The sequence below is a fragment of the Colossoma macropomum genome, unplaced genomic scaffold (genome assembly GCF_904425465.1).
Source record: "Colossoma macropomum unplaced genomic scaffold, Colossoma_macropomum, whole genome shotgun sequence".
Taxonomy (NCBI): Eukaryota; Metazoa; Chordata; class Actinopteri; order Characiformes; family Serrasalmidae; genus Colossoma; species Colossoma macropomum.
Window position 1 is genome coordinate 18,339,533 of NW_023494786.1, and position 144,179 is coordinate 18,483,711.

Here is a 144,179-nt window from a genome sequence, read left to right on the forward strand (position 1 = left end):
CTATTGTTTTAATAGGATAGCTGACAGATATTCACATTTAAGCTTGTGTGAACTACCTGTGTTGTGATTTAGTTGCATGAATTAAAGCCTCTTTTTCATATACCGATTTAACAGTGTAATAGGTACACCTATCTAGTAGTAAGTTGTGCCTTCTCTGGCCTTCAGAATATCATGAATTCACCTGAGCATGGATTCTGGATGAGTTATACAGGCATGTTGTACTGGTTTATTCTATTACACAGTTTCTGCAGGTTGGACAGCTAAAAAGCCCTTGATACCAAAAAAGCATAAGTAACGATTATTCTCTAAACTTGCTTCATTAAAAAGAGATTAATGTGTGGATCTTTTTAGTAATTAACTCTGTTCTGACTTCAGGCCCCGATAGTTCGTTTCTACTCATTCAAACTTCACTTTCATGACAAAATATCAATAATCCAAAAACAATGCTTAAAACACTACTGAAACACAAGTTACATGTTAAAAAAACTTCTTATTCTAATAGCCTGTTATTACTACTTATTCTGAGTAAACTTATAGAAGGGCTGTATTATAACCACCTTTTTGGCCTAAAATAACTTACAGAATCATTTTAAATTCATATCAAGAAAAGGTTCACTTACTATTTCATTAAGAAATGTCTCATGTTTAGAAATTAATCAAATACTATTTTGTCTAATGCTAATACAAAGACACTCCTGTGACCACAAAAACTTGGTGACTAAAATAAAAAGTGAAAAACATTTTTAATTAATGCCAGAGGGAAACTCTTAGCCTTCCATGGAGAAATGTCTCATGGTTAAAACCAAGCTACATAACCAAATTCCTCATCAACAGCTCTGAAGCGACTGAAGCATTCTCGCAGCGTCCTCTTAACTAATTCAAGGTAGCCTGAGTGATATAATTCTCATTATGTGTTAATTCACACCTCATCATATCATTGTGTACAGCATTTAAAATGGTAATTATGCTGGCAATTCTGTAATGCTTGTGATGATGTTTTAAAACAGAAATAATAAATATGATATATGTTAACTTAACACTAGTTTTTACGGCCTATGCATCTCCTGGGCCACTCAGTTATGGGGTTTTCTTTGTCACAGTTTTGACTTATCTTGCAACAGTGTTTGTCAATGTAATTTTAATGCTGATAATCTACTCTGACACAAGTCTCCACAAGCCAATGTACATATTTTTATTCAACCTGTCGATCAGTGGACTAATTGGAAGCTCCACTGTTCTGCCTAACATCATGAACTATCTTCTTGATGAAATGAAACATATTTTGTATAGCAACTGTTTACTGCAAGTCTTCTTTGTCATGTTTTATGGAGGTTGTGTATATGGAATAATAACAGTTATGGCATATGATAGGTATGTGTCTATTTGTAAACCACTGCAATATCACATTATAATGACACCAACTAAAGTTAGAATGCTTCTAGCAGTAGTGTACATTTTTTCTATTTGTTTTTTAGCTGTACAAGTGCATCTTACTTCGAGCGTACCTCTGTGCAGGTACACTGTAAATAAGCTGTACTGTGATAACCTAGCAGTAGTCAGTCTAGCCTGTTTGAAGAGTGCACTTGTAGACCTGTATGGTTTGGTTGGGGTAATAATTTTTGTTGTTTGTCCTCTGTCATTGGTCATTATGTCATATGTAAGAATATTATTTGTTAGTTTGAAAGCATCAGCAAATGCAAAGCGGAAAGCTCTAAAAACCTGTGCCCCCCATCTAATCACATTTATTAATTTTTCTTCAGCCAGCCTTTTCTCTGTGATATACAATCGACTCAATAACTATCTTCCAAAAGAGCTTAATGTTTTCATGTCAGTACATTTTATTCTGATTCCGCCCCTCCTGCACCCACTTATATATGGGATGAGAACTGAAACTATTAGAAAGAGTTTCAGAAACATTCTACAAAAAAGAGTTTTTGCCTTTGAATTTCATTTGAAACCTGAACATAAAATTGTTTAAAAAATCGCCTTTCATTATTTGGATGCTGTTTGCATCTCTTTCATGAAAAGCTTGTTTAATTAAAGGATTTCTCTGAAGATTGATATTCATTATATTTAATTTTACAACATTTTCAAAATTAGGTTTTAATTAATTAATTTATTTATTTGGTATTTTTTAATTGCCACTTCTGAGTTAAATAATAAATCAAAATAAATGATAAATTAGGTTTTGTTTGCTCACGGCATGGGTGGAAATGGAGCATGGGTGCTAAGCATCCTCATCAACACAATCAAAGGGTCATAGAAGATGACAAGGAGAATAGAAAAAAATCTTAAGTTGGTCAGAACCATGTTTTGATTTGCACCCTCCAGCTTGTTGCTGTTTCTTATGAACATATATAGTGACCATGTCATTATTTGTCACCTCTGACCATGTCATTATTTGTCACTGCTGACCATGTCATTATTTGTATTGATATCATACTGTTTTTAATACTTTAATTATTTTTAGAAACTTAAATCCACATGTAAGACGAATGACTAACTGACCTCAAACAATAGTTAGTTTAGGTTATAATGTCTAAGATTAAGCACAGCCAAGGCTACAAAGGTAGACATCAGATCAGATGGGACAATATCTCTATATTTTTAGTGTGATCCATTAGTCCAGACTTGATGTGCCAGGGCCCAGACAGAGTAGGAAAACTAGTGCTGAGTGTATTTTATTGATACTTATCTGGCAGTCATAAATATTGACTGAAGAGGTCAGAAAGCAGGCAGACAAAGTGAACATGGGCCTGTAATTTATTCACAAAAAAAAACAAAAAAAAAACAGAGGAAGGCAAAAACCATAGATGGCTTATTACTCAAAGATCAAAAGTAAGATCAAGTAGCCACGATGCTCCCCTGCCCTAAAAGTACAGTTACTCCTGTGTCAGAGGACCTGCACAGACCCACCTGCATTAGAAGACATCAGCACCACACGTGTGGTCTTGGCTTGGGTCACTCCAGTGCTAGCTCCTCACATTGCACCAGTCTTGGCTCTGTTTCTGAATTTGGTGTCCTGCTTCGGGAGCTGCACATTTTAGGGGCCATAATTTGGGGCCATAATTTTCTAGTTTTTGTGTTTTCTTTGTAGTGTTTGCATTTCTTATGTTTAATGGCTGTCAGATTGCAAACAGATGCCCTTATATTTAGCTGTGAAATTTTATCATCCAACCTGAATGCACTGATCCAGGCCCTGAGGCAGCAAAAACAGCCCCCAACATTACACTCCCACCACTGAGCTTCATAGTAAGGATAGGGTTTTGTGTTTTTATGCAGTGTTTAGTTTTATGAAAACACCCTTCTTTATATTTATATATATATTATCCCTTATTTATCAAAAGTGTTCATCAAAAGTGGAGATTAGAGCATAAAATGATGCATGATCACCTGCACATCTGATGCATAAAACTGTTGTAGGACATCAAAACAAGGGGTCATTTGAGTGCAATTGAGGAAGTAGCTTGAACTGCACTGAAACAAACACTAGTCCCTTATTTGCATATCATTTGCAAATAACATCCTAATTTATGGTCAGATAAATATATTTTATATGAAATAAGTCAATAAAAGGAAAGAAATATGAGTCAATAAAAGGAAATCATTCAGCAAGCTCCTGAGCAATTGGTAATCCTCAATGAAAAAATTCACCCATAATATTATTTTATGTGAAAGTGCAGCACTAAGGTTTTCTACGACTGCTAAATCTGCCATGACTGTGTGTTCGATCCTCAAAGATTTTGTTTGGTAATATTTACTACTTGAGTGAAGAAAAGAGAGATAATGAGTCAAAGTCTGCAAATTGTAATTCACATTTACGTTTTACAATATTCCAATGTGAAAACATAAAAACACCTGTACCTTGTTGCATCACTCACTACAGAGTTACAAACTGCCTCTAGAAGTAACATTAGAACAAGAACTGCATGATGGAAGCTTTATGAAATGGGTTTCCAAGGCTGAGCAGCTGAACACAAGGCTAAGATCAGTATGCGCGATGCCAATAATCGGTTGACGTGGTATAACTCTGGAGCAGTGGTAAACAAACGTGTTCTCTGAAGAGATGAATTTTGCTTCACTATCAGGCAGTCTAAAGAATGAATCAGGGTTTGGCAGATGCCAGGAGAATGCTACCTACCAGAATGCATGGTTCCAGTAATAAAGTTTGGTGGAGGAGGAATAATGGTCTGGAGCTGTTTTTCATGGTTTGTGTTAGGCCTCTTAGTTGCAGTGAAGGGTAATCTTAATGCTACAGCAAACAAACACATTTTAGACAATTATATTTTAGACAACTTTGTGACAATGGTCTGGGCAACGTCCTTTGCTTTTTCAGCATGACTGTGTCCCTATACAAAACATAGATTGTGTATAAAGACATTAAGCATCACAAGTACCTCTCTTCTTCACCTCATCTGCTAATTTAAGAGTGGCTATAAACTCTTCGGCTGCCACATTTTTAGATAAAGTCTTTTCTGCCAAGTGTATTGTTGGCCTCACTCTGAAGGGATGATTGACAGGTTGTGAAGACCATAAATATGAAAGTGCAATCTTTTTGAATACAATTTCAAAGGCATTTTGACACAGAATGAGTGCAGTAGACAAGAATATGTAATTGCGAAGGAGGAGAGACTCTGTTTCCCATTTATTGACTTTCTAGCTTGGTGTTCTCTTTGAGAATGCAATTTAAAGGCATTATTAGAGAGTGAAAATGCATATAAGATAAATTACGTTTTAATTATCATTTTGACACAATTATTGCACATCGCATTAAGCATAAATATGCAGTTTTGGAAAAAGATTTTAACTTGCATAAAGCCATTCTCGATGCAACTAAATCTTTGTGTAGATTAAAAGTCAGTACTAGAGCACTAAATGGCAAATTAAAATTGCAGTATTGAATTTGAATTTTGATTTTGAGCTCAACATTGCAGTTAGGGAAATTTAAATGCAAACATATAAATACATTGCCATTTTACAAATTACATTTTCATTTTAATTTTAATACTGACATGCTTCCATAACCATGTGGGACTAACTAGCAGAGATACAATAGGAGCTGATGCAAAGGTAGCTGTAGACATTCAAAAGACATTTTCTACATTTCAATGTGCACTTTTTTAAATTTTATTTTTACAGCCCTAGTTTACATTATGTGTTTATTGCTGTTGAACCTGGGCCATGTTTCTCCAAAATGACAAGTGTAAAAACATTGTAATTAATGCCAGAGGGAAAACTCAGACTTCCATGGAGAAATGTCTCTCAGCTTAAGCTATATAAATGAATTCTGATCAACAGCTCACGAAGCTGAAGCTTTGGGATGGCAAGTTCTTAAATTATTCAAGGTATGCTCTGTGATGCAAATCTCCTTTTGTTTATTAACACTGATTTGTTGATCATTTTCTACAGCTTTTAAAATGTTATGTTTTTCTGTGTTATAATTAGATGGACAGTGCTGGCAACCTAAAATGTATACTGTCTTTTCTTTTGAACAGGAACAATAAATATGCTAAATTTTAACGTAACTCTCATTTTTATGGCGTATGGAGCACCTGGACCACTCAATTATGGAGTTTTCTTTGTCACTTTGGTGACCTATCTTGCAACAATGTTTGCCAATATGATTTTGATGCTGGTGATCTACTGTGATACAAGCCTACACAAGCCTATGTACATATTTTTATTCAACCTGGCAGTGAATGGACTGATTGGAAGCTCTGCTGTTCTGCCTAACATCATGAGCAATCTTATTGATAATATGAAAAACATCTCATATAATAATTGTCTATTGCAAGTATTCTTTATCAATTTTTATGCAGGTTGTGCATATGGGATATTAACAGTTATGGCATATGATAGGTATGTGTCCATTTGTAAACCACTGCAATATCATAACATAATGACACCGGCTAAAGTTGGGCTGCTGATAGGTGTTGTGTACATTTTTCCTATGTGGTTTTTAGCTGTACAACTACATTTTACATCAAGCTTACCTCTGTGCAGGTACACTATAAACAAGCTGTTCTGTGATAACCTAGCAGTAGTCAGTCTAGCCTGTTTTAAGAGTGCACTTGTAGACCTGTATGGTTTGGTTGGGGTAGTAATTTTCATTGTTTGTCCTCTGTCATTGGTCATTATGTCATATGTAAGAATATTATTTGTTAGTTTGAAAGCATCGGCAAATGCCAAGAAGAAAGCTCTAAAAACCTGTGCCCCCCATTTAATCACATTTATTAATTTTTCATCAGCCAGCCTTTTCTCTGTAATATATAACCGATTTAGTAACTACCTTCCAAAAGAGCTTAATGTTTTCATGTCTATTCATTTTATTCTCATTCCGCCCCTCCTGCACCCACTTATATATGGTATGAGAACTGAAAGCATTAGCAAAAGTCTCAAAAAGATTCTGCAGAAAAAAGTTTTTGCCTTTGAATTTCATTTGAAATCTGAAGACAACATGAAAAAATCAGCTTTTAGCTGTTTGAATTAGGAAGGTCTTATTTTTTTACTGTGCTGATCAAAGCATTGTTGGAGTACATAGTTCACATGTTTTGGATATCAGGGTGTCAGTATTACCCTTAGTGAGACAAATATTTAATTAAAGTGTGTGTGTGTGTGTGTGTGTGTGTGTGTTTGTGTTTGGCTGGTTGAGTAAGTGTAAAGCCAGAAATGGTCCCATTTCTCTGAACTTTCACAGGGAAATATTAATTATTTTTAAATTTATTATTTATAATTGCTGCACATTTCTGCCACATGTTGGAAAAACACTATTTACAACAGTAACTGCAAAAATGCTTACCAAAACCTCTACAAGAGAGCAGGCATGTACAATCTCTTTTCTCCTTTTCTCATGGCTGAACCCCATAACTTGAAATAATATCTGATGCATTATTTATACTTTTGTGAATGAACATTATAATCATGTAAATGGATTACATTCAAGATATAAGCACAAAATAAGGCTCTTGATTCAAGTTATTTGAGTATGTTTGTAAGAACAGGCCTAATGTTCAGTGTGATGCATGTACAGACCATTTGTGTGCGTCAAACTGTATGTCAAATATGTCATGATCTTTGATGTTTCTGATTCATATTAAATAAGCTAAAATAAAAGGATTCACCAAATGTTTTTTTCAGGTTTTTAATGATCAAATTCTGAGGTTTTTGTGATTTGGGAAAAATAATATATGTTTGAGTTTTACTTGGAGCATGAGCTGAATTGAAAAGGAGTGCTAAATTTAATCACAGAAGAAAAGATATTATTCAGACTGGAGGATAGAAAAGAAATGATAGGCTACTTGTAGTAGAAGATATCGAGATGGGTAGGAGGATAATAAGATAATACAGACACTAACAACTAATTAATATGATAATTATTTATACTGGATTTGAGAATGAAATCTAATTCAAAGATTGATTCTCTCTGAAACGTGTATACAGTGAAGAAATACACAGGCAAACTGCATATACATAATATATTCTTGTCATCTACACATACATGTCAATTTTCTTAATTTTCTCAAGTAAGACCTGTTTTTGGTTGAAATAACTCTGAATGAATGTCTCAAAATTAGTGTTAGAACACTATGAATGGTGGGATGATATTTGTGCATTTTAGATGTACATTTTGTTAGTACAGATTTAAAATTGCTGTCTTAGACCTACATATTCATGCTGCCTAGGAACAAATGTGGAAAATAAAACAAAAGCATTAATGTAACTATAGTAAATGGGACATGGAAACATAGAAGTATTAAGCGCTGCTATAGGGGCTAATTTAAGAGTCAGTGCAGGCAGATAGGATTAGAGTACAGGCCTACAATATGAGCATGGGGATAAAATCCTTATTACACAAGCAAGACCGAAAGCAAACAGGTGTACACAGTGCCTTGCAAAATTATTCAAACCCCTTAGAGTTTTTTTAAGTAACAAATTCTAACACTAACCTAACACTAAAAAGACAAAATAAGTTATTTGTCTCTAGATATATTAATGAATATCAAAAACTGACACATGCTATGTGCATAAATATTCAAACGTCAGGCATATTTGATACTTTTTTCTGCAAAGTCTTTTGGGGTAAGTGTGTATCAGTTTTGCACACTAGTCAATAAGTTATTTTTCACCATTCATTCGTTTTAGTGCACACTTCTATGAATAAGTCAGCCTGGGAGGTGTTAAATAATGTCACATATTCTCAGTGGGACTAAGATTAGTACTTAGATTGGGTCATTTTAGGACTTTTAGCTTTTTGTTTTTAAGATACTGTCTCACTAAAGGTGAATTTCTTCTAAGCCTTAAGCCCTTTGGAGACTGAATCAGTTTCTCTTACAGTTTCTCTGTGTTTTCCTCCATCTATTCCATTTTAACAAGATGCTTAATAAAAAGCATCCCCACAGCATGATATTGACACCAGCATACTTCACTACAGGGTTGGTATTGCTTGATCCAACATGGGTTGCTGTAATTCTTTTTGGCAAATGTTTCATAAGTAATTACACCTTTCTTGCAGGCCACTTTTATGCAGCTGTTCAACTCTGTAGTTCCTTGAAAAGAATTGTTGGCCTTTTCTGTCTTCCTTCACAAAAATTGAAGGACAGTATTTTCTAGACAGTGTCTAGAAAAACTTGATCCAGTAGTGTAGTGACAACTTTTCTAATTTAGGCATTTGGGTGACTTTTATCACAGCTATTGTGATGTTGGACATGCTTTATAAAGGTCCTGCCAAATTCAGCTAATGCGAGCCTGGGGGTAAATTTGTTGTCATTTCCAACCTGCTTAGTTTTGATTAACTATAGCAACAGTCTGGAACCTGAACATTATGCAACCTTAATTTATTGCATAGGAAGGAATTTTGCCAGTGTTCTGTAAAGCTTGTCCAACCTCGCAAGAGTAGCTACCCAAGAACACATTTGTGGGTGAAGCACAGATAGATCAGTTGTATCCTAGTGAATTGTTTTTTTAAGCTTGAACTTCAAGTGCACAGGTTTGCAGGTTTATTTATTTATTAGAGACAATTCACATTAATCAACACAAAGTAAATGTACTAGTGTTAGTCCACTGACTATATTTTTAACTGTGGTCCCAAACAGTAAAAAAAAAAAAGTAAAGTAGAAGTGATACATAATCCAGAAGATTCTCACTATTGTCAAAGAATTTGAGTGATTCCACAATACACTGTACATGAGTCTCTTAATGACAGCATAATATATAAAGTGACAGGTGCAGATGATAATGAATATGAATCATCAGTGCAGAGCCAAAGCTGAAGGAGACCAGTCAGGAGAAGATTAGCAGGGATGAGCTCTCCAAAGGGACATTTAACATAAGTAGCAACAACATCATTGCCCTTTCTATCTGAATATGCTGTAGCTGTCTAAGGAGGCAGAAGAGTCAAATGGAGAAATACCAGCCAATGATATTAAAATGAATATATTGGAGTTGGTGTGAACAAACTTCTACAAGTGTAGCATGTGATTATTTTGTGTGGTGATTTTTCTATTTTTCTTTTAGAATTTTCAGTAACTAGGCAATACCTACTGGTAGTTAATGTGTTGAGGTTTAACTTTAAATTACATTAAGTAACAGATCTAGGAATGTAAGTTATTGGTGATGGCTGGCACACCACGGTTGTATGAAAGTGACAACGCCTGTTTGAAAGACTGATATTGAAAAAACGAACATTTATGCTCTTTAATTTCTCCCTGATGATGTAGTTAGACTTTTGTATAACTTATGTCTGTCTCCTTTAGTTTGACTTTTTATAAATGATGACCTAATTATATTTTGCAGTATTATGTGTTAAGTATTAAAAGGAAATAGATGACCGTAACTAACTACTAATTTATCAGAAACCAAATTACTACAGCTCTGTTTGCAAAAAAGTTGGGATGCTGTGCAAAATGTAACCAGAATGCAATAATGTGCAAATCATTTAAACCCATCATTTAATTGAAAATAGTATGAAGATGACAATACAAATGTTTGAAAAAAAAAAAAGACTAGTAAAGTTGTGTAATGTTAATAAAAACCTGGTGGAACATTTCGCAACTAATTAGGTTATTTGGCAACAGGTCAGAGGTACAAAAAGAGCATCCTAGAGTCTTTCAGAAGCGCTACTGTGAAACCACTCACTGAAAGACAGCGTGGACAAATAGTGTAGCAATTCAAGAATAAAGTCTCAATCTAATATAATATAGACTTGGGGATTTCATCATCATGGTACAAAATAACATTAAAAGATTCAGAGAATCTAAAGAAAACACTGTATGCAAGGGATAAGACCAAAAAACAATATTGACTGGCTGTGATCTTCAGGCCCTCAGGCGACAAAGTGCTAAAAACAAATACGATTCTGTAGTGAAAATCACTGCATGGGCTCAGGAACACGTTTCAAAACCATTGTCTGTTAACACAGTTCATCACTGCATCCACAAATGGTAGTTAAACGCTACCATGCAAAGAAGAAATCATGTATAAACATGATTGTGGAAAGGTTTTATGAGTCAGACAAATCAAAATTTGAAGTTTTTTTTTTGGAAATCATGGACACCTCTGGGCTAAAGACCAACTGACTTGTTATCAATGCAGAGTTCAAAAGCCAGCATGATAGTTTAGGGGTGCATTAGTGCACATGGTATGGGTAACTTGCACTTCCAGCAAGACAATGCCAAACCACATTCTGCATGTATTACAACAGCATGGCTCCATTGTAAAAGAGTCTGGGTGATAAACTGGCCTGCCTGCAGTCCAGATCTTTCACCCATTGAAAACATTTAGCACATTATAAAATGAAAAATACAACAAAGGAGATTTTAAGCAGCTGAAATTCTATATCAAACTAGATAAGGAAAACACTTCACTTTCATTTGGTCACCTCAGTTGTTTGGGACATGTGTTGCTGGCATCAAATTTAAAATTGAAATATATTTTTCTAAAAACAATAAAATTTCTCAATTTCAACATTTGATATTTTGTCTTTGTACTATTTTGAATTAAACAAGGTTGAAATGATTTGCACATCACTAAAGTCTGTTTTTATTTGCATTTTGCACAGCATCCCAACTTTTTTGGAAACAAGGTTTCTAGAAGAATTTTTGACAGTGTACTTTGTCTCATGCTTCCAAAGCAAATGTCAGAAACAAAGTGACATTCTGTCCTGGCTTATCACCCGATATCTCTAAACGAAACATCTTTTTTCCAATTACAGCTATGTTATTTATGTATTTTCCCCATTAAATGTGAATACTAGATAGTGCTAATAACATTTTGGGTGTTTCTCTGACCTGTAGAAGGATCAGATTATTAAATGGAGCTGTATATCCAACAGGATCAAGAAACTCCTACTAATTAGTGAATTCAGCTACTTTAAGTTGCTTTAAGTTGCTTGCAAGTTGCTTGCACCTATTGCTAACACAGGTATTCAGTTATTAACTCCAAAGATAAGCTTTGCCAGCAGAATGTCACCATGCCTTAGTCCCTCTATGCCAAGCATGAGCTAGAGGTGCACAAGCCCCCCAGCTTTGAGCTGTGGAGCAGTGGAATTATGTTCTCTAGTGCAGGCAGGCATGTCTGGGAGACAGATACTGGGTATCTTCCAGGCCAAAGTGCTGCAAAGATTAGCATTTACCCTCATCTAACACTGTGAATTCGTGAAGGCCTTGCTAATTAGCTGATGAGCTGAATCAGGTGTATTTGATGAGGCAGCGTGCCGAAGTCTGCAGTGTCTTGGCCCACAAGGACTGGAGTCTGACATGTGTGATCTAGTGTAAAGCCTTCCCAGAATAGTAGAGGCTGTTACTGCAGCAAAAGGGGAATAAATACCCTTGATTTTAGAAGAAACATTGGTGAGCAGGTGTCTAGAAACTTTTGGACATATAATGTATGTAAAATCTAAAAAAATATAAAGTTAAAGTCATAGCCCACACCTTCTCCAGTACAGAACCACACATACACACATTCAACCTTATCAGTTTTTAAGTCATTTACTCATAGCAATTGTCTCTTTCCTGTTTTTGAACATTTTTTCATTAAGACATCTTTAGTCGTCAAGTTACGGTAACAGATTGCACCTGAGAAATGGTAGATAACATCTTAAATAATACTTAGTCTGTCATTATCATTGTTCTAAACACAATTTGAGCTGAATTAATCTTAATCAAAGGCTTACTCAATAAAGCAATTGTTGTTCAAGACTTACATTTGTTCAAAACAAGCACAAGAAGTATTTGTCATTCTCTTTTTATATTTTCTTAATCTGAGATTACAGTGAGACCCCTGTAGTTAATGCAAACATAAAAAAATGTAGAGAATTACAAAGAAAGACATGTACAAATCTGCCTTGTAAATAAGCAAAGACTTTGTATCCTTTATTATTACTTATTATAAAACAAATACAAAACTGCATGACAAATGGTTCAAATATTTCTACTACACTGCAATTTGTTTCATAAATGCTCTCTTTATCTTAGACATCCTTATGCCATACATAATAGGATTCAAAAGTGGCGGGCACATCACAAAATAAACTGAAATGATCACTCGCAACACAGGAGGCATATATATCTTATCAAATCTACTCGAGAAGACCTCAAATGAACAGCCAAGAGAGAAATTTAACAGTGAAGCAAGGTGTGGTGTGCATGTGCTTATGGCTTTTTGTGTAGTTTCTGCAGAGGATTTCAAGCAGACTCTCCAAATCTTGATGTATGAATATGAAATCAACAGGAAAGGAAACACTATAGAGAAGATGGCTCCAAAGATGCCATAGATGTTACTCACTATGGTGTCTGAACATGCAAGTTTAATAAGTAGGTAGTTGTCACACCACACTTTTTCTATGACATTTCCACATAATTTCAAGTGTGAATTCACTATAAAATTGATGCCGACTTTGAAAAAAGATATCAGCCATACCAGCACAATTAGTATACACACCCTACTCTGAGTCATTATGCTGCTGTATTGGAAAGGGTAACATATAGCTATATACCTGTCATAAGACATAATTGCTAAATTGCCAAATTCCACTGATGCATAGGTGTACAGAGAAAATATTTGCACATAACAATAAATAATTGCAATTTCATTGGACTTGGCTAACATATTGGTTAAAATTGCAGGGAAAAGTCCAGCACTCCCATATAACTCATTCACAAACAAACTGCAGAGAAAAATATACATGGGTTCATGCAGTGATCTTTCAACACAGATCAATCCAATTAGTAAGGAATTTACAAAAATAATTGATACGTATGTTAGTACCAAGAGAGTGAAAAATAGGTACTTTATTTGTCCTATATCAATGTAGCCAGCCAGTATAATAGTAGTGAACTGTGTTGAGTTTGCCATAACCCTTTGTGAAGATGAGAATCAGATGATTGTGACAATATAAATATAATGTTTTATGTAGGGAGACTAATAATCAAATTAAGGACCTGCTACTTTGAAAAGGTTCTCATGAAAGAGTGAAATGCACATACATGCTTTAAAAATATTTTCTTCTTTCAAAGTGATAACTTTTTTAGCGGCTAGATAAATGTAGAAAAAGCAGCAGTGGGATTTTCGAAAGGAGATTATATCACTTCCATCTCAGCCGACAGTTGAGAGTTCTGAGGATGTGAGAAAGGAGGAAAGGCACTGATTTAGAAAGACAGAAACATAAAGGATTAGTTGGAAATGAAAAATCAACATGAAAAATTATGATTTATAATTGATTAAAGAGTTTACTGACTCTAAAATCTGTTCCAATGAAAGTATTTATTCTCAGTGTTCCACAAAACATAGACCTTCCACTGCAACAAACTGATTTATGTAAGAGAAAATTGTATCAAAATATCTTCATTAGAAAATTAAAAGTAGTAATAACAAAATAAAAATCGTTGACATGGCATCACTTCAGACAATGTATTTCTTTATATCTGAACATTTCATTTCAGGACAATAATTCAAAAGTTATCAAAGCAATCAAATTGAAATTCATTAACATCACACAGCATTATAATTGCTTATACTTACCAGAACTGCAAGGCAAAAAACATAGATTAATATTTTGTATGAGCAATAACCATATTATAAAAACTCAGCAGGAAATGATGCTGTGCTGCTGCAGTGAGGGATTGTCTGTATTTATGGAGTGGGCAAGAGATGGAAATCATCAGTGACAGGTGCAGGCTGTCCAGGGATTTCTCCATTTACTGCTTTTTCCTTGACAGGCCAGACCAGGACACATCAAAACCTCTGGTCAGTTTGTGGTTTGACCCCTTATATGCCCAAAGTTTTATTACACACTTCTATAACCTAAGAATATCTCAGCCAGTTTGAATTCAAGTCCCTGTAGTTACTAAATAAGCCATATGTAATAAGCCTGGGTTTTAAGGGGTTAAGCTCTATGTTTGAGACCTAAGCTATTAGTCTATTTGCTTCTCTGGTCTGCCTAAAAATGCAGTTCTTTACTCAGCATCATATAATAAAGTATCTACCCATGCTGACTAAAAGACTGGTAGACAGAAAACTGATGAGAAAAATTTAATAATGATTTTCAATGATGGAATAAACATTTCTATCTGTAATGTCAGATATATGTTTGGAGAGCATGTCTGCTGACATCTTAGAGAGATAAGGAGGAAAGCACATCAAATGTGAAATAACACTTTGGATGTTTGGATGGTCCACTGTAGATGCTCACCTTGGGTTTCCTAACTTTCAACTAAATATTCATTCAATTCAACATACTCACTTTAACCCCTTAAAATCCCAAGCTTATTATATACAAAGTCTTATGTAGTTGTGCTACATACTAAGCCTGGCCTGTTAGGGGGTGTGTCCATGTATAGCACTGGTTCATCCATGTAGTGGACTAACTCAGTCTAGACCAATAGCAAATCTAAAGCTCTACACAGAATCTGAACAAGAACATTGCTAACTGGAACTAGGATGGAATAGCAGTAGCTTTAATGACAGCGTTTGTATCATGTGAATGTAGGGACCTAGAACATGCAAATCACGTGAATGCAGGGTAAACATGAAACAAGGTAAACACAGTTTACAGTTTTCATCACCAATGTCCAGTGAGAACAGAAGTGGCTATATGATCCAACTCCTTCAAGATTGTAGCCTCATGCTGTCATACCGTTATCTTACGTCTTGTTCAGGGTGGACTATAGCTGTTCATTTTGCTATTGCTTTTGTTAGTTTGCTGATCTTTGATTTATCCATAGTTCTTCCAAAGCCCTGTCCAGCATCATCTGATGAGTTATTGATATTGCCTTAGCAGTAACTGGAAATAACATTGGTTTTATTAAGAGAGCCGTCAGTGGAAATTCTTGCCATCTAAAAGCTTTAATAGAATGAGAGGGCTCAGTCTCAGAGCCATAGCAAAAGCATGTGGGCCACTGGGCTTCAGGCTGGAACTACAGCTGGTTCAAAGGGTCGAAACAGAAAAATGAAAAAAAACAATTTTTTATTTGTTGCAGTTAATATTTGGCATTAGCAAGCTATTAATGTGATAACGTTGGAACCATTCATCTTTTCCTGCTTGTCATAGGTTTGTGATTTATGTCAATTATCTCTTATTTTAATTGATACAAGCTGGGGACTTTGACTAGTATGATTTTTTTGCTGCACAATTTTGAAAAGCAGTTAATTAGTACAATTCCCACATTGGGGCAATAACAGAACCATGTGGCTTGGAAGTTTCACTGTGTAAGGATCTATTTTAATTCAAAATGCTAAATTAATTCAAAAGCACCATTGTCACAAGCACTTTCAAGGGTGTTTAAGACAGTATATTAAATCAGTATATCTTAACTGTAGCTCTACAACATATTCACATCACTGTGAAAAATGTCTTTAGTAATTTTATGTCTTGAATTCTATATTCATACTTGAGTAAAATTTAGATTAATTTTTACTTTCAAATCATGAAAAAAGTATTTTCAATTTCTAATTCAATATACATCTAATCAAGCATATTTATGTTTTATAAAATTATATTTTAGTCATTTATATTTGTTACTAATTACTTTGTGTGTTTTATTTCATTATGTTATGTTGCTGACAGCACCTGTTCTGCTTTGTGTTTAGTTCCACTTCTCTATTTTTAAACTGTATAATTTCACTGTAGAGCCCAACATACAGTGGCCCAACGTACATCTTCACACTAGAGCCCAAGATACATTAATTCCTATTCTGGTGCTAAATGTACTAAGAAGTTTTACTGCAGTTCTTTAAGTAATTTAGCATTGAAGTAGTTTTTGACCTGCTACTGCTGTACCTCTGTTCATGTTTATTAGAAAGGTACTTTGACTACTTTTACTCAAATCATTAATTCACAGATGAAAGACAGTTTTGCTTGAGTATGGTGTTAGGCCTCTCTACCCAGCTATAGTGGAAGATTTGGCATAAAGAATTTGGAAATCCATCTACATAAGGTAGTACAAAGCAAGCGCTGTTTGTGTTTTTCACAGGACCTATTGAATTTCAGATCAAATCAGAGAAATCTGATATTTTGATGAGAGAACAAGAAATTGGAAACAAATAAAAAGCATGTTACAAAAGCACAAATACAGCAAGCCATCAGGACTTGACAGTCATTCACACTGTATGCACTAAAAGGATGTGATTACTGTCCATCTATAAAATTTGTATTATTTTTTGAGTAATCTCAATCATTGTCATCTATATGTAAACAAATCAATCAAAAATGATCACAAAAATGAATGACAAGCAATTATCAGTTTGTCTTCATTGAGGTGTGTAATTCTAACTAATGTTTCCCATTACAAACTAATGGGCAGTTTACGTTACAAATATTTCCCTCTGGCTTCATCAAGCTAAGCCTTGTGTCCTTGTTCTGGCCACTAAGGATTTGTGCTGTAATTAAGGTGTATTGAAGTTAAAGAACATTTGGACTCAGTGGAATAATTAAGCTTAGTGGACTAATGACCTGTTGTTTAGTGAGAAATGACATGTGTTTTTCCTCTGTTGTTGTTTTGTTTAAAGAAAGAATATTACATTTTTTAACTGTTTACAATATATAGAAATAGTAATAAGTAATGAATACTAATACTAAATATTAAATGCTATTTCATTCTATGTATGTATTTGAAGTAAAATGTGCATTTTGTTTTTGAAGTCAGCATGACACAACTCAAGAAAAACAGTGAGGTTCACTTGACTGCATGACCACTGGGACACAAGTGTATGAGCCATGCTCCCAAAACACATGAAGAACTGATTCCTGTCCCCTGCTCCCCTCACTCACTAAGGGACAGTCCCCCAGGACAAATGACTGAAAGTGCTTTGATGGGCTTTAAACTGGACTTGTGGGGTGTAACAAACATGTTTATCAGAGCTAAATGACATCCCAAGGGCATGTTTCAGAGAGGACACAGTCTCTCAGGGAGCCAGTGTCATCCACTTTCCCAGGCCTTGTGTTTGCAGGCCACTGTCAGTTCACTTGATATCCTTTAAGTAATTTACATAATATTTTGCTATGTTAACATTACATCTGACTTCAGAAAAGCTTAGTACCTTCTGGCATTCCTATGCCAATGTATTCCAATTATTACCCATCAACCTTAGAAAAACAACTAAACTGTGACATCTTTGAGGGCTCTTTCTGATGAAATAGCTAAAGAAATGTGAAAATCATGAAATACTCATGAAAAAAGATCATGATTATCCAAAACAGCACAATATTTAATATATCTGAAAGCATTTTTGATAAAAGATATTTTGGTGGGGGGATACGTTGCATTTTTTTGCCATATGACAATAGCATGTGACAATGGATAATGGTCCTTGTTCTCCAATATCTTCCAAAGTTTTTTATTAAATTTGTTCTTAAGAAAGGTCCTCAGAAAATGTCTACATCAGATTCATGATGTGTTCTTAAACCACAGAATTGTTCACCTGCTGTGCTCTTGAGTGTGCAGATTCTGTTCTTACCTAAGATCAAATCCCAAATAACAAAACATTGGTGAAGGTCAGAATCATTGTGAAAACTGCATAAGTGGGTTTTAAGAAGAAATTTCTTCTTAACAACAATTGGTGAACGAGGCCCAATGTGAGTAAACCAATGCATTACACTGAACAGTTTAGAACATTTGGCAGTTTTGTAATGTAGGCTTGATTACAAAACAAAATCAAACAATCAAGTTGTAAAATAGTGGCTGTGTCCAGTGTGCCAATGTTCATTTATTCCCATTGTTTACTTTTTATAACTGCAGTTCCACTGTCCAGTGCTGTTGCCATGTGACATCAATTTGAACATTTTCATATATATATATATATATATATATATATATAGCCTTCAGTTTTCAAAAGGAATCAACCTAAATTTTGTATTGTAGTCAGGCAAAAAGTGTCATTGCTGCCGTGTGGCAATCATTTTTAATAGGCCATGGCAGGGTAAATAAATTACCCTGATGTGAAGCAGAAGGTTATTCCACTTCCTTCACCTCTGCCTCCCAAAAAAATGCTGTGCTGCACTGATCAATAGAAAAAAATGCCTTAACAGTTTGCATGTTTAAGAAAATGAGTAGATCTGAATTTTAGAAAGTACAAAATGTTCCACTCTTTCCTAGTGGAAGTAGGGTGTGTGATCATCGTGTAGTGTGTGGTGAGATGCTACACAAAAATTAACATTTTATTTTACACATTTTTGTCTAATCAACATTTTCTATTCACTCTAACAGAAATTTTCGGTCTCTTTAAAAAGTTTCAACTTCTTATATCAACTGTCACAGTGCAGAGTTATAACTATGATCTTCACACAAGTATGAAGCATGGTATGCATGACCTGTGCCAATCCAGCCAAGTGTTCTCCTGTTATCTGTCAAAAAAATGGAAGGACTTGTCATAATGTGCCTCAGCTAGCACTTGAGTATCAGACATTACTTTGGTTATGGAAAAAAAGGAATGCGCATTTTAACATTTTCCATATTAACGTATTAATGCCTATCTTTATGCAAAGACGCAGTAGGACAAACTCAGGCCCCCACACATAACTTTCAGTCTTCTAAATAACTATTCTTCTTAATACATATTTCTAAAAAGCATAATTGGTAATTGCATCATACTGTAACATAGTATAAAAATAAATATAGTATTATACAGCATCATTTTTCAACTTTGTAATTTTGGATCCACTTAATCACATATTGTGAACTTAATCACATATTTAATGAGGTAATTTATGAGTCTGACATGATGTATGTTTCATCTATCATGAAACTATATTTCACATATTTTTACTATGACTTTCATGGTTTGAGAAGCTCTTAGATACAACTGAATAAAAAAAAATTGACTAAATATTGTCTTGATTTGTAGATTTGTAGCCACATAGCAATGGGTTCACCAGTGGGACCAATTAAAGGGTTCTAGTCCATTTTTATGTTTTAAGGTCTGTGCAATGTTGCCCGTTGAGAGATGTGGTGGACACACTGCTCTTCTGGGATAGAAGAACCAGTGATACATTTGAGATAGGAAACATAATGACCTGTAACAAACATGTTATTTTATTACATCATTTTGGGACACAGTGTATCCCACGAGGTCCCTATGTAGACCTGCGGAAGCTAAGATGAATTGTGGATGAAACATTTGGACCTAAAGTTTAACAGGCCTCTGTGTCTGGCCTATTCGACAGTACCAGCTATATTACATTGATATAACCATGTCCTTAACACGTTATACTTCATAATGTCTGGTGTCATGACAGCATATGTCACATGCTATTTTTGTTAGGCATACTCTAGTTAGCTGTCATAACATCAAACTTTGTGGCATCTGTCATGACAGTTACTGGTAATGTAACACAACAGTGTTATATTATTGAACAAAATTCAACAAGATTCAGAACATGAGTTCTTCAGTGGCTGATTTGATGGCCAGTGGCATAAAACATACTCTCAGTATGATAAAATGCTGAAGGAATGAATTTAATGCTGTAATTTTAAATTACAATTTTAGAACTGTGCAAAACTTTAACAAATGTTTCAGTAGTGACTGTTTTGGTAATGACAATTTGAACTAATTTTGAGTGTGACTCAACAACGCTAACCAGGAAATGACTGCCAAACACAGCTTTGAACAGTTATGTTATATACATTTTTAAAATCAAAAATATGATTATTTTTAATGCTTTTATTAAAATACAAAAAAGTTTACATAATTGTAGAAAAAAGTGTTTTGATAGTGACAGTTCTTAATGTTGTGCACTGATTTTCAGATATTGAGATGCATTTACTTCAGAACAATGGAATCTAACAGCTCACCATGTGGTCATGAGGGACAGGGATGCAGTCTCACTTCCTGCTCTAAAATGCAGGGGCGTGGCTAAAATATGAACTAAAACTTTTGTGTTTCAGGAGTATCATGGAAATGTGTGCCAGTATTTTATTTTTTTTTTTAAATCTAAATCTTTCAAGTTCACTTTTAATATAAATCAGAGTTAATTGAAAAAAAAACCATTAAAAAACTAAGTACTATTCTGTCAAGTTGAGTTGGGTTGGGTTTGAGACAGCAACCTATCAATAGAAAGAGTATGTTATAGAGTGTTTATGTAAGATGTAAGATGTGTTATGTAGACACTATGAAAGTAAGTGTTACAGTGTGTGAACAATGCTGCTTGTGTAGCCTCTGTGTATGCTTACACATGGTACACTGATCCACATTTAATGATCTTGGCCTTTTTTTCATCCATCCATCCATCCATCATCTAAACCGCTTATCCTTCTGGGTCGCGGTGGGGTGCTGGAGTCTATCCCAGCTGTCATTGGGCGGAAGGCAGGATACACCCTGGACAGATCGCCAGTCCATCGCAGGGCAGACAGACAGACATACACATTCACACACACACACTCACACCTAGGGGCAATTTAGCATGTCCAATCGGCCTGACTGCATGTCTTTGGGCTGTGGGAGGAAACCGGAGTACCTGGAGGAAACCCACGCAGACACGGGGAGAACATGCAAACTCCATGTAGAAATGACCCTGGTCACCCGGCCGGGAATTAAACCCAGGCGATTCTTGCTGTGAGGCGACAGAGCTACCCACTGCGCCACCGTGCTGGCCTTTTTTTCAAGACTATTAAATTATGTGGCAATTAAAATAGCTTGTGTATGAAATCGCTACTCAAAACGGTTCTGAAGGCAGCGCTACCTTTGAGGTAGAATGAACGTAATTAGTTACCAGCCAACAGGCAGGGATGAATGTGCTTGGTTAAGCAGAGCAAGCTGGAATGAGAGATATACTATAAGGTTTGTCAAATATGTAGGCCCATGTGTACTTTACTGTGTTCATAATTCACAGCAGGCTGAAAGCGTATTATTACTTTTATTTTTATTAGTAGTTCATCACAAAAAACATTGGATAATAAGCTGGTGCCATGAGTGCACAATGTACATACTACCATAATATGCTTAAAATTTAAGCAGTTGTGATTTAGACTCAGCGTGACCACAGCAAAGTTTAGTGGCAGCATGCTGCTATCATTGCAAGAGGTATGTCTTCAGTTCCAACATGTAAACACAGCATTAGTAAAGAAACTGCTGTCACTCATGTTTAATAGCTAGCATTACTACTAGTCTACCTACATTACTTTACTAGCTAACAAGCAAGCAGTCAAAGAAGATGCTGCTTTAGAAGCTAACTAGTTTTCCAGGCAGGTTTCTGAGAAACTAACACCATGTACAAAGAATTTCCTGAAAAACGAACAACACCAGAAACTGAATTCCATACCTTTCATGCACTGCATCCACATTGGCAGCACAGAGGAACAGAGAGTCATTTGTAAAGATAAGCCCTGTCTATTGGTTATTTCAATTGGTTGTTCTCTGAGCCATTTACGTTCATCCTGCCTCAGGGGTAGTGCTGCCTTCAGAACTGTTTTGAGTAGTGATTTTGCAAATTATTTGAAATCTACTAATCATGTTCAGGTCCCATTTACCCTGCATAGGTTCACATAGGTTCACCAACGTCTTGAGACAAAAATATATCCCTGTCTTTGTTAGACTGGCAGATAATAATGATATTGCTACCTGCCAACCTTGTTAACAGTGTCAAATGTTGTTTACTCTGTTGAAGTGCACTTCAGGGTTGGGACTGAAATTAGCAATGGTTGTTGAGCTACAGAATTTAATATCATTTTGATGAAGGGGAGGTGCCCAACCCCAAGAGGTTCCGAACCTCTGCCTTGCATATTTTCTTTCTGCAGGCCCATTCCATTGGCAGAATGGAAATTGGAGTGAGAATTTCTAATTAATTAATTAATATTGTTTTCAAACAAAATATTTTCCCTGATTTCTACAAAGACGGCTGTGCTGAGAAAAGCACAACTGCAGCTTTCTGATATAAAAAAAACATGTACAACTTCCACAATAAAAACAGTGCTGAAACCAATATAAAACATTTTTTCTGATGTTTCTTTGCTTGCTCACCTATGAAGGTTTTTACTAAATTATACTCTGTCAATGTTACTGAAAAAAAAGTTCATATGTCATAGTTCATAGGTTCAAATCTGAAGTTTTTAAACCTGAATATAATTTTACATTCTGACAAAAAAAAAGAATAACACTTATCCTAATGAAAATAAGAAAGAACATATATCATGCTCATTTTGAAAGAACTGCACTGTTACCTATATCTTTTAGAATGATTTTTTTACTAATTTTTGAGGCACTAAAAGACCCCAGATTCTGACCTTCTGCAAACAAATTAGAGTATACAGTAATTACAGTTGCGGCACGATGGCGAAGTGGGTAGCACTGTCGCCTCACAGCAAGAAGGGCCTGGGTTTAATTCCCGGCCGTGTGACCAGGGTCGTTTCTGTGTGGAGTTTGCCTGTTCTCCCCGTGTCTGCGTGGGTTTCCTCCGGGTACTCCGGTTTCCTCCCACAGTCCATAAACATGCAGTCAGGTCAATTGGACATGCTAAATTGACCCTGGGTGTGAGTGAGTGTGTGAATGTGTATGTCTGTCTGTCTGCCCTGCGATGGACTGGCGATCTGTCCAGGGTGTATCCTGCCTTCCGCCCAATGACAGCTGGGATAGGCTCCAGCACCCCACTGCGACCCAGAAGGATAAGCGGTTTAGATGATGGATGGAGTAATTACAGTAAATTCCAGAAGGAGTGGAGAGGCCTCTCTCTGTTATTATGCTTCTACACTGTGGAGCTCATTACCCTTTACATTGAGGCAATCGATGTGGCACACACTCAAGAAACAGTTGAATTTGTCTTTTATTTGAAATTATAATGCACAGTAATCTTACTTGTTTTCATTTTTACCTTACCTGTTTGGTGTGTTTCTGTTTTTTTTTTTCATTGTAAAGCACTTTGACGTTGAGCTGCCACAGTCATAGAAGTCGGAAGCCACTGTTCTAAAATTGTTCCCAGTTTGCATAGGACTGCCAAAAGAAACAGGAAAATGTACAAAAGGTACAAACCAGAGATCTAAAGGTTCTTTTAAGAAAGATTTTACCAAAGTGAACTATTTCAATTTAAATCTCTGAAAAATGTAAAGAAGTTACAATCATTTCTGTCATTGCTATAATTTCTTTTATATGTAAAAAGGAATGCTAAGCCTCAATAAAAGGAGGAACAGATGAGAATGGATGGAACATCAAGAAACAGAATCCATAATACACTTACTTTGATGGTTATTAGAGCTTACTGCAATAAGGCTGTGCAATGGCATCATAAACTCACCATATTTGCATATTTATACTTTGAATGTTTTAGTAATATTGTATAAAATGGAAGTGATCTAATAGTTGTATAGAAATGAGAGTAAGTTATTGAAGGGTAGGTCCACAGACTCATATAATTGAAGGTGGTAAACATGTATATAACAAATTGCCCATGTAGGCTTTTTTGGACGTCAACAGCTAATTATCTATGCCTTCCTGTTAGCTAAAAACAATAAACAAAGGGGACATAGGTCGGCATCCTTGGTGACCTCCTTGGGTCTGTCACCTTATACTATATAAACTCAGCCAAATAGTCATGCTCACTTTTCCTCCTGCAAGAGTCGTCTTACTATTCCCGCTGTCCGTTTGATCTGCAGTGGGGTATGTTAATGTTCTACACATCAGTACTTTTGTGGAGATTATATGTTCAAAATGTTATAAAGCATTTTGTTTCTATGTTAATAATCATGAGAGTAATGTTGCTGATATAGTGATGTAATTTCTTCTTTTCAGTTCAGGACAATGATTTCAGTGTTTGTCATCTAAAGCACAATGGAAAATGAAACCATCCTCTATTTCTCCATGTTTGAAAATCTGGGCTATTTCCGATATTTGTTCTTCATTTTGGGACTGATCCTGTACTGCACTATATTATTCTTCAATGTCGCCATCATTCTTGTAATATATCTGGAACCCACTTTGCACCAGCCTATGTACATTCTGATTTCATGTTTATCACTCAATTCTCTTTATGGCACAGCTGGCTTCTTTCCACGATTGCTAACTGATTTACTGGTATATTCACACATGATCTCCCGTCCTGCATGCCATGTACAGACGTTTGTTATTTACACTTATGCATCATATGAATTTACAATCTTAACTTTAATGGCATATGACAGATTTGTTGCTATAAGTAAACCTTTACGATACCACAGCATTATTACCCCCAGGGTACTTATCATATTGATAGCTTTATCTTGGATTTATCCAATGTTTTCTATTGGTATTGGCATCATTTTGACTGCCAGACTAAGACTGTGTGGTAATGAAATAAAAAAATTGTACTGCAACAACTGGATTATTGCAAAGCTCTCCTGTGAGAATGCTATGATTGACAACATCTATGGCTTTGTTGTGCTTATAACAACAGTTTTGATTCCCTTGACTTTTATTATATATTCTTATTTTAAGATTCTTTTAATCTGTCAGAAAAGTTCAAAAGAGGTAAGGAAGAAAGCTTATCATACTTGTCTTCCTCATTTGGTGACTTTCACTAATTACTCAATTACTATTTTCTGTGAAATGACTTTTACCCGGTTTGAGAATTTACATCCAGCAGTAGCTGTTATTCTCTCTCTAGAGTTTCTGATTATACCGCCTCTCTTAAACCCCCTTGTTTACGGCTTGAACTTTCCTGATATTCGCAGAAAAATTACAAATCTAAAAATATCTAAACAATCTGTTCATCCCCAATTTGCACACTGAACAGGGCCCAGTTTCACAAAAGCATTTTAGTGTTGAGATCGTCCCACCTGGAATAGAGAGTGTACAGTGTGATGCTCGCTTTACCATTTAAGAATTATCTTTGTGCTCAGATGCTTTTGGGGAACTCAGCCCTGAATATACATTTGAGGAAATTTTAGAAAATTGTAAATCAATGGTTCAAATTAGGGTATTTTAGGCTTTTGTAAAATTGGGTTTTACAGAGAACCACATTTACTATGTTTTTCACCCTGATTGTAAAACTTACAATACACACCTGATTATACATTACATTAAGTATTTGTTTGTGTTTTTTTCTCTTTTTGAACGCTTTCAACACATTTTATCTGGTTTGTCTAATTACAAACAGACTGCAGCTTATATAACATGGGGTAGTGTATCACATATGGTAACATGTTATTGACTTGAATGAATGTTTTATTTAGGATTTAACTGAATTCACTGATCTTGTGCTACATCTACTTTTTCTTCTGGGTATTGCCACTATTTTTATTTTATTTTGAGACTGATCCTGCATTCACACCTTTCTAATGCACATTTCTGGAAGTCATAAATGAAAATACAGCCTTTTGTTGGAATTTACTTTCTTTTATTTATCTGTAAGAAATCCTCTTTTTCAACTTTAGTCATATTTAAACTTTTTTCTTTTATGTATTGCTGAAGACTTAACATGTATTGTTGCATACTCAACATTTTAAATAACTGTATAATAACTATATAATTAAATGTGTAATGCACTGAGTTGGATTTTGAATGTATGAACAATAGGAACAATAGTATGAACAATTGATGTTTGATTCAAAGTGAAAATATAATTTTTTCACTTTAGTCATTTATCTGTAACACAATGGATATGGAGCATGTTGTAATGTTGTGAAGACATTTTTGAAAGTTTTCAAGAGCATAATTGATGAAAATAAAATAATATAAAAAAACTGTTTACTGTCTGAAACCCTCCCACAAGAAGTAGTTTGACTAGCTAAATTCTTTTTATTCATGGTTTGAAAGATGCTTCCACTATAGATAAACATTGTTGCAAATTGCTGATGTTTTATAATTGTATACTACCTGCCATATGTTTATTACGTCAGTACGTAGGTCTGGTTGACAAGATCTTTCAGCTGTACAGGTCTATATATTTTGCCATGTAAGTCCTTTATCTAGATTTCCATTATCTGATTTTTGGAGACATCATATATTGAGTGTTATTGGTTGAATGCTGCACTAATTATGTTTGAGTTCAGTTCATTGCTGTTTATATCTAAGTTGATGTGCTAGATGCCAATAATATGGGCTGTCCAGCCATTTTGTTATGTAGTTTTGTCATGCACAGCTAGGTTTTGGATGATTTCGGGTAAAAAAGGAGCAAGAGTGCTATGGAAGAGCAGCACTTAATATCAGAGACACTGTAGGAGTGGGGCAAGGCAGCAGAGTCCAGTATGAGCCTGGGCCACTGTATTAGAGTGATGACTGATGGCTGCCTCTCATTTGGCTACCTACATGCCAGTGTAACTAATAGGCACCAGGTTATAATTGCTAAAACTAGCTTGCTATCTAGGTGTGTCTTGTCAATAGAACTGAGGTATGGTATAATAAGGAAAAACAACCCTGATTGGCTGATCTGCACTGTGTGCCAAGAATATTCTGAAACACTTCTTATAACTTAGTGTGGATGGGAGGAACTAAACTACTGTTAACCAAATGAGAAAAAGTTTATAACTGTGCTTTTTTTTTGATAGCACAAAAACAATTAAGTCAAAACAGTTTCCATATACTGCCTGTACGGGCTGGGGAGAGAATGGTACATTTTGATACTTTTACAAATTTTTAAAAATAAAAAATTCATTTAGAAACTTCAATAAAGGCCCTTTAAAGCAATAAAACATTTTTAATACAAAACTAAAATTGAAAAGAATATGTGATGAATGACATACAAGGGCATCATAATAACACAAAGTCAGATCAATTTACTTCAGAATAATTGCTATGGAATAATTTATTGAAGTGACATTTAAATTGGTGACATTTGGTGGTTTGACCAGATGAACAACAAAATGACTCTGGTCAGTTTTTAACTCCAACAAACCTTGTTGAATTGGTAAAAATTCCTAGAAATCTCCATTTCTAAAATTATTGACTGTATACTAGCTATGTTTATCGAATATTTCTAGTTAGCCTGTCCGTTATGGTAACAAAGCCCTAGTTAGCCAGTGATGTTACTGTATACTGTATCCACCATATAAAGATTGTAGAATGACACTGAACTGTCAGAGGGGTTACTGATGTAGTGAGCACAAACAAATTAACTACAGTTTTAAAATATATACATATTTATCATTCAGTTGCCATGAACTCCTTCATAGTCTGTCCCATAGGTGGTCAGCTGTGGAAAGGAACTGTATAAAAAGACACTCCAACCTTCATCTCTTCATTAGAGTACACACATGCAAAGGCAGCAGGTATTTTACTTGCTTTCAAGAGAAAAATTACTTTGTAAGTGTAATATAAAAAAACGATATATCAAACCTATTTTATGTTTTTGTTGACTATCAAATGAAACAAATTTTCTGTTGCATCTGATTACAGTGTCATCGCTTGATAGCTGCATTCAGGGCAAGGTAACCTTTTATTCACAATTTTTTAAATGTGATGCAGTTTCTGGGAAATTGCTGGCTAAGTAAATTATTATAAAATCATAAAAAAAAAATTAAATGAATTTCATTATTATTAAATGAATAAGTTGGTAGGTCATGAACTAAGACATTACCAAATTATTAGTACTATCACATAGTGATATTATATAATATCATACTATGATATCACAGGCAGTTTAGAAGGGTGAACAGTTATGTTGTTCTTTTAAATACCCCTAGAATGTGAATTCCCAGAGCAGCTGCAGCTTAGTGGGAGACTCACAGATGTTGGAAGGCTTGGAACCAGCACTGTGAAAAAAATATATATATTGGCAAATTAAATCATCTTACGTCTAGTCAATATATGCAACATTTCCCATTGTGAGATAAGAATGTTATCAAGTAAAATTGTCTTATTCTATTGGCAGATGTTGTTGCTTGTATAATGTTAAACAAACAAAAGTATCTGCCAGATCTAGATCAACTTACTTAAAACAAGCAGAACAAATCTAGAAATAACGTGTATAATCTTGTAATATTCTTAAAACAATTTCAAAAAAGAGAAATATTTGCCAGTACATCATTTTTTGAGTTGCACATAATATGGGTTTGACGTATCTTTAATGACTCTGATTAGTCTTTAATTAATTCTAATTAATCCTTTCCATTACAGATTCTGTTCACTATGAAGAATGTTTCCAGTATCTTTGTGTTCACTCTGTCTGGATTAGATGGAACAGCTGAAAACAGATATGCGCTATTTTCTTTAACAGCACTGTGCTATAACTTTATCTTATTATGTAACATCACCGTCATTTTGTCCATCGCCTCAGATAAATGCCTTCATGAGCCAATGTACATATTTTTATGTAATTTGTGTATGAATGCACTTTACGGCACTGCTGGTTTCTACCCTAAATTCATGTATGACTTACTGTCCCAGTTACATGTGATATCATATGCAGGCTGTTTGATTCAGATATTTGTTATTTATTCGTCTGTTATGTGTGACTATTCAACTTTAACAGTAATGGCATATGACAGGTATGTGGCAATATGTCGACCACTTGAGTACCACTCAGAAATGACAAATCAAAAAATTGTCAAATTTATCATTTTTTCTTGGCTTGCACCATTTTTTATAATGACTCTTTCTGTCTTGTTAACATCAACACTAATCTTGTGTGGCTCAAATATTGAAAAGATATATTGTGAAAACTGGGCAGTTGTTAAGCTGGCTTGTTATTCTACAACAGTGAATAATGTGATTGGATACATAATTATAATTGGATATTTTGGACATGTAGTATTGATTGTTGGCTCATATATACAGTTAATTGAAACATGTAGAAAGTCTAAAGAGGGCAGATATAAATTCATGCAGACATGTACACCACATCTTCTTGCTTTGTTTAATGTTACAATTGCTTTGTTGTTTGATGTGCTTTACAGTCGCTATGGTTCAAATTCTTTTCCTCAAGGTTTGCGAAATTTCTTGGCCCTGGACTTCCTCCTGATACCTCCCATTTTAAATCCTCTTATTTATGGTTTAACACTGACCAAAATACGGAAGCAAGTCATGAAACTGTTCTTCAGCAACATTATAGGTGTTGCCTAAACTGAACATTTTTGTTAAAAAGAGTTTGTAGCAACCTTTCCTTCTTTGGCCCTAAACTCTATCCCACACATGTCTACATGATAGTTATCTGGCTAATTAAATGATTGGACATGATTCATTTTTATCTGCCAAGGACATGAACTGAAAAAAAAACAAAACAAATAATTTTGTAACAAAGAGCTGTAAAAAGAAAAAAAATTAAACATAATAGTAGATTTACATAGCAGTGTTTTTCATCTTTAAATGCTCCATATTTTTCCAATCAGTATTTTTGTTTTCTTTTGCCATTTGTATTTACATGCTCAAATCTCAATGCCTTGAAAAGTACAAGCCACAATCGAAATATAATCCCCTTCCACAAGACGCAGACTTGGGAGTAAAGACAGAGAAAGGCCAGCAATCACTATAGAGGACCTACAGAGCCCCGTAGTTGAAAGTGGAATAGAGGTATCCCTGTCCGCGATATCAAGAGCTCTGCAAAAAACTGACCTTTATGGGGAGCTAATAAGAGGCATTTCCACTACATACAATGGAATTTATTTGTAATACATACAATGAACGAGGCAGTGAAGTGAGACACATATGCAAAGTCTATTTAATGGAGTCCTTCTAAGCAGTTTTTTTTAACAAAACATGAAGAAAACAAAAAAATGTGGGAATCCATGAACAGAAACAAAGAAAATGAAAGAGTTTTAAATAAACATGAGAACAGGGACAAGAAGCACCTAGGAACATTAATTATTGGCTGGGGTTCCCCAACATGAATTCACAACAGGAGCTAGGATAGATGAAGAGCCAGGGACAGAGGTTGCACAAGGGACTGGACCAGCACATAGACCAGAACAGAGACGGAGAATGGAACAGTACACAGGCCTGCCTTGCTCAAGGAGCTTAACTGGAAACTGAAGTTGGCACAGAAATGTTGTTCTAGCTTGAGAATCCAGATCTGGACCCCAGACAGAAGCCAGTGATGGAACAGCCAGGTAGCCAGTACAGAACTGGCTTGGAGACTTGGACTAGTTCAAGGGCCTTGATAAAAGCTGAGCCATAAGACAGAAAAGACACAAGAGACTGGGAGGCTAGCACAGCAGGACACTGGAAGGTAGGCAGAGCAGGAGGGTGGTAGGCCAGCAGAGTAGGAGCCTAGGGGGCAGGCAGAGCAAGGGACTGGCAGAGCAGGAGATTGGGAGGTCAGTAGAACAGAAGACTGGGAGGATGGTAGAGAATGAGACTGAGCCTCTGAAGTAGTTGCAACCAGTGTGACTGCAGGCAGACTGAAAATTACATCCTTTAATATAGTCTTTTAAATATCAGCACCAAAACAGGTGACACCCATTGCTTGTGCTTTTTTAACCTTTGAACACAAACTGTGTGCTGCATTTTCATGAATAAATCTACTTTATAGAGGACTGCAAAAGAAGCTTGCATTGTTCTTTTGCAGTGTGTGTGTATCACTCTCCATGCTCCCAGTTAAACATGCCCCTTTGGTTGGCTGGGGTTATACATGGGACTGACTAAGTAGCTTGCTGGCACACTGCATTATGGAAATTGTTGTATTTATTATTAAAGCTTTAAGAGAGTAAATAAATATGAGAAATTCTCAAGCTCTAGTGGGTCAATTGCTTTTAATTGTTTTCAGTCTAACATTTCTAGTTAGTTAGTGGCAAGCTGGACACAGAATGTTACAGCGTAACCTATGTAGAAGCCAGTTAAAAAATCCTCAGGCTGGCTTTGCAAGAGGAAACTCATGCACAACATGCAAAAACATAATTTTCATCAGCTTAACAGTTGAACAAAGCAAGTGAAAAACGAACTAAGAAGTTGCATATATACCATACGTGAATGTTCCATAATCTTTGATGTGTTATTTGTATCTGCATTTTTGTACTCTCTTACGATCTACCCTTAACTCATTAAGACCTGTATGACTGAACCCTCTGGCTGGACAATTGCCTGCAGGAGTGCCATAGGTACTGAAAGGCTGATGCTGTCAGACGTCTTCCTGAGCGGCATGCTTCCCTGGCCCTTACTACACTGCCCTCTGCAACCCTTTTGAGCCTTCCAGGCTTAGAGGATAGACTTTATTATCATGAACAGGACACCCATACGCAAGAGTGCAGGCACCTCTATTGTGGCCTTTCAGGTCAATTTCTCTCAGATTGCCCCAAGTTTTCAGTAAAAGACCAGCCAATACTATCAGCAAAAGTGAAAAGTCAGCGCTTTCATTGACTTTGGGGCAGCGGGGAACTTCATTGATATGGGTTTGAAGCTACGCCCCAATTCTCTCATTCACTCTATACTTCTTTTGGCCATTGATGGCCACACTTGTTCCTCTGTTGTTGTCACTCAGCAGACCCTTCCTATTATCTTACATCTAGGCTAATATATAGAGCAGATATTGCTGCTTCTTACATGAGCACCTGGCCGGCTGATTGCCCGGATAGACTGGTTGACCTGATCTGTGATGGTCCGGGGCTTATTCAATGAAGTCCCTCCAACTGGTTTTGAATGCCTTGCAGTCATTCCAGATGTTACTCCCCAACCTTCCTTGGTTTCCTCCCAACAGAAAACCCAGGTCTTATACCACCAGGATGGTTAGAGGATGCCTGAAGCCCAGGAGGCATTTGAGGACATCAAACACCACCTGACCTCTGCATGTCTGTTTGCTGAACCCCAAAGCCCCGTTCCTTATGGAGGTGGATGCTATTTTATTTACATCACTTGGATGACTGGGTGTGTGCACCATTTACCTGGGGAAGTGATGGCACCAGGATGCACAGTGGGAAAATGATGGTGGAAGGAGTCTGATGCTCTGAGCAATACCCTATGTGCCTCCTTGGCCTGCCTCCTGTTCCACACTACACATTACATTCAAACCTGGTGGTCATGTTGCAGAGCAGGGATGGTGATAGAGAAGTAAATGCAACAAGCCCTCTTGGGAGAGAGGGGATGGGTGAGTAGCAGCAAATTAAGTGAGTACAGCTGAAAAGCTCATGTGGGAGGAAGGACTAAAAAGTCATTAAAGAAAAAGAGGCCACTGGAAAGAGATCAGTTTTTGGTTTATTTTGGTTGTGTTTGTTTTAAGATAAAAAAATACTTGCTGCTGAAACCATCATGCCTGCATTGTGCTTTGTTCCTCATCAGAGCACATGGCATGCTACATTAAGGCTGAAACCTGGGAGAAGCACATGGGCACACGGAGTGATCCATACCAGGTGGTAAAGTGATCCAGGCCCTCCTTTATGGACAACGAACCTCCAATAGGGCCTGCTGGGTCTGCTCCTAGAAGCCAAAAAGCACTGGGGCAGTTGGATGATAACTAGACCCAGCAGATGGTCAAGAGCCTCTGATCTACTGTCCCTGCACCTGGATGGTGAGGGGGCATACTTCCTGAACCCCTGCTGAGGTTATACGCTCCCATCGGAATGTGAAGCCTACCCTCTGACTGTCCCTGCATCTTGGCTGAAGTGGGCTCCCCTTCCCAATATCTTTTTCCCCGGTCTGCCCTACGACCCTCAATTCATCTCTTCCTCCCTTTCCTCCCTATACATGCTTTGTCTGTCACTAGGGGGGTCACTGGCCGAAGTTCAATGATGGGGGTGTGTTCCAAATACCTGAGCAGCAAACGCCAGTGAGAAGCATGAGAGCCAGCGTGAGGATGGCGTCTGAGGCCAGGATACTGACAAGAAGTCAGCACTCAAGCCCCAAATGCAACTTCCTGAGCCCTGTCTCCAATTCCACAATGAAGCCACACACCAGCCACTGAAAGGTGGTGGTTTTGGGTTTTGGTGTGACTTAAGTAGTGCTTGTTGTAAGAGAAATAAAATGCTTGATGCTGAAACCATCATGCCAGCATCCTTCCTCTGCTCAGGGTAGCACATGGTGTGCTACACCCTGGGTGAAGAACTCAGGCAGATGTCAGATGTGCCACCTACCTAAACGTTGTTGCAGACCGGGTACACATCTTTATGGCACACTGCATGAATCGTTCAGGCAGTACAGTTCACTGTGCTGCTCTGCTGTCCACTAGAAAACTAATTCTAGCAAACTGATCAGCAAACTGTTAGAATCACTCCCCCAAATCCCTATAGGGCACTACTTACAGTCTGAATGTATGACTTTTACACACAAATAATGCATTATAAGTCTATATGAAGCTGTGTATCATATGATTTTGCAGCATTTTCACACATGCCCAAAATAAAAAGGCTAAAATAAATATAGGACTAAATATGCATGGCTCCTTTAACTCAGCCTTTACAGCCTTTATGTATCCATGTTGGCTCTTCCTGTATGTTTATCACTGTATCATAAAAGCAAAACATAGCTTCCTTTATTGTTGGACACACTGATTTTTTTGAATGAATGTGCAAGCTCATTTATAATGTGTTTTGGGTCAGTTTTGTGTAATCACAGTCACTATAATTAATGATTGATGTGTGACTTTTATTCATATTTATGTTTGCCCATTTAAAAGTGTAAAATGTTGGACTTGGTTAGATTGGTTAGATTGCATTCTTTACATATCAAATAAATCTAATGACAACATTGAGAAGTCATGTTGCTAACAGAGAAGAGCAGATTACACAGCAGACATTAGCCTTAAAAGGTTAAACAACCCCCCCCAACCAACCAAGAGACACTATCTCTGGATTTGATTGGCTAAAATATTCTATTTTTTCCTCACTTCGTGGATCTGCACTTCATCATTACCTGTCCCAGAGTAGGCTGACTGTGGAGAAGAACTGTATAAAAAGACTCTCCAAACATATCTTTATTAGAGGAGACGCATGATAAGGCACAAGATGGTACACCTGTTTTTTTATTTACTTGCTATTTACTTTTTTTTATTTACTTTGTTTATCTGTAGGGAAATATACAGTCTAATATAAAATTCCTATGAATACTAAAATAATATATCAAATCTATTGTATAATTTTGTTGATTCTGAAAGATAATTTTTAGATGACTTTCTTTTTAAGTGTAGCATCTGATTACAGCATACAGAAACAATACAGCTATGAATGTCATCTTAATAACCAAATTCAGTGCTCTGCATTACAGAAGGGCAATATGACCTAAGCCATTTTATTATTTATTAATTTAATATTTGTATTCACTTCTATTTTTTAAAGACAAGATGAAGTAGCTGTGAATTTATTTTGGGAAATTGGTCATTGATTTTTTGAGTGAAAATTTTCTACTGAATGTCATGGTTATTAATTGAAAAAGACTTAACAATGACAAATATTTAGTACTTGCTTAAACCAGCCATTATGGTTTAGAAAGGTAAAACTTTATATTGTACATTTACTTCACCTCACAGTCTGAGTCTGCAGAGCACTTGCAGTTTAGTTGCAAAATTACAGGTGCTGGACATCTTGAAACCAATTCTAGCTAATCCTGTTATGTAATTCTTTTCCATTACAGAATCGATCTATCATGGAAAATGTTTCCAGCATTTTAGTGTTCACACTCTCTGGATTAGATGGAACAGCTGAAAACAAATATGTGCTTTTTTCTTTGACAGCACTGTGCTATAACTTTGTCTTATTATGTAACATCACTGTCATTTTTTCCATCGCCTCAGATAAATGCCTTCATGAGCCAATGTACATATTTTTATGTAATTTGTGTATAAATGCACTTTATGGCACTGCTGGTTTCTACCCTAAATTCATGTATGACTTACTGTCTCAGCTTCATGTGATATCATATGCAGGCTGTTTGATTCAGATATTTGTCATCTATTCATCTGCTTTGTGTGACTATTCAACTTTAACAGTAATGGCATATGACAGGTATGTGGCAATATGTCGACCACTAGAGTACCACTCAGAAATGACAAATCATAAAATTGTAAAATTTATCATTTTTTCTTGGCTTGCACCTTTATTTTGCATAGCTGTTTTAGTCTTATTGACATCAAGATTAGCATTGTGTGGCTCAAATATTGAAAAGATATATTGTGAAAACTGGGCAGTTGTTAAACTGGCCTGCAGCTCCACAACAGTGAATAATGTGGTTGGATACATAATTATATTTTTATATTTTGGACATGCAGTATTGATTATTTGCTCATACATACAGTTGATTGAAACATGTAGAAAGTCTAAAGAGGGCAGATATAAATTCATGCAGACTTGCACGCCACACATACTTACACTGTTGAATGTTACAAGTGCTTTGTTGTTTGATGTACTTTATAGTCGCTATGGTTCAAATTCTTTTCCTCAAGGTTTGAGAAATTTCTTGGCCCTGGACTTCCTCCTGATACCTCCTATTTTAAACCCTCTTATTTATGGTTTAACACTGACCAAAATACGGAAGCAAGTCATGAAACTGTTCTTCAGCAACATCATAGGTGTTGCCTAAACTGAACAATGTTGTGCAAAGCAGTTTGAAGTAACCCAGAGTGCTCCACAAAAAAAAAGAGTGCACTGCAGTTCCCATGCTGGATGTACTAGGAAATTCTGCTGTAGTTCTATAAGTTACTTAGGTTTTTCTTTTGCCTGCTGCAACTCAAGTAAATTTGTGCAAAGATACTATAACTTTTACATAAGCCATAATTTCACAGAAGTAACATGACTTTTGCTTGAGTATTGATTTATGCTACTCTATCTAGCTCTGCTCCTGTTCAGTAATATATACCCATTAATGCTGTAAAAAATATAGTTTAGAATCTTTAAAGTTTTAAACAGTTGGACAATTGGAAAATATAGGCTGTTCCTTCAAGAGATGACCTAATCATATTGGAGAAGGATAAACACTACACATGAGTATTAAACTTGGTCTATTAAGGACAGCAGTGTCTGTTGCTGTTTATTGTAACCATGTACTGCCACACTTGGTTTAAATGATTGGATTCCCTTTTTTGTTACAATCACACCCCACACATACGTACCTGTATAAACAGTTACCTGACTACAACCTTCACATTATTTTGCAAACTGGGTTGCTTAGCTTACTTCTCCTAGTTGAAAGATAAAATTTCATTCTCACAAGCAAACTGATTCAACAGAAACCATTCTCGAGGGAAACAAACGTATGTGCCCTAATGTCTCAGAGCATGTATTTCCTGGTTACCAATTCAGTTCAATGAAGGAATTCTGTGATGAGTTAAAAGTGAGTAGTGATAACTCCCTGCTCTGAAAACAAACTGCTGTTAAAAACGTTTGTGGCGTAAGGGCTTGTGTGGTCTAGGCATCTTCAGAGCTAAGTTGTCTAGAGCGGTATGCTTCTGGTATGGTCTCCCAAGGCAAACAGGTGTGGAGTGAAGACCCAGACAAACTCGATCCAAAATTCCCCATAATCAAGAGACACAAGGTACTATGCACCCTGCCCTGGAGAGGGTTACTGGCACCTTCCACTGGAGCCAACCTGGGGGTAGTTTTAAAATTAACAATACATATAAGTACAATAACATAGGTACCTGAGTTAGCAGAACTACTGAAAATGCATAAGAACACATGTTCCAAGCCCTGGGCCTTGAGTACTCTTTGGCCTGCACAATTTAGTGTCTATCCTACTGTAACACAACACAATGTCAACTCAAGAAATGCTTGTTAATGGGCTGACCAGGTGTCTCGGGAGCAGGGAAAACCACTACAATGTGCAGGATGGAGGCACACCAGACCAGGTTTGGGAACCACCATTTGGTAACTTAAGAGCAAATTGTAGCCTCAGGACAAAGACGTGTATCTCTGTAATTGTTAGGCCAGCTGCCTTTTACGTTGTTAAGAAATTTTATAATACAATGAACTAATAGAAATGGACCAAAATGTACACTCTTAAAAAGATGGTGCTTCAAGGGTTCTGTATTAAAAATGGTTCTGTTTAGAAACATGAGTTCTAAATAGAATCATTTCTTGTATAAATAGTTCTTTGCATGGTGAAATTGTTCTTCAGACTGATGGAGAAAGTATATATATATATATATATATATATATATATATATATATATATATATACACACATATATATATATATATATATATATATATATATATATATATATATATGTTGTATATGTTTCAATATAGAACCTTTTCAAAATGGTTCTATATAGCACCAAAAAGGATTCCTCTGTAACAAGCTTGACATCACAACAGCAGAAACCTTTTTGGTGCCATATAGAACCCTTTCAAAAAGGTGCGATGTAGAAACATACGCAACACATTCTCCATGAATCTGAAGAACCATTTGATCATGCAGATGGTTCTTTCAGTGTTCACATTTCTCTATAGAACCACTGTCTTTACTAAATAACCCTTGAGTGTAGAGTGTAGAACTTTTAGAGTGTACAAATGTAGATTCACTGGCTAATTATTTCATATCCAGGTACATATCCATATATTGTTTAAATAGAACAGGTCAAGCTTCTTCTTCATTTCTGTGATCAGAGAATCATCTCACCAGACTCTCTCAATAGTGAGGTCAGTTTTGGTAGATGTGATAAAATCACACCAAGGCAAACTAGTTATGGCCTTCTGGCCTTGGACCTGTGAAAAGTACTTGTGGTTCTTTTCCAATTTGGCCTGACCACTAATGAGCTTAATGTGCATAGCCTCTGTTACACTCAACATTTGGGCATTTTACTTCAGCAAGCCCAAAGGGAGGATTTGCAGCAAGATCGTGTACCTTAGCATAAGAGCTGGCACCAAGGTAAGGCACGTCAGGGTGTATAACAAATATAGAAGGTGACACATTTACATTACACGTCACTGCATTGCTGTAAGACCTTTGGCTCAGAGTCAATAACCCTCTTCACTGCAGATGTTTTGCCGCACCACTGCTAAAGCCTGACTAGATGACTCCCCCTGTACTTTGCACACACCCGCAAATCTACTGTAGGTCAATTGTGGCTGACGCACTTGTTTCCATAATGGATTTTCTAAATGTCCTGTGTTCTTCTCAATGACACTTGATAATTGGCCTGGTGACCTCTAAACTCTCCAAATGATAAAAATATCGATAACTGGAAACAAAATGTAGTTGCTGTTCCAACTTATGGTCCTTTAGTGGAAGCTGTGAGAATAAGGGGGCTTCTGGATGTTTAGTCATTTCTCATGTTGCCACAGTTAGACACCGATATGAGAGAACTGAACCTTGAAGAACTGGTCCAAATTTTGAATCCACTTGGATAGGCCACACAAGATCTTACAAATTCCAGGTTGTGCTCTCATATCTCTTAAGCCGGCTCCAGCTGACAGCATTGTAAGGTCAGGAAGGGGTCCTAAAAACAGAAGAAAGTGTTACTCCTGCCTACTGACTGCTTATGATTTACAAATCATAAAGGATGGGTGGAGACTCACAACTTTGCCAAAAATACATCAGCAAAAATCCATTCATTTAAAATTAATGTTCTTCAATGAGTGATTGCAAGGATTTTAGGTATTTTAACCTCTAACATGAATAGGAGCTTGTACGTGTATACAGCCCTGATAAGAGTGTAACCATGACAGGGGTGGAAGTATAATTATTAAAGATATAAACTCACTTGGGGAGTTATTCTGTAGGCTGTTTTTTTTCCCTCTTCATCTTTTGTAAACATCACATGTCAGGCATCAGAAACATATAAGCAAGAGTACCATCTTGTTTAAGTATTCTATGTTCAGAGAAGAAGTGATGGAAAATTCCTCCAGAGAGTTCATGTTTGTGCTTCATGGACTGAATGAGACACGAACAAACAAACACATTTACTTTGCATTTGGCCTTGTTGTCTATATTGTGACTTTGCTTGTGAATTTAACGCTAATTATCGCGATTATTCTGGACAAAACACTTCATGAACCCATGTATCTGTTTATATGCAATTTGTATGTGAATGGAATATGTGGTGCTTCTGCTTTCTATCCAAAGATTCTTGCTGATGTTTTCTCCGACTTTCACATTATCTCATATACAGCGTGCCTAGCACAAATATACATCATTTGCTGCTATATTTTTTGTGAAGCTACATGTCTAACAGTCATGGCATATGACCGATATGTAGCCATTTGTAAACCTTTGGAATATCACACCATCATGACCAAAAAGAAAGTGATGAAATTGTTGATTTTTATGTGGGTTTTCTCTGTACTAGAAACATCTGTTATGACTGCACTGACAGCCCGACTACCTTTATGTGGTAATGATATTGACAAGATTTACTGCTCTAACTGGGAGGTTGTTAAGCTTTCTTGCACAGATGTGACTGCGAACAACATTTTCGGGTACTTAATGTTACATCATGTTTGTCAAGTTGTGTTCATCTTTGTATCATATATTCGCATTATCAAGGGCTTCTTTGCGTTCTAAGACAGAGCGGGTTAAATTCATGCAGACTTGTCTGCCTCATTTAATCACGCTCATCAACTTCACCATTTCCGTATTATTTGATGTAATGTATGCTCGCTATGGCAGAAGCCTGGGACTGCAAGCTCTGCGCAACATCTTGGGAATGGAGTTCCTTGTTGTGCCTCCTCTGCTGAACCCCATCATATATGGGTTAAAAATGACTCAGATACGGCACCGCTTTGTGAAAATGTACAGCCACAAACGGAAAGGAGTGCATTAAAGCTGATGGCAGTGTAAGCAATACTTTTCTGTTAATGCAGGCAGTGGGTGGATACTATGCTTGGCGAGAGTGCTTCATTTTATTTTGCTGTGCTACTCAAACAAAGCTATGTAATTACTAAATTTTGTGCAATTGCATACATTTACATTTGATTTACTTTCTAAATTGACAGGTTTGAGTCTATGCTTCAAACCTTTTTGTTTTGTTTTGCAGAAATGGAAACTATGTAAACTGCATATTCAAGTTGTAGTAAATATTTCCTCTTTTACTTCTGAACTGAACTGACTAAAGTACAGAATTAATCTTCCCAACAGAAATTCTTGGCTTGTTTCAATAATCTACAAGAACTAATTAGTTTCAAATGACACCATACGTTTGTATCACTGGCAATAATTGTGATATCTAGGGGTAAATGGCATCTTACGTCTAAGAAAACTGACAGATTAATCAGATGATCTGCATCTGATGAAAAACTATAAAAAGAGCTCCTTTTATTCTTTCTATTTTTATCATTATAGAGACAATAGTCTCTATCAGTCTGTTTAGTAAACTTTTATTATGTTTTCCAGTCATGACATCCTTTCCTTAGAGTTTGATAAATAGTCCCAGTTGAATGGATATCCAGCCATACCAGATACAAAGAAAGATATCTAATTTAACAGACATCTAGAAGTGGTTGAAATAGAAATTAGGATGATTAGTGCTTATGTAGTTCTACTAAGTCAGCTAAGTTAAGAACAACTGATTCAGTTCTGCTATTCTGGCTTTATTTATTTGACATGACCTGAAACATTTCATTGCAGTCAGAGGTCATTCCAAAAGATTCATTTAAGAGTCAGACAGTGGGTTACAATCAATGTAATCGATGTAATCTATTCTGTGTTATATTTATATGTAATTTAAGGATTTGAGTTCGTGGCTATATGTGCAGATTTGCCAGTCCAGGCCAGACGCTGATGCATGCATACATAATCAACAAAGAATAAAGTCCAGAACTTTTGTGTAGACTTAAACTGTGTATCAGAGGAACAATGTAGGCTGAATAAGCATTGCTTATTTTTATATGGATATACTCCAACTTGCTTTATTGCCCTTACATGGTAATGAAATTGACAAGCATTACCTCTTTAACTAATAGGTTGTTAAACTATCTTGTACAGATGTGGTGGCAAATAATGTTTATGGGTACTGGTATTTTCTCATGTTTCCCAAGCTGAGTTCATCATAATTTCATATATATGCATTATCAGGGCTTCTTTGTGTTCTAAGAGAGAGTGGGTTAAATGATTGCAAGCTATGTGCAACATCTTGTGAATGGAGTTACTTCTTGTGTCTCCTCTCCTAAATCCCATCATATGTGGAATGAAGATGGCACAAATATGGCACTGTTTTTTGAAAATGTACAGCAACAAGCTTAAAACAGTGCAACAGAGCTGATATCAATGCCAGAAAACACTGCAAAAATGTTAGAAAAAATATAGAAAAGTGTAACAATTTTAAATCTAATTAGTACATGACATCTGTAATAATAACTAGTTGGAAACTGAGAATCTGAAAAAAGTACATAGCCAGTGTTAGATTTCTCTACAATGATGAACAGAACTGTAGACTGATAAATCTCTATAAAAAGATGTTATAATTAATATCCAGAATGCTTCTAGCAAAAAACGTGGTGGTCAAATCTCAATTTCATGTTTTTGACAGATCTTTCATTATTTGTATTTGTCACTAAATCTGACCGCTCATTCTTAAGAAGAAATTTCTTCTTAAAACTCACTTATGCAGTTTTCACAAAGATTCTGACATTCACCAATGTTTTCTTACTTGGGATTTGTTCTTAGGTAAGAACAGAATCTACACAGACTCGAGAGCACGCAAGCTATGAGCAATTTGCAGTTTAAGGACACATCATGAATCTGATGTAGACTTTATCATAGGACCTTTCTGAGGTAGATATTAAAGAAACCACTTAGCAAGATATTGGTGAATTAGGTCCATTGTGTTTAAAGATTATGTATCCTAAGGGCTGTAAATAAAGTGAGAACAGTAAGGGCCCTACAACAGAAACTTGTGGGACACCAGATTGTATTCTTCTATTAAAAAACCCTAATAATTGGAAATTAATAATTGAAAGTGCATTGCCAAATAAACGAGCATTCCATTGATTCATTGTGCTTCTTGGTTGAGTCTCTTCCTTGCTAATATCACAAAATTCCAGGTCAAAAATAACTTAGGTAGAGAGTAACTTAAAGAGGTCGCCAACTTTCTGCAGAGTCAATCGCTACAGACCTCCAAACTTTAGGTGGCCTTCAGATTTGCACAAGATCAGTGCGTAGAGAGCTTCATGGAATGGGTTTCCATGGCCGAGCAGCTGCATCCAAGCCTTACATCACCAAGCACAATGCAAAGCATCGAATGCAGTGGTGTAAAGCACCACCACTGGACTCTAGAGCAGTGGAAAAGTGTTCTCTGGAGTGACGAATCATGCTTCTCTGTCTGGCAATCCAATGGACGAGTCTGGGTTTGGCAGTTGCCAAGAGAACGGTACTTGTCTGACTGCATTGTGCCAAGTGTAAAGTTTGGTGGAGGGAGGATTATGGTGTGGGATGGTGTGGAGATTTTGGACAATTTCACTTAATACCCTCCCCAAAGAAACAAACTGTAAGCGGGCGGGGTTGATGTTCACCTTTAAACAGGGCCAAAGCTGGCTTCTTATTCGCCAGATTCATAATGGAACGTTATGTTCCACCTTAAGTGCAGTAGGTTGCACAGACACCAGAATGTACAGTGCCACAATGGTGGAAGGGAACATTTGCAAAACAAGCTGGCAAATAGGAAATCAACTTCCATATGTTTAACAGGATCCCAGACAACTTAATTTCAAAGTTGTTAGTTTGCTCTGCACATTTCACTCTGGACAGTTTCTCAAACTTTTGACAATATCGAGCATGCTTCATACGTTTGACACTGAAGAGACAGAAGAGTGGGGCAGTTCCAACTTTATTAGCATCACAACCCCAACTGCAACCTGTAAGTAGTTAGCTATGCTGTGCTATTTTATTCACTTGATGGTCGAAGCCAGATCATCTTAAATTGAAAGTTTCAAAGTGAGCTAACAAATATAAATTACTTTGTGTTGTTGTCTCATCAAATTCATCAAATTATTCATGAGCTCATCAAAAAGGAAAAACAGCTGGTTTCTTTCTAGGACCAAATCGTAGGGTTGAAAATGGGCATGTAAAACCACACAGATATGGATACATGGATATTTTTTTGCCCTGACCAAAGTCACAAACCTTCCATATATATATATATTAACTGGCCACTTCTGGCCCTGGTCTTGATAAGGACTTAGCTCTAGTGGTCTTGACTACAACACTATCAAGTCCACCCTTTCAGTTCTTGTCCTAACACTATAGCCAAAAATTTTTCTAATTTACATGAAGAAATCGTAAGTATCCCCATGCTCCTCAAGCAGATATCTGATGAACAGAGAGATATTCTCGAGGAAATCAGGAAAACTATATCAGTATAGGGTAAACTCACAGAGGTCCTTACATGTCTCTGGAGTGCAGAAGGAACTCGCTGGAAGAATGTGTAAGCAAGATTAAGAAAAGTCTGCCATCGACTCACACTGAGATGTCTAGCCTTAAGTGGAAGCTAACTGACCTAGAGGACAGATCTTGTCACAATAATTTGTGGTTTCAAGGTTTAACAGATTAATCCAAAGGCAAAAACCCAGCAAAAGAAGGTATAACCATTCGACAGATTTTTCAAGATTGCAAGAAGCTTCTTTGGTAATTAGGACCATTGCTTAGAACGAATATTGGCGAATAATCACAGGTAGGTTTCGGTTGTGTCTTTATAGAGTTGCCAGTGACACATTGACAGAGGAACACACCAGGGCTGCCCATTGTCTCATTATTTGCCATTAGAGCCTTTTGCAATAGCTATTCAACAGGATCTAGACTTTCTTGGAATCAAGATTATTTCAGTAACCCGCAAGTTAATGCTTTATGCTGATGACATTTTGATGTTTGTATCTGGAGCACCAGTGAAGTGATCTAATTGTGAGGCTCTCCCCCTGACATCTTTTTGCTCTAAAATACTCTTTCATTCTCAATTTCAATGGCTCCACAAGGGAATAACATATTTGGGTGTCCGCTTCCCTCCCAAACTGTCAGAATTGAGTTAATATGGAATCTCTTCTTGATCACTTTAAATCAGACACTGATAGGTGGTCTCCACTTTACCTCTTATTCCTCCTGAAACTGCCTCACCCTGGTCAGACATGGACAGCTGTGTTTGCAATCCTCTAAGAATTTTTAATTGTCTCTCCTCTGTGCTTTCCCTGAAGAATTTGAGCACCCAATCATTTCATCACATCTACAATGGGTAAGGAACAGGGTGTCAAGGCTATTTTAATCCTAGTTTGAACAACTGTCCAGTATACGACTGAACCCTAAATTGTACATTGGCAAATCTCCATTCATATGGAGGAACTGGCTGCAGTGTGGCATTAGAGCAGTGAATGACTTGTATAATGACTCTCTGAAGTCCTTTGAGAGTCTCTGTTATGAATATGGATTGCCCTGTACATAGTTCTGGATATATTTCCATATCCGTAGCCTTTTTGTACATACCACAGGCAGTTAGGAACTAGTTTTTTCCAATTTGTGCTAAGCCATAAAGCAGCTAAGTATTATTACCTTTTAATTAAAAAAGTCTGCCAGACCCTCTATTTTGAAATCAATATGGGAAAAAAACTTAAATGTTTCATTCACTAATGAGAAATTATCAGATATACTGAAGAAATTCAAAATTGTATTCAGATTAATGAGAACTAGACATATTAATTTCAAAATAATAAATTGTTTCTACTGGACTCCCTCCAGGCTATCTAGAGCAAATCCGAAGGACAGTCCTGACTCTTGGAGGTACCCTCAGGAGGGCATACTAGTTCCCTCCTTGTGGGGCTGCCCTGTAACTCAGGATTTCTGGCTCCAGCAACATGACAATATAGAAAAATTAGTTAGTGTACAGTTATCACACTCACCAAGCCTATATGTGCTTGGTTGATTCCTGGCCTCTTAAGTCCCTGACCAGTTTTCATTCTGGTTGGATTCAGACAGCCCTCATGGTGGGTAGGAAACTGCTGAAAAGGCAGTGGAAGACATGTCAAGCTCCTACCATGTGTGAATGAATTGTTAATCTAAGTGGTATCTTATGAGATAATATCTTTCAGGCTAATGAATAAACCCACTGAATATTTTCTGAATTATACTGAAAAGACAGGAAAGTAGTCTGCTCAGACCCCCATTAGACCCCTGGACCATAAATGCTCATCCATATCATTACAAAAACACAGTCACATTTTCGAGCATACTGGTATTTTATCAATTTTATTTATTCTTTATTTGCTTATTTGTTTATTTATTATTATTATTATTTATGTTATTGTAATTACTAATATTGCTATTTGGTTTTTCGCTCTTATGACAAACCTAAATAAACCACCGTTTATGCTGTTTTTTTTTTTTGAATGATCAGTAAAGTGCTAATCATAAGAAATTCTTCACGGGTAAACAAATCCATATCATTGTTATATTTGATTATATAATCATTATATAATTGATTTATTAAACATAACAGTAGGTCAAGTAATTGTATTCCAGTTGTTGTTCAAAGATATTTACTGGTACTGTTGATATGCGTTGTTTGAGGGAAAAGGGAATTTCTGATGAGGATACATTGGGGAAAGAAACCAATTTATAACAAAATCCAAAACTCTAAAAGATTTTGAAGGGCCATAAAAATTATTGTGGAAAACAATGTGTCTCTGACACAGTGTCTCTGAAAATGTCTCTATAGTTTCAACAATACTTTAGAAACATAGTTAATGTATGTTATATTCATGACATGATGGACACAACTTGTGGTTGTGTCATAAGATGTTGGCCTGTCATAGCAAAATAAGCAGTGTATAAGCTTAACACAGATGTTTTCTGGGAAGTCTATAGTTTAATAACTTTAATGAATATTCAAAGGAACTGAAAATCTTAATCCTAAGTCCTTAAGTGCACTGGAAGGTTCCTGGTGAGCTGGAGGACAACAAGGAGAAAGTGGTGGAACTCCGTGCCCAGTGCCCAAGCCCCAGCCACGACTGCTGACTCAAAGTTGCACTCCTTCTCACTATGTAGCTCCTCTGATATGCCAAACTGGCAAAAGAGTTCCTATACCAGTTGTTCCACCATCATCCGGCAACACATATGCCTCGGGCCATTTAGTGAAATAATACATAGTGGTTTGTGGCCTTGGTGGTGGGAAGGGGTCCCAAGACATCCATGGCTATTCCTTCCATCAGGGTACTGGAGCAAAGAACAGCTATAGAGCATGCAACAGTTGCGGTGGCCCTTTCTTGGCTGCTCCACATCCAGGAAAGTCCTGCTTCAGGGTCTTGCTTATCCCAAAGTGCCCCATGCCAGCTGGCCCATGCACCACACCCAGCACTGTTTTAAACAGGCTGTGCAGCACCAGCAACTACCAGACATGCATATCAGGCACTGGATTCTTCCATACACATTGCAGCAGCACATAACTAGAGGCTGTCCCTACCTGCTCAGAGAGCCCTGTGATGAGCCTATGTGATGTTACATCTGTCCATTTCCAGTGTCCACCTTGCCTGGAGCCAACCATGTGCCTAGAAATGTTCCTCCTGGGCATGATGGAACTCTTCAGGTCCAGTGATATTACGAGTGATGGCCGTGACAGCAGCAGTCCTTTCTGCTCTTACTGCTTTTCTCATTATGAACACAGTAACAGCACTCCTCAGCAGCACATGGGTAGTGGGACTTCGGGCATCAGCATTACTGTGTGGCTGTATGCTGTGGTGCTGAATTGTACTCCTGTAGAGCCATGATCCACCTCACTTCCTGGCCCTCAGCCTCTTTAAACTGCATGACCCAGGTCAATGAGGCATCACAGCATGCACAGCATGAAGGAAACACCATAGGGCCAAAATTGGCACAGTCCTACCATAACAGCCGCCTATTTCCTCACATTACACAGTAATTTTGCAAATTTTTGTTCAAGTATTTTTTGTTCAAACACTGGCTATAATACATGATAACCCTCTATACCCTCCTGTACTTGCGAGAGGACAGCACCAATGCCCTTGTCTCTAGCATCTGTGTCTACAATGAACTTGCCACATGGCTTTGGGAATGCCAGTGCCAGCACCTCACAGAGATGGGCACAGAGGGCAGCAAATGCAAACGTGTGCTCAGCTTCATTATGCCAGTGTATAAAGGGCACCCTTTTCGGTAAGCTGGTATAACATTGTGGCAATGTCAGTGAATCCATGCATGAAGCTCCAGTAGTACAAAGCCAAGACAAGAAAGCAGCATAGCTCACCAGCACTCTGGGGTGTGGGCCACTGCCATTCAGTCTGCACCTTCCCCAAGTCTGTGTCTATCCCTCACTTTGTTACTCACTTTGTTGTAGAGGAAGCTAACATGTCATTAAGGAGTTTCAAATCAAAATCTGGTGTGTGGACCAGCATGTCATTAAAATAGATGATGCACCAGTCCCTAGGAATGCTGGCTAGCACTCACTCCATCAGCTGCCCAAATATAGAGGCCAAAGGCCATTACTGTGAACTGCTAGAGCGCGTGTCCCAGCATGAACATTGTCTTTCTCTTGCATCCAGAGGAAGTGCCATCTGCCAATACTCACTCCACAGATCCAGCGAACTGAACCATATGAAACTGGCGGCCCAAAGCACCATCAATGCGCGAGAGCAGATACGAGTCGGGCTTTTTCACACCATTGAGCTGCCAGTAGTCCATGCAGAACTTCCAACTTCTATCCTTTTTCGTAGCTAGGACCACCAGTGCTGTCCACGGGCTACTTGACAGCTCAATAATCCCCACCTCAGCCATTTCCTTTATTTTCTGTTTAGGCACCTCTGTTGTCCACTGTGCCATTGACCCTGATGGACAAGCTGCTAATGTGCATGGATCTCTTAGGTCCCACAACCCTAGGAGATCCATCTGAAAGTTCTAGCACTGCCAGGGAGCCTTAACCCTCTGCCTCGACTTTGCTGCTGAATTTTGAATGTCGATTTTCTCACCTACACTTCAGAATCAGCATAGCCTTCATGCTGTTGATCTCGGCTCCTTTTGTTGCCAAGAACCTATAGCAAAATTACATGCTTCCCATATGGACGTGAACCAGAATTCATGCTCTCGGTTAAACCCTTCCAGCACGACCAGTACCTGCTTCTTCCCTGTCATGTCAACTTGGCCGCCAGTAATGGAGCAGCGATGGACGATAGTAGCCTCCCAGCCATCTGACATATTTCTTCAAGTGTGGTAAAGCATGCCTGGCCACAGCAGAGAGATTATCGAGCCTAAGTGTATAAGTGCAGTGAGCAGTGAGCCATCAATGCTGCACTCTATACAAAGCCGCCTGCAGCAATTGCTCCTTCCAGCAACACTGAGAGTCACTTTCTCAGGGGGGCTGCCTGACCTCTGTTCTCTTTTTATGCAGGCTCAGGCTTGCAGCATTGGCAGGCTCCAGCTGTTGGTCACTGCTGCTCCGCTGCTCCTCCCAACATCGGCTACTGCTGCTCTGCCGCTCCTCACACCCCCGGCCATTGTCACTCCAGTAATTTCGCCTCCATTGCTCTCTCCTCTTCTTGACCAGACGAAGAGTTAGGTGAAGTCAGAATTTCTGCTGAAAAATGCTTTTTTTAAGTGGACAAGGCAGAAAAGCCACTTAAAAAGCAAATAAAAATAGGAAGCAGGTCACTCCTAGCCCTACTCTTTCTGTTACTAACAGAAATCTACTTTAACTAGTCTCATCCAGAACAGAATAAAAAATAAATACATAGACACCCTTTAATCAAAGAACAACAACATACAACATGAAACCAAATAAACAGTCTCTTTTTACTGGAGGCGCATGCATCCCATGTCATTTACACATGTTTCAACTGGCATTTTGCATAGCAAAGCCAAAATGCTCAAGATAGGCAGTGCATCCTGAGGCAGCCACCACAATATCTTATCTATATTGGCACTATTAAATTTTATGATTATCTATGTTTGACAACATAGAGTCAAGTGTCAAACCTTAGACACAAAAACAAAGTATGTATAAAGACCCATGAAACTATTTTTTTATGTATTGTCATGCTGTCATATGTGGTCATAAGTGTTCCTTGTCAAGCCCAATCTAATTCTCCTTGGAATTGTCCTTGACTGTCTACAGAGGGGTAGGATAGTTCACGCATATATTCACACACTTATAAGTGTACTTAGTAGAGGAGCACCTTATGGCTACTTCCAACAGTAGTTTTGTTCCCTACCATGACAATGAATTAATCCAAGGGACAATGGAAAATGGAACTCTCTTTTATTTCTCCATGTTTGAAAATATGGGGGAGGTACGATTTCTTTTTTTCAGTTTGGGATTTATTGTATACTTCTTAATTGTATTCTTTAATGTAGCCATAATTTTCATAATAGTTCTGGAAACTGCACTGCATCAGCCTATGTACATTCTGATTTCATGTTTGTCACTCAATTCACTTTATGGTACTGCTGGCTTGTTTCCAAGATTACTAACTGATTTATTATCATACACACACACAATCTCTCGCCATGCATGTCATGTACAGGCTTTTGTCATTTACACTTATGCATCAAACGAATACACAATCTTAACTTTAATGGCATATGATAGATTTGTTGCTATTAGTAAACCCTTACAATACCACAGTATTATTACACCTAAGAATCTTGCTGTTATGATTGCTCTGGCATGGATTTGTCCAATGTTTTCAATTGGTATTGGATTCATTTTGACTGCTAGACTTAAACTGTGTGGGCATGACTTAACAAAACTGTACTGCAGCAACTGGGTAATAGTAAGACTCTCCTGTACTGATACTTCGTTAAATAATATTTTTGGGTTTATAGTGCTCATAACAACAGTTTTCATTCCTTTGAGTTTTATTTTGTTTTCCTATGTTAAAATTCTTATAATTTGTCAAAGAAACTCATCAGAATTCAGAAGAAAAGCTTATCACACTTGCCTTCCTCACATAGTGACCTTTGTAAATTATTCAATAACCATTTTGTGTGAGATCACATTCAGCCGCTACGAAGATGGTTTTTTCCCTCAAGCAATCGCTGTTATTTTATCTTTGGAGTTTTTGACCATACCCCCACTATTAAATCCACTAGTTTATGGCCTAAAATTTCCAGATATTCACAGAAAAATTCAACACATTCTGAAAACATCCAAAAGAATTTATTCTAGCTAAACATGTGCTTTGGCATGGGTTAAATGTGAACTGCAGCGCATTACATTTAAAATTTTCATGCATGTAAGCATCATGTATTTTTTATTTTTTAAATTTCATGTAAAAGAAAAACAAACATCTGCATTTCCTGAGAGATGCGTCTGTATCACTTAGTGATGAACTGTCAGCTGAATACATACGCTGAAAGTAACTGCAGACCTTTATGACTGAGATGTTTCTTTGACAGCAACTCATTCATTTATTATATTTAGAAATATATATTTTTTTTATTTTCCTAGAGCACTTGCTTAAATTTTTACCTGAATTTATTTGTACAAATGCAATATTTTGATGTTTTGCAGAATGCCAAAAATAGATTGGACAATGAATATAATTAATGTGCCAATGATCTGGTACTCTTCCTCCCCAAAACACAGAATTATGTTTTGACAGTGTTTGTGAGTTGGTTTGTTAGATAGGTAACATTTTACTGTAGGGCAGTGTTCAGCAGGCTGCATGACAACTCACAAACTCACAACACATGTATAACGGCTTATGTTAATAGTGCATCATCTGTTATAAAGGCTGCTTTTATCAACTTTGATATCAACCCATGACATCCATGTCCAGTAACATTGTATTGACATCGGGTTGTGTCATGATTCTTTTTTTTAATTAAATTATGTACCAGGTTATGACAACTATCTTTGTAGCTTAGTGCATTTCACACTAACATAATGCTGATGATCTGACATAGATCAAAACTTATAAATGGTAAAATTAAATTTGCTTCACCTCAGGGCCTCAACAATGTTTACATTTTTTCTAACCAGCCTGTTGTGGCAAACTATGTCATCAGCATCATGCCACACACTGAGCTATGAAATTATCATGTCATGTCAACCTAGAAAACGTTGTAATGGAACCTAGTGTCAGAAAAAAATCAGTACCTGACATAGATGTTACATGAACTTGATGTCAAAGCTGCCAAATACAACCTTGAAGATGTATAAAATATCTGTTTATTCCCAGCATGGCATTTTCTAAACATTAACTCAAGCCTTAAAAGTAAACTCAATATGAGTTAAATATCCTAAACTATTAAAATATTTTGTTAAAATTCTATAAAGTATTTTATTTACTATAAAATCTATGGAGATATTTGACATGTTTGACACATGGGAGTCACCATTATTTTAAAAATGCAATGCACGTTGGGTGGTGTGTGGTGACGACCTGGGGAAGCGTTGACAAACAAAGTGCAAAATACAGGGATCCATGACGTCCTAATTAAAGTGTGTGTGTGTGTGTGTGTGTGTGTGTGTGTGGCTGGTTGAGTAAGTATAAAGCCAGAAATGGTCCCAGTTCTCTGAACTCTCACAAGGAAATGTTAATCATGTTTAATTATTTGCCTTGAAACTCATTATTTGCAATAGCTGCACATTTCTATATATGATATATGTTTGAGTTTTACTTGGAGCATGAGCTGAATTGACCAGGAGTGCTAAATTTAATCACAGAAGAAAAGATATTGTTCAGACTGGAGGATAGAAAAGAAATGATAGGCTACTTGTAGTAGAAGATATCGAGATGGATATATACAGACACTAACAACTAATTAATATGATAATTATTTATACAGAAAAATGCAATTGAGAGTGAAATTTCATTCCAAGATTGATTCTCTCTGAAACATATGTGCATGCAGTGAAGAAATACACAGACAAACTGCATGCACATCATACATTCTTCTTTATCTCCACATACATGTCCATTTTCTAAATTACCTCAAATAAGACCTGTGTTAGGTGGAAATAACTCAACAAATGAATGTCTCAAAATTAGTGTCAGAGCACTAGGAATGGCCATGGTGAGATGATATTTGTGCATTTTAGTTGTACATTTTGTTAGTACAGATTTAAAATTGCTCTCTTAGACCTACATATTCATGCTGCCTAGGAACAAATGTGGAAAATAAAAGCATTAATGTAACTATAGTAAATTGGACATGGCAGCATAGAAGTGCTGAGCACTGCTACAGGGCCTAATATAAGAGTCAGTGCAAGCAGATAGGGTTAGAGTACAGGCCTACAATATGAGCATGGGAAAAATCCTAAGTACACAAGCAAGACTTTGTAAAGCCCAAAAGCAAACAGGAGTAAACAGTGCCTTCCAAAATTACCCAAAACCCTTGGAGTTTTTTTAGGTGACAAATTCGAACACTAACCTAACACTAAAATAGACTAAATTTGACAAAATTTAACAATTTTTTTTTTTTTACTATTCATCTTGGCAGCTTAGTCAGTTGTTTAAGATAGTTGTAGTCTTTTAACTCCATAAACATCCAGGACTCACCGGTAAATTTAAAGTTTTAGTGCACACTTCTATGAATAACTCAGCCTGGGAGGTGTTAAATAATGTCACATATCATGTTTAATTATTTGCCTTGAAACTCATTATTTGCAATAGCTGCACATTTCTTCCACATGTTGGAACTATTTACAACAGTAACTGCAAAATTGCTTACCAAAACCTCTACAAGAGAGCAGGCATGTACAATCTCTTTTCTCCTTTCTGTGTCACATAATGTCACATATTCTCAATAGGACTGATCTTTGTTTTGGAGATACTGTCCCTCAAAAGGTGAATTTCTTTTAAGCCTTAGACTATTTGCAGACTGAATCAGTTTCTCTTACAGTTTCTCAGTATTTACCTCCATCTGTTCCATTTTAACAAGGTGCTTGATAAAAAGCATCCCCACCACATGATATTAACACCAGCATACTTCACTACAGGGTTGGTATTGCTTGATCCAACATGGGTTGCTGTAATTCTTTCTGGCAAATGTTTCATAAGTAATTACTTCTTTCATGCAGGCCACTTATATGCAACTGTTCAACTCTGTAGTTCCTTGAAAGGAATTGTTGCCTTTTTCTGCCTTCCTTCACAAAAACTGAAGGACAGTATTTTCTAGACAGTGTCTAGAAAAATTTGATCCAGTAGTGTAGTGACTGCTTTTCTAATTTAGGCATTTGGATGACTTTTATCACAGCTATTGTGATGTTGGCTTTATAAAGGTCATGTCGAGTTAATGTGAGCATGCTGGTAAATTCGCTATCATTTCCAATTTGTTTAGTTTTGATTAACTATAGCAACAGTCTGGAACCTCAACATTATGCAGTGAATCAAAACTCCAACCTTAATTTATCACATTGTGAAGGATTTTGCCAGTGTTCTGTAAAGCTTGTCCAACCTCACAACAGTAGCTACCCAAGAACGCATTTGTGGGTGAAGCACAGATAGATCAGTTATATCTTACTGAATTGTTTTTAAGCATGAACTTCAAGTGCACAGGTTTGCAGATTTATTTAGTTATCAGAGACAATTCACATTAATCAACGCAAAGTAAATGTACTAGTGTTAGTCCACTGACTAATTTTTAACTGTGGTCCCAAACAGTAGTAGAAATTATATATAATCCAGAAGATTCTCACTATTGTCAAAGAATTTGAGCCATACCATAAGTAAGTAAAGTGACAGGTGCAGATGATAATGAATATGAATCATCAGAGCAGAGCCAAAGCAGAAGAAGGTGGAGGAGAAGGAGGAGATTAGCAGGGATGAGCTCTCCAAAGGGACATTTAACATATGTAGCAACAACATCATTGCCCTTTCTATCTGAATATGCTGTAGCTGTCTAAGGAGGCAGAAGAGTCAAATGGAGAAATAGCAGCCAATGATATTAAAATGAATATATTAGAGATGGTGTCAACAAACTACTACAAGTGTAGCATGTGATTATTTTGTGTGGTGATTTTTCTATTTTTTTTGTAATTTGCAGTAACTAGGTAATACCTATTGGTAGTTAATGGGTTGGGTTTTAACGTCAAATGACAATAAGTAACAGATCTTGGAATCTCAGTTATTTGTGATGGCTGGTACACCACGGTTGTATGAAAGTATGCTACTTAATTTCCTCCTCATGATGTAGCTAGGTAGACTTTCATGTAACCTATGTCTGTCTCTTTTAGTTTTTATCAGAAACCAAATTAATACAACCTTTTTTCCAAAAAAGTTGGGATGCTGTGCAAAATGTAAATAAAAACAGAATGCAATGATGTGCAAATCATTTAAACCCTTCATTTAATTGAAAATAGTACAAAGACGACAATACAAATGTTGGAAAAAAAGACTAGTAAAGTTGTGTAATGTTAAAAAAAAAAGACATCTCACAACTAATTAGGTTATTTGGCAACAGGTCAGCATGATTGTTATAAAAAGAGCATCCCAGAGTGGCTGAGTCTTTCAGAAGTAAAGACGAGGAGGGGTTCACCACTCTGTAAAAGACTGCGAGGAAAAATAATGCAACAATTCAAGAAAAAAGTCTCTGAATGTAAATTAGTAAAGAACTTGGGGATTTCATCATCTACAGTACATAATATCATTAAAAGATTCAGAGAATCCAGAGAAATCTCTGTGTGCAAGCGACAAGGCCAAAAAAACAATATTGAATGGCTGTCATCTTTGGGCCCTCAGGAGACAAAACATTAAAAACAGACATGATTCTGTAGCAGAATTCACTGTGTGGGCTCAGGAACACTTCTGAAAACCATTGTCTGTTAACATAGTTCAGCACTGCATTCACAAATGGTGGTTAAAACTCTGCCATGCAAAGAAGAAACCATACATATACAGGACTGACAAATTCCGCTGCCTCCTCTAGGCCTAAGATAATTTAAAATGGACTGAAGTAAAGTGGAGAAGTGTTATGAGTGCGACAAATCAAAATTTGAAATTTGGAAATCATGGACACTGCATCATCTGGGCTTAAGACCAACTGGCTTGTTATCAGTGCACAGTTCAAAAGCCAGCATCCATGATGGTATATGCATTAGTGCACATGGCATGGGTGACTTGCACATCTGTGAAGGCACCATTAATGCTGAACAATATGTAAAAGTTTTGGAGCAACATATGTATCCATTCAGATGGTGTTTTTTTCTGCGGGAAGGCCTTACTTATTTCAGCAGGACAATGAACCACTTTCTCCATGTATTACAACAGCATGGCTCCATAGCAAAAGAGCCTAGCCTACCTGCAGTCCAGATCTGTTACTCATTGAAAACAGTTGGCACATTATAAAATGAAAAATACAACAAAGGAGACTTTGAGCAGCTGAAATTCTATATCAAGCTAGAACAGGAAAACACTTCACTTTCATTTGGTCATCTCAGTTAACATACACTTACAGAATTACAGTTAAAAAGATGTGATACAACACAGTGACAAACATGCCCCAAGTTTAAATGTGTTGCTAGCATCATATTTAAAAAGGGAAATATATTTTTCAAAAAACAATAAAATTTCTCAATTTTAACATTTGATATTATGTCTTTGTACTTTTCTGAATTAAACATAAGGTTTAAATGATTTGCACATCATTGAATTCTCTTTAATGGCATATGACAGATTTGTTGCTATAAGTAAACCTTTACGATACCACAGCATTATTACCCCCAGGGTACTTATCATATTGATAGCTTTATCTTGGATTTATCCAATGTTTTCTATTGGTATTGGCATCATTTTGATTGCTAGACTAAGACTGTGTGGTAATGAAATAAATAAATTGTACTGCAACAACTGGATTATTGCAAAGCTCTCCTGTGAGAATGCTATGATTGATAACATCTACAGCTTTGTTGTGCTTGTAACAACAGTTTTGATTCCCTTGACTTTTGTTATATATTCTTATATTAAAATTCTTTTAATCTGTCAGAGAAGTTCAAAAGAGGTAAGGAAGAAAGCTTATCATACTTGTCTTCCTCATTTGGTGACTTTCACTAATTACTCAATTACTATTTTCTGTGAAGTGACCTTTAGCCGTTTTGAGAATTTACATCCAGCAGTAGCTGTTATTCTCTCTCTAGATCTTCTAATTGTACCGCCTCTCTTAAACCCCCTTGTTTACGGCTTGAACTTTCCTGATATTCGCAGAAAAATTACAAATCTAAAAATATCTAAACAATCTGTTCATCCCAAATTTGCACACTAAACAGGGCCCAGTTTCACAAAAGCATTTTAGTGTTGAGATCGTCCCACCTGGAATAGAGAGTGTACAGTGTGATGCTCGCTTTACCATTTAAGAATTATCTTTGTGCTCAGATGCTTTTGGGGAACTCAGCCCTGAATATGCATTTGAGGAAATTTTAGAAAATTGTAAATCAATGGTTCAAATTAGGGTATTTTAGGCTTTTGTAAAATTGGGTTTTACAGAGAACCACATTTACTATGTTTCTCACCCTGATTGTAAAACTTACAATACACAAGTTAAGAAACACCTTTCCTGATTATACATTACATTAAGTATTTGTTTGTGGTTTTTTCTCTTTTTGAACACTTTCAACACATTTTATCTGGTTTGTCTAATTACAAACAGACTGCAGCTTATATAACATGGGGTAGTGTATCACACATGGTAACATGTTATTGACTTGAATGAATGTTTTATTTAGGAATTAACTGAACACACTGATCTTGTGCTACATCTACTTTTTCTTCTGGGTATTGCCACTATTTTTATTTTATTTTGAGACTGATCCTGCATTCACACCTCTCTAATGCACATTTCTGGAAGTCACAAATGAAAATACAGCCTTTTGTTGGAATTTACTTTCCTTTATTTATCTGTAAGAAATCCTCTTTTTCAACTTTAGTCATATTTAAACTCTTTCATGTTTCTATCTTTTAAATAACAGTATAATAACTGTATATAAATGAATGTGTAATGCACTTTGTGCATACTAGTGTGTGAACAATGGTATGAACAATTGATGTTTGATTCAAAGTGAATCACTTTAGTCATTTATCTGTAACACAATGGATATGGAGCACATTGTAATGTTGTGAAGACACTTTTTCAAGGGTTTCAAGAGCATAATTGATGAAAATAAAATAATATTAATAAAACTGTTTACTGTCTGAAACCCTCTCACACAAAGTAGTTTCACCTTAGCCAAATTTATTTTATTCCTGGTTTGAAAGACACTTCCACTATAGATAAACATTGTTGCAAATCACTGATGTATTAGTGTGATAAACTTTCCTATCTTGGACATGTTTTGTCTCACTTTTTTATGCCTGTCATGGGGCTGGGGCACCACGAGGGGTAAAGAAGAAATAACCCTATTACATATATATGCATGCCAGGTTTCGTTAACACTGCTAAAATTGTTTACCATAGTTGGCAAATAGTTCCCAGTTAATTTAAATTTTAATTCATTTGAGAGAACTCATGAAAAATGAAAAAATAATGATATTAGTGCACACATTTCTCTGATATAAAAATAAATTGCATAATTTACACAGGTCGAAGAAAACCAGACAGGGTTTTATAATTGTATACTACCTGCCATATGTTTATTATGTCAGTACGTAGGTCTGGTTGACAAGATCTTTTAGCTGTACAGGTCTATATATTTTGCCATGTAAGTCCTTTATCTAGATTTCCATTATCTGATCTTTGGAGACATCATATATTGAGTGTTATTGGTTGAATGCTGCACTAATTATGTTTGAGTTCAGTTCATTGTGTGCTGTTTATATCTAAGTTGATGTGCTAGATGCCAATAATATGGGCTGTCCAGCCGTTTTGTCATGTGCTTTTTTCATGGTTTTGGATGACTCAGGTAAAAAAGCAACAAGGGTGTTACGGAAGAGCAGCACTTAATATCAGAGACACTATGAGTAGGGCAATGCAGCCAAGTCCAGTATAAGCCTGGGCCACTGTATTCAAGTGATGACTGATGGCTGCCTCTCAGTTGGCTACCTATATTCCAGCATAAATAATAGGCACCAGGTTATATTTGCTAAAACTAGCTTGCTATCCAGGTGTGTCCATAGGAACTAAACTACTGTTAACCAAATAAGCAAATGTTTATAAACGTGCTATTACAAAAACAATTAAGTCAAAACAGTTTCCATATACTGACTGTATGGGCTGGGGAGAGAATGGTACATTTTGAAACTTTTACAATTTCATTTAGAAACTTCAATAAAGGCCCTTTAAAGCAATAAAACATTTTTAATACAAAACTAAATTGAAAGGAATATGTGATAAATGACATACAAGGGCATCATAATAACACAAAGTCAGATCAATTTACTTCAGAATAATTGCTATTGAATAATTTACTGAAGTGACACTCTGGTCAGTTTTTAATTCCAGCACACCTTGTTTAATTGGTAAAAATACATCTCCATTTCTAAAGTTAGCTATAGTAGCTATGTTTATCTAACATTTCTAGTTAGCCTGTCCGTTATGGTAACAGAGCCCTCCTTAGCAAGTGATGTTACTGTATGCTGTTTCTAATTAATTTTAAATAATATTAATATCAAATCCAGTTTATGTTTTTGTTGACTATCAAATGAAACTAATTTACTGTTGCATCTGATTAAGTGTGGTCTTTTGATAGCTCCATTCAGGGCTCTGAAGCACAGAAGAGCAAGGTGACCTTTTATTCACTATTTTTTAAATGTGATGTAGGTTCTGGGAAATTGCATGTATTTCCTGGTTACCTATTCAGTTCAATGAAGGACTTCAGTGATGAGTTAAAAGTGAGTAGTGATAACCCCCTGCTGTTAAAAACGTTTGTGGCGTAAGGGCTTGTGTGGTCTAGGGATCTTCAGAGCTAAGTTGTCTAGAGCGGTATGCTTCTGGTATGGTCTCCCAAGGCAAACAGGTGTGGAGTGAAGACCCAGACAAACTCGATCCAAAATCCCCCATAATCAAGAGACACAAGATACTATGTACCCTGCCCTGGAGAGGGTTCCTGGTACCTTCTCCTGGAGCCAGCCTGGGGGTACTGTTAAAATTAACAATACGCACAGTATAAGTACAATAACATAGGTACCCGAGTTAGCAGAACTACTGATAATGCATAAGACACATGTTCCAAACCCTGGGCCTTGAGTACTCTTTGGCCTGCACATTTTACTGTCTATCCTACTGTAACACAACACAACGTCAACTCAAAAAGTGCTTGTTAATGGGCTGATTCAGACCAGGTGTCTTGGGAGCAGGGAAAAAAACTACAATGTGCAGGATGGAGGCACACCAGACCAGGTTTGGGAACCACCATTTGGGAACTTAAGAGCAAATTGTAGCCTCAGGACAAAGACGTGTATCTCTGTAATTGTTAGGCCAGCTGCCTTTTACATTGTTAAGAAATTTCATAATACAAAGGACTAATAGAAATGGACCAAAATGTATTCTTTTTTATTAAAAATGGTTCTGTTTAGAAACATTTCTTGTATAAATGGTTCTTTGCACGGTGAAATGGTTCTTCAGACTGATGGAGAATGTATATATGGAAAGTATATATATGTTGTATATGTTTCTATATAAAGCCTTTTCAAAATGCTTCTATATAGCAACAAAAAGGATTCTTCTGTAACAAGCTTGACATCACAACAAAAGAATCTGTTTTGGTGCTATATAGAATAATTTCCGAAGAGTTTCTAAGTCAATCTGAAGAACCATTTTACCCTGCAAAAAACATTTAGACAAAAGAGGATGGTTCTTCAAGGGACTTTTAGTAAAGACAGTGGTTCTATAGAACCATGAACACTCAACAATTTGCAGGATTAAATAAGTCTTTGCACGGTGAAATGGTGTATCAGATTGATGGAGAATATGTTGTATATAGTTCTATGTAGAACATTTTTTTAAATAATTCTAATAACACCGAAAAGGGTTTTTCAATTGTAATAAGCTTGACATCACAATAGCAGAAACCTTTTTGGTGCCATATAGAACCCTTTAAAAAAGGTGCTATGTAGAAACATATGCAACACGTTTTCCATGAATCTAAAGAACGATTTCATCATGCAGATGGCTCTTTGGGTGTTTACATTTCTCTATAGAACCATTGTCTTTACTAAAAACCCTTTGAAGAACCATCTTTTTTAAGAGTGTAGAACTTTTAGAGTGTGCAAATGTAGATTCACTGGCTAATTATTTCATATCCAGGTACATATCCATATATGTGTTTTAATAGAACAGGTCAAGCTTCTTCTTCATTTCTGTGATCAGAGAATCATCTCACCACAGGACAGTTTTGTAGATGTGATAAAATCACACCAAGGCAAACTAGTTATGGCCTTCTGGCCTTGGACCTGTCAAAAGTATTTGTGGTTCTTTTTCAATTTGCCCTGACCACTGATGAACTTAATGTATGTAGCCTCTGTTACAGTCAACATTTCAGCATTTTACTTCAGCAAGCCCAAAGGGAGGATTTGCAGCAGGATCGTGTACCTTAGCATAAGAGCTGGCACCAAGGTAAGGCACGTCAGGGTGTATAACAAATACAGAAGGTGACACATTTACATTACACGTCACTGCATTGCTGTAAGACCTTTGGCTCAGAGTCAATAACCCTCTTCACTGCAGATGTTTGCCGCACCACTGCTAAAGCCTGACTAGATGACTCCCCCTGTACTTTGCACACACCCGCAAATCTACTGTAGGTCAATTGTGGCTGACGCACTTGTTTCCATAATGGATTTTCTAAATGTCCTGTGTTCTTCTCAATGACACTTGATAATTGGCCTGGTGACCTCTAAACTCTCCAAATGATAAAAATATCGATAACTGGAAACAAAATGTAGTTGCTGTTCCAATTTATGGTCCTTTAGTGGAAGCTGTGAGAATAAGGGGGCTTCTGGATGTTTAGTCATTTCTCATGTTGCCACAGTTAGACACCGATATGAGAGAACTGAACCTTGAAGAATTGGTCCAAATTTTGAATCCACTTGGATAGGCCACACAAGATCTTACAAATTCCAGGTTGTGCTCTCATATCTCTTAAGCCGGCTCCAGCATTGTAAGGTCAGGAAGGGGTCCTAAAAACAGAAGAAAGTGTTACTCATGCCTACTGACTGCTTATGATTTACAACAGTTGACAAAAAAAACCCTTGCCCTTGGCTTCCGTACCACAGGTTTATCTGTAGGTTCCAGATGAATCCCCTGTAAGAAATGCATTTTTTTTATAAACAAACAAAAACAGGGTTCCCAGTTTATTAGACACAAACACTGACAATTTTATAAAGGTTAACTTACCACATAAGTGACTTTGTAGGTACACAATTACTAACTATCATTCTTTCTCTATAGCTCATCCACAGCAGTGACACTGACAGTGTGTCAGTCTGGTTTTGGTGTATCAGACATAATACTACAGTATTACCATTTTTTTTTAACATCAGTGTCCATCTAAAAAGGTGGACATCAAGCTATGTCTGAATCAATCATACCAGATTCACACACAGTACCATGTGAGTATTAGTATGAATAGAGTGTAGAAGAGTACTGATATAACACTCAGAGCAACAGCTAAACTACAGAAAGTAACTGCATATCAACAATGTGAACCTACAAACTATCATACAAAACTTTGTTGAGATATCTTACATGGGTCCTTGGTCTGTGCCTTGTTTCAAGAACACTAGTGCATGGCAGTGTTGGTGCCACTCTCTTCATTACCATTGCGCTGTAGTGTGCAGTTTGAAAAAGCAGTGCAACAACATGCTAACACAAAGCTTTTCCAGCAGCACATGAAGAGAAGAAGCCATTTAACCCCACAGCCTTCCTAAATACTTGCAGTGCAACCTTAAAAAAAAATAACATTAGAATAATAGAAAAGGTGCAGGTTACACAACAAGAATACATTCACTTGAAGGAATAGTTCAGCAAAAAATCTAATTTACACAATTTCCACTTACCTTAAACTCATTAACAGGTGTTTGTTAATGAGTTGGATATGATTTGATGGTGTTTTATGGATGTATTACAGAAAGGATTTACTTTGATTATTGACTTCCAGCAACTGACAGCCACATTAGTCTCTCAACTTCAGTTTAAATTAACGAAGCAAAATCTGGACACCAGACACGTCTTGGCTGATAAACTACATCTGGTTTAGGCAAACTGTGTCCATTGAATTTGCATTATTTGTCAAGTATGGATGTGGCTGAATCCTAAATAATTTTATCACAGGAAAGGGAGTTTTAGGAACACCCTTCCTCATGTTTATATCACAGTAATGCACTGCCTCTCATGGCTTATTGCTTTAGTATATGTTTGCCTGTTTAGAAATGTACTTTGTGAGACAAACTAAATAAAAATAAAATTTTGGCCTTGTTAGATTGCATTCTTTACATGTCAAATAAATCTAACGACAACACTGAGAAGTCACATTGCTGACAGAGAAGAGCAGATTACACAGCAGACATTACCATGGTTTTGCATCAGACTTAAAGGGTTAAAGAAATCCTCCCCCTAAGAAGCACTATCTTTGGATTTGATTGGCTAAAATATTCTATTCTTAGTGGATCTACACTTCATCATTGACTGTCGCAGTGTAGGCTGACTGTGGAGAAGAACTGTATAAAAAGACTCTCCAAACATCTCTTCATTAGAGGACACGCATATGAAGGCACGAGATGGTACACCTGAATTATTTATTTACTTGCTCTTTAATATACAATCTCATACAAAATTCCTCTGAATACTATAGATATTAGAAGATAACTGAATGTCATTTGCATTATAGAAGGGCAATATGACTTAAGCCATTTTATTATTTATTATTTTAATATTTTATTCACTTTTTTAAAGTCATGATGCAGAAGCTGTGAATTTATGTTTGGGAAATTGGTGATTATGAGAATGATTTTTGTAAAAAGTTGAATTTCATAGATTTAAGAATGACCAATGTTTAATTCTTGGTTACTTTCTAAACTATAATGGCTGGTTTAGAAAGGTAAAAGTTTATATAGTACTTTTACTTCACCTCACAGTCTGAGTCTGCAGAGCACTTGCAGTTTAGTTGTAAGATTACAGGTGCTGGACATCTTCAAAACCAAATGTACAGCATCTGGCTATGAAAGACAAGTATATGTGTGTAATTAAACCTAACCTAATTAAACCTATAATTCTTTCCATTACAGAATCGTTCCGTCGTGCAAAATGTTTCCAGCATTTTAGTGTTCACACTCTCTGGATTAGATGGAACAGTGGAAAACAAATATGTGCTTTTTTCTTTGACAGCACTGTGCTATAACTTTGTCTTATTATGTAACATCACCGTCATTTTTTCCATTACCTCAGATAAATGCCTTCATGAGCCAATGTACATATTTTTATGTAATTTGTGTATAAATGCACTTTATGGCACTGCTGGTTTCTACCCTAAATTCATGTATGACTTACTGTCTCAGCTTCATGTGATTTCATATGCAGGCTGTTTGATTCAGATATTTGTCATCTATTCATCTGCTTTGTGTGACTTCTCAACTTTAACAGTAATGGCATATGACAGGTATGCGGCAATATGTCGACCACTAGAGTACCACTCAGAAATGACAAATCATAAAATTGTAAAATTTATCATTTTTTCTTGGTTTGCACCTTTATTTTGCATAGCTGTTTTAGTCTTATTGACATCAAGATTAGCATTGTGTGGCTCAAATATTGAAAAGATATATTGTGAAAACTGGGCAGTTGTTAAACTGGCCTGCAGCTCCACAACAGTGAATAATGTGATTGGATACATAGTTTTGGTTGTGTATTTTGGACATGCAGTATTGATTGTTGGCTCATACATACAGTTGATTGAAACATGTAGAAAGTCTAAAGAGAGCAGATATAAATTCATGCAGACTTGCACGCCACACATACTTACACTGTTGAATGTTGCAATTTCTTTGATGTTTGATGTGCTTTATAGTCGCTATGGTTCAAATTCTTTCCCTCGAGGTTTGCGAATTTTTTTGGCCCTGGACTTCCTCCTGATGCCTCCTATTTTAAATCCTCTTATTTATGGTCTAACACTGACCAAAATACGGAAGCAAATCATTAAACTATTTTTTAGTAATATTACAAGGGTTGTTTAAACTGAGTCATGTTGTGCAAAGCAGTTTGTACTAACCCAGAGGAGAAGGGTCTGGTTGCAGACCTCCAGTGAGAGGCCCGTCTCTTGCTGCTCCACTAAAGGAACCCTGTAACATTATCTTGGGTCTCTCACAAAAGGTGGAAGTTCTGCTCAATTTTAAAGCTCCACGGTGCAATTGTTGTTCACTGCGTTAACCTATTGATAGCTAATGTACATTTACTGGTAAATTATTGTACTTTCTGTGAGTTTTTAAAGACTAAGCTTTTTTTAAGAATACTGATTGATCTATCAACAGTATAAGTAAGCAGCAAATTTGATACAGAAGAATTCAAACTATACCCTCTGCTAAAAGACATTGTCAGTTAATATCTCTTTATACAGACTGAGAGTAGAAAATATTCATTATAGAATAAAATCTCTTCCACACAACCTGCTACAAGCAGGACACAGCATTTGTCTTTCAATGTATTTATGTAATTGAAAAAGGTATCAATGCAAACACACAAATTCACATTTAGTAATTAGAGGAAACTAAAGAGACTATAAAGTACATTTTAGAGAGGGCACATACGAGCATACACATACATCTATATTAATTCCAGTTGGTAACAAGAATATGAAAGATATACTTTTCATGGCTTTAGTATTCCTAGAAGGTCTGATATTATCTAAATGTCTTCTGATTCCATTGTCCAAGACAGGGAAGAAGACTTTAACTTCCTGAAATTACATTTGTTGATATAAAATTTGGCAAGTAAAAAAATAGATTAATCAAAAAATACTTGTTAACGTCTTCTCTCTCACAACTACAAATAACAAAGAATAGTTCTTTAAAGGCCAAAGAAAAGTCACCGTATGCATTATACTAATACTATATTAAACTTTGCAGGAGGTATAGGACCAAAACAAGTGCACAATAGATGCAGAGTCTGCTTCACAAAAGACGCAACTGGTATCAATATCCTTTCCAAATCTTGCAAGGAAGATTGTAACGGGGTGAAGTGTATGAAGTAACCTAAATATAGCTTCTCTCCTTTTATCCCTTAATAAAAGCTTAAAAGGCAGTGTCCACTTTTTCCCAAGGTATATTTTCCACTCTTACATTCCAGTGTGATAAGATATATAGTATTAAAATAGTTTTTCTATTGCACAATAGGTAGAAAAACATTTTACCAACAGCAAGTTCACACAGATCCAAAGGGGAAGCAACAGAAAGTGAAAGACCAGAATCCCCAGAATCGCACTTTGAACTTTGATTGAACCTTAAAATCAAAATCTAAACACTTTTGAAGTCAGCAATGTGACCAATCATAAAACAGTACCGATGCTGTCACCAAAAGTTATAAAAATAACACAAAATAGGAATTAGTAAATAAATGAGTGGCTATAATGTAACTGAATAAAGCAAATTATTTTACCCACTAATGTACCTGAGTAGGAATAAAACTATTTAGATTGGAAAGTAATCAGAAGAGTTCAAATACATCATGATTTTACTTAGGTATATGTACTTCAGTAAATGTAATTAGTTACTACGCATGCCTGGGTATTACTCAACTTGACAGAACAAATAATAGTTATGCTTGTCAACAAATATCTAGAAATAAATGTCCTCAATTAATTTTAAAATAAAATATAAGGAGTCCCAGCTTTCCTCCACCTCACTTTCATCTCAGCCACTTCATTAAGTGTGCTTCCTTGTATGTATGCTCATTGTCCATCTAATCAGGTCCACTAACCAAATAGGTGACTCTAGTTCATCAGAGTTTGTGTTGTCATCCTAGTCCTTCATCAGTGGTCACAAGACATGGCCAACAGGATTCTGCTGACTGGATATTTTTGGTTAATGGACTATTCTCAGTCCAGCAGGGACACTGAGGTGCTTAAAAACTCCAGCAGCACTGCTTTGTCTGATCCACTCGTACCAGCACAACACACACTAACACACCACCGCCACGTCAGTGTCACTGAAGTGCTGAGAATGATCTTATTAGATACAGAGATAATTAATATGATCAAAGAATATATATTTCCTGTAACTTAATTATCTAGGACACTGTTGTGTCACAGTGTGTGAAATGGTGTAAGTCTGTACTGAGCTGCTTAGTAGGCAATTAAAAATTTAACAGGAGGTGTAATAACCCCTGCTGTGAAACAGTACACATTTTTTAAACACTGTTGTGTTTTTCTTTTTAATTGATACTTATAAGGAAAAAGGTTTAATGTTTTTATCAGAAAGCTAACTTCAGCAGAAAAAGAAAGAAAAAAAAAATCTAAGATTAAATAAAACAAAAATACTAAAAAACATGGAACCTACTTTTTTTGGTAAGGACTGATTTGAGCCAATGCTAATACATTCAGTCTTACCACTATGGAAAGTTAAGCCTTCTCTATATCTTAATTTTCAGAAAACAGGCTTTGTTTCAAAGCCAAGGACGCAGCTGAGAAAGACTATATTTCCTGACTATTATGACACTGAAGGCTGTCCCGTTTTGAAGGATCCTTTAAATGTGGTTGAGAAAGGCACAATTAGTTTCTGAGAATGTGCAGGACTCAACAGGTGTTTCCTTCCTGACTTTCAATCACCTACAATCTTTAACATGCAGCACAAGGTGTAATGCACTTTTTAAAAATATATGATTAAATTGTTTCACTGGTAACACTTTAGGTCAACCTTGCTACATACCATTGACATAAGCATGCCATAAACATGTCACAGCAAATGTTATATGTTATATATGATGTTATATAGCACATTTTGTTTCACACTATAACAGTTTCATGTCACCATTAGCGGTAATTGTCATGACAGATACCAAAGTATTTAATATTATGGCAGCTTATATCAAGATGTATATCAAGATCTTTTCCCAAGATGGCGCCCACCGTGGCAGACATCTTTGTGTGTTCCTCCTGCAACCAACGCTATTTATTATTTATTTTAACTTTAGTATTTATCTTAAATGTACAGTTTATCTATGGAACAGTTAGTTACAGTAGAGAGGCACTCCTGGAGATAGGTAAAGTCCGTCATGTACTTACCTTTAGCCTTGCGCACTTCAACTTTCTTTTACGCTCGTACTCCACCAGCACCAGCTGGCAAGGCCGAGCAGCACCTGCCTTGGGTGAGTGGCGCAGCCGATGAACAGAGCGCCCAAAGTGGAAGCGGGGCAAGAGAGGTGGGCTACATGCTAGGCTAAAGGCTAGGGCTATGTGGCCACCGCTACCTAGCCTGTTGCTAGCTAATATTCGTTCCCTCGAAAACAGGCTGGATGAACTCAGAACCAGAATATCAACTCAGTGTGAGATCAGAGAGCGCTGTGCTCTTATTCTCACGGAAACCTGGCTCTCGGACAGCACGCCAGACTTGGCGATCCAATTAGAAACGTACTCCATCCACCACGGGGACTGCACGGCAGCATCAGGGAAGAACAAAGGCGGTGGTGTCTACATCTACGTGAACAACAGGTGATGTTCAGATGTAAAGACTGTTGAAAAACACTGTTCAGCTGACTTAGAACTGCTGATGGTGAAGTGCAGATCCTTCTATCTGCTGAGAGGGTTCAGCGCTGTGTTTATTCTGGTTGTTTACATCCCGCCACAAGCAAATTCAGACACGGCGCTGGGGCTGCTGCATGACGCCATTGCATGACACGTGTGTTCATTTTTGCTGGCGACTTCAACCACTTCAACCTGAGGACTGTCCTCCCCAGTTATCATCAACACGTGAGCTTTCTGACGAGGGAGAGCAACATACTCGATCAAGTCTACAGCAACGTGAGGGGGGGACCTACAGGGCTGTGCCTCGGCCGTACTTCGGACAGTCCGACCACATCTCCGTGCTCCTCTACCCAGTATACAGACAACTCCTCAAGCAAGCACTTCCAGTGAGTAAAACTATCAAAGTGTGGAATGAAGAAAATGATCTAGTGCTTCAGGACTGCTTTGACAGTACAAACTGGGATGGGTTCAGAACTGCTGCTGTGAGAGAGGACTGTACTGTTGATCTATAGGACTATGCTTCTGGGGTAACAGGCTACATCAGCAGCTGCATTGAAACCATCGTTCCTACAAAGCACTGCAGAAAATACCCCGACCAGAAACCCTGCATAAACGGTGAAGTTCGGTCCATGCTACATGCTCGCCATGCTGCATTTCTCTCAGGCAACGCTAAAGATTACAAAAGGTCCACATACGACTTGCATAGATCTATCAGAGAGGCCAAGAGACAGTACAGGCTGAAGCTGGAGGGCTACTACACCACCGCGGACTCCCGGCGCATGTGGCAAGGACTGCAGCACATCACCAACTACCAACAGACGAGCAGAGTGGTCACAACTAGCCACACTACACTACCTGATGATCCGAATGAGTTCTATGCTCGCTTCGAGGCCCTCAACCCTGGCTGACTGAGAGACGTTATGGCCAAGGAGAGCACACAGAACACATCACTCATTGTGACATCAGTGGATGTGCGCAGGACCTTGAAGAGAATAAACACACAGAGAGCAGCCGGCCCAGACAACATCCCTGGGCGTGCACTAAGGGTTTGCTCATCAGAATTGGCTGACGTGTTTGTGGACATATTCAATCTGTCCCTCGCACAAGCTGTTGTGTCATCCTGCTTCAAGACCACCATCGTGCCCCTCCCAAAGAAAAGTGTTGTGAGCTGCCTAAATGACTAGCGCCCCATTGCACTCATCCCAATCGTGATGAAGTGCTTCGAGAGGATAGTCATGACTCATATCCAGGAGACCATTCCGAACACGGTAGATCCTCTCCAGTTTGCATACCGTCGGAGCCGGTCCACAGAAGACACCCTTCACACAGCCCTCACACACCTGGAGGGCAAGGACACGTATGTCAGAATGCTCTTTATTAACTACAGCTCTGCAATTAACACGTTCATCCCACACAAACTCTCCTCACCCTCGGACTGACACCCGCCCTCTGCAACTGGATGCTGAACTTACTAACAGACAGACCCCAGTCAGTCAGAGTCTTCAGCCGCACATCCAGCACAAGAATAGTGAGCACAGGGGTCCCCCAGGGCTGTGTGCCAAGCCCCCTTCTGTACATGCTCTTCACGTATGACTGCGTGGCCTCCTAGAACAACACCAGCATCATCAAGTTTGCTGATGATACTACAGTCATTGGACTGATCACTGGTGGGGACGAGACATCGTACAGGAAGGAGGTGGCTGAGCTGGTGGCCTGGTGTCATGACAAAAATCTTTCCTTGAATGCAGACAAGATTAAGGAAATGATTGTTGATCCAAGGAGGAAGCGGGAGCTGCAAACACCCCTGTACATAGGTAAGACAGAGGTTCAAATTCCTTGGCATCCACATCAGTGAGGATCTCACCTGGTCTCACAACACACACCTCATCATCAGGAAGTCCCAGCAGCGACTGTACTTTCTGAGAAGGCTGAGGAAATTTGGCATGCCAGCCAAAATTCTCAGCACCTTCTACAGGAGTACGATCGAGAGTGTTCTTACCAGCTCCATCACGGTCTGGTATGGAAACTGCACTGCTCAGGACAGAAAGGCTCTCCAGCGTGTGATCAAAACTGCACAGTCCATCTCAGGAGCAGCCTTCCCCTCACTACAGGACACTTATCACACCAGGGTCATCAGGAGGGCCCACAAAATCATCAGGGACAGTACACACCCCCAGCACAGACTCTTCACACTCCTACCTTCAGGCAGATGCTACAGGAGTGTAAAGTCCAGGACTACAAGACTGACGAACAGTTTCTATCCACAGGTCATCAGACTTGTGAACACCTCACTCACTACCTCTTCCCCCCTCCCACTCTGAACTGGTGTAACTTTTGGCTGACTTTGCACTCAATAACTGCACCTTACATACTACTGTTTACATCTATTACTTGCACAGAACACTACTGTTTACATCTGTTACTTGCAACATGCACTTTATGGACCACTGCTCTATATACTTGCACATACACACGTCACTTTAATTTTTCTTTCAACTTTGCACATATAACTGTACTTTTTTATTATTGTTTTTAGTGTATTTCTACTTATTCTGTGTATTTAATATATTTTTTTAATATTTCTTTTTTTTCTAAGATTATATTTGGTAAATGGAGGAACAGCAAAGTAAGAATTTCATTGTACAGTGTAACTGCCTGTTTCTGCTGTGCATATGACAATAAAACTCTTGAATCTCTTGAATCTTGAATCACATGATTATTTTTGCTAAGTATTTTCTAGTTATGACTTTAAATATTATGACATCTGTCATGACTTGACATCTCTCAACTATGGTAATGGTTACATGACACTGTGGCATGCGCCCGCCCCCCGGGCCCCGACGATGACGGCCGCGAGAGTCGGCAGGAAGGCGGGGCCCGAACACCCAGCGGCGACCAACCTCGGCCAGGACGGCAGGGAGAGAGCCGCGAGTGTGGAGGGGGTGGAGCGCAAAGCCAGAGCTCCGCCGAGTGACCCGAGTGACAGCGGTAGGAGGAGGAGGACGACGATGGTGCCGGTAACGAGAGGCACCAGGGTGTGGCATGCGCCCGCACCCCGGGCCCCGACGATGACGGCCGCGAGAGTCGGCAGGAAGGCGGGGCCCGAACACCCAGCGGCGACGAACCTCGGCCAGGGCGGCAGGAAGAGAGCCGCGAGTGTGGAGGGGGCGGAGCGAAAAGCCCGAGCTCTTCAGAGTGGCGCGAGTGACGGCGGGAGGAGGAAGACGACGACGGTGCCGGTAACGAGAGGCACCAGGGGAAGGAGCGAGTCCCGAGCTCCGCCGCCTCCCAGATAGCAAAGTAACGTTGAATCAAAGGTGACTCACAGTTGTCTAGTTCAATGCAGAACTGTTGAATCAACGTTGATTTTTGACGTTGATTCAACGGAAAAGTGCACATACTGTTCCACGTTGAATCAACGTTGAAAATCCGTTGAAACTAGATGCTGGATCAACTCCGTTTCAACGCTGCCTGAGGGCCTGTAGATCACAGCCATCCAATATTGCATACAGAGATTTCTCTGGATTCTCTGAATCTTTTAATGATGTTATGTCCCCTAGATGATAAAATCTCCAAGTTTTTTGCTGTATTACATTGAGAAACTTTTTGTACTTGAATGGTTGCACTATTTGATTGTGCAGTTTTTCACAGAGTGGTGAACCACCTACCCCTCTCTACTTCTGAGGACTCAGCCTCTGAGACGCTCTTTTTTACTTGTGAGATGTTCCACTGTGGTTTTTTTAGCATTACACAAATTTACCAGTCTTCTTGTTGCCCCTGTCAGAACTTTTTTGACTCGTGTTGAATTCAAAATGGGCATATATATTACACTAAAATGTGCAGCGTAAGGGTTCTCCAGGACCAGGGTTTGGAACCTGTATTGTAGGCGAATGGCAATGTGTGTGTGTGAGACAGAGAGCGTACCTTTTAAAGCTCCAAACTTCTCTGGTCTCTAGGGGGTCTTGAGCTGGGCTTTTGTTGTGGGACTGCTTTTTCCCTCCAAGCTCCTGTTGGCTGTTTTGCTGTAAACCTCAGAATTAGCTTTTGGACAAGAACTCTATCTCAATTGATTCTCCTCTGTTCCACTGAAAAGGTACTGTTTCCCCCCTATCTGTACAAGAAACAAACATTTTTCACTCGGTATAATATTACTAGCATAATATTATCAACATAGGGCTGTGTGTACAAAAAGTTTGAATATCCCTGTTTAACATGTTTAACATGTTGGAAAAAATAAAACACAAAATATAAAATGTGCTATGTGTGATGATGTTAGGTTACCCTAACACATCACCAGGACTACAATTCACCTTTCCTCAATAAATACTATGGTGACTTTTATTCTGACAGGCATTTTTTGACATTTTTTGATTTTGTATTAATTTAAACTTATACTTACCTGAGGTCCAGGGGGACCCAGGCGAGGTGGGAGCCAGGTCGCTGGTACCTGTAAAGAAGAAAATATAATGTTAAATATAACTAGTTTAGCAATCATTTCTAAGATAAATGTGCACGTGTATATATGAAGTAAATGGCCATTGTATGTATGTATATAGGTGATTTATGTGTGTATTGTCTGTTCTATTGTCAGCCCTAGACTGTGGATAATGGTATGACCCAGAGTTAATGTGCGCGGAGCTACCAGGTTAAAAGGGAAGGGGGACAATGGAGGAGTTGAAGTATGTTTGGGGAAGGTCTGTGTGGCTTCGCAGCCTCAGACCCAATGCAACAGAATCGCTTTAGTTCTGTGTGAGGCAAATGGCTGCCGGATGCTGACTGCGGAGTCCGTGGAGTCATTTGGCTACAGTTTTGTTTTCTTTTCATTTTTCTCTCGCGAGTGTAAATACTTTTGTGTGCAAAAACCACAATAAACTTCAGAGCACTGTGGAATTGAGTTCTGATGTCCAAGAGTGTTGAATGGGGAGCCTCCAGACCACTTATTGACCACAACACCACAAATTGACCACGCTTACCACACTATGACATTTGCATGGGCCACATTTTGTTTTTTTATCTTATGTTAAATTTAGTAAATACACAGTATTTGTGCATAAAAATATGAACTTATTTTCACTCAGAAAATTAACCCAATGTTTGCATACAACTATGTGTGTGTGTGTGTGTGTGTGTGTGTGGCCACTTTATTAGGTAAAACCCCTGTCCACTGTATCAGCTTCACTTACCATACAGGTGCACTTTGTAGTTCTACAATTACAGACTGTAGTCCATCTGTTTCTCTGCATACTTTGTTAGCTCCTCTTCCACTGTCTGCTGCTTTAGACACAACTACCTTGTCGTTCCACCTTGTACATGTAAAGTAGTAGACTACAGCTCATCTGTTGCTGCACAGTTTGCATTAGTTTTCCTCTTGATCTAATCAGTGGTCAGTTTCTGGACACGAAACAGTGGACATATTTGGTTGGCCAACTGTTCTCAGCCAGCAGTGACTCTGAATAGTTAAAAAAGCTGTTGTGTGTGATCCACTTAGTGCAGCACACATAACACGCAATAACATTCCACTACCATGTCACCGCCACGTTAGTGTCACTGCAGTGCAGAGAATCATCTACCACCCAAATAATACCTGCTTTGTGGTGGTCCTGTGGGGGTCCTGACCACTGAATATCAGGGTAAAAGGAAACTAATACAGTATGCAGAGAAACAGATGGACTACAATCTGATGTACAAAGTGCTCCTGTTTGGTAAGTGGACCTAAAAAATTGACAGTGAGTGTAGCCTGAGTGTAGGTAGGTGTACCAAATAACGCAGACTGTGTGTGTATATATATATATATATATATATATATATATATATATATATATATACATACACTCACTTGTGGTGGGATAGCTTCTCCCCATCAAGCACCTGTTGGTCATTTTCTTTAAACCTCAGACTCCATCTCCATTGATTCTTTCCTGCTTTAGTGAAACGGTACCCCTTCAGCAGAGTTAATCTGTACAAAAAACAAACATTTTTCACTCAGTGTTATGTGAATATACTCTATGTGCTACTTAAGTATAATCACATCCTTCTATTATTATTATTATTATTATATTATTATTATTATCATTACTACTACTAACAATAATACTACTACTGTACACTTCCAATTGTGTTAAGAAATCAATATAAATAAGTATGTTTTGAATAAAGTACGTATTTACTTGAAAGAGACCCTTTCAAAGCTTGTAAACAATGATGAAGTTGCAAACATGTACAACATTTCTCAAAATTCTCTGGTGTTATTAGCGATAAAAATCTCTGGATATATGTTTGTTTGAGTCAGTGTTCGGATTTTAAGGGGTCTGAAAAAAAAATGCTTTCCAGGTAAAATCTCAACCCTTTGTGAATCAATTAACGGTGCTGGAATCAATTAACGGTACTGGTAGGTGCTGGTTTACTACAGTCATGTGTAGCAGAATTCCAAAGCAACTCTGCTATAACAATGGAAAACATTTTTTTATGTTAAGCATATCGACTTTTATGTCTGCACGTTAAGAGAATACTGCACAGCTGTTCTAGGCTTTTTAAAGCGTTTGAGCACTGCAGGAGTGCTGGAAACGCCTTTTCAGTGTATCTGAGTGTATACAACGACGACTTCATTATTGTACAGATTTGGTCACCCATGTTAAAGCTTTGGAATTCAGTCTCAAGAAAATGTGATTTTTGGTAAGTTCCTTTAGAGTAAATGGATATTTCATGGCAGAAAAGCCTTTTTAGAATCATTATAATGTCTTCACTTTAAGAGAATACTGGACAGTGGTTCCAGCCTTTCTAAAGCTTTTCAGCGCTTCTGGAGTGCTGGAAACGCCTTTTCAGTGTATCTGAGCGTATTCAACGACGATTTCATTATTGTACAGATTTGGTCACTCAAGTAAATGCTTTAGGGTTCTGTCTCATAAAATTGTGATTTTAGGTCAGTTCCTTAATCGAGAAATGGTATTTGACGGCAGAAAAGCCTTTTTATTGTATGTTCAGGTTGAGATAATACTGCTGAAGAGCTCGGGCTTTGCGCTCCGCCCCCTCCACACTCGCGGCTCTCTTCCTGCCGCCCTGGCCGAGGTTCGTCGCCGCTGGGTGTTCGGGCCCCGCCTTCCTGCCGACTCTCGCGGCCGTCATCGTCGGGGCCCGGGGTGCGGGCGCATGCCACACCCTGGTGCCTCTCGTTACCGGCACCATCGTCGTCCTCCTCCTCCTACCGCCGTCACTCGGGTCACTCGGCGGAGCTCTGGCTTTGCGCTCCGCCCCCTCCACACTCGCGGCTCTCTCCCTGCCGTCCTGGCCGAGGTTGGTCGCCGCTGGGTGTTCGGGCCCCGCCTTCCTGCCGACTCTCGCGGCCGTCATCGTCGGGGCCCGGGGGGCGGGCGCATGCCACAGACACTTTTGTATTACTGAACAAAGTCTGTCATGACAGCATATGACATCTAAAATAACATGTTCATGGCATGGTTATGTCAGTGTCGTGTAGCAGTTTTCAAGCAAAGTGTTCTTGGTGGTTGGGGAGAAGCTGAAAAACACCCATTGGAACAGATTTTTGAATGAAAATGATAAAAAGAAACTCATTTGAAGAGACTATGTTTTTTTCAGTACAGTTTAAGTCTACATAAGGAGAATCCAAGTCAATTTTGAATCTGTATTTTTTCGATAAACACATGATAAGAGACATAAATAGAGATCACACCATTGGAGCTGATATTACTAACACGGGTAGAATAAAAGCAGTATGCCTTTGTGAGAGGTAACAAAAGGGCTTAGAATTAAAAAAATAAATAAATATCAAAATCATGGCAGAGTGTCTATCCAATGTGGACTAAGCTCTGTCATCACCAAGCCATGATTTAGCTTGCATAGCCCATGGAAAGTGACTGTAGCACCTGGCTCTGAAAACTGCTGCCACATTGCTCCAGCAAGGTTGTCATAGCCTATGACATTGTGATGTGCTGGTGACAAAAAACTGCTATTCATTGTACTAAACCAGCTTTTGATCAACCTGTGCAGGGCTGTGTTAACCTGAACAAGGCTCACTAAGGCCGTCTCAATTGTCTCTAAAAAGTAACCTTTGTATATAAGCTCTAGCAATGCCTTTTAGTCTTGGCTCTGAGACACAACTTTGAATTAGATTGTTTAAAGTGATCACAATTTGACTTCACACATGCTCCCAGCTAAGTGTATACTTATGCTTGGTCTTGCTGATATTCAGTTTATGATCAGTTTGTGCAATGGTCTTACTAAGAGTTCCAACCAACTGCTTAGTGCAATGTTATCTAACAATGGCATCTGTTAGCTGCTGTAACAGAACTGGCAGTTAGCATTCTCCTCCAATGATGTTGTGTTAGCAGTAGTTTGAAAAGATTCAGTGGCTCAGAGGAAATCCCACCATAAATAATAAATAAATAAAGATAATGATATAATTTGACAGCAAAACCAGATCATTTCAAGACACAGTGAGTCACCGGTTATTTTTCATACTTGCATGCGAAATAAAATAATTGGGTGGGGGTAGTTGGGGGCCCCAAGTAGTACAGTCGTCAGTTGGGATAGTCAGCTGAGGGTCCCAAGCAGGATATCACTTAAGCTGTGCCTACATTACACAATCAGCCTGATTTTAGCCCAGATTTACCTTATAATATGAACAGTAGACTATTTTTATGGATATAACAACTGGCATAAGCACAGTTGACAAATACTAAGGAGCAAGGCTTGTAACTGTTTTCTTGGGGGAGGGGGAGTCTCGCGTGAACTTGTTTGATTTGAGCATGAGGCCACTGTATTTAAAGACTGCAAGCATCCCTTCATAAGAGGACATATGATTAAAGGCACACTGCGGTATACCTTATTTATTCTCTAAGATGCAATACATGTATTTTGCACTACAAATGAAAGTACTAGTATAACTTCATGAATTAACGACTGTGGTAGACAGGATGTAGTGTGCAGTTTATAAAGATAAAATGAATTTGTGAATTTGTATAAAGATTGTCTATGCAAGGGGAATCTGTCCTATTTGCTGTTCAGCTGCAAAGAATCACAGATATTAGAAGGCTTGAAACAAATTTATGAAAGACTGCTCTTTAACTGATCCTAATTACTGTCTTTCCAGATTGGGTTGAAAATGGAGAACATTTCTAATGTCTTTGTGTTCACCCTCTCAGGACTTAATGAAACAACTGAAAACAGATCCATCATTTTTGCGTTTACAGCAGTGTGGTATTATCTTACTTTACTGTGTAACATCACTGTCATTTTTTCTATTGTTTCAGATAAGGGGCTTCATGAGCCTATGTACATATTTTTATGCAATTTGTGTGTAAATGTACTTTATGGCACTGCTGGTTTCTACCCTAAATTCATGTATGATTTGTTGTCCCCGTTTCATGTGATTTCATATGAAGGATGTTTGATTCAGATATTTGTTATTTATTCATCTGCTTTGGGTGACTTATCCACTTTAACAGTAATGGCATATGACAGGTATGTGGCAATATGTAGACCACTAGAGTACCACTCAGAAATGACAAATCAAAAAGTTATAAAATGTATCCTCTTTTGTTGGCTCGCACCATTTTTTTGCATGATTGTTGTAGTCTTTCTAACATCAAGACTAACACTGTGTGGCTCAAGTATCGAAAAGTTATATTGTGAAACTTGGGCTGTTGCTAAATTGGCCTGCTATTCTACAACAGTGAATAATGTAGTTGGACAAGTAGTAATTGTAATATATTTTGGACATGCAGTGTTAATAGTTTGCTCATATGTTAAACTGATTCAAACATGCAGGAAGTCAAAAGAGGGCAGGTATAGATTCATGAAGACTTGTACACCACACCTGCTTGCACTGTTTAATATTTCTGTTGCATTGTTGTTTGATGTGTTTTACAGTAGATATGGTTCAAGCTCTTTACCACAAAGTCTACGAAACTTCTTAGCATTGGATTTTCTATTCATACCACCAATTTTAAACCCCCTTATTTACGGACTGCAACTAACGAAAATTCGGAAACAAGTTATAGGATTCTGCTTCAGAAAAAATGTAGGCACAGCCTAGACTGTAAATAAATTATGTGACACAAAAAGTTTTCCAATAAACTCTCCTATTGGTAGGTCTCCAGTCTAGTTGTGAAAAGGCTGTCGTTTAACAGAGATATGGAGCTCAGCTAAAGGGTCATGACCCTTCGTTCAAAGGATGAAAATGGATTTAATATTTTCCTTGATTTAACTGACTAATTACACTCGATCCATGGCCACTAGTGACTAATTTCAAAGTTTGGTTTATTAAGGATTACAGTGTCTAAATGAATCTGTTTCACCCATTATATTATTGAATAATTATACAACATGTCAAAAAGTGTGTAGATACCTGCTAAGAGTATTAATAGGGAGTTTGTTTCCTTTTGCTGCAGTAACAACCTCTACTTTTCTGGCATGTCTTTGCACTGGATGTTAAAATACTGCTGTGATGCTGTGATGAAGTTTTGATTGCATGTGGCACTAGAGCATTAGTGAGGTCAGGTACCTAAACTGAATGATTAGTTTTGGATCAAAAATGCTACTCTTACTTATCCCAAATGTATTGGATGGAGCTCTATTACTCCAGAACACACAGTTCCACTGCTCCATAGCCAATGCTTGGTACTGGACATGGTGACTTTAGGCATGCTGCTGCTTCAGAGCATCCCATTCTATTGCCAATGCTTTTTTTACAGTGATTATACAAACTGTGTGCATAACAGAACACCCTTGTTAACAATGGAAGCACCTTAAAGTATCTGAAATCACTAATTACCAGGCATGTCTGGATACTTTTGAAATAAACTGCAGCTTAAAGTATGATATTTGTTAAGAACATGGATGAATTTTGCCATGTCCTCAGTGCTATGCATGCACTTCTTTGTGGTCCATTGTAGAATTCTTCAAAAGGGTACCAGATATTTGGTGACAGATTTTGCATGCCTTTTGATATTGAGACAATGCATTATTGTCACCTTAAATGAGAAGCAACAACAGGCATACTCATATCTTATATCCCAGGTGTTCCTGAATTACACCCATCTTGCCCATAGGGCTTCCTACCCAAAAGCAGCAAATGAACAGCTATGTACTAGAGACTGGTTTACTCTTGATGACATCAATGTTTGCAAGAAATAGAGAGATGTTATTTTCTGTAGTATGGAATTTCAACGCACTGGGGACTGGTTGCATAGATACTAACGCAACTTCAAGTACCCATAGTACAAGTTGTTTGTGTCAGGAAAACACACTCTAAATTGTCCTTCCATCAGCCTGCATTGTTGATTGTGATAGTAGGTACAATGCAAATAAAATCAGAAAGCAGTGATTTGTAAATTCACTTTGATCTTTATTTAGATGAAAACAGTATAAAGACAAGATATTTAATGTTTTACCTTTTCCACTTTCCTTTTTTTGGTAAAAATAAATCATTCTGAAACTGAGGCCTGCAGCACATTCTAAAAAAGTTGGGACGGGGCAATTTAAGACTAAAAACTCTGTGACAAGTTCCAAAAAAATTCTTAAATAGGTGACATAAGCATGCTTTGGTATAAAAGGAGCTTTCAGGAAAGGCACAGTCCTTTATCAGTGAGAATGGGTCAAGACTCGCCACTTTGCCAAGAATGAATAACATTCAGCAACAACATTCATTGAGGATTTTGTCACATCCCAAGCACGTTCAGACACGCCAGACTTCTGATTACTTGCCCCGCCTTCCTTCACCTAGACCTCATCAGTCCTTGGTTTTAAGAGCTGGCTTGTGACTTTCAGTCTCTGTGAAGCCTCTGGCATTTTTACTTTGCCTGTACATTTGGGATTTGTGAGCTTTTCCTTTGTCCTGTTTTTCACTTGGACTATATGTTTTGTCTGCTATTAAAAGCCACTGCATTCTCCTTCACTTGTGACAGATTTTAGGTATTTAACACCTCTATGGTGTAGTATATCATCAAAATATCAGGGTGACTCCAGTTCAGGTTATATATCTGGACATGAGAAAACATCCAGTCCTACTGTCCATTTTACACTCTAGCTTTCAGGGGGTGATCTTCAAGACGTCTCCAGATTTTGTCTGTTATACAAACACACATATTTATTGCCTCACATTATAATGTGGTGTTCTGTGTTGTAAGGTAGTACAGGGGTGTGGAGTGGTCTGAACTAGAGCTGTAGTCCTCAACTGAAGACTCAAGACATTTTTTATCTTCTGGGACTTGTCCAGGGACCTCCTTAAAGGTGCACGCTTCTTCTCGGGGCCGTGTCCTCACCACAGTGGTCCACCTCGGGCGTGCTGCTTTGCTCTGACCTTGGCAGGCCACCGAACTGCAGCTCTGTGTGCAATCTGTCCACTGGTGCACCAGGGTGGAGGGGCAAGAGAGCTCTCTGTCCTTCTCCTAAGCGTGTCGGGACTCCTCACTGCCAACTGCATCAGGTCTGTTGCTACTGGCCAGACAATGACAGTAGCAGCAGCATTCCTCTCTGCCACCTTCAGCTTTTTCCATTGTCTGTCTTGCAGACGATGATGGTAAGACTGTTGCTCGCGTGCACTGCCTTTACTATCTGCCTCAGCCACACCACTAATTGCAGCAAGCAGCTTTACTTGTCCTATTGCCAAGCCCAGTGTTTCCTTCTAGAGGTCAAGCATGGCCCTGGACTGCGCCAGGAAATCCAATCAAAGGGTACAAGCCAAAACTCATGTATCCGGCTCAGTCCCCCCAGGGAGGCTGAGAGCCGTTTCTCCTCTCCAAGGTTGACTCGGCCTCCAGGTGGCTCACTTGGGCTGGGTTGTGGCTGCCTCCCAGCCATCTGATGTGCCTCTCTCAGCGTGCAGGAGTGTCAACAAACATTCTCCATTGGCTTAGGCTCATGGCATCACTTTGTGCAATGTCCCATTTTCCTGCATCGCCAGTCAGGTATTCCTGCTGAACCATTGTGCATGGCATAGCTCCATCATTGACACACTAACCCCTTCTGCCTTTCACCTCCGTCTGTTCAGGAGAAGCTTCCTGACTGACAGTGCCGCAGGTTGTTCCTCGTGTGGCTCTAGCTGGACTCTGCTGCCACATGCCGTCTCCTCCTCATGGTGCTCCAGCTGGGCTTCACTGCTGCTTGTCAGTTCCTCCTCTGCAGGCCCCCTTCAGGCTCCACCAGTCCTCGCCATGTAGATTTAGGTTTTGTTTTTTGTCAGCTTCTCTTCTTTTTTCCATTTCTTTTTGAGTTTGAAGTAGCGCCATTTTTCTCCTTGCCCCTGGAGAGCATTATACCACTTCTGACACCAAATGTAACAGTGGTCAAATAAAGAATCAACTGAAGCCAGGATTCTGGTCTGAGAACAGCTCTTTATTGAGCAATCGGCCCACACAGACACAAGAATAATGTTGGACCTACAAGGGAAGTTACCACCACCCACTGGCTTCACCCTGATGGTGACCAAACCCCAACACAAATGCTCACACAATAACCCCCAAGACATAATAACACATACAACACATCGCACACCTTTTAACCAACAGACAACAGCATAAGCCTCTTTTAAGTGGGATGCATGCTTCCCATGAGTCCCTTCATGCAGCTCTCTGAAATGCCAGCTCCTGGTTGGCAGCACACCCCATGGCTATCACCACAGTATCTAGTTTGTGTAGCCAGACACAGTTTTTGCAACTGAGGAAGCTTAATCAAACATTTGTTCATACAGTGGATCTGTCCATGTGAATAGATTTTTATTGAATTTGACAGCTTATGATAATATGAGACATCTAAGACATCTAATACATCTATCTATATGTATAGTCAAATAGGCATTACTATTAAGTTACCTCACAGAAAAAGCAATGATAAACTTATCTATCTAGAGTTTATATCAGGTAGGTGCTCAAGACATCTCACCAGGCCACACTGGAGAGGAAAGCAGAGAAAAGCTCATAATTATGTTCAGATGTTTGTCCTTGGCTTCAGTGACTTAGGCCCGGCATGCAGAATCATCAGAGTGCTTCATTCCCTGGATTTACAGAAACAACCCGGTGCACCAATCCAGACGTTTGCATGCATTATCTCATCACCTGGTCAGTAAGAACTGGAGTTCAAAATAATATAAGCTGAAAGATCTGAGCTGAAAGTTCTGACTATGAAGTTGGTGAAACCATGATTGCTCCTGATTCACAACTCAAAACCTGCAGTGATTTGACTTTTATGGTGTTTAGGCATGGGAAATATGCCAGTCACTGTCACATCTATTCCTCAATGTCAGCTGGTCGTCCTTCCGCATGGTAGGTTTTCGGAGTTATCACAGGACTAGGCTTGTCCTGTGATCACTGAACATGAAGTTCACATCATGTCCAAATCATGCAGTTGGTGTTATCCAACTTTGAAAATCATCCAAATGTTTCAGGCATGATTTTACATTTAATTTGAGATAAAACCATCATGGGTATTTTTCACCTACAATTTAAGTCCTGAGATAATTCCCATTTCAAATTGTTAGTGGAATTTGGTCTTTTTGGTAAAATTGTTTAATTTTTCCATCAAAGGTTGTGTGTATATGCATTCTCACAGAGAGCCAGACCCTTTTGTGATGCTTTCAGAAGAAGTATGGCATGAGAACTTCCTGCTTCCCTGATGTCTTTATGCCTAAGAGGCCGTAAGCCTTGTGGAGCAGTTGACTTTTTTGGTTCAGGGCTTTTTTTAAATGTGTTCTTTTAAAGCTGTACTTTTAAAAGTTAAAAAAAGTTTTTTGTTGTATGATCTCTTATTTAATCTCTAATATATGTTTCAATCTCAAACTCAACATTGCAAAAATGGAAAATGAGCAAAAAAAAATTAGAGGCAATTTATATGATTACTAATGCTTAACCTCATTGCGCTAAAAGAAAATTTTCCTGTGGGTGTGAAGTCTCAAGTGAATTTCTTAGCATTGTTCAGAACATCAGGTAGCATGTCAGTACTGCATATAAAAATCCAATCCAATCCTTCTAGTACAGGAGGACACACATACAAAGGCACAGAGTAAAAAAAAGAATTTTGGCAAAAAGACCAGATAATATCACATAATAATTTGTCACACAAATGTGACGTTATAGCCTAATTTTTTAACAGAATATCAGAAATTCTTTTAATGACCTAAATTTCCAAACAACTGCTCAACTCAATAATGCATACAAATTACTCATAATCTACTATCCAAGTACTAATAACTAATGTAATTACACTTTTGGTTCCTCCATACCTCTATATATCTATTATTGTATTTTAAAAATTGTCAGTATTATTATTATTATTATTATTATTGTTGTTGTTGTTGTTGTTGTTGTTGTTAAGCTATGAAGTAGCCTCTATAACATATAACTCTATAACATAACATATAACAATGATCTACTTTTAATGAGACAGAATTCTGAATGGAAATAAATGTATCAAAGGTGACTGAACTCCACAACAGCTGATGTTGGAATGCCTAAAAGAAGAGGGACAGCATGAAAGACTCTTTTTAATCGATCTTAATTACCTTTTGTCCTTTCAGATTCTACCCACAATGGAGAATGTTTCTGTTGTCTCAGAGTTCACTCTCTCTGGATTAGATGGAACAATGGAAAACAGATACATGCTTTTTTTTTGGACAGCACTTTGTTATTATCTAATCTTATTATGTAACATCACTGTCATTTTGTCCATCGCCTCAGATAAGGGGCTTCATGAGCCTATGTACATATTTTTGTGTAATTTGTGTATAAATTCACTCTATGGCACTGCTGGTTTCTACCCTAAATTCATGTATGACATATTGTGCCCATTTCATGTGATTTCATATGCAGGATGTTTGATTCAGATATTTGTCATCTATTCATCTGTTTTGTGTGACTTCTCAACTTTAACAGTGATGGCATATGACAGATATGTGGCAATATGTCGACCACTAGAGTACCACTCAGAAATGACAAATCAAAAAGTTATAAAATGCATCCTTTTTAGTTGGCTTGCGCCCTTTTTTTGCATAGCTGTTATAGTCTTGCTGTTATCAAGACTAACACTGTGTGGCTCAATGATTGGAAAATTATACTGCGAAACTTGGGCTGTGGCTAAACTGGCCTGTTACTCTACAGTAGTGAATAATGTGGTTGGACAAGTAGTTATCAGTATATATTTTGGACATGCATTATTGATTTTTTGCTCATATCTGAAACTGATTCAAACATGCAGGAAGTCAAGAGAGGGGAGATACAGATTCATGCAGACTTGTACACCACATCTGCTCGCATTGTTCAATGTTACTATTGCATTGTTGTTTGATGTGTTTTACAGTAGATATGGTTCAAGCTCTTTACCACAAGGTATACGAAATTTCTTGGCATTGGAGTTCCTATTTATACCTCCCATTTTAAACCCTCTTATTTATGGACTACAGCTGACCAAAATTCGTAAACGAGTTATTAAATTGTACCTCAGAAACAATATGAGTGCTGCCTAGACTAGAAAAAGGTTAAAAAAAAATGACTCATCTACAGCTATCCTACGAAAATTATTTATGGTTTCTTAATTATAAAAAAATATAGGAGCTCCTGTGCAGAATTGAGCTAAAGCAGTGGAAACTCCAGTTTACTTTACTACCCCTCAACATCAGTTTGTATTTTTCTGACAATGCACAAATAGTTAGCCAGCTACTACCCCCCCCCCCATATTTTACCGCTAGGTTGTTGAGCTCTTCCTTCTGCATAAAATGTCTTAGTTGCTTGCAAACTACATTATTTGACATAAAAAGTATTTAGAGGAGAATATCTTGTACACAATCAGGTTTGCATACGCACAGCAGTATGCTTTTTTGTCTAAAAATACAAAACTCCAAGGTATTGTAAACTACATACAGCTACACACATTGTACAAATGTAATTCAATCATGTTTCTTTTAATTTGAAAACATGTTGCTTTAAAAATTGTTTGATAAGCAACGCTGGCTGTATCATAACTGTTATTCCTTAGATTTGTGTCTTTATTCTCTTAATCACACAAAAGGACCAGACTCCTATTGCAGGGCCATACCTTTTCAACAAATCAACCCACTCTACATATCTGTATTGGAACCATTCAATTTTATGATTATCCATGTTTAGACAACATAGAGTAAAAAGGTTTACAGGTATGACTGTGTTTGTATGTATGTGTGTGTGTGTGTGTGTGTGTGTTTGTGTATGGGTGAGTGATGGTAGGAATGCATGTTTTATCTTAGTTTATTTTATTCTATTTACTACATGTAAATGTTTGTCTGATATTGTGCACTTTAAGCTCCTGTAACCAAAACCAAATTCCTTGTATGTGTAAGCATACTTGGCCAATAAAGCTTGATTCTGATTCTTAAAGCTTTGACACAAAACAGATTTTGTATAAAAAAAACATGAAACTGTTTTTTTCTGTGTACTCATGCAGCCCTATGTGGTCATACATGTTCCTTGAAATTGTTCTTGGCTATCTAAAGAGGGGTTGGATATTATATAATCAAGCACATATAAGTGTACTTAGCAGAGAAGCACCTTGCGGCTACATCCAGCAATAATTTTGTTCCCCGCCTTTAAGACAATTAAATGGTCTAAGGAATAATGCAAAATGGAACTTTTATGGTCTTTTTTTTCTTCATGTTTGAAAATATGGGAGATTTACAATTTCTTTTTTTGTTTGGGATTTATTGTATACTGTTTAATAGTATTCTTAAATGTAGCCGTAATTTGTGTAATCATTCTGGAAACTGTATTGCATCAGCTTATGTACATTTTCATTTCATTTTTGTCAATCAATTCACTTTATGGTACTGCTGACTTGTTTTCAAGATTACTAACTGATTTGTTTTCATGCACACACACAATCTCTCGCCATGCATGTCATGTACCGGCTTTTGTCATTTACACTTATGCATTAAATGAATACACAATCGTAATTGTAATGGCATGTAGATTTGTTGTATTTAAATGATAGCAGGCACTGAGTGGTATGAGGTAGTCTAAAAGCACAATGAGTATAAACATAACTAGGAGTTGCAGCAATATTACAGTGTAAAGTGTGCAGTGAGAGTGTCATTACAGTAGCAGTTATGATATATTGCACAGTGTGTATTAACAGGAGAGGCGATATAGTGATGTGGTTCAGCACAGTTCAGACAGCAGGAGATCATTACCATCTCTGCAGTAAGGAGACTCGTTGAAGAGCCTTATAGCAGTGGGTAAGAAAGATCTCACACGGTGCTCTTTAACACAGCACAGCTGTAACAGTCGGCCATTGCATGTGCTTCTCTGTTTTTTCAGTGTAGCATGCAGGGGGTGTCCAAGATGGCTAACAGCTTGTTGAGCATCCTTTGTTCTGCCACAACCTCCAAAGAGTCCAGCTTGACTCTTACAACAGAGCCAGCCTTCCTAATAAGTTTGTTTAATTTGTTCAGAGCACTTTTGTTAATGCTGCTGCCCAGCACACAATAGCATAAAGCACTCGCTACAACAGACTGGTAGAATGTCCACAGGAGCTTAGTGCGCACACCAAAAGACCTCAGCCTCCTCAGGAAGTAGAGACGGCTTTGGTCTCTCTTGTACACTGCAAGAGTGTTACAGCTCCAGTCCAGCTTGTTGTCCAAGTGCACACCCAGATACTTGTAGGTCCCAACCACCTCCACATCAACTCCATCAATGGTGACTGGTGGCAGGTTTGGACTTCCTAAAGTCCAGCACCATCTCCTTAGTCTTACTGATGTTTATCTGCAGTTGGTTCAGCTTACACTAGTCAACACCACCTTCACCAGCTTCCTGTATTCCTCCTCCTTTCCATTCCTCATGTACCCCACAATGGCCACGTCATCCAAGAATTTTGAAGTCAGAGGTGTACAGGTTGAACAGGAATGGAGCTAACACAGTCCCCTGGGGTGCCCCAACACTGCACACAACCTTGTCTGAAACACAGCCCTGAAGTCACACACACTGAGGTCGTCCAGTCAGATAGTCCATTATCCATGAGATAATGGATTCATACACCTACATCAGCCGTAGCTTCTCCCCTAACAGCACAGGCTGTATGGTGTTGAATGCACTGGAGAAATCGAAGAACATGATCCTCACAGTGCTGCCTGATGTGTCCAGGTGAAAGTACGTTCTGTCCAGCAGGTAGATAACTATGTCATCCACTCCAATGCCATCCTGATATGCAAACTGCAGAGGGTCGAGAGCTGTTCTGACCAGAGGTCTCAGATGAGCTAGCATCAGCCTTTCAAGTGTCTTCATTAAGGGGGATGTCAGTGCAACCAGTCGATAATCATTCAGTGTTATCGGTTGCCTTTTCTTGGGGATAGGAACCACACAAGATGTTTCCACATAACTGGGATAGATAGATTTTGTGATGTATTAGTAAACCCTTACAATACCACAGCATTATTACACCTAAGAATCTTGCTGTTATAATTGCTCTGACATAGGTTTATCCAATGTTTTCAGTTGGTATTGGAATCAGTTTGACTGCTAGACTTAAACTGTGTGGGCATGACTTAACAAAATTGTACTGCAGCAACTGGGTAATAGTAAGACTCTCCTGTACTGATACTTCATTAAATAATATTTCTGGTTTTGTAATGCTCACATCAACAGTTTTTATTCTTTGAGTTTTATTTTGTTTTCCTATGTTAAAATTCTTATAATTTGTCAAAGAAACTCATCAGAATTTAGAAGAAAAGTTTATCACACTTCTCTTTCTTACATGGTGACCTTTGTAAATTATTCAATTACCATTTTGTGTGAGATCACATTCAGAATTCTGTTTTGACAGTGTTTGTGTAAGGGTTTGTTAAATGGGTAATGCATTACTGTAGGGTAGTGTTTGTGAGGCTGCATGATACCTACAAACACTTGTCATGACAACTCACAAAAACATTTATAAGGCTTATTTCAATAGGCATTACCTGTTATTACGACTGTTTTTATCAACTTTGATATGAACCTATGACATTTATGTCCAGTAACATATATATATATATATATATATATATATATATATATATATATATAGACATAGACATATAGACATATATACATACATACATACATACATATATACATATATGTATATATATATATATATATATATATATATATATATATATGTGTGTATTTTTTACATTGGGTTATATAATGATTCTGTTTGGAGAAAAATAACATAGCATAAAAACTAGGGGTGGGAATCTTTAGGCACCTCGCGATTCGATTCGATTACGATTCAGAGGGCTGCGATACGATTATAAAACGATTATCGATGCATCTCGATGCATCTTTTTTCTCTATACAGGATTTCTATCTTCCTACTGTCTGAGGACTTGGTAGTTTTAAAGCAAAGTATTTGTAATGATCCATAATGTAAATGGAAGTGATGTGGCAAGTGAACTAGAAGGCTCTTATTCAGAGACGCTGCTGCCACTCATCTGCAATAAATGCGCTGTTACCCTGAAATAAGATCCAGTGGCAATGGGTGTCCACGCAGCATGTTACAGCCATCCTTCCTGTTTTCTTTCAGTTGTAAGTTTCAGTGGGTTAGGGGGGGATTGGGGGGGAGACTGGACGCTGAATCTCGGCTCCAAAGTGTGCAGCACAGCGCGAAAGCCCTGGTTCTCAACGGCTGAGAACAGACAACAGACAGCAGGTCACATAGCACCGAAGTCTGGCCTCGCCAGTAGCAAACTAAAAAACAGAGATTAAGACGAACATTTGAAGGACTTGTTCGCGTTTATAAGCAGCGCGGTTGGTTAAATCTGCAACGAGAGACTGTTTTTCTCTAAAAAGCTGCGAAAATGAACTCGCTTCTCTATCGAATTTTCCCGTTCCACCTTAAATGGTGCAGCAGTTACATTCGGCGCCTAAGGCAGAATTTAAGGTGAAATGGGAAAATTAGAACAAGAAGCTGGTGAATGAGAAGCGACTTCAGCCTTGTAAAAGACTGTAAGAGACATTTTACAAGAAACTCTTCTAGTTTTGAAGAAAAGTTTTCTGGCGGAGATGAGAGGAAAGCGGCTATTAAAGCTTAAAGCAGAGCAAAGTAAATCTGCGCTCTCGTTTATATTTTTAGCCCATGCTAAGACATTATCACATACTGAGACATACTGGACATTAAATGTTGTGGCTCCCGAGGTGGTTTGACTTTGCTGAAAGGACAAAACGGCTCTTCTTATCATTTGTGTTATGACTCCTGATCTAACCGGGCTTTAATGCCGAGGGCGCCGGGCGGATTTCTCGGTCATCCAGTAGTGTTTTTGTTATGTGCCGCCACAGACTGTCCGGTCGCTGCACTTACCCACTTCCAGTTCCGCCTTTTGCGTTCCGTCAATATCACGTTATAAATTAAATATTTAGAAAATCGATTTTTGACATTTATGAATCGATTCAGAATCGTTCATGTCCGCATCGCGATGCATCTAAGAATCGAGTTTTTCCCACACCCCTAATAAAAACTTTCTTTGCAGCTTAGTGCACACAGACACAGACATAATGCCAAAGATCTGACATAGCTCAAAATATATATATGGTAAAATAAAATACACTTTACCTAAGGGCCTCAAAAATGTTCACATTTGTTTGAACCAGGCTGTTGCTCCAACTGATGTCATCAGCATTATGCCACAGTGATATACACTGAACTATGAAATTATCATGTAATTTTAACTCAGACAGGAGAGGCGACCCCTGCCATACAAGAGTCCTATTCCACCATCGGGAGTGAGGCAGCACTGCCAGTGGTCAGGAGACAACTGGTGAATTAGGGCTCTGAGATGCTGGACTCCTGGGCTTCAGCTGCCACTGTGCATGGAGCGTCGTCCACAGCTAGAGGTTGGTACTCGTCTTCTTCCTCTGAGTCAAGATGCAGCAGCAAAAGTCTGGGCCACTGTAAGTGATGTAGTCCCTTGTGTTCGAGCACCACACTCACACCAACCCTGCTCTGGAGGTGGCAGCTGCAGCTTCTCCACCCAGACTGGAGTGACTGGTCTATCAAAACACTCCCACAGGTGACCAGACTCGTTGAGCACTAGCAGTTCAGTGACATATGCAGCCCTGTGGCACTGCCACATCTTGGAACCTGTGATTTACCAATTATCAATAATTAACACAAACATTAAATTAGGTTCTTGTGTTAAGCATGGTGTTTTTCAGACAAAATCCATGGGCAACAGTGACTAAAGTTACTGCTAACCGAGTGCCTTGAGGTGGTCTATTTTTCTCGACCTTTCTAAGCCACAGATTGTGGCCCATACAGGGACACTGTAATATTAACCAATATTGTATTTAATTCAGTATTTATCTTAGGAAAATGGATACTAGTAGGTACTCAGGCACTGTAGATGGTAACGGCCAGGGAGAAATGGGTGCTGGTCCTGAGAGTGGGAGTGGTGTGGAGTCTCCTCCTTTCAAGTCTGGTTCTGGTGTGGCTTATCGCAATCCTGTCCTTGTGGAAGAAATTAGCTCTTTACTTATTGAATTGTACATTGACAGTGAAGCTAGAGAAAGTGATAAAGAGGAGCAAAATTCTCAGGGTCCTACAGGGAACACAGTAAATCATTTTGAATCTCAAATATCAAACCTGACTCACTCTGTTCAGACACTTAGAACTGAGATGAATGAGATGAACAGGTGGAATTCAAGACAGCAAATAAAAGTGCAACAATCAGAGAAGTCACTGTTGGAGAATGTATGGATCAAAGATTTGAAGCCAGTGAAGAACTCTTTAAAAGATTCTTAATACAGCTGGAACAAGGCATGGTGGAATGTCTGCATAGAAGGGATGAACATTGGAAGAAGGAAATCGCGATAAAAACTAGCACTCCTTTGTCCAGGACTACCTTTTTTCATGCTACCCCTGCAAGAGATCATAAAACAGGACTCTTTTTGGGCATCTCCAGTTGTGATTGTTCCCAAGCCAGATGGCAGTAACTGTTTCTGCATTGATTGACAGCTGAATGCCAAAACTCTCCAGGATGCATATCCAATGCCCATTGTGCTCGATATCTTGGAGTCCTTGCATGATGCTAGGTATTTCAGCACTCTCGATTTGAAATTGGTCTACTGTCAAGTGGAAATGGATGAATGTTGTAAAAACAAGACTGTTTTCATCACTCCGTTTGGCCTATACCATTTTTTGACCATGCCATTTGGTCTCAAAATTACTGGAGCCACCTTTCACAGGCAGATAGAGAGAGTGCTGGGAGGACTGAGAGGTTCTATACGTTTTGTCTACATAGATGTCGTCATTTTCTACTCCACAACCAAAGAGCAACATCTAATAGACCTTGAAACGGTATTTGAGAAGCTCAAAGCAGCCTGCGTTTGAAGAAATGTCACTTTCTGAAAACGGTGCTTAAGTTTTTAGGACACATTGTCTCTGGCGAAGAGGCTACAGTTGACTTGGAGAAAACAGCCGCTATGGCTACATTTCCTACTCCCCATGACCTGCCGTCCTTACAACAATTTCTTGGTTTAGTGGAATGGTATCATAAGTTCATCCCTCGTTTTGCAAATTTAGCAGCTCTGATACATCTCGAATGGAAAGTTGTTGCATGGATATGGACCACTGAATGCCAGCAAAGCATTGACAAGCTGAGAACAGCTCTCCAAGAGGCCCTGGTGCTAGCGTATCCTGATCTCCTGCAGCCTTTTCAAGTTCATAGAGATGCCAGTTACGTTGGGCTTGGAGCTGTACGAACACAAATTGTCAACGAGGAAGAAAAGGTCATCGCCTATGCTTCCAGGAGCCTGAGAGGTGCTGAGTACAGAAAAGGAATGTCTTGCTGTAGTCTGCTTCACTTTTCTGTCTACAAGCCAAGCATTTCCTTCCTGAGGTCAACTATGGCTCCGGTCGCCATAAGAAAATCTGAGAATGCATGCATCCTGTATAGGCGTGATGCCAGAACTCGTGCCCTCAGCTCAGGCCTCCTACCATGACAACTGTAAGCATCTAACAGTTTGAGGAAGGCCCTTTACTGTTCCAGTATGACTGTGTCTCTGTACATAAAGCAAGGTCCACAGAGGCATGGTTGGGTAAATTTGGTGTGGAAGAACTTGACTGGCCCATACAGAGCCTTGACCCCATCGGGCACCTTTGGGATGAACTACAACAGAGATTGTGAGCCAGGCCCTCTCGTCCAACATCAGTGTCTGACCTCACAAATGATTTTCTGAATGTCCAAAATCTCCAAAATCTTATAGAAATCCCACCCAGAAGAGTGTAAGCTGTTATAGCTGCAAAGAAGGGATAAACTCCATATTAATGCCTATGGATTTAGAATGGGATATCATAAAAGCTCTTGCAGGTGTAATGTGTAGGTGTCCCAGTACTTCTGTCTATATAGTGTGTACACAGGTTTTGGAGCAACATATGTTGCCATACAGACGACGTGTTTTTCAGGGAAGGCCTTGCTTATTTCAGACAATGTCAAACCACATCCTGCATCTATTACAACAGCATGGCTCCAGAGTAAAAGAGTCCAGATGTCTCCCATTGAAAACATTTGGCACATTACTAAATGAAAAATATGACAAAGGAGACCCTGAACTGTTGAGCAGCTGAAATCCTATATTTTAAGCTAGAATGGGAAAACATTTCACTTTCGAAACTATAGCAGTCTCCTCAGTTCCCAAACATTTACGGTGCGTTGTTAAAAGAAGAGGTGATGCAACACAGTAGTACAAACATGTGTTGGTGGCATCTTACTTGTGTCTCTCATGTTGGCCAGGACTGGTGTTATAGATATCAAAGCAAATCACATGTGATGATATACGGAATGCTTCCAGAGACATTGCTGCTTGAAATGTTGACATGCTTTTCTCTTCATTCCATAGACTGGCAGGTGCTTCTCCCTTTGGCTTGTACATTAATATCAGTAATCCAGTGTATGCATGCAAGTCAACGTTATCCAGTGGCTTCCAGTTCTCATAAAACACATTGCTTCCCTCCAAATTGGTCATGTCCAGTGTAATCTTTTCAACTGGTTGTGGTATAAAGAGCTCAAAAGTTGATTGGATGTCATAGACTTGAGTCACAGCAAATCATGTACGCCCTGGAACCATTTTGATGACATTAGAAGCTGCCTTGGCTTTGTTGTGGTGAAGGTGACCACTCTATATTGCCATCTTCAGATTTACATGTCTCAGCTCCTCTTGATGTGCTGTGTTCCACTGTTTTTATCTAATGGATGGCAGACTCATCTTATGAATCCTCTTTACCTAAAGAAAATTCAACATCTGGATCTTAAACCATATTGTCCTCTGCACCTGAAGCATCCTGTGTCTCTGAAACCTCAAAATATGTGATAAGACTTCATGGGCTGTCAGTCTTTTGGAGCTCATTTTTAGTATCTCTGGCAATTGCAACACTGACAAGAAATGTGTGAAGCTCCTATTTACCCTCTCAGAGCAATCAGAACTAGTCATGACATCAGTACACATCAAAGAAATGTTTTATATTGGGTATGTGAAACCATCTCTGTTCATGATAGCGTCAGGGTCAAAATGACCAAAAACATCAACTTTGTATACAAATATTGTTCAGACCTTCCACAACACATCAGTGTAACCACACTTTGCATGCAAGTTCATGTCCCTGAATAAGGAAACATTCATAAAGAAAGAGAGGGTAACCAGTATTACAGACTCTAAAAGTGGAAGCGGGTCAAATTAACCCATTACAAAATAGGGGGGTACAAATGCAGCAAAACAAATTCATTGAGTATGCCTCTGATACCCACCCCTGATGCAATGCCCCTGAGCAGTAGGAGTAGGCTTTTCACGGATATCTCATGACAGGCATAGTATATAAAAGCAGAGGCAACACAGGATACTGACTTAAAACTTAATAAGTGCTTCCAGGATACTGACTTCAAACTTAATAAGTGACTTATTGTTATTTTTAAGCCATGTTATGCGGGATAAAATACAGAAAATTCATCAAAGTAGTATTAATTTTCATTTATCTTTAAGAAACAACTTAAAAGAAAAAAAAGACTTCTCATTATTTCAGAGTCCTCAGAAATGATGGAAAATTCCTCTGGACAATTCATGTTTGTGCTTCATGGACTGAACGATACAAGGACAAACAAACAGATTTACTTTGCATTTGGTCTCTTGATTTACCTTTTTACAATGTTTGTGAATTTTACACTGATTATTACAATTGCTTTAGATAAAATGCTTCATGAACCCATGCATCTGTTTATATGCAGCTTATATGTGAATGGAATATGTGGTGCTTCTGCTTTCTATCCAAAGATTCTTGCTGATCTTTTATCAGGCTCTAATGTTATCTCATATATGGGTTGCTTGGTACAGACATTTACAATTTACTGGTATGCTTTTTGTGAATTTACATGTCTAACAGTGATGGCTTATGACAGGTATGCAGCAATTTGCAAGCCTTTGGAATATCATTCTATTATGACACATCAGAAGGTGCTAAAATTGTTACTTTTCACCTGGCTCTTCTCCCTGTTGGAGACCTGTTTTGGGGCTGCGCTGACAATCCGACTACCCTTATGTGGTAGAGACATCGACAAGATTTACTGCTCTAACTGGGAGATTGTGAAGCTAGCTTGCACAGATGTGACTGTGAACAATGTTTATGGATACTTCATGGTGTTTTCTCATGTTTCCCAAGCTGTGTTCGTCATTATTTCCTACATTCGCATCATAGGAGCATCTTTGAAATCCAAGACGGAGCAGCTTAAATTCATGCAGACTTGCCTTCCTCATTTAATCACCCTCATAAACTTCACCATTTCTCTGGTATTTGATGCTATGTATGCTCGCTATGGCAAAGCTCAGGAGCTACAAGCTCTGCGCAATGTATTGGGAATTGAGTTTCTTGTTGTGCCTCCTCTCCTGAATCCTATCATATATGGAGTAAAAATGACTCAGATACGACGCCGGTTTGTGCAACTGTACAGCCACAAACACAAAGCAGTGCAATAAAGCTATCATTCAATACAAGTTCAATACATGCTTCTGGCTTAATGCAGGCACACAAAGCATGGCAATTGCTTACTGATAGAAAACTGTTAAACCACAGTTCTGCTATAATTTGTGACCCCCTAAAGAGTTCTGTCTGTCACACCTAACCTAGACGTAAGAACCAGTTTACATAGGTAAATGTTTTGTGGTGTGTTCAAAAATGTAAGATGTCTAATATATCATACATGTCAATTAATGTCTGTAATTAGCATAGCTTTATTAAGCTCATTTAGACAAAATGCATAATGTAACTGCACTTTCCTTGGCTGTATCACTGAAAAGTAAAAAAAAATATTAGTGAGTTGATTTCAACTATAGCTGTGATTGTCCTTTATGCCTCTGTGCTGTTGAATGCTTCCACTACCATGTTGTTCAAGGCATTTCTGTACATGACAGTTTGCAGTGTTTGCAGTATTAATAACTTTTTTGATAACCTGAAATTTTCACTATATACACCATAAATACAGTATGTTTAAAAACCTACTGTAGCATTACTGCACTGTTCATTAGAAAAATAATGGTTTAATCCTAGCATACATCCAGGAGTAAAGAGCAAAAGGTTTTCCTTCCCTTTTTCTTGCCATTTGTATCATTATCTCTCTTCACTTTTATCTATTAATCAAATTTGTGTGCATATATGAAATATATACTATTTGCATAAACAGTACTTTCATTTATTGTGCATAATCCTTTGAGAATTTGAGATTAAACCTAAGCCGTATGTTCAACCTGAACTTGAACCTTGTGGTTTATGATGTAAGGCAAGCATTTCTTACCATGTTTAACCAGACTCTGAGATAATACATCTAAATTTCATGTTAGGGTTTCTACATCTAATACCGCTATACAATATATATTGTAATTTGTGTAGTTTCACTACTGGTGCTTCAGTTACTCTTCATGATACTTTATATTCAAATTCAAAAAAGAAGAGTGTAACTTTGAATAACCAATAATACAGTTTCAAATTTGACACAGGCAGTCGACCAGAGTTAAGGCAGCTGCAGAGTTGCCAGATTAATTCTTCATTGCTACTATTTATTTAGTGAGTACATGTTACATGAATTTCACCAAAATATTTCTGGGGAGGAGAAAGTGGCAATAAAAAGAACAAAAAACTGAGACGTGTACCTCAGATATTTTAATATTCAACCCCTACACTTATACATTACATCAGGTGTTATTGTTTCAGCATGTTTAGTTGAATACATTTAAATAAATGATATTTTTCCTAAAGAATTCATTTATCTCAACACTGTTGTTGCTGAAAGAAAAGCTTTCATGCTTTAAAAGACAGTTTATCAGTCCGTTTTTAAAAATTGTCAACAGTCTTCGTCATATTCTAAATTTGATCAAGGTATTAAAATGTAAAAAATAAATAAAGTAAAAAACTGTTTAAACTGGTATTTTACTCATCAAAGTGTGCTGTGAGCAGATGATCTGAACATTTTTTTTCTCCCAAACTATTGTGAAACTTGTGACTTTGCAATCATTGCATTACTAAAGCTACAATTTACTTGTTTGTGCTGTGGCTTCTGTTACAGAAATGTTACAGTTATGGTTTGATGCGCTGCACAGAGCTAAGAGGCTCTATCAAGTAGGAAGCTCTCCAGTGAAATTAAACAGAGATTTTTTTCAATATCACAAATTTGAAATGCACTCAACACAGAACTCAAGTTCAGCTCAAACCACCAAATATATGTGTTTTGAACAGTCAAAATAATTATTTATTTTTGTGTCAAAATAATTTTTTAATTCTGAAAATAATTTTGTATTATGTGAAAACAATCACATACTTTTTTAAAAGAAGAATAGCTTGTTCTTTCATTATTACTCATTATTTTTACCCACTAAATCTTGAGAATATGACTCCATGCACATATATACCTGACATACTACATAAATAAATGCAGTTCTTGTGGTGGTGCATTGTTTTACACACTATTTAGTGCTGTAGTATGCAATTCATGATGCAGCCTTTTTCTCCCATCTGGTGGTCACAGTTTTTCATACAAAAAGCATTTGTTTCAAACAAATGGTTATTTTGCACTGCTCATACAGTAATAATAAAGTTGTGTCTGTGTTCAGTTGCATGGAAGTTCTTCATAGCTAAGCCACTATTAGCCACATAGTGTCACTATAAGCCACATAGTGTCAGTAGGGAGTAGTTGGTAATCAATGCCTCTTCTGGTAAATCTGGCCCAGTGTCTTTCTCTGAAAATTAGAAAATGCTTATTTCTTGTTTTACAATAAACTAAGTGAACTGAATGTACAAAATACTAAGTATATAAGTAACTAGTTGTATGTGGTTCTCACTTGACTTAAGGCCTGAAATACTTCTATGCTCCATGAGGAAAATTTAAGGAGGAAGATTTAGGAGATGTTCTAAAAAAGCTCACTTCACATAAAGCCTATAATGGCCAGACATAATGCTTTGTTATATGTTATATATTGCTATAGAGGTTTACAGTATTATTGTCTACAGTTGTAATGAACATTATAATGCGTTATAGACCCTGAGTTTATAAAGTCATACATTTTATAGCACTTTATAAAGGGTTATGCCTGAAACTGTTCAGGAATATGCAAGCTTTTGCCAGGCTTTGTGAGGTACTGTGTTATGTCTGCTATATAATTTATAAACCCAACCCAAAAAAATTTGTTTCTTGTATATATATGTGCAGGCATCATTCTGAAAGTGATGCCTGCAACATGTTCCAAAAAAGTTAGAACAGGGTTGTGAAATGTTCAAAAAATATCTTAAACATCTTAAACAAGCGATGCAATAATAATGGGTTTAAAAGGAGCATCCAGGAAAGGCCTAGTCCTCTTTAAAGGATGGGTGGAGACTCACAACTTTGCCAAAAATACATCAGCAAAACTCAGCAAAACGTTCAAAATTAATGTTCTGCAATGAATGATTGCAAGGATTTTAGGTATTTCAACCTCTAACATGCATAGGAGCTTGTACGTGTATACAGCCCTGATAAGAGTGTAACCATGACAGGGATGGAAGTATAATTATTAAAGACATAAACTCACTTGGGGAGTTATTCTGTAGACTGTTTTTTCCCTCTTTTGTAAACATCACATGTCAGGCTTCAAAAACATATAAGCAAGAGTACCATCTTGTTTAAGTATTCTATGTTCAGAGAAGAAATTCCTCCAGAGAGTTCATGTTTGTGCTTCATGGAGTAAAAGAGACAAGAACAAACAAACACATTTACTTTGCATTTGGCCTTGTTGTCTATGTTGTGACTTTGCTTGTGAATTTAATGCTAATCATCGCAATTATTCTGGACAAAAACACTCCACGAACCCATGTATCTGTTTATATGCAATTTGTATGTGAATGGAATATGTGGTGCTTCTGCTTTCTATCCAAAGATTCTTGCTGATGTTTTCTCCGACTTTCACATTATCTCATATACAGCGTGCCTAGCACAAATATACATCATTTGCTGTTAAATTTTTTGTGAAGCTACATGTCTAACAGTCATGGCATATGACCGATATGTAGCCATTTATAAACCTTTGGAATATCACACCATCATGACCAAAAAGAAAGTGCTGAAATTGTTGATTTTTATGTGGGTTTTCTCTGTACTAGAAACATCTGTTATGACTGCACTGACAGCCCGACTACCTTTATGTGGTAATGATATTGACAAGATTTACTGCTCTAACTGGGAGGTTGTTAAGCTTTCTTGCACAGATGTGACTGCGAACAACATTTTCGGGTACCTAATGTTATATCATGTTTGTCAAGTTGTGTTCTTCTTTGTATCATATATTCACATTATCAGGGCTTCTTTGCGTTCTAAGACAGGGCGGGTTAAATTCATGCAGACTTGTCTGCCTCATTTAATCACGCTCATTAACTTCACCATTTCCGTATTATTTGATGTAATGTATGCTCGCTATGGCAGAAGCCTGGGACTGCAAGCTCTGCATAACATCTTGGGAGTGGAGTTCCTCGTTATGCCTCCTCTGCTGAACCCCATCATATATGGGTTAAAAATGACTCAGATACGGCACCGCTTTGTGAAAATGTACAGCCACAAACGGAAAGGAGTGCAACAAAGCTGACTGCAATCTAAGCAACACTTTTCTGCAGGCAGTGGGTGGATACTATGCTTGGCGAGAGTGCTTACTTTTTACTTGCTGTGCTACTCAAACATAGCTGTGTAATTACATATTAAATTACATACTAAATTTTGTGCAATTGAATACATTAATATTTGATTTACATTCTATATTGACACGTTTGAGTCTATGCTTTAAACTTTTTCATTTTGTTTGGCAGAAATGGAAACTATGTAAACTGCATATTCAAGTTGTAGTAAAATATCTCCTCTTTCACTTCTGAACTGAACTGACTGAAAGTACAGAATTAATCTTCCCAACAGAAATTCTTGGCTTGTTTCAATAATCTACAAGAACTAATTAGTTTTAAATGACACCATACTTTTGGTGAATTGGTTCAAATAGAAATAAATGTGATTAGTACTTATGTAGTTCTAATAAGTCAGCTAAGTTAAGAACAACTGATTTAGTTCTGCTATTCTGGCTTAATTTATTTGACATGACCTGAAACATTTCATTGCAGTCAGAGGTCATTCCAAAAGATTCAGACAAGTCAGACAGTGGGTTACAATCAAAATAATCAATGTAATCTATTCTGGGTTATATTTATATGTAATTTAAGGATTTGAGTTCGTGGCTATATGTGCAGATTTGCCAGTCCAGGCCAGACGCTGATGCATGTATACATAATCAACAGAGAAGAAAGTCCAAAACTTTTGTGTAGACTTAAACTGTGTATCAGAGGAACAATGTAGGCTGAATAAGCATTGCTTATTTTTATATGGATATACTCCAACTTGCTTTATTGCCCTTACTTGGTAATGACGTTGACAAGCCTTACCTCTTTAACTATGAGGTTGTTGAACTATCTTGTACAGATGTGATGGCAAACAATGTTTATGGATACTGCATGGTGTTTTCTCATGTTTCCTCATGAGTTAATCATAATTTCATATATTCGCATTAACAGGGCTTCTTTGCATTCTAACAGAGAGTGGGTTAAATTCATGCAGAATTGTCTTACACATTAAATCAATCTCATTACCCTTTTAATTTCTCTGCTATTTGATGTTATGTATGTTCGCTATGACAAAGGTCATTGATTGCAAGCTATGTGCAACATCTTGTGAATAGAGTTACTTGTGTCCTCTCCTAAATCCCATCATATGTGGAATAAAGATGGCACAAATATGGCACTGTTTTGTGAAAATGTATATATATATACTGTTTTCATAAAGATTCTGACATTCACCAATGTTTTCTTACTTGGGATTTGTTCTTAGGTAAGAACAGAATCTGCACAGACTCAAGAGCACAAAGCTGTGAACAATATGCAGTTTAAGAGCACATTATGAATCTGACGTAGACTTTATCTTAGGACCTTTCTGAGGTAGAAATTTAAGAAACCACTTAGCAAGATATTAGTTATTTAGGTCCACTGTGTTTAAAGATTATGTATCCTAAGAAGCATAAATAAAGTGAGAACAGTAAAGGCCCTAAAACAGAAACATGTGGGACAACAGATGGCATTCTTCTATTAAAAATAATTGGAAACTTAATAATTGGAAGTGTGTTTCCAAATAAAAGAGCATTCCATTGATTCATTGTGCTTCTTGGTTGAGTCTCTTCCTTGCTAGTGTCACAAAAATTCTAGGTCAAAAACAACATGGGTAGAGAGTTACTTAAAGCACTGCAGGAGAATGTCTGAGTATATTTAGTGTGAATTGGTATAAGAAGTGAAGTTTTTAAATGTTATTTTCTTCTGTTTTTGATGCACTCAAGCTCTAACCTAAGTGAGAAATATGACTAATTGTAAGGAGTACAAATGCTGACCCAACATAACTTGATGCAATTAAACTGAATAAGAATTAGTAAATAAATGTTTGAGTAATAATTGAGTAAACATAGATTACTTTCCTCACAAATATACCTTGTGAAAATAAAAGCGTTACTATAAAAAAAAAAACATACTCAGGAAGTATAAATCCTTCTAAATGTATGAATACAGCTTTGTTTACCAACTAGCTCAGGTAACAGGCGAACAGACTCCTCCAGACACCAGTATATAAAAATTAAACCTTAAGATGAAATGTTTATTAAAGGAGTCAGTATCAATATGATGTGCCTTTGGTGTCCCAAGCGTAGTGTAATGGGTTTAGCAATTTTTAATATTATTATTGCTAGAACCTTATGTGAGGGTGTGAGGTAACCCGGATTTATTTGAAGTCTACAGACCAGGGCAAGAGAGAGAAATGCTCGCACCAAGGATGCTTCAGAAAAGGGAATTTATTGGCTAAATATCAAACTACTTTTGGACTACATTCAATGATAAACAATAGAAAATAAAACCAGAAAACAAAACAAAACAAAGTGATAGTAATGAAAGACAAAATAGCTCGAGTAAGTTAGAGTGATTCACGGCTAAATGGTAGGAGGCGGTGTGGCTTGGGAAGTCGCTTGGGAGAGCCTCTAGAGAATTAACCTAAGCATGGACGGGAATAACTATATGGCTGGATGTACCTATTAAAAGTTCTCTTATTAAATAAATTGGCGTCAGGGCCCTGACTGCAAATTGCTGGAACCAGCTTACGTGGGAGTCGGGGACTGACTTCAGGTGGGGTCGTCTCAGGACAGACTCGATCAAAGGCTGGAGCTCACGTGGTGGTTCCTTTCCTCGCTGGCCATGGATGCTGCATCTCCGTGCGGGCACGCGCCTTTCCGTCAGTGATTGGGTGGAGGCGTCTCGTGGCCGTCTGACGGTGGAGCTTGGGCAGCCTTTCGATGGTCGATCTGTTTACAGATCAGTGCGTCGCTCTGGGTGCGATGCTGGGTCTCCGTGGCATCAGAACCGCTCCCACTCCGCTGGCGAGGTTCAGGTTGCAATCGGGGTTCTGAGGCTGGTGATACTAATTTAACTAACTACTTCTCTTTAGCAGAATCGAAAGTTATGGATATATTCTCCCTGGCCAGACAAGAAATATCCACCTTCCTTCTCTGAGGGTGGTTTAAACTTAAGGTGTGTAGACGAACAGGCAAGTTACAAAACAAACAAAGGTTTCAGATCTGAAAATTTAGCGTTCTAATACTTCTGACCTGTCTTTCTGACCAAGGCCGGCACAAACTTAGAAACTTAGCTATCCTTTTTTTCTGAACGCAAGAATCTGAACTCCACCCTGATTTGCGGTGCACTCTGGTTTTGCTCGGCTGGAGGCCCTACCCTTTGGAGGTGGAGTCAGAGTGCTGATAGGTTCTACTCACCTAAGGTTACTAGCTACTCATTGTTTCCAACTCTGATTGGTTGTGCATAATTTTAGGAATGCCTTCCCCAGAATCACTGCCTCCTTTGTTTCAGCTAGTTTAAACAAAGAAAAAGAAACATTCCTATATCATCAAATTGGTTTAACTTTCAAAATCAACGAATGAACAACTAGGATATTCAGGCATGTTTCTAAGAGAGAGTTTAACCCTTGTTACCTGATACCTAACACATGTCAAAGAACACAGGTACTATTTGCCTATCATATCTGAACATGACCCAATGCATGAAAAATAAAACACGACAATAAAAGGAAAGGAACAAAGGAAGAAAAGAAAAGAAAAGAAAACCACATTCAGGATACATATTGGTCAATGGTCTAAACTCATAGCAATTAAATGGTTGGGTCTGACTATTATCAAAGTTATACTCTACATATTTCTAGCACTTAATAGTAGAAAAAGATACAGGTAATATTTAGGTACTACCCAACAACAAGATTAATACAACAAGTAGTATTGCTTACAGATTATATAAATGCTGATAATCAAGCAGACAAAGCAAGAAGTTTCTTGGGTTCCTTATAAGCACAAGTCCTTATGGTGGTGATGTGGTAATTCGCGGTTTCACCCCTTGGGGGTTCTGTGGGTCCACGCTTGAGATCCCTAGGGAATTTAGAAAGTTGAAACTTTGCCGTTCAAATTGTCGTACGAGTTCCGTTTTGGTATGTCTGGTTTAGTTAAAAAGAGTTCTAACGAATGGTTGCAGTTTGGAGTGGACATATACCTTAGAAATGTACTTTCTGTTACTTAAAGAAAAAGTTGTCCACAGGACTTTGAAGGGCCATATGGCCAATATTCCAGGGAGGAGTTGTCCTGTTGCCCCCTGGGTCAAGGGAGAGGGGTGCTGGTTCTTGATTCAGCTGTAAATCTGACTGAGTCTGGGGTTGGGGGGTATTAAGCCGACAGATTTACACCTCAATTCCAGACTTGCTGGAGCCAAAAGGCCCTTAACTTTGGGTTGTTGATACATTAGAAACACTCAGCCTAGGGGTAAGGTTTCAGCCAGTGTTCGCTACAGTAGTGATTTAAATTTCATGTAAACATTGTGGAACAGTTTTCAAGTTTTACTCTAAATGCAAACATTATCATGAATGTTACCCTTCACTTTAAAATACATTTTGTACATTTATACCATTTTCTTTTATGTAGAGATGTATGTTCAGTAACTATGTTATTTTCAAAGTAAAATTCACTTAACATTTCTAACATTGTCATCATACTTAACTGAGGTAAAGCTTAAGATGTTCACTCTGTAGTGAAATATTGAGTTAATCAAAATAATTTTAGAATATCAACTTTGAAACAAAACAAGGTCATCTTGAACATTTCAACATGTATGCAACTGCATGTAAACCATGTGTTCAAATGCTAACAAAAATTGCATACCCTTTCATTATCCACTCTATCGTGTATCTTTCCATGACAGGCATGCATGCACTTAAGGGTGGACTTATACATGTCTTTTCTTTTATGATTTCTTCTTGTTATTTTAATAGAGTAGTGTTAAAGTAGTGTTTTTTGCAAGGTTTTAAAACAGATTAATTTTACCTCCTGTCACTCATCAGACTGCAACAAGGGTAATTGAAGGTACCATAGAATGGAAAACTGTATTTACATTGGTATAGTTGAATAAGCAAAGTTTGATACATCGAACTGACATACTGTGAATCTCAAACACTGCTGTGTCCTTTCTTCAAATGCAAATCGCACATTTGCAAAAGAGGGCAGTAAAACTGGCCATTTCCAATACCCTACACTGTTCTGTAACTTTCTTGCCTCTATTTACGACCACAAAATTTACATATACCAGCTCATGTTCTAGCCCAGCAGGAAACAGCAACAATGGAGCAACAAGAATAAAAAAATTTAATTTAGCATTTCAGGCTGTGAAGAGATGTCAGCACTTTTTAATACCCTCCTCAGGATCCCAGGATCCCAGACAACTTAATTTCAAAGTTGTTAGTTTGCTCTGCACATTTCACTCTGGACAGTTTCTCAAACTTTTGACAATATCGAGCATGCTTCACATGTTTGACAATGAAGCGACTGAAGAGTGAGGCAGTTCCAACTTTATTAGCATCACAACCCCAACAGCAACCCGTTAGTAGTTAGCCATTTTATCCACTTGATGGTTGAAGCTAGATTATCTTAAACTGAAAGTTTCATAGTGAGCTAACAACTGTAATTTACTTTGTGTTGTTGTCGAGATTAAAAGCAAGAAGATAACTAGCTACTAGCAAGCTCCAAATAACTTGGATAGCTAACTGAACAGGATGATGACCTAACTTATTTACCCAGAGGTTTATTTTATTTTCTGGCCTGTTTCTGTTTTGTAATGTTGCTTGCCTCGCTGGAAACCAGAAAATTGGAGCTGATCTTATCAAATTATTCATGAGCACTTCAAAAAGGAAAAACAGCTGGTTTCTTCCTAGGACCAAATTATAGGGTTGAAAATGGGCATGTAAAACCACATGGATCTGGATACATGGATATTTTTCTCCCTGACCAAAGTCACAAACCTTCCATGTAGACAACATATATATACATTAACTGGCCACTTCTGGTCTTGGTCTTGATAAGGACTTAGCTCTAGTGGTCTTGACTACAACACTATCTAGTCCACCCTTTCAGTTCTTGTCCTAACACTATAGCCAAAAAAAGCAGATATCTGATGAACACAGACACAATCTTAAGGAAATCAGGAAAACTATATCAGTATAGGGTAAACTCACAGAGGTCCTTACATGTCTCCGGAGTGCAGAAGGTAGAATGAACTCGCTGGAAGAATGTGTAAGAAAGATTAAGAAAAGTCTGCCATCGACTCACACTGAGATGTCTAGCCTTAAGTGGAAGCTAACTGACCTGGAGGACAGATCTTGTCACAATAATTTGCAGTTTCAAGGTTTTATGGATTACCACAAAGGCAAAAACCCAGCAAAATTCTTGTTGGATATGTGCTCATTTGGGCTTGTGGTGGAGCAGTGCCATCATCTGTTGGCTGTACAGATTGGGGACAACTGGCCAGAAAGAATTGTTCAGTTCCTCAACTGGCAGGATAAGGAGTTTATCACATATGCAGTCAGGGAAAAAGGTGAGGTCTGCAGGAATGGTAATTTCATCAGAATCTTCTAGGACTACTCGAAAGAAACTATAACCATGTGACAGATTTTTCAAGATTGCAAGAAGCTTCTTCTTTGGTAATTGGGACCATTGCTTAAAATGAATAATGGCAAATAATCACAGGTGGGCCAAAGTGGCCAACACATACACTGTCATAGACTAGTTTGACTTTACCTGGTGTTCTTTAACAGTTAGAGTTGCCCTCCCTGCAATTTTAATTCACATTGACCCCTCACCAGAACAAACTCTAACTGCATGACAATCAGCCAGGGGCTTGTGAATATCCCCACATCCGCCCAGTGCCTCTCACCTTGTGCAACCCCTGAGAAAGAGAGAGACCAAACCCTATCAAGGAGTTTAATTCCACAGCTGACACTGTGAGTGGAGGTGAGCCAACTACATCTAGTTTGTGCCTCTAAACTTCCCACACAATCTATGGCTCCCCCACCACGGTTACTTTCCATGTGCCAAGAACCAGTTTCTGCCACAGGGATCCATGCCGCCAAGAACCTCCCTGCCATCTTCCACCACCTATATGGCAGTACCCTTAATCCATAAGATGGATAAGAGCCAAAACAATTGTCAAAACCATAGACAAATCTCTTCATTTAATTCTGTTGTTAAAATTGTAGCTAAGAGATTGGATTAAGTGGTAGCAGCACTAGTTCAACCCTGATCGGGTTGGCTTTATTTGCTAGCATAATTCTGCATACAACATTAGGAGATTCATTGAAATTATGTGGCATGTGCAGAATGAGCACAATACTCAAAAGGCATTCAACAGCTATTCGGAGCTATTTATTAATGACTCTAAAGGCCTTTGGTTTTGATTGTGTCTTTATAGAGCTGCCATTGACACATTGACCGATTTATCTCACCATACTTTCATTTGGCACGTGGAACACACCAGGGCTGCCCATTGTCCCATTATTTGCCATTAGAGCCTTTTGCAGTAGCTATTCAACGGGATCCTGCCTTTCTTGGAATTTTAATTTTAATTTAAAGATTAATTCAGTAACCAGTTAATGCTTTATGCTGATGACATTTTTGATGTTTGTATCTGGAGCACCAGTGAATTGATCTAATTGTGAGGCTCTCCCCCTGACATATTTTTGCTCTAAAATACTCTTGTAGCCAACCTGTTTACCAGTATCAGGTATTCTCATGCCAGGTAGTGTTTTTTTTGGTCATTCCTCCTCCTATCCACTAGGGGGCTCTAGGGAGGTTGCCTTATTTAGGTGTATAAATAGAGGAAGCCAGGGAGGAAGTAGTAGAGAGTTTGAACTTCAGGCACATGTTCTCTCTGCTGGCTAATCTCCTTTTTGAGAAACCCAGTGCTTCAGGCTCATTGTAAGTATTTTCTTTCCTTTCCTTTTCTTTCTTTTTTGGATGTCTAAAAGGATGTACTGTTTCCTGTCCTTGTGTTTATGAGAGGCCAAGTCATGCTAACATGCTAATGCTAACATGCTAATGCTAACATGCTAAAAGTATTGTGGTTGGGGACTCACTTTACCCTCTTATGCAGAAGGAGATTTTATATTGCATAAATGCTGAGGCTGTTGTCGGGAGAAACTGAGGACTATGTGAAGGTTTGCTGAGTCTTGGTTCATTGCTTCACCCCAAATTACATTTGTCCCATTGGGCCTACGTCTCCTATAAGCTGCGATCTCCATGGACTGCTATTCGACAGGTGGGACCAAGCTATTTTCTTCTTTAACGATTACCCTAAGCCAAAGCCCATGCTAAATAGTCTATGGACATAGTTTTTCTTGAAAGACTGTGTGTGCTCTGAGTGTTTGATTGGTAGGGGAGGGGTTTGTTTTCATGCTGGTTTGTTTGTTGGGTTATTCATTTTCTTTTGGTTTATCATCCTCTATTGTAATTTCTACATTTAGATAAAGTTGTCACAGCTACTTCCTGTTTCATTGTGGTTCTGTTGGTCACCTTACTCACCTCTTTGATTGCCTCTATATATCACTAAACACCATAGCATTTACATCATCCCAGATGGTACCCCCCTCATTTGTTTTGTAGCTAATTACCCTGTGGGTTCTCTAGGCAAATGGTTACAAAGTGGTGCCTGAATAGGGACCATCTGGGTTATTGCTGTTGGTGCTAACTGTGCTGTGGCTGTGTCTTATGTGTTATGGCAACCCTGTGGTCTGAGATGGGGGCTGAGACCGTGCCCCTACTAGATTTCATGGCTGGACCATTCGTCCCCCGAAGAGATGAAGTCAGTGAGATCATTGACACTTTGAGTCACCGGTACATCGTGTCGGATGTGGAGGAAGAGGAGGAGAGTTTAGTTGGCTAGGAGGAAGCACCTGAGTGGCTGCTACCCCCTCCACCTCTGCCTCCTGAGGACATCATTCAGTTTGGCCTAGCGGAGCGCCTTCAGGTTGTAGAGGAGAGGATCTGTGGTTCTATCTATCTGTGGTAGAAACCCAGCTGCAGGAGTTGCACAGCTGCTCAGGTGACTCCATGGCACTGAGAGAGGCGCTGACAATCATGAAAGAGGAGCTGGAACAGAACAACAAAGCCATTGAAAAACAACTCAACTAACATCTGCAGAGGCAAAATGAGAAACTCAGGAATATGATGGACCTGGAGATACGTGAGCTGGGAAAGACAGTGCTGGACTGTTTTAACAGGAGGGACAAGCAACTGGAGAAGAGATTTCAGACTCTAATGCCCTTAGCTTCCACTCCCTTTCCGTCAGCCCACACCATGACATGCACCCCGGGAGGACACCAACAGGCCCAACCAAGTTCCACCGGCGACAGCTTGACAGCTGCTGCACCATTGAGCCTGCCTATTAAGCTGGAATTCCCCAGATATGGAGGCATAAGTGAAGAACAAGACCCCTTGGCTTTTATTGAGAGGTGTGAGGAGTTTCTGGCTGTCCGACCCCTAAACGACCTGGAGATACTGGCTGCCCTCACCTCTGTTCTGTCAGGTACAGCTAAAGACTGGTGGAAGGCGGAGAAGAAGACAGTCAGGACTTGGGCCCAATTCAAAGCAGTCTTTCTTCGCTCATTCTTGTCAGAGGACTATGAAGCTGAGGCTGAGCGTCAGCTGAGAGACCGAAGACAAGGGCCCCAGAAGAGTATCAGAGACCTTGCTTTCTAGTACTGAGCTCTGTGCCTAAAATGGAGAGAGGATATGACCTAGAGGGATCTACTCCAGGCCATTCTGAGTGTAGAGAACACTGGCTGAAACTTTACCCCTAGGCTGAGTGTTTCTAACGTATCAACAACCCAAAGTTAAGGGCCTTTTGGCTCCAGCAAGTCTGGAATTGAGGTGTAAATCTGTCGGCTTAACACCCCCCAACCCCAGACTCAGTCAAATTTACAGCTGAATCAAGAACCTGCACCCCTCTCCCTTGACCCAGAGGGCAACAGGACAATGCCTCCCTGGAATATTGGCCACATGGCCCTCCAAAGTCCTATGGAAACTGCAACCATTCATTAGAACTCTTTTTAACTAAACTAGACATACCAAAACGGAACTTGTACGACTTTGGACGGCAAAGTTTCAACTTTCTAAATTCCCTAGGTATCTCAAGCATGGACCCACAGCACCCCCAAGGGGTGAAACTGCAAATTACCACATCACCACCGTAAGGACTTGTGCTTATAAGGAACCCAAGAAACTTCTTGCTTTGTCTGCTTGATTATCAACATTTATATAATCTGTAAGCAATACTACTTGTTGTATTAACCTTGTTGTTGGGTAGTACCTAAATATTACCTGTATCTTTTTCCACGTGCTAGAAATATGTAGAGTATAACTTTAATAATAGTCAGACCCAACCATTTAACTGCTATGAGTTTAGACCATTGACCAATATGTATCCTGAATGTGGTTTTCTTTTCTTTTCTTCCTTTGTTCCTTTCCTTTTATTGTCGTGTTTTATTTTTCATGCATTGGGTCATGTTCAGATATGATAGGCAAATACTACCTGTGTTCTTTGACATGTGTTGTGTATCAGGTAACAAGGGTTAAACTCTCTCTTAGAAACATGCCTGAATATCCTAGTTGTTCATTCCTTGATTTTGAAAGTTAAACCAATTTGATGATATAGGAATGTTTCTTTTTCTTTGTTTAAACTAGCTGAAACAAAGGAGGCAGTGATTCTGGGGAAGGCATTCCTAAAATTATGCACAACCAATCAGAGTTGGAAACAATGAGTAGCTAGTAACCTCAGGTGAGTAGAACCTATCAGCACTCTGGCTCCACCTCCAAAGGGTAGGGCCTCCAGCCGAGCAAAACCACCGCAAATTTGGGTGGTGTTCAGATTCTTGCGTTCAGAACAAAAGGACAGCTAAGTTTCTAAGTTTGTGCCGGCCTTGGTCAGAAAGACAGGTCAGAAGTAGTAGAACGCTAAATTTTCAGATCTGAAACTATGCCTGTTCATCTACACACCTTAAGTTTAAACCACCCTCAGAGAAGGAAGGTGGATATTTCTTGTCTGGCCAGGGAGAATATATCCATAACTTTCGATTCTGCTGAAGAGAGGTAGTTAGTTAAATTAGTATCACCAGCCTCAGAACCCCGATTGCAACCTGAACCTCGCCAGCGGAGTGGGAGCGGTTCTGATGCCACGGAGACCCAGCATCGCACCCAGAGCGACGCACTGATCTGTAAACAGATCGACCATCGAAAGGCTGCCCAAGCTCCACCGTCAGACGGCCACGAGACGCCTCCACCCAATCACTGACGGAAAGGCACGTGCCCGCACGGAGATGCAGCATCCATGGCCAGCGAGGAAAGGAACCACCACGTGAGCTCCAGCCTTCGATCGAGTCTGTCCTGAGACGACCCCACCTGAAGTCAGCCCCCGACTCCCACGTAAGCTGGTTCCATCAATTTGCAGTCAGGGCCCTGACGCCAATTTATTTAATAAGAGAACTTTTAATAGGTACATCCAGCCATATAGTTATTCCTGTCCACGCTTAGCTTAATTCTCTAGAGGCTCTCCCAAGCGACTTCCCAAAACCACACTGCCTCATACCATTTAGCCGTGAATCACTCTAACTTACTCGAGCTATTTTGTCTTTCATTACTATCACTTTGTTTTGTTTTGTTTTCTGGTTTTATTTTCTATTGTTTATCATTGAATGTAGTCCAAAAGTAGTTTGATATTTAGCCAATAAATTCCCTTTTCTGAAGCATCCTTGGTGCGAGCATTTCTCTCTCTTGCCCTGGTCTGTAGACTTCAAATAAATCTGGGCTACCTCACACCCTCACATAAGGTTCTAGCAATAATAATATTAAAAATTGCAAAACCCGTTACATGAGGAACTGCAATCCTCAGCTGGCAAGTCTACTGAGGGGGGTGGTTAAGACATGGATGAGTTGGTGAGAGTTGGAACACTGGTGGAGAGGGACCTGACCGCTGCAAAGAGTTACTGGAACCAGGTACAGCAGGGTGCTGCAGGGAAAAGGCTCCAGATCTCCAAGGCCAGCTGGAAAGGCTCAGCTCAGAACCCCGCTCACACCAGTGTACTCCAACCTGCTCCATCTCCAGTTGGGATGCTAACACTGCCACTAATCATCAGAGGTCAGAAGGTCACAGCCATTGTTGATACTGGCAGTACCTATTTTGTGATGCAGGTGTCTCTGTGGGAAGCACTAAAGGGGAAGAAGGAGGTGTGGAGACCATGCGGAGAGCAAAACTTTCTACTCGCTGATGGACAGGCCTGAGCTGCCAAAGGCCTGGCGAGTTCGATTGTCAGCTATTTACCCACCGCATGCACCACCCATTTTACATCATGGGCCATAGGGACTTGGCATTTCCACTCATTGCCAGTCTAGATTTCCTCCAATCATTTGGCCTCAACATCAATTTCCAGAATGCTACCTACTGCCTGCCAGGAGGTTTCACAGCCCAATTCTACATAGCCGACACTTTCAACAATGAACAACCATCTACGGCCAACATGTATCTCTATGTTGCCCGTCCAGTCAGAATAGTCCCTGATACTGAGTTACAACGACAGGTAGAAAGTCTGGTAGCCAAGGCTGACGCTTCAGACCGTCACAAGCAACAGCTGCAAAATCTGTTATACCAATGGCCATCGGTGTGCTCCACCAAGCTGGGACGAACAACGAAGTTTCTCCATCGTATCACCACCATTAATGAACTCCCTGTCCGTCAAAGGCCCTACCGAGTGTCAGTAGGGAAACAACAGTTCATCAAAGGGGAAAAAGAGGATATGATCAGGAAAGGCATAATCCGACCATCCACCTCCCTGTGGGCCGCTCTTGTAGTTCTGGTGCCCAAGAAGGATGGAGGCATGACGTTCTGTGTGGACTATCGTCGACTGAACACCAACACCCACCTCGATGGGTACCCAATGCCAGGTACAGGAGATCCTGGTGTCCCTTCATGGTGCAACCATTTTCAGTACCCTCGACCTTAGGAGTGGGTACTGGAGAGGGACAGTATCCAGAAGTCGGCATTCATCACATGCGAGGGGTTATATGAATTCCTGGTCCTTCCCTTCGGTCTCAAGAACACTGCTGTGACATTTCAGTGCCCGATGGAGAAAGTTTTAAGAGACCTGAAGGGGAAGTCATGCTTTGTCTATATAGATGACATCATTGTCTACTCCCCCTCTATCCAGCAACATTTCCACCATCTCCAAGAAGTGTTCGAGCATCTCCATCAAGCAGGACTAACACTAAACCTGAAAAAGTGCAACCTGCTGCAAACATCTCTCACCTTTCTGGGTCACATGCTCTCCAGGGAGGGTATAAGCATGGAGCCCAGTAAAGTGGGGGTAGTGCAGGACTTTCCTCAACCTCAGTCTGTCAAGGAGGTGCAGAGGTTCTTGGGGATGGTGGTGTGGTATCACCGGTTCATTCCACACTTTGCTGAAAGAGCACTGTCCTCAACGCACTGAAGAAGAAGAATGCAACCTGGGCATGGTCTGAGGAGTGTACAAAAGCTTTTGAGGACATCAAGCAGGCGTTGATCACTGCACCAGTCCTGATTTCCCCAGACTTCAATAAGCCTTTCCAACTTCAAACTGATGCCAGTGAGGTGGGACTCAGTGCTGTACTCTCCCAGGAAATCAATAGGCAAGAGCATGTCATTGCTTATGCCTCAAGACTCCTGAGAGGGGCAGAAAGAAATTACTCCACATCGGAGAAGGAGTGCCTCGCTGTTGTGTGGGCCATCGAGAATTGGAGGGTGAACCTGGAGGCATGGCACTTCCAGTTAATCACAGACCATGCTGCGCTCACCTGGGCTTTTTAACCACCCTAAACCATCTTTGAGGTTGACTCAGTGGGCCATACGGCTGCAAGGTTTCGACTTCTCCATATGTTACCGCAAAGGATAGTGCAACAGTGTGCCGGACACTCTCTCCCGCATCCACACCAGGCAGGGGGAGGGTAGGCTGGCCTACCAGGTAGCCAGGGCTGTAGTGGAGGACTTGACAGTAGACTGGGCAGAACTTACCAGGGAGCAGGAGGGAGATGATACACTCCAGCCACTATGAGAAGAGGCCAACAACCCAAAAGTGAGGGAAGACCGGATTCGCTTTGTTTTTAAGAATGGTGTTTTATTTAGGGAATTATGCAAGCAACTTCAGGGTCAGACTTGGCAAGTGGTGGTCCAAGTTCCAGAGGGCTTTTCTGCAATCTGCCCATGACAACCCATTGAGTGGACATTTAGGGCAACTGAAGGTGCTTTTACGGCTGATGGAGGTGGCGTATTGGCCCTCCATCCGGAAGGATATGTGGGTGTACTGTCTGGGATGTGAGACTTGCCAGAAGTACAAACCACGCATCTCCAAGCTTTCGGGATTGTTACAGTCCACCCCGTCCTCGAGCCTGGGTACATGTTAGGTGTAGACCTTATGGGCCCATCATCCAAGAGCCCACGGCAGAATGAGCACCTCTTGGTCGTGGTGGACTACTGCAGTAAATGGGTTGAGCTGTTCCCCATCCGTGTCACCAAAGCACCCCAGATTGCCCTTATATTAATTAATGAGGTGTTCACCCGGTGGGGTGCACCTGCCTATTTGGTGTCACATCGGGGAGCCCAATTCACCTCCCATCTGCTCCATACCACCTGTCAGCAGTGGGGTGTGGTTCAGAAACTTACCACGGCCTATCACCCACAAACCAATCTGACTGAGTGAGTTAACCGGACCCTCAAGACAATGATCGCCTCCTACATTCGGGACAAGCACCGTCTGTGGGACCAGTGGCTCCCCGAGTTCCGCTTTGCTATTAACACGACATGGCAGGAGAGCACTGGTTTCACGCCAGCAGAGGTGGCATTAGGGAGGAAGCTCAAAGGCCCTCTGGAGAGACTTTTGAGCCAGCCACCCAACCCTGAGCAGGTGACCTATAAAGTCATCCAAAAGCAGCAAGACCTCTTCCAGCAAGCACGAGTGAATGTGGAGAAGGCTCAGAACAAACAGGCCAGGTACTACAACTGTTGCAGTGAGACGGAGGAGTTCAGCGAGGGTGATCTGGTCTGGGTGAGGTCTCACTCTTTGTCTCGAGGCGATTCTGGATTTGCCACCAAACTAGCTGAAAAATAGAAAGGTCCAGCCAAAATAATCAAGCAGCTCAATCCAGTTAACTACCAGGTTTCTTACCTCAGCTAGTCAGGTCGACACCGTCCACGTAGAGCACCTCAAGCGGTACTATGGTCAGGTTGGGTCGACTCTTGAGGGGCGGGGTATGTAACCAACCTGCACATACTCTAGGCAAATGGTTACACTCTTTCATTCTCAATTTCAATGGCTACGGAAGGGAGTAACATATTTGGGTTCCTCCCAAACTGTCAGAATTGAGTTAATATGGAATCTCTTCAATCAGACTTATCCCTCCTGAAACAGCCCCATCCTAGTCAGACATGGACAGCTGTGTGTGCAGTCCTCTACCAATTATTATTTGTCTCTCCTCTGTGCTTCCCTGAAGAATTTGAGCACCCAATCATCATCACATCTACAATGGGTAAGGAGCAGGGTGTCAAGGCTATGTGATTTTATTTCCTATTTTGAACAACTGTCCAGTATATGGCTGAACCCTAAATTATGCATTGGCAAATCTCCATTCATATGGAGGACCTGGCTGCAGTGTGGCATTAGAGCAGTGAGGGACTTGCATGATGAAGACTCTCTGAAATCCTTTGAGAGTCTCTTGTGAATGCGGATTGCCCTGTACATAGTTCTGGATATATTTCCATATCCGTAGTCCTTTTGTACATACCTTTGGGGTGGGTGCTAGCCCCCACAGGCAGTTAGGAACTATTTTTTTCCATATTTGTGCTATGTCATAAAGCAGCTAAGTATTATTACCTTTTAATAAAAAAGGCTACCAGGCCCTCTATTTTGAAATCATTATGGGAAAAAACTTAAATGTTTCATTCACTAATGAGAACTTATCAGATATACTGATGAAATTCAAAATTGTATCCAGAGAAATGAGAACTAGACAAATTCATTTCAAAATAATAAATTGTTTCTACTGGACTCCCTCCAGACTATTTAGAGCAAATCCAAATCACAGTCCTGACTCTTGGAAAAACTACTAATAAGGCAGTGTAAGACATGTCAAGCCCCTACCATGTGTGAATGATACCAATTGTTAATCTAAGTGATATCTTATGAGATAATATCTTTCAGGCTAATGAATAAACCCAATGAATATGCCAAGAAGTGGCAAATGTTTCTGAATTATACTGAAAAGACAGGAAAGAAGTCAGCTCAGACCCCCATTAGACCCCTGGACCATAAATGCTCATCCATATCATTAGAAAAAACATAATTACATGTTTGAGCATACTAGCATTTTATCAATTTTATTTATTTTTACTTGCTTATTTATTTGATTATTTATTATTATTTATGTTATTGTAATTACTAATATTGCTATTTAGTCTTTGGATGTTATAACAAACCTAAATAAACCACTGTTTATGCTGTGTTTTGAATGATTGAATGTTCAGTAAAGTGCTAATCATCAAACAATTAAGTAATTTTTTACAGGTAAATAAACCATATCATTGTTATATTTGATTATATAATTATATAATTGATTTATTAAACATAACAGTAGGTCAGGTAATTGTATTCTAATTGTTATTCAAAGGTATTTACTGTTACTGTTGAGATGCATTGTTTGAAAGAAAAGGGGATGAGGAAACAGTGGGGAAACAAACCAATTTATAAGAAAATCCAAAACTCTAAAAGATTTTGAAGCGCCATAAGCATTATTGTGGAAAAAAGGATACAGTGTCTCTGAAAATGTCTCTATAGTTTCTACAATACTTTAGAAACATAGTTAATGTATGTTTTATTCATGGAAGGTTCCTGGTGAGCTGGAGGACAACAAGAAGGAAGTGGTGGAGCTCAGTGCCCAGTGCCCAAGCCCCAGCCATGACTGCCGACTCAAAGTTGGACTCCTTGTCACTGTGCAGCATGTGGCATGCCAAACTGGCAAAAGAGCTCCTATACCAGCTGTTCCACCGTCGTGGCCACACTTTCGTCCAGCAACACATATGCCTCGGGCTATTTAGTGAAATAATACATAGTGGTTTGTGGCCTTGGTGGTGGGAAGGGGTCCAAAGACATCCATGGCTACTCCTTCCATCAGGGCTCTGGAGCAAAGGAACAGCTATAGAGCATGCAACAGTTGCAGTGGCCCTTTCTTGGCTGCTCCACATCCAGTAAAGTCCTGCTTCAGGGTCTTGCTTATCCCAAAGTGCACCCATGCCAGCTGGCCCATGCACCACACCCAGCACTGTTTTAAACAGGCTGTGCAGCACCAGCAACTACTAGACATGCATACCAGGCACTGGATTCTTCCATGCACATTACGGCAGCAAATAACCAGAGGCTGTCTCTACCTGCTCAGAGAGCCCTGTGGTGAGCCTATGTGGTGTCACATCTGTCCATTTCCAGTATCCACCTTGCATGGAGCCAACCATGTGCCTAGAAGGGTTCCTCCTGGCAATGATCGAACTCTTCAGGTCCATTGATATTAAGAGTGATGGCCGTGACAGCAGCAGTCTTTTCTGCTCTTACTGCTTTTCTCAATATAAGCACAGTCCCAGCACTCCTCAGCAGCACATGGGTAGTGGGACTTCGGGCATCAGCATTACTGTGTGGCTGTATGCTGTGGTGCTGAATTGTACTCCTGTAGAGCCATGATCCACCAAACTTCCCGGCCCTCTGCCTCTTTAAACTGCATGACCCAAGTCAATGAGGCGTCACAGCATGCACAGCATGAAGGAAACACCATAGGGCCAAAGTTGGCACAGCCCCACCATAACAGCCGCCTATTCCCTCACATTACACAGTAATTTTGCTCATGCTTGCTCAACCACTGGCTGTAATACACAATAACCCTCTATACCCTCCTGTACTTGCGAGAGGACAGCACCAATGCCCTTGTCTCTAGCATCTGTCTCCAATGAACTTGCCACATGCCTTTGGGAATGCCAGTGCCAGCACCTCACAGAGATGGGCACAGAGGGCAGCAAATGCGCGCTCAGCTTCATTATGCCAGTGTATAAAGGGCACCCTTTTCAGTAAGCTGGTATAAAATTGTGGCAATGTCAGTGAATCCATGCATGAAGCTCCAGTAGTACAAAGCCAAGACAAGAAAGCAGCATAGCTCACCAGCACTCTGGGGTGTGGGCCACTGCCACTCTGTGTGCACCTTCCCCAAGACTGTTTCTACCCCTGTATTACTCACTTTGTGGTACAGGAAACTAACATGCTATTGGAGAAGTTTACATTTCTTAGGGTATAGCTTGAGGCATGCATATAGCCTGCAATACCAGCTCCAAAATTATGATTGCCCAGGCAAAAGCTGGTACGTGGACCAGCATGTCTTCAAGATAGCTGATGCACCAGTCCCTAGGAATGCTGGCTAGCACTCATTCCATCAGCTGCCCAAATATAGCAGGTGCATTTTGGAGGCCAAAGGCAATTACTGTGAACTGCCAAAGCGCGGGGCCCAGCGTGAATGCTGTCTTTTCTCTTGCATCCAGAGGGAGTGCCATCTGCCAATACTCACTCCACAGATACAGTGAACTGAACCATGTGAAACTGGCGGTCCAAAGCACCATCCATGCACGAGAGCAGGTACGAGTCAGGCTTAGTTACAGTATTGAGCTGCCAGTAGTTCATGCAGAAGCTCAATGTAGCAGCTTGTGTACATGGATCTCTTAGGTCCCAACAACCCTAGGAGATCCATTTGAAAGTTCTAGCACTGCTAGGGAGCCTCAACCCTCTGCCTCAACTATGCTACTGAATTTCGCATGTCGATTTTCTCGCCTACACTTCAGAATCAGCATAGCCTTCATGATGTTGATATCAGCTCCTGTCGTTGGCAAAAAGCAAATAGCAAAAATACATGCTTCTCAAATGAATGTAAACCAGAATTCATGCTCTCGGTTAAGCCCTTCCAGCACAACCGGTACCTGCTTCCTCCCTGTCATGTCAACTTGGCCTCCAGTAATGGAGCAGCGATGGACGATAGTAGCCTCCCAGCCATCTGACATACCTCTTCAAGTGTGGTAAAGCACTCCTGGCCACAGCAGAGAGATTATCGAGCCTAAGTGTATAAGTGCAGTGAGCAGTTCGTCATCAATGCTGCATGCAAATATACAAAGCCTGCAGTGGGAATTTCTGCTGAAAAATGCTTTTTTTTAAGTGAACAAGGCAGAAAAGCCACTTAAAAAGCAAATAAAAAAAGGAAAAGGAAGCAGGTCAGTCCTCACCCTGCTGTTTCTGTTACTAACAGAAACCCACTTCCTCCTCCACCAGAACAGAAAAAAAAATAAATACCTACACACCCTTTAACCAAAGAACAACAACATACAACATGAAACCAAATAAACTCTTTTTACTGGAGGCGCATATGTCCCATGAGCCTCTTCAATTGGTATTTTGCATAGCAAAGCTAAAATTCTCAAGAGAGGCAGTGCACCCTGTGGCAGCAACCACAATATCTTATCTATATATATATATATATATATATATATATATGGCACTATTAAATTTTATGATTATCTATGTTTGACAACATAGAGTCAAGTGTCAAACCTTAGACACAAAAACAAATTATGTATAAAGACCCATGAAACTATTTTTTTATGTATTGTCATGGTGTCATATGTGGTCATAAGTGTTCCTTGTCAAGCCCAATCTAATTCTCCTGGGAATTGTCCTTGGCTGTCTACAGAGGGGTAGGATATTTTATAATTCACGCACATATAAGTGTACTTAGTAGAGGAGCACCTTATGGCTACTCCCAGCTGTACTTTTGTTCCCTGCCAAGACAAAAAATTAATCTAAGGGACAATGGAAAATGGAACTCTCTTATATTTCTCCATGTTTGAAAATATGGGAGAGTTACGATTTCTTTTTTTCAGTTTGGGATTTATTGTATACTTCTTAATTGTATTCTTTAATGTAGCCATAATTTTGATAATAGTTCTGGAAACTGCACTGCATCAGCCTATGTACATTCTGATTTCATGTTTGTCACTCAATTCACTTTATGGTACTGCTGGCTTGTTTCCAAGATTACTAACTGATTTATTATCATACACACACACAATCTCTCGCCATGCATGTCATGTACAGGCTTTTGTCATCTACACTTATGCATCAAATGAATACACAATCTTAACTTTAATGGCATATGATAGATTTGTTGCTATTAGTAAACCCTTACAATACCACAGTATTATTACACCTAAGAATCTTGCTGTTATGATTGCTCTGGCATGGATTTGTCCAATGTTTTCTGTTAGTATTGGATTCATTTTGACTGCTAGACTTAAACTGTGTGGGCATGACTTAACAAAACTGTACTGCAGCAACTGGGTAATAGTAAGACTCTCCTGTACTGATACTTCGTTAAATAATATTTTTGGGTTTGTAGTGCTCATAACAACAGTTTTCATTCCTTTGAGTTTTATTTTGTTTTCCTATGTTAAAATTCTTATAATTTGTCAAAGAAACTCATCAGAATTTAGAAGAAAAGCTTATCACACTTGCCTTCCTCACATAGTGACCATTGTAAATTATTCAATAACCATTTTGTGTGAGATCACATTCAGTCGCTACGAAGATGGTTTTTTCCCTCAAGCAATCGCTGTTATTTTATCTTTGGAGTTTTTGACCATACCCCCACTATTAAATCCACTAGTTTATGGCCTAAAATTTCCAGATATTCACAGAAAAATTCAACACATTCTGAAAACATCCAAAAGAATTTATTCTAGCTAAACATATGCTTTGGCATGGGTTAAATGTGAACTGCAACTCATTATATTTGACTTTTTCATGCATGTAAGCATCATGTATTTTTCTTTTTTTTTTATTTCATGTGGAAAAAAAAACGAAAAAAAACAATCATCTGCATTTCCTGAGAGATGCATCTGTATCACTTGAACTGTCAGCTGAATACATACATTGAAACTAACTGCAGACCAGATCTATTTACAAATATATATATATTTTATTTTCCCAGAGCACCAGCATAAATTTTTACCTGAATTTGCTTGCACAAATGCAATATTTTGATGCAGTTTTGCAGAATGCCATTTAAAACCGTACAAAAATAGATTGGACAATGAATATAATTAATGTGCCAATGATCTGATGCTCTTCCTCCCCAAAACACAGATTTATGTTTTGACAGTGTCTGTGAGTTGGTTTTTTAGATGAGTAACACCTTACTGTAGGGCAGTGTTCAGCAGGCTGCATGACAACTCACAAAGTCACAAAAAACATGTATAACAGCTTATGTTAATAGTGCATCATCTGTTATAAAGGCTGCTTTTATCAACTTTGATATCAACCCATGACATCCATGTCCAGTAACATTGTATTGACATCGGGTTGTGTCATGATTCTTTTTTGAATTAAATGGCATACCAAGTTATGACAACTATCTTTGTAGCTTAGTGCGTATCACACTAACATAATGCTGATGATCTGACATAGATCAAAACTTATAAATGGTAAAATGAAATTTGCTTCACCTAAGGGCCTCAAAAATGTTCACATTTTTTCTAACCAGACTGTTGTGGCAAACTATGTCATCAGCATCATGCCACACACTGAGCTATGAAATTATCATGTCATTTCAACCCAGAAAACGTTGCAACCTAGTGTCAGAAAAAAATCAGTACCACCTGACATAGATGTTAGATGAACTTGATGTCTAAGCTGCCAAATACAACTTAAAGATATATAAAAAATCTGTTTATTCCCAGCATGGCATTTTCTAAACATTAACTCAAGCCTTAAAAGGAAGCTTGGCTAGTATGACTTCAATATAAGTGAAATATCCTAAACTATTAAAATATTTTGTTAAGTATTCTATTTACTATAAAAATCTATGGAGATATTTGACATGTTTGACACTTGAGAGTCACCATTATTTTAAAATATGAAAATGTGGCGCCAACTTGGGGAAGGGCTGACAAATAAGGTGCAAAATACAGGGATCCAGGACCTCCTAATTAACCTCTTGGACCCCCTGGATGTCTCAAATAAAAATTCTGGGGGATCTCTGACATAAATGTATTATGATGTAAAATAGATGCTCAAATACTAATTCAGGGAAAGATTACTGTTTAGCCTCCTTCATCTATGAAACAGTGGGCTTCTGTCTTTGATATTCTTAACTAGCTAGAGATGCAAAAATGGTCTGCAACAGGGAGGCACTGTAGCAAATTGGGTCACCCAGTTGATTCTTCATAGCCTAGCAACTGTAACTATGCCCAGGATACCTCTGAAAAACATAAAATATGCCATCATATATTTTTAAATCTGAAAACTTGCCCGATTTCTCAAAAGACTGATAGAAAGTATGAATTGGTATGCCAATTGAGTTAGCAGCCAAGAAATACTGGAGTAGCCACCCACATGAGACCCCCCCAAATGCTATCAGATTAATGTCAAGCCTGCCCAATAGGAAAAGAGCAGAGGGACATTCCTATTGGACAATCTTTGTCTTTGGGCTTAAGTAATATGGCTAACTGAGAAATCCTGCTTTGTGAAAGATCCCCTGAAACAATAACAAAAAGGACCTTAAAGAAGTGAGATCAGTTTTGTTGATGTTTTGTTGATTAATGTCATGGCATGGGCTCTCTGACAGAGTGGCTCCCCCACTGTCCTATGCCACACAACGTGTCTAATTTACATAATAAAGATTAAATAAATCAGCTCCTTTTTAAGGCCTTTTTGGTGCTCTCTTGTTCCCATGTGTCCAGGAGGCCAGCGTCACCTTCTCCCTTTTAAGCCAGCCAAAGAGCTAGTCTATATGCTACTAGTGCTCCTCCTCAAATGAGTTCCAGCTGTCCTTGATTGGGGAGGAGCATCCACCATGTGCTGGCAGGAAAGGTGGCTATTCTGCCTCTCCTCTTCCATAGCCCCCCCCTAGCAACCATCCACCAGGGTTGAAGGTGATGCATGATCTGATGACTGGGCCAACACCAAGCAGGCAGGGCAAGAGAGTTGGGGTCACCACCGATAACGCTGTAAGGTCCTGGACTTCCTTTGTGAAATTCCCCAAAGCCCCAGTGGCAGCACGCGCCTGATCTGCAGTTCACAGGTGCCTTCCTGGATGCCAGGATTCTCATTTTGGTGATTCCAAAGCTGCTGAGGGGTTTGCTCAGGGGTTGCTGAGGGGTTTGTGCTCTGGCAATGCCAAGGGGTCTGACAGTGTTCTCTATGGCTGAGGAGTGAGGGTTAGGTCCTGGGGGACATTGTTCTGGAGGGCCCCAAGGACTAGGATGCCCCTCCCAGTCCTCCAAATATGGAGCCAAGCAGTCCCAATGCAACACTGTGTGGTACCTTGTTGCCCTGTGTTCTGGTGTGCACCAGATACACCACATCTGGCAGCCTTTCCACTATGATATAGGGTCCTATCCATTCACATTCCCATTGGGAGAGCAGGATTGTCTCTGCTGGCTGAGACTCCCAGCCCTTGAGGTCATAGTTCAACTCTGGGTCTCATTTACCAGCACTCATGCTATGTTTTCAGTTCCTCTAGTATTGGTGGCTACAGCTGCAAAAAGCTGTGGTGCATCTGATATAACATACTTCCATACTATACAGTATATGAAAGCAGTACGTGAGAATTGTTAGTGTGTCGGAATACGTAGTATTCATCAAACAGTACGCAAAGCGCAAATACTTTGATGAATACAAACGACTGCTGAACAGTCGTTTAAAGCAGAGGGACGAACAAACTAAAAACACACATTTTGTGTATAACACCAAAGACGAGGGATTTAAGTAAAACTACCAACCCATTATATCTGTCATTTACAGTTTTGAGAAGCTGACGTACATAATGCGATTCTTTTTACAAGTTCCCAGTGTTTGTGTTGAGGTATTATAAGTGAGTTAATTTTTATTAGCTAATACGTTGGCTTGCAAAATCAGCCTGTACATGACTCCTTTATCAATGTCAATTGTCTGAAAGTAGCTAGCTATATTTATGTAACTGTTAGCACATTGTTAACATTAGCACAAGAAAGCAGGTCCGTGCGTGAAAGTATAACTCATATTTCTAAGTCTACAACACCAAAATGAGGAGTTTTGCTGTGAACTGCAATCTAATTTGTCTGTTATTGATTACGAGCTGAGGTAAATACCAAGCGAGATGGTCTATTGCTCACAGTGAGCCAGTTTCAATTAGTGTCAACTAATAGCTGCTTGCCACCAATTACTGCATGATCTTCTCTCACATTGTAAAATGCAGCTGATAGGAGTATAGCAAGTGATCCTTGTTTACCAGAGGAAAAAACCCAGATGATTTTAGTCATTGTTAAATTCCAAAATCTGCAGTTACTTGCCTGACTGCACTGTGCCAAAGTTTGGTGGAGGAGGGATAATAGTATGGGGTTGATTTTCGGGGGTTGAACTAGGTCCCTTAGTTCCAGTGAAGGGAAATTTTAATGCTTCACTATACCAAGACATTTTGGACAACTGTACACTTCTAACTGTGGGAACAGTTTGGGGAAGGCCATTTTCTGTTTCAGCATGACTGAGCCCCAGTGCAGAAAGCAAGGTCCATAAAGACATGTGTAGCAAACACTGGCTGAAACTCTTCCTCCGGCAGAGTGTTTACCCAAAAGTTAAAAGCCTTTTGGCTCCAGCAAGTCTGGGAGTGAGGCGTAAAGCTGTCGGCTTAATACCCCAACCCCAGACTCAGTCAGATTTACGGCTGAATCAAGAGGCTGCACCCCTCTTCTTTGACCTGGAGAAAAACAGAACCCTTCACTGGAATGCAGCTGCACTGCTCTCCAAAATCCTGTGGACAACTTTTTATCTTAAGTAACAGAAAGTACATTTCTAAGGTACTTGTCCCCTCCGAACTACAACCATTTGTTAGAACTCTTTTTAACTAAACTAGACATACCAAAACGGAATTTGTACGACTTCGGACGGCAAAATTCCAACTAAATTCCCTAGGGATCTCAAGCATGGACCCACAGCACCCCCAAGGGGTGAAAACGAGGATTACCACGCCACTACCTAAGGACTGTTACTCACAAAGGACCCCAGGAAAACTCATTGATATGCATGCTCGACTATCAACCTTATCTAATTTCACGAGTGATGATGCTTGTATTTGTATACTCAGTTACTTAAAGTGTATTCATCCTTTCTTTGTCAGACGTTAGGAATGTGTGGGATAAATGTCTGAAGTTACCGAAATAACCATTTAAAGTAGTGATTTTAGAACACTATGCACCTAGGTTTTCTTGTCACTTATTTTATTTAGCCTTCTATTTTTACTCTTCTCATTTACTTGATTGTCATTTGAAGTAATGATTTTACTGTGTTGGAAGTTCCTGCAACGAAAAGACACCCAAGGATTATCTATAAAATTGTTTCTGCCTTTGCCATAGTTGTTCTCAGATAATGTGGGTAGAAACTACACGTAGATACCTAAAACGTTAGATTTGCAGGTTATGGATTTTAGTAACCTAATTGATCTGAAAACTGTTTTGTTTAATCGAATTAAACTTTTAAACCTAGAAGGAACAAAGGAGGGAGTTCCCTGGTAGGGCGCACAGAGAAACCCCCACCAATCAGGACCAAGACTTAGGAATAGCTAATTACCCGTTAGGTGAGAGAACCTATCAACACCTGGGTTACACTCCTGAAGGGTAGGGCCTCCAGCTGAACAAAACCAGAGTGCACCGCAAAAGTGCAGAGTTCCTGCGTTCGCAACAAAAGTTTCTAAGTTTGTGCCAGCCTAGGTCAGAAAGACAGGTCAGAAGTATTAGGACGCTAAATTATCAGATCTGAAAACTTGTTTGTTTTGTAACTTGCCTGTTCGCCTACACACCTTAAGTTTGAACCACCCTCAGAGAAGGAAGGTGGATATTGCCAGGGAGGATATATCCATAACTTTTGATTCTGTTAAAGAGAGGTAGTTAGTTAAATTAGTATCACCAGCCTCAGAACCCTGATTGCAACCTGAACCTCGCCAGCGGAGTGGGAGCGGTTCTGACACCACGGAGACCCAGCATCGCACCCAGAGCCACGCACTGATCTGTGAACAGATCGACCCTCGAAAGGCCGCCCAAGCTCCACCGTCAGACGGCCACGAGACGCCGCCGCCCAATCACTGACGGAAAGGCACGTGCCCGCACGGAGATGCAGCATCCATGGCCAGCGAGGAGAGGAACCACCGCGTGAGCTCCAGCCTTCGATCAAGTCTGTCCTGAGACGACCCCTCCTGAAGTCAGCCCCCGACTCCCATGTAAGCTGGAACCATCAATTTGCAGTCAGGGCCCTGACGCCAATTTATTTAATAAGAGAACTTTTAATAGGTACATCCAGCCATATAGTTCTTCCCGCCCAGGCTTAGGTTAATTCACTAGAGGCTCTCCCAAGTGACTTCCCAAACCACACTGCCTCATACCATTTAGCCGTGAATCACTCTAACTTACTCGAGCTATTTTGTCTTTCATTACTATCACTTTGTTTTGTTTTGTTTTCTGGTTTTATTTTCTATTGTTTATCATTGAATGTAGTCCAAAAGTAGTTTGATATTTAGCCAATAAATTCCCTTTTCTGAAGCATCCTTGGTGCGAGCGTTTCTCTCTCTTGCCCTGGTCTGTAGACTTCAAATAAATCCGGGTTACCTCACACCCTCACATAAGGTTCTAGCAATAATAATATTAAAATTGCAAAACCCGTTACACATGGTTGGGTGTGGAAAAACTTGACAGCCCTGACCTCAACCCCATCAAACACCTTTGGGATGAACTAGAATGGTAGATTGTGAGCCAGGCCCCTCGTCCAACATTAGTGTCTGACCTCACAAATGCTCCTCTGGATGAATGGGCCAAAATTCCCATGGACATCCCAAATATTGTAGATTGTCTTCTCAGATAAGTGAAAGCTGTTATAGCTGCAAAGGGGAGGGGGGGTTGGGGGCAACTCCATAGTAATGCCTATGGATTTAGAATGGAATATCATAAAAGCTCCTGTAAGTGTAATGTGTAGGTTTCCGAATACTTTTGTCCATATAGTATATATACAGGTTTTGGAGAAACATACTGTATGTTGCCATACAGATTACATTTTTTTAGGGAAGGCCTTACTTATTTCAGCAAGGCAATGTCAAACCACATGATTTACAACAGAATTGCTCCATAATAAAAGGTGCTAAACTGTCTCCCTTTGTAAACAATTGGTGCATTATGAAATGAAAAATATGACAAAGGAGACCCCGAACTGCTGAGCAGCTAAAATCCTATATCAAGCAAGTATGGGAAAACATTTCACTATCAAAACTACAGCAATTGGTCTCCTCAGTTCCCAAACGCTTACAGAGTGTTGTTAAAAGAAGAGGTGATGAGACACAGTGGTAAACATGTTCCCATCATAACTTTTTTGGAACGTGTTATTGGCATCAAATTCAAAATGGGCATATATTTTTCAAAAAACTATAAAATATCTCAGTTTTAACATTTGATATGTTGTCTTTGTAGTATTTCCTTTAAAAATATGGTTTACATGATTTTTTTTACATGAAATTAGACATCAATCTGTTCAAGAAAATAACATGTGGTCAGCATGTCAAGGTCTTCCACTGAAGTTATGGGTCAAAATAAGGAAATTGTCAACTATGTTACCTAGTAGTCTACATCATCAGTCATCATTATGACATCATTATCATTGTCTTGCAAGAAGGGCATTTATATACATATTAATTTCTATACATATTAGTTAAATCTTGAAAGTACTTTTTTAGTCTTTTATATATAGATTTAGTTTTTAGGTTAGGCTTCACTTGGACCTTGACAAGTCACTAACTGTCAAATTTCTCAATGTAATGTAAACCATTTGGACTGCTCTGTATGAGCTGAATTATTGTGAATTAATTCTGAATGTATGAATTAAAGGCACCAGTTACTGATGTATGATATAACACTAAATTCATACAAAATAAATTTGCATGCAATATGTTTTGTTTTTATTTTGCTTGTTAATACATTTTAAATGTATTGAGTATTTTATATAAATTTAGAATTTAGTGTTTTATCATTGAATTCTTCATGTATTGTGAGTTTCAATTGAATTGTGTACTCCTGCCTTGAAATAAACATAGTGTTGATGGCTAATAATGCGTCCAGTTAACTATGTTACTTGTATCAGTTAAAAAATCTAAAATGGTGCTTCTGATATCTTAAAGTACACTGCACATCTACACAGTTTGGAGCTTTGCAGGATTTCACTTAAAATTATTAAATATGAGTTTTATATTTAAAAAAATTCAGTCTTTAATGACAGTGCTGAACATATCACTTGTGTATCTGAAAAAAGGACTCTTAAAATTATCTTAAAAATATCATTGTATACATGGCAAAATCAATTCAAGAGCCCTTAAAATTGTGCTTTACTTGAACTGCAGGATTTAATCAAAGGACTGTAATCACATATAGTTTGTCCATAACATAGTTGACAAACTGATTAGTGAAAACATTCCTTCCCTTAAAAAAAATGAAAAAATAGTTAATGTTTAAGCTTTGCAACAAGTGAATATGTAACACTGAAGTTATTTATACTGAATATACTAACTTTAACCACTGATTGTTCTAATGAGAGGGAACATTGTTTTTATACTTTTTGTTGATGTGAAATGTACCCAAAATTATAGAATGACCCTACTGGTGATTCAGTTACTCTGAATGATATTTTATATTTGAATTTGAAAAAAAGAAGAGTGTAACTTTGAATAACCAATTACGCAGTTTCAAATTTGACACAGGCCGTCGACCAGGGTTAAGGCAGCTGCAGAGTTGCAGAGCTCTTCATTGCTACCAGTACATGGAAGTTTAGTGATTACATGTTACATGAATTTCATCAAAACATTTAAAACTGTGACATGGTACCTCAGATAATTTAATATTCATCACCTTCCCCTATACATTACATCATAGTGTTATTGTTCAAGCAATATGCTTAAATAAATATTTTTCTAGAGCATTAATTTCTCTCAGGTACTCAAATAGCTGCTGTTGTTGTTGCTGAAAGAAAAGACAGAGTTTATCAGACTGTTTAAAAAATTGTGAGCACTCATGTCATATTATTCTTAATATAATAAAGGTATTGAAATATAAATAAATAAAAAAACTGTTTAAAATGGTATTTTACTCACTAAAGTGTATTGTGAGCAGGAGATCTGAACATTTTCTTTCCCAAACTATTGTGAAACCCATGGCTTTGGAATCACTGCATTACTGAAGCTACTATTTACTTGTTTGTGTTGTGGCTTCTGTTACAGAGCTAAGAGGCTGCGTTCACCACAAGCCCAAATCATACAGTTCCCAGTTTACAGTTATTATGCATTAGAGTTGTTATGCCTGAAACTCTCCAGGAGTGTACAGGCTTATGTTGGGCATTATGAGGTACTGTGTTATGCTTGCTATATAATTTACAAACCCAGTTTCAAAAAAGTTGGAGTAAAAGTGAGTAAAATGCAAAGAAAAAGAGAACATACATTTATCAGTTTGCTTTCACATGTAATTGAATGAAATCAGTACAAAGATATTAAATATTTTATTTTATTAACTGTATTGTGTTTTGTAAATATATGTGCAGCATGAAGATGATGAAAGTATTATTATTACTGATGTAAACTCACTTGGGGAGTTATTCTGCAGACTTCGTCATCTTATGCAAACATCACATGTCAGGCTTCAGAAACATATAAGCAAGAGTACCAGACATGAAACTAGACAGAAGATAGTCAACACCACATTCAGCAACCAACCAGTGGTCATCAACTGTTTGTGGACATTTTGTTTCAAGATATTTGTACATGAAGAAGTCACATAAATATTCAGAGTGATCTTTGTTTGATTTATTTTCTGGGGAGTTATGCTTTTAAGACTTATTAAGACCTCCCTTCCATCTCGTTCAGAGAAGAAGTGATGGAAAATTCCTCCAGAGAGTTCATGTTTGTGCTTCATGGACTGAATGAGACACGAACAAACAAACACATTTACTTTGCATTTGGCCTTGTTGTCTATGTTGTGACTTTGCTTGTAAATTTAACGCTAATTATCACAATTATTCTGGACAAAACACTCCACGAACCCATGTATCTGTTTATATGCAACTTGTATGTGAATGGAATATGCGGTGCTTCTGCTTTCTATCCAAAGATTCTTGCTGATCTTTTTTCCGACTTTCACTTTATCTCATATACAGGGTGCCTAGCACAAATATACATCATTTGCTGTTATACTTTTTGTGAAGTTACATGTCTAACAGTCATGGCATATGACCGATATGTAGCCATTTGTAAACCTTTGGAATATCACACCATCATGACCAAAAAGAAAGTGATGAAATTGTTGATTTTTATGTGGGTTTCCTCTGTACTAGAAACATCCGTTGGGATTGTACTGACAGCCCGACTACCTTTATGTGGTAATGATATTGACAAGATTTACTGCTCTAACTGGGAGGTTGTTAAGCTTTCTTGCACAGATGTGACTGCGAACAACATTTATGGGTACCTAACATTTTATCATGTTTGTCAAGCTGTGTTCATCTTTGTATCATATATTCGCATTATCAAGGCTTCTTTGCGTTCTAAGACAGAGCGGGTTAAATTCATGCAGACTTGTCTGCCTCATTTAATCACGCTCATTAACTTCACCATTTCCGTATTATTTGATGTAATGTATGCTCGCTATGGCAGAAGCCTGGGATTGCAAGCTCTGCGCAACATCTTGGGAATGGAGTTCCTCGTTGTGCCTCCTCTGCTGAACCCCATCATATATGGGTTAAAAATGACTCAGATACGGCACCGCTTTGTGAAAATGTACAGCCACAAACGGAAAGGAGTGCATTAAAGCTGATATCAATCTAAGCAATACTTCTCTCTTCTCACACAGGATACTATGCTATATTTGGCTGTGCTACTCAAACAAAGCTGTGTAATTACATATTGAATTGTGCAACTGATTACATTTATTTTTGTTTTACATTCTATATCAACAGATATGAGTCTATGCTTCAAACCTTTTCATTTTGTTTGGCAGAAATGGAAACTATGTAAACTATTTAATCAAGTTGTAGTAAAATATCTCCTCTTTCACTCCTGAACTGAACCAACTGAAAGTACAGAATTAATTTCCCCAACAGAAATTCTTGGCTTGTTTCAGTAATCTACAAGACCTATTTAGTCTTAAAAGAGACCATACTTTTATATGACTGGCAATAATTGTGATTTCTAGGGGTACATGACATCTTACATATAAGAAAACTGACAGATTATTTAGATGATCTGCACCTGATGAAAAACTACAAAAAGAGCTCCGTTTATTCTTTTTATTTTTAACATTATATAGACTATAGTCTCTATCAGTCTTTTTAGTAAACTTTTATTATATTTTCCATTCATGACATCCTTTCCTTAGAGCTTGATAAATAGTCCCACAGTTGAATGGATAGACAGCCATACCAGATACAAAGAAAGATATCTAATTTAACAGACATGAAGAAGTGGTTCAAATAGAAATAAAGATGATTAGTGCTTATGTAGTTCTAATAAGTCAGCCAAGTTAAGAACAACTGATAAAGTTTTTATTCAGTTCTGCTATTCTGGCTTTGTTCATGTGACATGACCTGAAACACTTCATTGCAGTCTTTCGAAAAGATTCATTTAAGTCATACAGTGGGTTACAATCAAAAGAATCAATGTCATCTATTCTATGTAATATTTATATTTGATTTAAGGACTAAAGTTTGTGGTTATACATGGAGAGTTGCCAGTTCAGGCCAGATGCTGATGCATAATCAACAGAGAATAAAGTCCAAAAATTTTGTCTAGACTCAAACTGTGTACCAGAGGAACAAGGTATTCAGATTAAACATGTGTGAATCTGTACTTCAGGAAGTGGTCAGTTCAGGTCAACAGTCAGAACTGCACCTTAAGCAGAGCTGTGAAAGACACTTCTGCTATGTTAAACCCTTAAGTGAATGTTCTATAGAAATTAGCACATACTACAAACCACTGTAATTCTTTGCAGTATCACAACATCATGACTAAAAAAAGGTAGTGAAATTTCTTATTTTTATATGGATGTACTCCTTACTAGAAACATCTGTTGGAACTGCACTAATGGTCTGATTGTCCTTATGTGGTATGTGACATTGACAAGCTTTACCTCTTTAACTAGGAGGATATTAAGCTATGTTGTACAGATGTGATGTCGAACAATGTTTATGGATACTTTGTGGTGTTTTCTCATATTTCCCAAGAGAAGTTCATCATTATTTCATATATTTGCATCATCAGGGCTTCTTTGTGTTCTGAGAGAGAGTAGGTTAAATTCAGACCTGCCTTACTCATTCAATCAACCTCATTACTTCCTATTTTTCTGTAATTTGATGCTATGTATGCTCGCTATGTAAAAGGTCAAGGAGCATTTCACTGATTCATTATGCTTCTTGTTTAAGTTTCTTCCTTGCAAACATTACAAAAAATTCCAGATCAAAAACAACCTAGGTAGAGAGTAACTTAAAGCACTGCAGTAGAACATAGACAGAGTCCATATAGCATGAATTGGCATAAGAAGTGAAGTGTGTAAGATGTTTTCTCTTTTGTTATTGATATAGTCTAGCTCTAAACTAAGCCTCAAAAGTCAGAAGTGTGACTAATTGCAAGCAGTACAGATGCTAATCCAACATAACATAATGAAATTAAACTAAAATAAGAATTAGTTTCTAAATGTTTGAGTAATAATTAAGAAAAACATATTACTTTTCTCACAAATATACCTGAGTAAAAATAAAATCATTATAATAAAAAATACCCAGTAAAGTCAAAATCATTCTAAATGTATGAATACAGCTTTGTTTACTAACTAGCTCAGTTAACAAGCTAACAGACTCCTCCTCCAGTATCTTGAATTAAACCTTAAGTTTATTAAAGGAGTCAGTACCAATACGATGCACCTTTTGCGTCCCAAGCATAGTGATTTAAATTTCATATAAACATTGTGGAACAATTATGTTTTCAAGTTTTACTCTGAATGCACACATTGTCATAAATATATAGGAATCTTGCCCTGGCAGGGGCGCATGCATAATAGGGTGGGCATATACATGCCTTTTGTTTTTCTCTTTGTTGTTGTTTTTAAATAGTGTTAAAGTAGTGTTTTTTGCAAAATATTAAAACAGGTAAATGTCTTACTTAGTGTACAGTTCAAATTGGTAATTGTCATATTTTTTTTCTTTGTGCACTTCATAGGTATTTGTAGGCCAGGCTGTGCATGACAGTGGGTGGCTTTTTTTAAGTTTATTACTTCCACTCCCCTACAACTGCTGTTTTGACTCTACATTGGTTTTGTTTTAAATTTTTGTTTATGTGGCATTTATTCTTTTCCTTTAGTTATGTTCGTATTTTCCTATTTATTATCATTTTTGTTTTGTTTTGTTTTGTGTGTATGTGGTTGAGTTATTGCTCTATTAATTTATGTGTTTTGTTTTGACAGATAGGGTTTATTTTGGTTGGCCCAATCGTGTGTTAGTGTGAGGTTGTTCCCACCTTTTTTTTCTGTTAGAGTTATATCTCATCTTTTTCTGTTAGAGTTATGTCTATTAGTCCTTTGTGCTGTGCTAAGCCTCAGCCCTGTTCCTTTTTTTGGGTGTTATTTATAGGTTGATGGATCTGTAAGGTATTGTGCAGTATTTTATATGTAGCTAAATTTGTGGGGTGTTTTATTGTAAGCTCATGGCTATATCCATTGAGGTTGGTGCCAGTATGTTGTCTTATAGACTGTGGCAGTGTTTGTTAATGAAAAATAAAGTTGTATATTTTATTTCATTGTGGCCTCACATCTCTGGTCTTTTAAGTGTTTTAAAACTGGGATACATTTTTGGGGTTTCAAAGTGATTAAAGTTCTTAATATTCTGGGAGAGAAATTCTCCCAGGTGGCGTGGTCAGATTTTCTGTTTATGTCACAATTTGGCGCAGTCGGCAGAATACACTTGCTGCAGGCAGAGAGGTGGAGCTCATTCTGTGTTTTTGGTGGTGTGCGTTTGTGTGTTTATATACATAAACACACACACACACACACACACACACACATTTTATATATATATATATATATATATATATATATACACTATATTGCCAAAAGTATTCACTCTCCCATCCAAATCATTGAATTCAGGTGTTCCAATCACTTCCATGGCCACAGCTGTATATAACCAAGCACCTAGGCATGGAGAATGCTTTACAACCAAAGAATAGGGCGCTCAGTGAATTCCAGCGTAGTACCGTGATAGGATGCCACCTGTCCAGTCATGAAATTTCCTCGGTACTAAATATTCCAGTGGTATTATAACAAGTGGAAGCAATTGGGAACGACAGCAATTCAGCCACGAAGTGGTAGGCCACATAAAATGACAGAGGAGGGTCAGCGGATGATGAGGAAAATAGTGCGCAGAGGTCGCCTACTTTCTGCAGAGTCAATCACTACAGACCTCCAAACTGTGGCCTTCAGATTAACTCAAGAACAGCGCATAGAGAGCTTCATGGAATGGGTTCCCATGGCCGAGCAGCTGCATCCAAGCCTTACATCACCAAATGCAATGCAAAGCGTCAAATGCAGTGGTGTAAAGCGCCGCCACTGGACTCTAGAGCAGTGGAGACATGTTCTCTGAAGTGACGAAACACGCGTCTCCGTCTGGCAATCCGATGGATGAGTCTGGGTTTGGCAATTGCCAGGAGAATGGTACTTATCTGACTGCATTGTGCCAAGTGTAAATTTTGGTGGAGGGGGGATTATGGTGTGGGGTTGTTTTTCAGGAGTTGGGCTCAGCCCCTTAGTTCCAGTGAAAGTAACGCTTAATGCTTCAGCATACCAAGAGATTTTGGACAATTTCATGCACCCAACTTTGTGGGAACAATTTGTGGATGGCCCTTTCCTGTTCCAACATGACTGCACAACAGTGCACAAAGCAAGGTCCATAAAGACATGAATGAGCAAGTTTGGTGTGGAAGAACCTGGCGTCCACAGAGTCCTGACCTCAACCCAATAGAACATCTTTGGGATGAATTAGAGCGGAGAATCAATGTCTGACCTCACAAATGTGCTTCTGAAAGAATGGTCAAAAATTCCCATAAACACACTCCTAAACCTTGTGTAAAGCCTTCCCAGAAGAGTTGAAGCTGTTATAGCTGCAAAGAGAGGGCTGGCATCATATTAAACCCTATGGATTAAGAATGGGATGTCACTCAAGTTCAAAGGCGTGAACGAGCAAATACTTTTGGCATTATAGTATGTATATAAATATGTATGTATACACATTTTTCCTCTCTTTTTTAAACTGAAATTTGAAGTGAAGCAGCATCTGTTTAGATGAATTAAACCAACTTTGAGAGGGCCCTATTTTGTGGAATTTTGATGCAAAGTGTCCAATGTTTAATGGTAAGACCAGCATAGGTATAGCTCAATGAGATACAGGTGTATATGCATGCTTGTAACTGTTCCAGCTGCTGACCAGGCTTTTTTATTTTTGATTTAGAGGGGGAGGCAAGGGAGGAAACTGCCCTATTGCAGAGCAGGTGGACTGTAACGGGTTTTGCAATTTTTAATATTATTATTGCTAGAACCTTATGTGAGGGTGTGGGGTAACCCAGATTTATTTGAAGTCTACAGGTCGGGGCAAGAGAGAGAAACGCTCGCACCAAGGATGCTTCAGAAAAGGGAATTTATTGGCTAAATATCAAACTACTTTTGGACTACATTCAATGATAAACAATAGAAAATAAAACCAGAAAACAAAACAAAACAAAGTGATAGTAATGAAAGACAAATTAGCTTGATTAAGTTAGAGTGATTCATAGCTAAATGGTATGAGGCAGTGTGGTTTTGGGAAGTCGCTTGGGAGAGCCTCTAGTGAATTAACCTAAGCATGGACGGGAATAACTATGTGGCTGGATGTACCTATTAAAAGTTCTCTTATTAAATAAATTGGCGTCAGGGCCCTGACTGCAAACTGATAGAACCAGCTTACGTTGGAGTTGGGGGCTGACCTCAGGGGTCGTCTCAGGACGGACTCGATCGAAGGCTGGAGCTCACGCGGTGGTTCCTTTCCTCGCTGGCCGTGGATGCTGCATCTCCGTGTGGGCACGTACCTTTCCGTCAGTGATTGGGCGGAGGTGTCTCGTGGCCGCCTGACGGTGGAGCTTGGGCAGCCTTTCGATGTTCGTTCTGTTCACAGATCAGTGCGTGGCTCTGGGTGCGATGCTGGGTCTCCGTGGCATCAGAACCGCTCCCACTCTGCTGGCGAGGTTCAGGTTGCAATCAGGGTTCTGAGGCTGGTGATACTAATTTAACTAACTACCTCTCTTTAGCAGAATCAAAAGTTATGGATATATTCTCCCTGGCCAGACAAGAAATATCCACCTTCCTTCTCTGAGGGTGGTTTAAACTTAAGGTGTGTAGACGAACAGGCAAGTTACAAAACAAACAAAGGTTTCAGATCTGAAAATGTAGCATTCTAATACTTCTGACCTGTCTTTCTGACCAAGGCCAGCACAAACTTAGAAATTTAGCTATCCTCTTGTTGCGAACGCAGGAATCTGAACTGAACCACCGAAATTTGCGGGGCACTCTGGTTTTGCTCGGCTGGAGGCCCTACCCTTTGGAGGTGGAGCCAGAGTGCTGATAGGTTCTCTCACCTAAGGTTAACTAGCTACTTATTGTTTCCAACTCTGATTGGTTGTGCATAATTTTAGGAATACCTTCCCCAGAATCACTGCCTCCTTTGTTTCAGCTAGTTTAAACAAAGAAAAAGAAACATTCCTATATCATCAAATTGGTTTAACTTTCAAAATCAAGGAATGAACAACTAGGATATTCAGGCATGTTTCTAAGAGAGAGTTTAACCTTGTTACCTGATACACAACACATGTCAAAGAACACAGGTACTATTTGCCTATCATATCTGAACATGACCCAACGCATGAAAAATAAAACACGACAATAAAAGGAAAGGAACAAAGGAAGAAAAGAAAACCACATTCAGGATACATATTGGTCAATGGTCTAAACTCATAGCAAATAAATTGTTGGGTCTGTCTGTTATCAAAGTTATACTTACGTATTTCTAGCACTTAATAATAGAAAAAGATACAGGTAATATTTAGGTACTACCCAACAACAAAATTAATACAACAAGTAGTATTGCTTACAGATTATATAAATGTTGATAATCAAGCAGACAAAGCAAGAAGTTTCTTGGGTTCCTTATAAGCGCAAGTCCTTACGGTGGTGATGTGGTAATTCGCGGTTTCACCCCTTGGGGATGCTGTGGGTCCATGCTTGAGATCCCTAGGGAATTTAGAAAGTTGAAATTTGCCATCCAAATTGTTGTATGAGGTTGCCCCCTGGGTTGAGGAAGAGGGGTGCTGGTTCTTGGTTCGGTCGTAAATTTGACTGAGTTTGGGGTTGGGAGTGTTAAGTCACAGATTTACACTTTCAACTCCAGACTTGCTGGAGCCAAAAGGCCCTTAACTTTGGGTTGTTGATACGTTAGAAACACTCAGCCTGGGGGTAAAGTTTCAGCCAGTGTTTGCTACATGGACCCAGTCAAGGTTCTGGCTGTTGTAAAAGATTTATTTCACTGTGCTTAGTCATACGTAGCTTTGCAGTGAGGCTTTTTCTCACTGAAACAGCAGGAAGGGGAGACACTGTTGGAGATTTTTTTTAGCCTTAATGGCTTATGGCATAATGGAACAGGTAAGACAGCATGCACCTGATGATTTGCAGAATGCAGAAGTTTTGCTTTGTGATCAGTTTGTAGAGCATGCTCTTGATGGTGGCCTCCGTAGAGAGCTAAAGCAGTTTGTTTACTGCCTTGATGGAATTGCCAGAGGGTGCTAGGGGATGTAGCTTCTCTCTCCTGTCAGTTTATGGCTTACAGTGTGGAGTACAGGGTAGCTCCTGCCTAGATCCCCCTATTACTTATCATCATCATCAACATCATCATCATTATCATTAACCACGTATATACAGAGATATACAGAGAGCTTTGCATTATGGTACAGTGACCGCATTACTGCTGCTGCCTGTCCCAGCCTGCAGCCTGCAGCCAATCCTGCTTCCCATCTTTTGTGAACAAGACCCTGAGACACTTAAACTCCTCCACCTGGGGCAAGTCCTTTCCCTTTATCTGGAGTGGGCATGCCATCCTTTTCTGGGCTAGGACCATGGACTCAGACTTGGAGATGCTGATCCGCATACCAACCGCTTCACACTCAGCTGCAAAACGCTCCAGTGAGTGCTGGAGGCATCCATGCGATCCAGCCAAAAGAACAACATCATCTGCAAATAGCAGAGATGCCACCCTCCAGCCTCCACACATAATGCCCTCCTGACCTTGGCTACACCTTGACACCCTGTCCATGAATATCACAAACAGGAGTGGAGACAAGGCATAACCTTGGCGGAGTCCAATGCTAACACTGAAACAGCTTGACTTAATGCCAAGTGTACGGACACAGTTCTCACTCCAGGAGTACAGAGATTGAATGGCTCGGAGTAGAAGGCCCTGGCACCCCATACTCCCAAAGGACCTACCACAAGATATCTCTGGGAATATGGTCATAAGCCTTCTCCAAGTCCACAAAACACATGTAGACTGGGTTGTCAAACCCCCACGCCCCCTCAACAATCTGTGAAAGGGTGAAAAGCTGGTCCATTATTCCACAGCCGGGACGGAATCCGCATTGTTCCTCCTCAATCTGAGGTTCAACTATCAGTTGGAGTCTCCTTTCCAGCACCTTGGCATAGACTTTCCCAGGGAGGCTGAGTAGTGTGATACCCCAATAGTTGGCACACACCCTCTGGTCCCCTTTCTTAAAAATAGGGACCACCACCCTGGTCTGCCAGTCAAAGGGTACTGTTCCCAAGGTTCATGCAATATTGCAGAGGCGTGTCAGCCATGACAGCCCCACAACATCCAGAGACTTAAGCATTTCTGGACGAATCTAATCCACCCCCGGTGCCTTCCCACTGAAGAGCTTGCTAACTACCTCAGTGACCTTATCCAAGGAAATGGAGCCTGACACGCCAGAAGCCTCTGGCCCTGACTCCCATGAGGAAGGCATGTCTCTCGGATTAAGGAGTTCAAAGTGCTCCTTCCACCGACCGACAATATCCTCACTTGAAGTCAAAATTCCTCCACCCCTGCTGAATGCAGCTTAGGCGAAGCCACCACGACTGCTCCTGAGTTGCCGGACAGTTGTTCAGAACTGCCTTGAGGCCAACCAAAAGTCTTTTGCCATGGCCTCACCAAACTCCTCCCATGCCCTGGATTTGCTTCCACCACTGTTGCCGCTGCCACATTTTTTGCCTGTTGGTACGGATCTGCTGAGCCGGGAGTCCTCCGGGCCATCCAGTTCCTAAAGGCCTCGTTCTTCAGCTTGACAGCCTCCCTCACCACCGGTGTCCACCAGGGTTTTTTTCGGGTTACCACCCTGACAGGCACCAACAAGCTTTTGGCCACAGCTATGCCCAGTAGCTTCCACAATGGAGGTTTTGAACAGGGTCCATTCAGACTCCATGTCCCCTACCTCCTCCAGAACATGAGAAAAGCTCTCCTGAAGGTGGGAGTTAAAATCATTCCGAACAGGGGGCTCTGACAGTCGTTCCCAGCACACCCTCACTATTTGCTTGGGCCTACCAGGACTGACCTTCAGTCTTCCCTGCCATCTGATCCAACTCACCACCAGATGGTGATCGGTTGACAGCTCAGCACCCCTTATCACCCAAGTGTCCAGAACATATGGTCCCAAGTCAGATGAAATGACAACAAAGTTGATCATTGACTCTTGCCCCAAGGAGTTCTAGTACAATGTACACTTATGAACATCTTTGTGTTTGAACTTGGTGTTCGTTATGGACAATCCATGCCTAGCACAGAAGTCCAATATCAATTCACCATTCGGGTTTAGATCGGGCAGGCCGTTCTTCCCAATCATACCTCTCCAGGTCTCCCAGTCATTGCCAACATGAGCACTGAAGTCTCCCAGCAAGACTATGGAGCCTGTAGACAGGGCCCTTTCCAGAACCCCGCCGCATAAGCACACACAACAGTCAGAGGTTTCCTCTCTGTGATTTTAATTCACATTGAGGCGACCCTCTCCCTATTACTTATCAAGTGTTGGAAATTAGGTGAGTTAAAGAAGCTTTTGAAGCATCAGCAGGAGCAGCTTAATGAGCTTACCCAGACTGTGACCTGTTTGCAGACTCCTGTATGGCAGAGTCAGCCTTTTTGTCTGGTCGCTTAATCTGCTGAAGGTGCCAGCAGGCAGGTAATTTGTGAGGGATTGTGATGGGGTACAGCTTCCCTCTTGTACTGGGTCTCTTCCAGGTTCACTCTCTAGTGGGGCCAGGCCCTCCTGGTCCCCTCATCAACTGGAAAACTGAAGCCCACTGGGCTGTTGAGCCACGGCTTAGACAGGGTGTTTATTGGCTCAAGTTTGGGGACTATGTCTTTGCTAATGTCTTCCTATCCAAATATTGATGTCTTGATTGGTGGGGTGACCGTTCCATGTTTGTTAGACACTGGATCCATGGTGTCTACTGTTACTAAGAGTTTCTTTTCACAGCAGTTTCAACCCTGGGGTCCAGATCACCGTTGGCAGTGTTAGAGTTCAAGGTCCATGGACATTGGGTATACCTCGGTGGTGTAATAAAATTGGTTGCTAGCACTTCTCTGGAACATCTCCTAGGTCAGGCTGCACTTTTGGAGCCTCTTGAGTCTGGTCTCCTGGTGAGGCTGTTAGCTCCCCCTTTATCTTGTTCAGGTCATCAGAGGTACAGTTAAATTTTGATAGTCCATGTGGGGATGACTGAAGTTCTTCTTCACCCACATACTTGCTTTGGTTCCTTGAGCATAGTGGATAGTGTTCAGATTGTGTAATGCCCCAAGCACCTTTCAGCGTCTGATGCAGAGGATGTTTAGAGACCAGCAGTGTCAGTCACTACTTCATTATTTAAATGATATTACTGTTTTCTCCTCTTCAGTTTCTCAACACCTGAAGCGACTGGAAATTGCCCTTGGTCGACTCCAAAAGGAGGAGTTGAAAGCAAAATTAGAAACGAATACCTTTTTCAGCAAGAGTTATTTGGGTCATGTTATCTCTAGTAAGGGAGTTTCCACTGACCCTGCAAAGATTGGCTGTGTCCCCAACATGTGTCAGCGTTGCACTTATTTCTAGGTTTCATCAGATATTATCGGTGCTTTGTCAAGGAGTTTGTCAAGTTAGTAGGCCCTCTACGTAAGTTGGTGGCAGAAATTGCAGGCACTAGCTTAGAGGTTCAGGACAGGCCATGGGTTCTGCATGGATTCCTCAGTGTGAGCAGAGCTTCAAGACCTTAAAGGCAAAGTTAGTTTCTTCTCCGGTGCTGGCCTGTTCGGACTTTTTGCACCCTCTGATTTTAGAGATTGATGCTAGCGATAGTGGCCTTGGGGCTGTTCTCTCTCAGAAGCAGGGGGGCAGTGTTAGGCCCCTTGCTTATGCCAGCAGAGGCTTTCGGCCCACAGAGTGCAACACGGCCAACTATAGTTCTATGAAGCTGGAATTCCTTGTACTCAAGTGGACCATAACAGAGAAGTTTCTGGAGTGTTGGGGCATAAGTGTGTGAATTTTACTGACAAGAAACCATTATCTCCATTCTGCCAAACTGGGGACCATGAAGCAGCAATGGGCAGCTCAACTTGCTGCTTTTGATTTTGTGATCAAGTATCGATCAGGCCGAAGTAATAAGAATGCAGATGCACTGTCTCTGCAGTACATGTCAGCTTCTAGCCTGGCAGAACATGCCCTGCCATGGACTTCAGTGCCACATGTTATCCATTCTTCCATGCCACTTTCTGTCTGATATTCATTCTTTGCAGGAAGCTTATCCCCTCCTGAAAGATGTTTTGGTGTTCTGGAGAAAGCAGGTCCAGTCTACCCCAGAGGAGAGATAACAGGTCCCCTGACCAGCTGTGGTGCTGTTGTGACAATGAGACTGCTTGGTAGAGCAGGAGAAGGTGTTATACCATCAGGTCTTTTGTCCAGATGGGGGTGAGGAGAGTCTCCAGCTCATTCTGCCTTCAGTCCTTAAAATAGAGACACTGATACAGTTACACCAACAACATGGCCATCAAGGTATTAAGCAGACCACTGAATTAGTGTGACGGCATTGTTACTGGCTGGGAATGTCTTCTGACCTAAAGCAGTGGTGTCAAGAGTGCAAGGGTAGCCAAGTGGCAAAAGATTCTGGATTGGTACCACGTTGCTTCATTGGCCATTTTCTTGTGTCCACACCCAATGAGATCTTGGCCCTAGACTGTACAGTATTAAAGCCATCGCGCAATGGGCTGCAGACTGTCCTTGTAATGTTGTTCAGTAAATATACAGTAGTGATCAACAGGCCTCTACCGTGGCACAGGTCCTTTTGACAGAATCTTTCTTCAAGTTTGGAGTTCCGAGCCGTGTTCATTCAGACCGAGGGAGGTGCTTTAGGAGTTCTTTAAACCATAAGCTCTGTTGCTTGTATGGAGTAGCAAAGTCTCGTACTACCCCATACCATCATGCAAGCAATGAACAGTGTCAGCATTTTAATAGAACTTTTCATAATCTTTTATGCACCGTTCATGGCTCAGGTTTCTTGTCTCTAAAGTTGCTTTTCTGCTGTAATATGATACCTTATCAGAGCACTGGTCCTCTTTTTTCATGTTTGGACAGGAACCAAGGCTTCCCATACATTTTCTTCTGGGTCCGGACCAGGGGAAGTACAAGGACTGGGTGGTTGAGCACCAGGCTAGACTCAAGACGGCTTTCGAGGGTGCTCGTGAACGATTCTTGGCGGCTGCTGGTTGAACAACCTTACATCAGACTGACCACAGCTGGTCAACATTCTAACCATTACCCTCTTTCCTGTTCAGTTGGCCACATGAATACAGGGGCCAATGAACCTCCTGGGTTGGTGTCTAATCCACAGTCTACCCTCTCCAGGCCTTGGTGTTAGTTCTTTAGGTGGTTTGTTCTTTTTGGCCCATGGTCTGTAAAAAAAAAAATAAAATTATGATTCACAGGCACTTATATTTATGGGGCTGTTCCCTCATTGGGTATATCTAGGTAGGTGACTGTTACCTGGAGGTGTGTCTCCTACCGCTCTCCATCGCTTCCTGGGAACTTACGCATTAGAGGTGTGGTCAGCAACCATCATGTAATAGTGTGGGGTTGTTCCCACCTTTTTCTTTTTTTATTGTTAGAGTTATTGTGTGTGTGTGCATGTGTGTTTAATGTGTACTTTCAGTGATAGTTTGGTTAAGGTGATATTCTTTCGATTGATTTATGGTATGGTGTTGGGGGTGGCTAGTGCCGATTCTGTTTGGAACAGATAAGTGGCCTTTATGTGCTACTCAGCTGTGACTGTTACAAGTTGGTTTGTTGCTTTCCACCCCCCTCTACACACTGTTTGTTTTTGTGAATTATGGTTTTCTTTTTCTTTTTCTTTCTTTTTTTCTGTGCTGGACAGGAGCATGGGCCTACGTGCATAGCAGACAGACCTTCCGGATGGTGGAGTCCCTTCACTGGCCCTGTATTGTACAGCACTCAAGGTGTCTTTTGGAGTGTATTGTGTGTGGTATTAGGAGCCTTTCCCCTCTAGTAGTCCTTTCTTCTGTGGTAAGCCCTGAGCCTGTTGACGGATCTGTAAGGTATTGCGCAATATTTTATATGTAGCTAATTTTGTTTTTTTTTATTTTTTGTAAGCTTTTCATGTCCAATGTAGGACAGAAAATAAATATTACACATTAGTAAAATATGGAACATTGTTTCTGAATAACTACAGCTTTACCAACTTTTAATGTCAGTTTCATTAATCTATCTTCAAAAAAACCAAATACTAACATCTGAAAAGTAGAAGAAATTCTTGTTTTTCTCTTTTTCATTTTAAAATCTGTGTAAACATGTTGAACAAAAAGACAAAATTATTTGTCTTTGTTATCTAAAGGTGGCTTAGTTGTAACGGCTTGTTGCAACTATCCCCACAGTATGGAGGCTGTACCCAGCTAGCACTTGCTGTGAGTTTGTCACATGCTTCAAAATGGTGCTATGTTGATTAAAGTAATATAAGGTTGTATTTTGTGATTTACACAAACAGCTCAGTAACCAAAAAAAATGAGTTGAAAAAATTACTTACATGCCCTGAAAACACTTTTTGGTACAGATCTCTTTAAAATGCTTGCATCGCTCTGAATTTTTGCAGGATACAGTGCCTAGGAAATGTGGTAATGTGGCCAGAAGCACATGCTGCTTGACCTTGTACTGTATGACAACATAAAAAAGTCTGTGTAAAATGTGCCCCGGTTGCCCCGCGCTCCCCTGTCAGACACCAAATATTTTATATATAAGCAAGAATACCAGGTATAGGTAAAATTACTGGCTAAAGGACAGACATTACCTAAGATATTGTACACATAAAATTCAGTAAAATCAATATGTTTGCTTTATTAAGCTCATTTTGACAAATATTGTTAAACCAAATCCTGCAATTAAATCACTGAACAGCAAGCTGTAAAATTGATCATAATTATTTAAAGTTGAAATTTTTCTTTGCCCTGCCTCTGTCAATGCTTTATTAACCTTAATGTTCAAGATGCTGCTGAAATCAGTAGTGAAAATATACAGAAATATCAGTAGTGTTAAATGAGCTTAAATAAACACTTTTATGATGTTACTTAAAAAATAAACTGTATAGCTTTTTTTTTTTTTAGCATTTTAGTACCGAAAGCACTTGTTGTAAGATCACTACACTAGCTGTCATTTTTTTTTAAATTATAGAAAAATTGAAGCCCCTACTGTCGTACATCCAAGAGTACCTGACATTTTATGTAACATCTGGAAAGACTACCTACAAAAACAGGCTTTATTTGTCTTTTGTTCTTGCTATTTTTATACAATAAACATGAGCTGACTCAGCAATAAGAATGCATACTGTTAACCTAGTTTAAAAGAGGCAACAAAGTTAAGAACAACAAAAATGTTGCTTTATATACATGACATAGTAAACATTTAATAGTTATCAGAATTCTCTGTCACAGTAATGTCACAGAGAGTGTCACAGTAAGATATGCAAGATTAATAGACATTTTTCATTTTGTCAAAGCTAATGTATCTCAGTTTTAAGACAGTCAAGATAGATCTGGACCATTCTTTTATTAGCTTCCTTAATTATGGCTGGCACAGGCTCTTGGATTTTTCCAAGATGTGAAATGCAACATGAAACTGAATAGGCCTTTGAACCTGGCCCTATAGCCATTCTTTAACTC

The 144,179-nt window shown here is 38.9% G+C and overlaps 15 protein-coding genes and 2 pseudogenes across 15 annotated transcripts; 16 read left to right on the forward strand and 1 right to left on the reverse strand.

Annotated features, from left to right (window-relative positions):
* Positions 1 to 1,018: 1,018 nt before the first annotated feature.
* Positions 1,019 to 1,986, forward strand: LOC118827643 (olfactory receptor 10A6-like). Its single transcript, XM_036599083.1, has one exon. It carries the CDS (start codon positions 1,019 to 1,021, stop codon positions 1,976 to 1,978), a length of 960 nt encoding a protein of 319 aa, XP_036454976.1. The 3' UTR covers positions 1,979 to 1,986.
* A 3,520-nt stretch (positions 1,987 to 5,506) lies between these two features.
* Positions 5,507 to 6,490, forward strand: LOC118826108 (olfactory receptor 10A6-like). Its single transcript, XM_036597001.1, has one exon. It carries the CDS (start codon positions 5,507 to 5,509, stop codon positions 6,488 to 6,490), a length of 984 nt encoding a protein of 327 aa, XP_036452894.1.
* A 5,939-nt stretch (positions 6,491 to 12,429) lies between these two features.
* LOC118826118 (olfactory receptor 142-like) lies at positions 12,430 to 13,350 on the reverse strand. The gene has a single exon (XM_036597009.1). It carries the CDS (start codon positions 13,348 to 13,350, stop codon positions 12,430 to 12,432), a length of 921 nt encoding a protein of 306 aa, XP_036452902.1.
* Positions 13,351 to 24,246: 10,896 nt separating this feature from the next.
* On the forward strand, positions 24,247 to 25,182 carry LOC118826129 (putative gustatory receptor clone PTE03). The gene has a single exon (XM_036597019.1). It carries the CDS (start codon positions 24,247 to 24,249, stop codon positions 25,180 to 25,182), a length of 936 nt encoding a protein of 311 aa, XP_036452912.1.
* Positions 25,183 to 28,506: 3,324 nt separating this feature from the next.
* LOC118826140 (olfactory receptor 142-like) lies at positions 28,507 to 29,451 on the forward strand. The gene has a single exon (XM_036597031.1). It carries the CDS (start codon positions 28,519 to 28,521, stop codon positions 29,449 to 29,451), a length of 933 nt encoding a protein of 310 aa, XP_036452924.1. The 5' UTR covers positions 28,507 to 28,518.
* Positions 29,452 to 34,878: 5,427 nt separating this feature from the next.
* Positions 34,879 to 35,826, forward strand: LOC118826151 (olfactory receptor 52K1-like). Its single transcript, XM_036597042.1, has one exon. It carries the CDS (start codon positions 34,894 to 34,896, stop codon positions 35,824 to 35,826), a length of 933 nt encoding a protein of 310 aa, XP_036452935.1. The 5' UTR covers positions 34,879 to 34,893.
* Positions 35,827 to 38,923: 3,097 nt separating this feature from the next.
* Positions 38,924 to 40,009, forward strand: LOC118826162 (olfactory receptor 4E1-like). Its single transcript, XM_036597053.1, is given in 2 exon segments — positions 38,924 to 39,732; positions 39,734 to 40,009. Coding segments are annotated over 2 exon segments (948 nt in total). The 5' UTR covers positions 38,924 to 39,060.
* A 9,397-nt stretch (positions 40,010 to 49,406) lies between these two features.
* LOC118826169 (putative gustatory receptor clone PTE03) lies at positions 49,407 to 50,339 on the forward strand. The gene has a single exon (XM_036597064.1). The coding sequence runs from the start codon at positions 49,407 to 49,409 to the stop codon at positions 50,337 to 50,339; it is 933 nt and encodes a 310-aa protein (XP_036452957.1).
* Positions 50,340 to 55,773: 5,434 nt separating this feature from the next.
* LOC118826181 (olfactory receptor 24-like) lies at positions 55,774 to 56,373 on the forward strand. Its single transcript, XM_036597075.1, has one exon. It carries the CDS (start codon positions 55,774 to 55,776, stop codon positions 56,371 to 56,373), a length of 600 nt encoding a protein of 199 aa, XP_036452968.1.
* A 2,665-nt stretch (positions 56,374 to 59,038) lies between these two features.
* Positions 59,039 to 71,369, forward strand: LOC118826190 (olfactory receptor 52K1-like). The gene is made up of 4 exons (XM_036597084.1): positions 59,039 to 59,179; positions 63,327 to 64,225; positions 69,977 to 70,098; positions 71,332 to 71,369. Exons 1-4 carry the CDS (start codon positions 59,039 to 59,041, stop codon positions 71,367 to 71,369), a joined length of 1,200 nt encoding a protein of 399 aa, XP_036452977.1.
* A 5,511-nt stretch (positions 71,370 to 76,880) lies between these two features.
* On the forward strand, positions 76,881 to 77,819 carry LOC118826196 (olfactory receptor 11H6-like). Its single transcript, XM_036597096.1, has one exon. It carries the CDS (start codon positions 76,887 to 76,889, stop codon positions 77,817 to 77,819), a length of 933 nt encoding a protein of 310 aa, XP_036452989.1. The 5' UTR covers positions 76,881 to 76,886.
* A 5,481-nt stretch (positions 77,820 to 83,300) lies between these two features.
* LOC118827651 (olfactory receptor 52D1-like) lies at positions 83,301 to 84,239 on the forward strand. The gene has a single exon (XM_036599095.1). It carries the CDS (start codon positions 83,307 to 83,309, stop codon positions 84,237 to 84,239), a length of 933 nt encoding a protein of 310 aa, XP_036454988.1. The 5' UTR covers positions 83,301 to 83,306.
* A 1,123-nt stretch (positions 84,240 to 85,362) lies between these two features.
* On the forward strand, positions 85,363 to 89,543 carry LOC118826204 (annotated as a pseudogene).
* A 4,258-nt stretch (positions 89,544 to 93,801) lies between these two features.
* On the forward strand, positions 93,802 to 94,737 carry LOC118827662 (olfactory receptor 142-like). Its single transcript, XM_036599104.1, has one exon. The coding sequence runs from the start codon at positions 93,802 to 93,804 to the stop codon at positions 94,735 to 94,737; it is 936 nt and encodes a 311-aa protein (XP_036454997.1).
* Positions 94,738 to 97,776: 3,039 nt separating this feature from the next.
* Positions 97,777 to 98,865, forward strand: LOC118826214 (annotated as a pseudogene).
* A 19,772-nt stretch (positions 98,866 to 118,637) lies between these two features.
* On the forward strand, positions 118,638 to 119,570 carry LOC118826223 (putative gustatory receptor clone PTE03). The gene has a single exon (XM_036597130.1). The coding sequence runs from the start codon at positions 118,638 to 118,640 to the stop codon at positions 119,568 to 119,570; it is 933 nt and encodes a 310-aa protein (XP_036453023.1).
* Positions 119,571 to 128,755: 9,185 nt separating this feature from the next.
* Positions 128,756 to 129,685, forward strand: LOC118826233 (olfactory receptor 4S1-like). The gene has a single exon (XM_036597142.1). The coding sequence runs from the start codon at positions 128,756 to 128,758 to the stop codon at positions 129,683 to 129,685; it is 930 nt and encodes a 309-aa protein (XP_036453035.1).
* The last annotated feature ends 14,494 nt before the right edge of the window (positions 129,686 to 144,179 follow it).

Bases quoted from the DNA above. Each gene is read 5' to 3' on its own strand.
- LOC118826129 (XM_036597019.1), top strand. From the start codon at position 24,247: ATGGAAAATGAAACCATCCTCTATTTCTCCATGTTTGAAAATCTGGGC.
- LOC118826108 (XM_036597001.1), top strand. From the start codon at position 5,507: ATGCTAAATTTTAACGTAACTCTCATTTTTATGGCGTATGGAGCACCT.
- LOC118826223 (XM_036597130.1), top strand. From the start codon at position 118,638: ATGGAAAATGGAACTCTCTTATATTTCTCCATGTTTGAAAATATGGGA.
- LOC118826196 (XM_036597096.1), top strand. From the start codon at position 76,887: ATGGAGAACATTTCTAATGTCTTTGTGTTCACCCTCTCAGGACTTAAT.
- LOC118827662 (XM_036599104.1), top strand. From the start codon at position 93,802: ATGATGGAAAATTCCTCTGGACAATTCATGTTTGTGCTTCATGGACTG.
- LOC118826140 (XM_036597031.1), top strand. From the start codon at position 28,519: ATGAAGAATGTTTCCAGTATCTTTGTGTTCACTCTGTCTGGATTAGAT.
- LOC118826151 (XM_036597042.1), top strand. From the start codon at position 34,894: ATGGAAAATGTTTCCAGCATTTTAGTGTTCACACTCTCTGGATTAGAT.
- LOC118826118 (XM_036597009.1), bottom strand. From the start codon at position 13,350: ATGGCAAACTCAACACAGTTCACTACTATTATACTGGCTGGCTACATT.
- LOC118826190 (XM_036597084.1), top strand. From the start codon at position 59,039: ATGGTCTCCCAAGGCAAACAGGTGTGGAGTGAAGACCCAGACAAACTC. The intron at 59,180-63,326 runs GTACTGTTAAAA...TTTCCATTACAG, and splicing joins CTCCTGGAGCCAGCCTGGGG to AATCGTTCCGTCGTGCAAAA. The intron at 70,099-71,331 runs GTAACTTTTGGC...TATGTCCCCTAG, and splicing joins CCCTCCCACTCTGAACTGGT to ATGATAAAATCTCCAAGTTT.
- LOC118827651 (XM_036599095.1), top strand. From the start codon at position 83,307: ATGGAGAATGTTTCTGTTGTCTCAGAGTTCACTCTCTCTGGATTAGAT.
- LOC118826169 (XM_036597064.1), top strand. From the start codon at position 49,407: ATGGAAAATGGAACTCTCTTTTATTTCTCCATGTTTGAAAATATGGGG.
- LOC118826181 (XM_036597075.1), top strand. From the start codon at position 55,774: ATGGCATATGACAGATTTGTTGCTATAAGTAAACCTTTACGATACCAC.
- LOC118826233 (XM_036597142.1), top strand. From the start codon at position 128,756: ATGGAAAATTCCTCCAGAGAGTTCATGTTTGTGCTTCATGGACTGAAT.
- LOC118827643 (XM_036599083.1), top strand. From the start codon at position 1,019: ATGATATATGTTAACTTAACACTAGTTTTTACGGCCTATGCATCTCCT.